Source organism: Puma concolor, chromosome D1 (genome assembly GCF_028749965.1).
Source record: "Puma concolor isolate L17-30 chromosome D1, mPumCon1.1.hap2, whole genome shotgun sequence".
NCBI classification, from domain to species: domain Eukaryota; kingdom Metazoa; phylum Chordata; class Mammalia; order Carnivora; family Felidae; genus Puma; species Puma concolor.
In genome coordinates this window covers 4,959,285-5,087,627 of record NC_141676.1, presented here as the reverse complement: position 1 = coordinate 5,087,627, position 128,343 = coordinate 4,959,285, and the positions used below count along the sequence as shown (strand labels likewise).

General features: G+C 58.4%; 13 protein-coding genes and 5 long non-coding RNA genes across 41 annotated transcripts in view; 8 read left to right on the top strand and 10 right to left on the bottom strand.

Annotated features, from left to right (window-relative positions):
* Positions 1-6,822, top strand: part of SSH3 (slingshot protein phosphatase 3) — an 8,518-nt gene extending 1,696 nt beyond the window's left edge. For both annotated transcript variants that reach the window (XM_086676780.1, XM_086676781.1), the window contains exons 4-14: positions 1,329-1,447; positions 1,528-1,599; positions 1,952-2,017; positions 2,133-2,321; positions 2,405-2,498; positions 2,887-3,015; positions 3,093-3,139; positions 3,861-4,007; positions 4,211-4,411; positions 4,502-4,778; positions 5,844-6,822. In XM_086676780.1, the coding sequence (XP_086532906.1) occupies positions 1,329-1,447; positions 1,528-1,599; positions 1,952-2,017; positions 2,133-2,321; positions 2,405-2,498; positions 2,887-3,015; positions 3,093-3,139; positions 3,861-4,007; positions 4,211-4,411; positions 4,502-4,778; positions 5,844-6,116 (1,614 nt within the window). In that variant the 3' untranslated portion in view covers positions 6,117-6,822. The remainder of the gene's footprint in view (positions 1-1,328; positions 1,448-1,527; positions 1,600-1,951; positions 2,018-2,132; positions 2,322-2,404; positions 2,499-2,886; positions 3,016-3,092; positions 3,140-3,860; positions 4,008-4,210; positions 4,412-4,501; positions 4,779-5,843) is intronic.
* LOC147576349 (uncharacterized) lies at positions 977-2,344 on the bottom strand. The gene is made up of 4 exons (XR_015240692.1): positions 2,211-2,344; positions 1,938-2,079; positions 1,371-1,585; positions 977-1,181 (listed from the first exon to the last, which is right to left on the bottom strand). It is a non-coding gene; the product is annotated as an uncharacterized LOC147576349 (long non-coding RNA).
* Positions 4,776-10,243, bottom strand: LOC147576348 (uncharacterized). Of its 2 annotated transcripts, none has more exons than XR_015240697.1 (3): positions 10,068-10,243; positions 8,729-8,896; positions 4,776-5,386 (listed from the first exon to the last, which is right to left on the bottom strand). It is a non-coding gene; the product is annotated as an uncharacterized LOC147576348 (long non-coding RNA). The 2 variants fall into 2 exon arrangements; XR_015240696.1 differs by lacking the exon at positions 4,776-5,386 and adding an exon at positions 7,760-8,232 and having other exon boundaries at positions 10,068-10,240.
* LOC147576347 (uncharacterized) lies at positions 10,186-27,748 on the top strand. 3 transcript variants are annotated; one of them, XR_015240693.1, is made up of 5 exons: positions 10,186-10,619; positions 10,976-11,199; positions 13,578-13,700; positions 16,757-18,671; positions 18,726-20,069. It is a non-coding gene; the product is annotated as an uncharacterized LOC147576347 (long non-coding RNA). The 3 variants fall into 3 exon arrangements; XR_015240694.1 differs by having other exon boundaries at positions 13,578-15,208; positions 17,035-18,671; XR_015240695.1 differs by lacking the exons at positions 16,757-18,671; positions 18,726-20,069 and adding an exon at positions 26,985-27,748.
* A 1,346-nt stretch (positions 27,749-29,094) lies between these two features.
* On the bottom strand, positions 29,095-30,906 carry POLD4 (DNA polymerase delta 4, accessory subunit). Its single transcript, XM_025915485.2, has 4 exons — positions 30,595-30,906; positions 30,254-30,343; positions 29,963-30,074; positions 29,095-29,595 (listed from the first exon to the last, which is right to left on the bottom strand). Exons 1-4 carry the CDS (start codon positions 30,689-30,691, stop codon positions 29,571-29,573), a joined length of 324 nt encoding a protein of 107 aa, XP_025771270.2. The 5' UTR covers positions 30,692-30,906; the 3' UTR covers positions 29,095-29,570.
* Positions 30,907-38,232: 7,326 nt separating this feature from the next.
* CLCF1 (cardiotrophin like cytokine factor 1) lies at positions 38,233-47,622 on the bottom strand. 3 transcript variants are annotated; one of them, XM_086676787.1, is made up of 3 exons: positions 47,464-47,622; positions 41,485-41,651; positions 38,233-39,653 (listed from the first exon to the last, which is right to left on the bottom strand). In XM_086676787.1, the coding sequence occupies exons 1-3, from the start codon at positions 47,477-47,479 to the stop codon at positions 39,159-39,161; spliced, it is 678 nt and encodes a 225-aa protein (XP_086532913.1). In that variant the 5' UTR covers positions 47,480-47,622; the 3' UTR covers positions 38,233-39,158. The 3 variants fall into 3 exon arrangements, with proteins under 3 accessions (XP_086532913.1, XP_086532912.1, XP_086532914.1); XM_086676786.1 differs by lacking the exon at positions 47,464-47,622 and adding an exon at positions 46,768-46,813; XM_086676788.1 differs by lacking the exon at positions 47,464-47,622 and adding an exon at positions 44,670-44,808.
* An 11,647-nt stretch (positions 47,623-59,269) lies between these two features.
* Positions 59,270-65,160, top strand: RAD9A (RAD9 checkpoint clamp component A). 2 transcript variants are annotated; one of them, XM_025915686.2, is made up of 11 exons: positions 59,270-59,466; positions 59,553-59,623; positions 60,029-60,157; positions 60,581-60,695; positions 60,776-60,875; positions 62,465-62,574; positions 62,685-62,794; positions 62,874-62,938; positions 63,012-63,152; positions 63,917-64,121; positions 64,207-65,160. In XM_025915686.2, exons 1-11 carry the CDS (start codon positions 59,433-59,435, stop codon positions 64,300-64,302), a joined length of 1,176 nt encoding a protein of 391 aa, XP_025771471.1. In that variant the 5' UTR covers positions 59,270-59,432; the 3' UTR covers positions 64,303-65,160. The 2 variants fall into 2 exon arrangements, with proteins under 2 accessions (XP_025771471.1, XP_025771472.1); XM_025915687.2 differs by having other exon boundaries at positions 59,272-59,466; positions 63,030-63,152.
* PPP1CA (protein phosphatase 1 catalytic subunit alpha) lies at positions 64,934-68,216 on the bottom strand. Its single transcript, XM_086676777.1, has 7 exons — positions 68,057-68,216; positions 67,381-67,512; positions 66,998-67,228; positions 66,302-66,406; positions 65,685-65,908; positions 65,467-65,601; positions 64,934-65,392 (listed from the first exon to the last, which is right to left on the bottom strand). The coding sequence occupies exons 1-7, from the start codon at positions 68,109-68,111 to the stop codon at positions 65,282-65,284; spliced, it is 993 nt and encodes a 330-aa protein (XP_086532903.1). The 5' UTR covers positions 68,112-68,216; the 3' UTR covers positions 64,934-65,281.
* A 172-nt stretch (positions 68,217-68,388) lies between these two features.
* On the top strand, positions 68,389-75,205 carry TBC1D10C (TBC1 domain family member 10C). Of its 4 annotated transcripts, none has more exons than XM_025915472.2 (10): positions 68,389-69,181; positions 69,472-69,650; positions 70,400-70,499; positions 70,699-70,806; positions 70,895-71,001; positions 71,202-71,316; positions 71,937-72,002; positions 72,125-72,314; positions 74,069-74,223; positions 74,525-75,205. In XM_025915472.2, the coding sequence occupies exons 2-10, from the start codon at positions 69,499-69,501 to the stop codon at positions 74,870-74,872; spliced, it is 1,341 nt and encodes a 446-aa protein (XP_025771257.1). In that variant the 5' UTR covers positions 68,389-69,181; positions 69,472-69,498; the 3' UTR covers positions 74,873-75,205. The 4 variants fall into 4 exon arrangements, with proteins under 4 accessions (XP_025771257.1, XP_025771256.1, XP_086532901.1 ...); XM_025915471.2 differs by having other exon boundaries at positions 68,389-69,199; XM_086676775.1 differs by lacking the exon at positions 68,389-69,181 and having other exon boundaries at positions 69,249-69,650; positions 74,491-74,705.
* Positions 74,378-76,548, bottom strand: LOC147576346 (uncharacterized). The gene is made up of 2 exons (XR_015240691.1): positions 75,948-76,548; positions 74,378-75,437 (listed from the first exon to the last, which is right to left on the bottom strand). It is a non-coding gene; the product is annotated as an uncharacterized LOC147576346 (long non-coding RNA).
* On the top strand, positions 75,244-89,247 carry CARNS1 (carnosine synthase 1). 4 transcript variants are annotated; one of them, XM_086676768.1, is made up of 13 exons: positions 75,244-75,382; positions 79,242-79,329; positions 79,950-80,241; positions 80,291-80,339; positions 80,690-80,716; positions 82,002-82,275; positions 83,031-83,120; positions 83,371-83,858; positions 84,091-84,265; positions 84,355-84,440; positions 85,121-85,352; positions 85,448-85,728; positions 87,059-89,247. In XM_086676768.1, the coding sequence occupies exons 5-13, from the start codon at positions 80,714-80,716 to the stop codon at positions 88,283-88,285; spliced, it is 2,856 nt and encodes a 951-aa protein (XP_086532894.1). In that variant the 5' UTR covers positions 75,244-75,382; positions 79,242-79,329; positions 79,950-80,241; positions 80,291-80,339; positions 80,690-80,713; the 3' UTR covers positions 88,286-89,247. The 4 variants fall into 4 exon arrangements, with proteins under 4 accessions (XP_086532894.1, XP_086532893.1, XP_086532892.1 ...); XM_086676767.1 differs by lacking the exons at positions 75,244-75,382; positions 79,242-79,329; positions 80,291-80,339 and having other exon boundaries at positions 80,087-80,241; XM_086676766.1 differs by lacking the exons at positions 75,244-75,382; positions 79,242-79,329; positions 80,291-80,339 and having other exon boundaries at positions 80,087-80,290.
* A 1,143-nt stretch (positions 89,248-90,390) lies between these two features.
* RPS6KB2 (ribosomal protein S6 kinase B2) lies at positions 90,391-96,200 on the top strand. Of its 3 annotated transcripts, none has more exons than XM_086676772.1 (15): positions 90,391-90,545; positions 90,872-90,912; positions 91,018-91,138; positions 91,421-91,489; positions 92,009-92,156; positions 93,223-93,280; positions 93,383-93,483; positions 93,609-93,699; positions 93,785-93,875; positions 93,999-94,106; positions 94,819-94,881; positions 95,019-95,096; positions 95,189-95,293; positions 95,400-95,512; positions 95,773-96,200. In XM_086676772.1, exons 1-15 carry the CDS (start codon positions 90,474-90,476, stop codon positions 95,954-95,956), a joined length of 1,443 nt encoding a protein of 480 aa, XP_086532898.1. In that variant the 5' UTR covers positions 90,391-90,473; the 3' UTR covers positions 95,957-96,200. The 3 variants fall into 3 exon arrangements, with proteins under 3 accessions (XP_086532898.1, XP_086532897.1, XP_086532899.1); XM_086676771.1 differs by having other exon boundaries at positions 95,186-95,293; XM_086676773.1 differs by lacking the exons at positions 90,872-90,912; positions 91,018-91,138 and having other exon boundaries at positions 90,405-90,545; positions 95,186-95,293.
* Positions 96,201-96,302: 102 nt separating this feature from the next.
* PTPRCAP (protein tyrosine phosphatase receptor type C associated protein) lies at positions 96,303-98,598 on the bottom strand. The gene is made up of 2 exons (XM_086676778.1): positions 98,457-98,598; positions 96,303-97,165 (listed from the first exon to the last, which is right to left on the bottom strand). Exons 1-2 carry the CDS (start codon positions 98,457-98,459, stop codon positions 96,542-96,544), a joined length of 627 nt encoding a protein of 208 aa, XP_086532904.1. The 5' UTR covers positions 98,460-98,598; the 3' UTR covers positions 96,303-96,541.
* A 341-nt stretch (positions 98,599-98,939) lies between these two features.
* CORO1B (coronin 1B) lies at positions 98,940-105,650 on the bottom strand. Its single transcript, XM_086676770.1, has 12 exons — positions 105,567-105,650; positions 104,118-104,170; positions 103,113-103,315; positions 102,733-102,855; positions 102,498-102,627; positions 102,140-102,321; positions 101,932-102,051; positions 101,161-101,262; positions 100,932-101,077; positions 100,630-100,687; positions 99,604-99,882; positions 98,940-99,422 (listed from the first exon to the last, which is right to left on the bottom strand). Exons 1-12 carry the CDS (start codon positions 105,587-105,589, stop codon positions 99,297-99,299), a joined length of 1,545 nt encoding a protein of 514 aa, XP_086532896.1. The 5' UTR covers positions 105,590-105,650; the 3' UTR covers positions 98,940-99,296.
* A 378-nt stretch (positions 105,651-106,028) lies between these two features.
* GPR152 (G protein-coupled receptor 152) lies at positions 106,029-110,090 on the bottom strand. The gene has a single exon (XM_086676779.1). It carries the CDS (start codon positions 110,049-110,051, stop codon positions 108,570-108,572), a length of 1,482 nt encoding a protein of 493 aa, XP_086532905.1. The 5' UTR covers positions 110,052-110,090; the 3' UTR covers positions 106,029-108,569.
* A 2,814-nt stretch (positions 110,091-112,904) lies between these two features.
* On the top strand, positions 112,905-117,142 carry CABP4 (calcium binding protein 4). Its single transcript, XM_025915619.2, has 6 exons — positions 112,905-113,370; positions 113,742-113,772; positions 113,856-113,999; positions 114,824-114,933; positions 115,288-115,435; positions 115,547-117,142. The coding sequence occupies exons 1-6, from the start codon at positions 113,008-113,010 to the stop codon at positions 115,573-115,575; spliced, it is 825 nt and encodes a 274-aa protein (XP_025771404.1). The 5' UTR covers positions 112,905-113,007; the 3' UTR covers positions 115,576-117,142.
* A 1,040-nt stretch (positions 117,143-118,182) lies between these two features.
* LOC147576344 (uncharacterized) lies at positions 118,183-119,513 on the top strand. Its single transcript, XR_015241408.1, has 2 exons — positions 118,183-118,330; positions 118,895-119,513. It is a non-coding gene; the product is annotated as an uncharacterized LOC147576344 (long non-coding RNA).
* Positions 119,514-121,240: 1,727 nt separating this feature from the next.
* TMEM134 (transmembrane protein 134) lies at positions 121,241-126,376 on the bottom strand. 9 transcript variants are annotated; one of them, XM_086676760.1, is made up of 8 exons: positions 126,111-126,376; positions 125,150-125,214; positions 124,577-124,639; positions 124,348-124,424; positions 122,313-122,396; positions 122,103-122,147; positions 121,824-121,877; positions 121,502-121,726 (listed from the first exon to the last, which is right to left on the bottom strand). In XM_086676760.1, the coding sequence occupies exons 1-8, from the start codon at positions 126,282-126,284 to the stop codon at positions 121,644-121,646; spliced, it is 645 nt and encodes a 214-aa protein (XP_086532886.1). In that variant the 5' UTR covers positions 126,285-126,376; the 3' UTR covers positions 121,502-121,643. The 9 variants fall into 9 exon arrangements, with proteins under 9 accessions (XP_086532884.1, XP_086532883.1, XP_086532886.1 ...); XM_086676759.1 differs by having other exon boundaries at positions 124,577-124,666; positions 126,111-126,372; XM_086676758.1 differs by lacking the exon at positions 122,313-122,396 and having other exon boundaries at positions 121,241-121,726; positions 125,139-125,214; positions 126,111-126,374.
* Between the last annotated feature and the right edge of the window lie 1,967 nt (positions 126,377-128,343).

The following is a 128,343-nucleotide window of genomic DNA, read 5'->3' as shown; positions in this document are numbered from 1 at the left end:
GGGGGGGGAGGCGAGGGTAGAAGGGAGCCAGTGTGTGTGTCTGCTGGGGAGCAGTGGTATGAGGGCAAGTAATACGGATCCCCCAAACCCTGATGAGCCTCCCGGTTCAGCTAGTTGCTTAAACAGGGCACGATCACATCTTCAGGTCTCTGGAGGAGCGGGAAATGATGGGGGTCTGCCCTGCATGAGCCTGTAAGGCCCGATCGGGTCCAAGAGCTGGGAATTACACGGAGGTGGGGTTCTGTGCAACCAGCACAGGACCTTCCTGACCCCATGAGTTGTGCGCACACCTCAGGCCTGGCCGGCCGCTCCGGAGGGCCTGCTGAGCTGGAGGGGCGCCAGGCGGGGTGGGGCACTGGTGGGAGCCGGTGGACCAGTTCCCAGATGCCTGTGGGGCATCTCACTGTCTGCAGCAAGATGGGAAAAACAAAATGGAGGCAGTCTTTCCGAAAGCTGAATTTATTCCACGGAAGCACTGTCCTTTGTTATGAGATTGTGTCTTTAGTATTTCTTTGATGAGAAACCTTTCTTGAATCAAATGATGGTAATGGCAAGTAGAAAAGGTTTTTGGGTTTTTTTTTAAACCTCTTTCCTGGGCAGAAATTGAAAATGGGCAATGGGTGCTAGGCCCATTCTCCCCTTTTTTCCATACATACCCCCTTTGCGAAAAAAATTTTTTTTTTATTAAAAAAAATTTTTTTTAATGTTTTATTTATTTTTGAGACAGAGAGAGACAGAGCATGAACGGGGGAGGGGCAGAGAGAGAGGGAGACACAGAATCTGAAACAGGCTCCAGGCTCGGAGCTGTCAGCCCAGAGCCCGACGCGGGGCTTGAACTCACGGACCGCGAGATCGTGACCTGGCTGAAGTCGGAGGCTCAACCGACTGCGCCACCCAGGCGCCCCTTTTTTTTTTTTGAGAGAGAGACAGAGCATGAACGGGGGAGGGGCAGAGAGAGAGGGAGACACAGAATCTGAAACAGGCTCCAGGCTCGGAGCTGTCAGCCCAGAGCCCAACGCGGGGCTCGAACTCACGGACCGTGAGATCGTGACCTGAGCCGAAGTCGGACGCTTAACCGACTGCGCCACCCAGGCGCCCCACGAAAAGTCTTCTTAAACATTCTGTTGGACCATGGAATCCCAAAGTTGGCAGCCACTGGGTTATAACTACCAATCTGGAACCTGGGAAGAGGAGGATGGGCACAGAGCAGGCAGGCAGCAGGTCTCTTCTAGGCCCACGTGTATGTCAGGTGGGGGGCAGGGGGCGGGGGATGCAGAGTCTTCTTGGGCCGCTGTGACCCTGGGCTTCCCCCTCCCCATCTTCTCCAGGCAGCCCAGCTGGAGGCGGCACGGCCCCCTCGGCTCCGCTACCTGCTGGTAGTTTCCACAAGAGAACATCAGAGCCAGGATGAGACAGTCCTCTTGGGAGTGGATTTCCCCGACAGCAGGTGCGAGCAGGGAGAGGAAGGGAGGGGGGCAAGGAAGTGAGATGCTGGGGAACAATGGCTTTTCTTCTGTCCCCTGCCAGCTCCCCGAGCTGCACCCTGGGCCTGGTCTTGCCTCTCTGGAGTGACACCCAGGTGTACCTAGATGGAGACGGGTAAGAGATGGCGACTGGAGGGAGGAGAGAGGGGAGAGGGTGGTCGGCAGGGTGATGGACCGGATAGGGTGACTGGGCAGTGGGGAGCAGTGGAAGAAATGCAGGCTGGGTATCTGGGGCCCGGGCCGACTCAGCTCCATCTCGGATTTGCTGTGTGACTCTAGGCAAGTCACCTAACTTCTCTGGGCCTCGGCCACCCCAGGTGTGGCAAATGGGGCTCATTTTGAAGCCCAAATGCTGTGTATGTACGTATTCTGAGGGCCAGCCTCACGAGGTGGCAAGTGGGTTGGCCTCTCAGGAGCTCTGTCCCAGAGCCTGGAGTTGGATTCTACCCGCACCTGGTCTCCCTCAGGGGCTTCAGTGTGACGTCCGGTGGGCAGAGCCGAATCTTCAAGCCCATCTCCATCCAGACCATGTGGTAAGGGTTAGGGCGGCCCCGGTCTCCGGCCGGCCTCCTCTTCTCAGAGCTGGTTGGAGGGTCTGGGGAGGGGCGGCAGGGAGGAGAGTGTGACCCAGCCCGTCCTCTGTCCTAGGGCCACACTCCAGGTGTTGCACCAGGCATGTGAGGCGGCTCTTGGCAGCGGTCTTGTGCCAGGGGGTAGTGCCCTTACCTGGGCTGGATACTACCAGGACAGACTGAGCTCTGACCAGAGCTGCCTCAACGAGTGGATGGCCATGGCCGACCTGGAATCCCTGCGGCCTCCCAGCGCCGAGCCTGGCCGGTCAGTGCGGGCAGGGGAGGAGAGGGGAGGGTGCCATGGGGGAGCCGGGAAGGGGTTCTTGGACTGACGGGCTCGGCTCCCAGGCCCTCAGAGCAGGAGCGGATGGAGCAGGCGATCCGGGCTGAGCTGTGGGAGGTGCTGGACACCAGCGACCTGGAGAGCGTCACTTCCAAAGAGGTGGGCCGGGGGGGTTCCGTGTCTGGCTCAGTCGGTGCTGCATGCGACTCTTGACATCGGGGTCATGAGTTCAAGCCCCCAGGTCGTGTGTAGAGCTTACTCAAAAAAAATAATAAAAGCTGGGCTGGTGCTGGGGAGGAGCAGGGGCCAGGAGAGAGCTGGGCCCCGGGCCGGGGGTGGGGGTGGGGGTGGGGGTGGGGGTGGGGAATCCTCCCACGGGGGCAGAGCTTTCCCCCAGTCCTGAGCCAGTCCCCCACGCCTGGCTTCAGCTCGTCTGTCTAGATGGACAGGTGCTGTCCTCTGAGGCCCCGGAGGGAAGGGCGGGGCATCAGGACGCTTGCAAGGCACACCCCCCACAGCCTCTCCTCCCCTTTGGCTCCGCCTGCAGATCCGCCAGGCCCTGGAGTTGCGCCTGGGCCGTCCTCTCCAACAGTACCGCGACTTCATTGATAACCAGATGCTGCTGCTCATGGCCCAGCAAGACCGCGCCTCCCGCATCTTCCCCCACCTCTACCTGGTGAGCAGCAGGGTGAGGGCGGCGTGAGGGCGCCGCAGGTGGGGGAGACGGAGGGTGAAGCTTCTGTCCCTCCGCAGGGCTCAGAGTGGAATGCGGCAAACCTGGAGGAGCTCCAGAGGAACAGGTAGGGCTCTGGGCCCTCAGGACCACCTACCCTGTGTCTTCCCCTTCCCCTGGCCTCACCCCAAGGGGCAACCTGGCCAGAAACCCCCAGATCCCCCCCGAGCAGCTGCTAGCTCTGCCTCCGACCCCCTCCCCCCCGGCAAGGTCTTGGGGGCCTGCTGGCAGCTCCCCTGGCCCGCTTCCTCCCCACTCTGTAAAGCAAGCCCCATATGGAAGGCCGCAGTGACACAGAGAAGAGGGGCGGCAGTGGGGTGGGCGCCCCGAGGGCCTTTCCCAAGCGGAAAAGCCCCTCTCCACCTGACCACGTCTCACAGAGACAGGCAGGGGGGCTGGCTGCCTGCCCTCCTTGGTTCCTGCCATTTGTCCCCCACGGGCTCCCGGGAAACCTACTGTGGTCCCAGTCACCGTCACCCAGCTGCTGCAGATCCACCCGGTCTCAGCTTAGATCAAAGCTGTCCTCCCACTGGCTTCTGAGACTAGTAGGCTTAGTGCTTCAGTCAGCCCAGCAGCTACCTGGACCAGAGGGGGAAACTCAAACCCCGGTGGGGCGGCACGATTCGCTCAGGGTCACGGCCATCTTCTCCTCCCCTCACGACTGCACCGTCCCCACCCGACTCTCAGAACCAAGGACTAAACAGAACCAGCAGGGTCGGCCGGGTCTGCTGGCCAATGGGCCTGGTGCCCCTGGCAGCGTCAGCCGGGCCGCATACCCTCTGCTACAGGGTCAGCCACATCTTGAACGTGGCCCGCGAGATTGACAACTTCTACCCCGATCGCTTCATCTACCACAACGTGCGCCTCTGGGATGAGGAGTCAGCCCAGCTGCTACCCCACTGGAAGGAGACACACGGCTTCGTGGAGGCCGCGAGGTGGGGCTCCGCCTGCCCCAGCTTCAAGCGGTCCCCTTACCTCTTCCCTCCAGCTCAGGACCTCTCCCGGCCCTCAGGGTCTCGACTCCCTCCTCTGCTCTGGGCTCTGGGCGGAGCACTCCCTGTCCTTCTCCCACACCGCAGGGCCCCTCACAGCGATGGGGCAGGGAAGGGGGGAGGCTGACCGTGTTCTGCCTCCACAGAGCACAGGGCACTCGGGTGCTAGTCCACTGCAAGATGGGCGTCAGCCGCTCAGCTGCCACGGTGATAGCTTATGCCATGAAGCAGTATGGCTGGAGTCTGGAGCAGGCTCTGCGCCACGTGCAGGAGCTCCGGCCCATCGCCCGCCCCAACCCCGGCTTTCTGCGCCAGCTGCAGACCTACCAGGGCATCTTGACCGCCAGGTACGAGCCGGGGCCGGGGAGCAGGTGGGTGTGGGCGCTGGGCGTGGCTGCTGGGTCACTGAAGGCTGACTGAGGCCCACCTCTTTCCAGCCGGCAGAGCCACATCTGGGAACAGAAAGTGGGTGGGGCTTCCCCAGAGGAGCCCCTCGCCCCCGAGATGTCTACACCATTCCCGCCTCTTCCGCCGGAACCAGGGGGCAGTGGGGAGGCGAAGGCTATGGGTTTGGAGGAGAGCCGGTCGTCAGCCCTGAAAGAGGAGCCTGGGCCACGGCCCCGTATCAACCTCCGAGGGGTCATGAGGTCCATCAGCCTCCTGGAGCCTTCCTCGGAGCTGGAAAGCATTTCAGGGGCCAGTGATCTGCCAGAGGTGAGGCTGGAGCTAGGGAAGGAGCCCAGACTGAGGCACATCAGGGGACAGAAGTAGGAGGGGCAGATGGCAGGAGGAAGGAGAGAGACCAGGACCGGGGCCCAACTTCCCATGGGGACCATTCCCTGGGCAGCTCACTTCTGTCCCCTCAAAGCAGCCAAGGAGACCTCGCGGGCGGTCGGTGAGCACTGCCCTCCGTGGGAGCTGCAGAGCAGCCATGGGGCCGGAGGCACCTGCGTGGGCTTCTCAGCCGAGCCAGCCCCGGGGTGAAGGCTGCAGACAACTCTCAGCCCGATGAAAGGACTTGCTTCCTGAGGGGCAGGGCTGCCCAGCCATGGCACGAGCATCCTCCCCAGGCCAAGAGCTGGACACCCAACCGCCAACCCCAGACGAGGTGGAGAAGATGCTCTGCGGCCCCTCCCAAATCTGAGGGGGACCCACCAGAGGATGGGGTACAGAGGGGTCATGGCACTCACGTGACCAAATACGGGCTGGGCAGTTGAGCATCCTCTGTGCTAAGTGCTGCAGGGCACAAGCAGAAGACCAGAGACTAGCCTTTGCCTTAGGAAGCCAGACCCACCACGGGACTGGAGGCCAAGATGGCCGACCTGAGGAGAGAGAGCTCCTTACAGAGGGCGGGAACATTTGGGAGAGGCTTCCTGGAGGAGGTGGCACTGGGTATGGATGGTTGATGGGTGAGCGAGCGTGGGTGTTCCTAAAGGTAGTGTCTTCACTCGGTACCCGGAAGGTGTTTCACCTGCAGCTCTCAGGACTGACTGCACAAAGGCAGGGGGGCAAGAGGAGGAGGAGGGGGCCTCAAGGATATGGCAGGTGCAGGGGAGCTCAGGAGGGCTTCTGGGGCCAGAAGGAAGACCGGTGGGGGCCAAGGAGCAGGGCAGTGGGGCGGGGCTGCTATCTTCCCTCCTATGGAAATACGACCATGAGTAGCTCAGATTTTCTACATTCACTTAACGTTCCACACCTACCCCTTCCCAGGCTTTGTGCTCAATAACTCTGCCCTGGAAAGACTTCTCAGTGATTCTTCTTGCACTCTGACCCTTCTAGGTGTTTTCTTCAAACGAGTCTTCAGAAGAAGACCCTCCGGTGCCCTTCCCTCAGCTCTCAAAGGCCAAGGGAGGCGAGCCGGGTTCCAAGGGGCCTTGGCCTGCCCTGAAGTCCCACCAGTCTGTGGTTGCCCTCAACAGCGCCGCCCTGGTGGCCAGCCGGACCCGGGCCCTGCAGGAGCAGGCAGAGGCCGGCCGTTCCTCCACACCCAGGCTCCGGAAGGTGGTGAGGCAGGCCAGTGTGGATGGCAGTGGGGAGGAGGGCGAGGCTTGAGCCCTCACACATGCTCATGGCCCCCTAGACACAAATAGAGGCGCCTGAACACAGCTCCTGGGACGAGCGCCCTTCATTCCTGTCAGCTTGTCCACGTTCCTTTTAGCTCCTCCCCAGTGGCCCCGAGATTCCATCACTACAGCCTCAGCTCCTATGGCCTTAAGTCTCAGACATGTCCACCTTTCCAAGGGCTCAAGATCTTCTCTATAACGGGGATGTGACAGAGACTGAAAGTGCCTTTGGGGGCCAGAGCACCTTGCTTCATTCCCAGCTGCTGCCTGAAACACTCACTTGCAGCCAGGGAACAAACCCAGTGAAGAAAGGCTCATGCTTCCTCCCTCACCCACTCCCATGTGCCTCACCCCTGCCCCTCTTCATTCCTGGGGCCCGCTAGGCCAGAGAACCAGTGGCCCTTAGAGGCCAAGAGTAACCTCAGTTCCCAGTTCTGGAGGCTCTGAGGAGCAGAGAGCGGTCCCGCCGATGGGGCCTTCCTCCCGCACTCCACAACCAGCCCGTCTTCTGCTGTTGTCCCCCGCCCCATGCCACTCCCAGACAGCAGTGCGCTGGGTCACAGGGCACCAGGCCAAAGAAAGTCTTCTTCTTGTCCTTCACGGCCTCTGGCCAGTTTTTCACAGTCTTAATAGTATCTGGCTTTGTACTTAGAAAAAAAAAAAAAATTTCATATTATTTTCACTTTTATGATAAAGCTGTGTGCCTGTAAGTCTGATTCTTCTCTGGTTACACACGGAGTTTGGCCTCTCTTAGCCCTTCCGGCCTCCTCATAGCAACCACCAGGTGTCTTTAGGCAGGCCCCGTTTTGAGGACTGGCGGGGTGGGAGGGTAGTGGTGGGGTGGGGCCGGAAGAGGAATGGGGAAGAGAAGAGGGGAGACCAGTGTTATCTCCCTCACTTCCTAGGGCAGGGCCTGGGTAAATGTTAGCTGCCCCTGCGCCCGTCAGGCAGGTTGGGGTGGGGGACAAGTCTATGCCGCGCAGCAGGCGCTTGGCTCTGTTGGGACAGCTGAAGCGAGTTACCCATGAGGAAGTGGGCGCTGCCGACGCCTATCTGGACAGGACCAAGCCTGTTCCGGAAGCTAAGGCTCTGTTTGGACACTTGATGATTGTTCTCGAGCACACTGTGGGCCCCAAGAATCTTCCTCTTGCTACAGTGCAAGACAGCCTGATCTTCCAAGCCAGTCCCTCCCTGTCAAGGAAGAAGGACCCTCGATGGGCCCTCCCCTTCTGCATCCAGGTTCCTTTTGCTCTTTACTGTTCAAACAGAGTAAGTTATTCCATCTTTGTCACTTCTGTCTTCTCTTCCCAAGATCATATCCTCTGCCCCATAAACACACTACTTCGGCTGGGGGCGGGGGGTGGATATGCAACTCCTTCCTTTAAAGCAGACTCAGAGGGGGCGCCTGGGTGGCGCAGTCGCTTAAGCGTCCGACTTCAACCAGGTCACGATCTCGCGGTGCGTGAGTTCGAGCCCCGCGTCGGGCTCTGGGCTGATGGCTCAGAGCCTGGAGCCTGTTTCCGATTCTGTGTCTCCCTCTCTCTCTGCCCCTCCCCCGTTCATGCTCTGTCTCTCTCTGTCCCAAAAATAAATAAACGTTGAAAAAAAATATTTAATAAAAAAAAAAAAGCAGACTCAGAGGTAGGAGCTGGCACCGCTTGAGAACTCATGCCCCATTTTAAGGGCATTTCTCACCTAGACCCCAGTGGGACCCTAGCACTACTCTACTCCTAGAGTACCAAGGGACAAGAAACTTGGGATCTAGCCCTGGCTTTGCCACTTATAACTCACCTCACTTCAAGTCTCTGTTTCTTTCTGTAAAACAAAGGGATTAGACTAGGAAATCCCTAAGTGCCCCCTTCCCACTTTGATATGTTAATGATACATGTCACCTACACATTGACAGAATTCACCCCCAACATGCTCTCTAGAAGAACCATGTGTGCCTGTGTGTAGGTGACATGCCTAGGGTCCCAGGTGGGGTCCAGAGAGGCTCGCCTGATTCTTGATCCACCTCGCTGGTCCACCCTTCTGAGCAAACAGTGGGGCTGCCTGTCATCCTCCAGCCAACCATGCGTCTCACCCAGGCTGCCCTTTCAGCAGTCCTAAGCCAGAGTTAGGGGCAGGTAGGGTGACAATGTCAGGAAGGAAGCCAAGGCCAGGCCCTGCCTTCCTACAGCCTCTGCAGCTGGGAATGGAGAGTCCTATCACGAACTCAGAGCTAGGGGCTGACCAGAATCTATGGACAGGAACAACTGGCTGGCTCTCAGTTGGTAGAGCAACTGATAATCTTGATCTCAGGGTCGTGAGTTCGAGCCCCACATTGGGTGTAGAGATTACTTTAAAAGAATGCACATGATTTAACACACACACACACACACACACACACACACACACACACCTCACACAAATTGCTAAAGGGGCAAAAAAAGTTAAAAAAAAAAGATATACAATGAAAAGTATGTGTCCTTTAGATCTTATTTTCCAATCCTTCACAGGCAGCATTGTTTCAGCTTCTTCTGAGTCCCTCCAAAGACGTTCCATGCTTATGTCATCAAATATATTTATGTATTGTTTTAAAAACATAAATTATAGGGGCACCTGGGTGGCTCAGTTGGTTAAGCGTGACTGGTGGTTTCCGCTCAGGTCTCCGGGTTTCGTGAGTTTGAGCCCCGCATCGGGTTCTGCACTGGAAGTGGTGCGGAGTCTGCTTGGGATTCTCTCTGTCTCCCTCTCTGTCTCTGCTCCTCCCCCACTTGTGCTCTGTCTCTTCCAAAATAAACAAATAAACGTAAAAAAAAAACACATAAATTACAGCATATTAACATTGACACTTTGACATTTTTTTCATAGCACAAAGAGTGGCACATCAGTTCAGAAAGCTCTGCCTAATTCCTAAAACAATCATACACATTCTATTCTATGGACTCCATTTATTTAAGTGCTCATCTACTAAAGAACATTCAGGTTGCTTATGGATATATATTTTTTTCATTCCACGTAATGCTTAAGTACTCTTGCATATACTTTCTGGTGCACACAGGGCCACTAAACCTGTAGGACATATTTCTTTTTTTTTTTTTTTAATGTTTTTATTTATTTTTGAGACACAGAGAGACAGAGCATGAGCGGGGGAGGGGCGGAGAGAGGGAGACACAGAATCTGAAGCAGGCTCCAGACTCTGAGCTGTCAGTACAGAGCCCCACGCGGGGCTTGAACTCTAGGACTGTGGGGATGCTTAACCGACTGAGCCACCCAGGCGCCTACTGTAGGACATATTTCTAGAATTGCTGAAGCAAAGGGTATATGCATTTAATCTGGAAGGCATTGCCTAATTTCCCTCCACGAAGTTGCACCAATGTACAGCAAACAGGAATGTCTGTGCGTGTCCTTAAAGGACTGTCCAGCCTACACCACAACAACGTCATCTCCAGCGAATCTTAACAACACTCCCAGAGGAGAAAAAGCACGCATTATAATTACCACGTTTTGGAAACAGGAAACTGAGGCCCAGAGAAGTAACTGAATGATAGGGCCTGAAATCGATCCTAAGTTTCTAGATCTCAGCCCGGAGGCCGAACTCGGAGGGACAGGGCGTCCAACTCGCACTGCTTTTTCACCAGTTCTGCTCAAGGCCGTCTCTCGCAAATCCCACGTCGACTCCCACCCGCATCGGGAGCCTCTCGGGAGCCGGGCCGGTCGCCCAGCCCAGACGCGAACCCTTGCCCGAAGCTCGCCTCCGGACAAGCAGCAGGTGCCTCCCAGCAACCCTCTTCCCAGAGTTCTCCCTCCACCCGGCCCCGGTCGGCCGGGGCCAGGGAGGCCCCTCGTCAGGACTACATTTCAAAAGGCACAACTGAACGCGGCGAAGAGAGCGCGTCCCGGCCTCTTCCCCCTACACCCTAGACACCTCAGAGCCGCGGCTGCCAGGAGTAACTACATTTCAGGCCTCCGCGGCCTCTGCTACGCCGGCAGCGCTCGGCCTGGGGGTAGTGGGGGAAACGACCCCGGCGGCGCGGGACCCACCGCGATGCTCGGGCGCCATCTCGCGTCCGTGCCTTTGGCCGCCGGGTGGCAGCCCGGAAACTACGATTCCCACCGTGCCTAGCGCGTCCGCGCAGGCGCGAAGAGCCTCTCTCGTTTCCATGGGAACCTCGCCCTCTAGGGTCCCAGGTGCTTGACTTCTGCGGGGCGCGTGGCTGTTGTTCCCGCTCAGGTCCCCTCGCGCTAGGCTGGGTCTGCGGACAGCCGAGGGGGCCGAATAGGGGGCTCGAGGGGAGGAGGCCAGGCGGTTCTGCCTCCCGGGACCAGCGCTGCCAAATTCTCGGCGTCCGGCGGTCCGCGCGCTTCCTGGGCCTCGGAGTTTGAGGCGGAGGGGCCCGGGGAGGCCCGGGTTGGCGAGGCCAGCGTCCGTCCGGCTCTGACCCGCGCAGCCCGCCTCGCTCCGCGCCAGCGCCCTGTCCCCGGCCGAAAGCCTGCGCGCCGCAGACAGGTACTGCCGGGGCGCGGGTCGGGCGCGGCCGCCCGCGGGATGGGTGGCGCCGCAGGTGAGCGTGGAGGGGCGCCGGCCGGGCAAGGCAGGGAGCGCCCCCGGGGTTGAGTCCGGCTCTGCCTCTCATGGGTCCGGGACCCGGGGCTCACCAAACGTGGCTTCAGTTCCTCCTCCGTCAAGTGGGGCTTGGGCTGGAATTCTAGGGCACCTGGCGATCCCGTTGCAGAGCAGCCTCTGGCTCCGTGCCACGGGGGCGGGGGGGGGGGGGGGGACAAGTCCCTTTATCTCTCTGAGCCCGTTTTCCTCTATTGCAAAGTGACGAGGTTGAAGCAGATGATCTTTATGGTCTCTTCTAGAGAATATGGGATCATTACCCCCACAGTGCGCCCCGCGTGCCAGACACGGGGAGCTGGATGGTTTTGAGCGACAATCTCAGCTCAGGATCTGGAGTCAGAGAAACTCGGGTGTGTGGGTTTGGACAAAGTTTTCACATCTCTTGAGCCTCGGTTTCATCAGTTGCAAAACCAGGGGTAATCATACTGTCACCTCAAGTGTTTGAAGGTTAAATGAGATAATGCACGTAAGTTTTTAGCCCTAGGCCTGCACCTAGTAAGCGTTGTCCCAAGTCCCAGCCATCATTTCCGATACTTTAAAGAACATTCCGGGGCGCCTGGGTGGCTCAGTCGGTTGAGCGCCCGACTTCGGCTCAGGTCATGACCTCTCGGTCTGTGAGTTTGAGCCCCCCTCCCCCCGTCGGGCTCTGTGCTGACAGCTCAGAGCCTGGAGCCCGCTTCAGATTCTGCGTCTCCCTCTCTCTCTGCCCATCCCCCGCTCATGCTCTGTCTCTCTCTCTCTCTCTCTCTCTGTCAAGAATAAATAAACATTAAAAAAAAAAGAAGAAGAAGAAGAAGAAGATTCCTTAGCTACCGTGAGACCTTTACCTAATTTTTGGAGTCATTTTTCTTGATGGGTAAATCCATTCTCCTAGGCAGGATGGTTTCATAGGCTGATTCCAATGGGGAAGCCTGAGTCTTCTTACCCAAGGCTGGATGCTCTCAACCTGTGTATCTCCTTCCTTCAGGAATAGTCTGAGTTCTATCATTACCACTTGGTAGGGAGGGAGCGTGCAAAGCCCAACACCACGCAGTGTTGAAAATACTTTTTCTTCCTTATAATTCATAGAAGATGTGAGCACCAGGGTGCCTGGGTGGCTCAGTCAGCTAAGCATCTGACTTCGGCTCAGATCATGAGCTGGCAGTGGTTCATGGGTTCGAGCCCCACGAAGGGCTCTGTGCTGACACCTCGGAGCCTGGAGCCTGCTTCGGATTCTGGGTCTGCTTCTCTCTCTGCCTCTACCCCGCTCATGCTCTGTCTCTCTCAAAAATAAATAAACATTACCAAAAAAAGCAAGATGTGAGCACTTACATGCTATGATGCAGAAACCGCAGAATATTGAATTATAATATTTATATAACATTTACCTAAGACCAGATGGATACACACACAATTGCAAGGAATACGTAAGAATCGTATGCTACTTGCATTGAGTTCTAACTTTGTATTCATTGGGAAAATCCCAACAAGGAATTTTAAGCTAGTGATAAAATGTATTATTTATTAAATCTGGGATCCCAGTGGCTTCACAAACAAGTTTCCATTCATCCAAAGAGCATCTGTATGAGGAAGCCACATTGTACGAATAGTTTTTGACCACGTATTATGTACCTGGCATTGTGTGGCGTGGTCTGAAGGATCCAGAGATGTGTGAGATGATCTTTGCCCTCAAGAAAACAGAGTCTGTAGAGAAGATCGACTATGCATACCAAACACGTAATACAAGAGCAACGTGACACATCATGAGAGAGATACAGGTGTCTACTGTGAACATTCAGAGGCCGGAGACACCACTGCTAAGTGGCTGTGTCATGAGAGCAGCAAGGAGCAGACAGCACTTCAGCGGGGCCTTGAGGGATGTAGACAATGTGGATGTGCCAAGGAGTGGGGAAAAGATACTGTGGGCACTCCCCACCCCCAGTAGCCCCGAGAATGGGGGAGAAATGTCTGGAGCCCCATCTAGATGTGAACTCTTAGAGAGCAGGGACTGGATTTTGATCAGGGTTTTGCTCCCAGCACAGCACACACGTGTAGGAAATATTAGTGGAGGAACAGGGGCTCTGAGTCTTGGCGAGACAAGCTATTATCCTGAGACCCTTGTGTTAAGCTTACAAACGCTGTCTTACAGACACCCCGGGAAGGGAAGAATGTGATCGGCAGGCGTTTGGGGGGCCATATCATTGGCATGTCTAGTACAGTGACTAGGAGTCAAGTGAATGGGGTCTGGTGGACGGGTAGGAGGGTTCGTGAGCCTCCTTCCCCGGAAGTGAGCTGAACTACCACAAGGGGAGGAAACTACAGCGCAGGATTATGAAGCAGTCTTGAGGGCCAGTGATGGATACTTTGGTCTCGTGGCGTTTGTGGCTGTTCTTGGCTCTCCTCTGTCTGCGGCCCACTCCTCCCCAGAGAATGTCTCTCCCGTCTGTGACCCACCTGGGAGCGGAAACTGTGTCCCCCATGCCAACAGATTGCCAAGGCCTGTAGCCCCCGCAGAGGAAGGAAGTTGGCCTCGGTGGCGCCATCATCAGGCTGACTTCAGGGTCGTGCCCTTCTAGCCCTGAAGGGGACCACCTAGAACAGCTGTCCAAAGACCCGGGAAAGGGAGAACCGCCTCAGCACTTGGGACAGAGGTGTCGCCTGAGGAGGGCAAAGCAGAGAATATTGAGAGGAGAGTGGCTTGAGGACAGGGCAGACCCTCCCAGGTCCTGTTTAGGCTCCCCTCTGGGGTCCTTTTGTTGCTCACAAAGGGTGAAATCATCCTCGGATTGAAGAAACTGGAGGAGGGTTAAGTGGGTTCAACCAAAGAAGGGATGGGGCACGACTGATTGACTGTTTTGTCCCTAGATGGGGGATGGCGCCGGACTTCTGGAGGGACCCAGAACCGGCTGTTCTTTCATCTTCCCGGCAGCCTGCACGTCCACTCTGGAGTCCTGCTCTTCCAGTTTGCTCTCACTCCACTGGCTGCGGGTAAGTGCCCACTGGGCATCGGGATTCCCGAGTAGCCAAGCGCCACGCGGAGCTTTGGCAACTCCAGGCCTGGCGTTTGAGAGGAGGTCACCACAGCCGAGTGCCTGCCCCGGAGGCCCCCGTCAACCTGCTTCAGGGGCGTGCCGGTCCTTTACAATTCACAACGGCCAGAAAGTCTTACATCGTGACCTTGACTTTTGCACCTGAGAGATCTGAGTTCTGGGGTTATAGACCAAAGAGCCAGACGGTGGCACGGAGACCGGCGATCTTTCCGCTCCCTCGGCTGTCACCGAAGGGGCGCCATCTGCCTACCGGCAGGGCCGTAGTCGTAGGCTGACCTGAAAGCAGAGCCGTACGCCCCCTTCCTTCTCATTTCAGTCAGAATTTCCCACCCCTTTGCCTCAGTTTTCCAGCCTGGCCCAGCTGTTCTCAGACACATCTGGCCAGAGTCTCACTCCCGTACCCGCGCTAGACTCTGACCCGTTCCCGCGGCGGCGTGTCGCATCGGGGAGCCGGTGCCCCTTCTACTCTGCAGCTGCCTGGACCGCTGGCACACCAGAGGGGATTCTGGGTCCGGGTTGGAGAACTGAGAATACAAAGCTGTCCTCCCGCCGGGTGGGGAGGCGAGTTGGCGAAGTTTGCCCGGTGAGCTTCCCCGGCCTGGGTACAGGTGCCACACTCCACCCCACTGGCGCGACCCGCAGAAGCTCGGCGAGCCTCGGGGGCGAAGATGGAGAGGGAGGGGTGGCAGAAAGGGGCGGGTGGAAGAAGACCCGGATAAAAGCAAAGGCCACATGCTGGCCTCGCTCAAGTCAGACGTAATCGTGGGGGAGAGCGACAGATTGGGCGAAGGAAGGTGCCCCTAAAGGCCGGGGAGACAGAGCTCATTATAGGTACCCCGCCCCCCATAAGTTATGTGGCCCGGGAAGGCTTGGAACTTAGCAGGAGTGTCCAGAACAGCAGCTGCCTGTCTATCCCCGCAGTACACACGGCTGTGCAGCTCGTTTCTTCACTCGGTGGGCCTCCTCCACGGCCTGTGGCATTAACTACATTCATCATGTCGTGCAACCCTCCTCACTAGCCGTTTCCAGAACTTTCTCGTTAAACATCCCATCCACCCTGGCAATCTCTATTCTACTTTCTGTCTCCATACCTTTGCTCATCCACCTCTTGCAAGTGGAATCATTCGATAGTCATTTTATGTGTGGCTTATGTCCCTTAGCCTAATATCTTCAAGATTCATCTATTTTTCTAGCATGGGTCAGAATGTCATTCCTTTTTAAGGCCGAATAACATCCTGGTGCATGGATAGACGACATTTTGCTTAGGCTTTCACCTGTTAAGATGGGGTTATCCCCATCTTCTGGCCACTCTGGACGATGCCGTGAACACGGCTGTACAAACATCTGTTTGAGTCCCTGCTTTGATTCTTTAGCGCGTACCTAGAAGTAGGGTTGCTGGATCATATGGTAAAGTCTGTGTTCGACTTCCTGAGGAGTCGCCAAACTGTTTTCACAGCGGCCAAGAAATTTCACGATGATGCAGTATGATTATCTAGATTGCCTACCATAATTATATTTCCCCAAATAGCCCTAAATTTTCCATTACAGCTTTAAAAAAAAAAAAAAGTTTCAAGATCCAATCAGGGATCACAGACTGCGTTCAGTTGTCATGTCTCTTGATTCTTCTTTGATCTAGAATAGTGTTCCTTCCTATTTGTTTTTCATGACACTGCCATTTTTGCAGAACCCAGCCCAGTTGTCTTATACAATATCCTCCAATTTGAATTTGCTTGAATGTTTCCTTGCAGTTAGATTCAGATTAAACCTTTCTGCAAGAATACTGTATGAGCAGTAAGTTCTCTCTGTTTCATTACTTCAACCATTTAATGTTGCCCGATCTCATTATTGCTGATGTTGAATTTGGTCGCTGGTTAAGATGTCATCTGCTAGATCTTTCCATTGTCCAGGAACCCTTTCCCTTTGTAGTCATGAGCTGTGTGGTAAGTTGAAGTTGTGTGAATATCCTGTCCCCAACAATCTGTCAATCATTGGTTTTAGTATCAAGGAATGATCTCGGCCTACATTATTATTTCATTGTGTTTTTTTTAATTCTATCATTCCTTCTACATTTATTATATGTTTTGTATAATCTATTATTCTGAGGCACCTGGGCGGCTCAGTCAGTTAAGCATCCAGCTCTTGATTTCAGCTCTGGTCATGATCTAATGATTCATGAGATCAAGCCACACGTTGAGATCTGCACTGACCGTGTGGAATTTGCTTGGGATTCTCTCTCTCTTCCATTCTCTCTCTCTCTCTCTCTCTCTTTCTCTCTGCACTGTCCTTCTCAAAATGAATAAACTTAAAGAAAAAAAAAGAAAAAAGTCAGCGGAAACATAATCATGAGATGATACCAATGTTGAAATTAGCGTACAAGGACTGCAAAGTAGTTCCTATGAATATGACTAAGGACTTGAAGGAAAATATAGTGGTCTTAATTGGGAGTCTTAACAGAGTAATTAAAACTGTAAAGAATTGGGGCACCTGCATGGCTCAGTGGGTTAAGCGTCCAAGTTTGGCTCAGGTCATGATCTCGCAGTCCTTGAGTTCAAGCCCCGCATCAGGCTCTGTGCTGACATGACAGCTCAGAGCCTGCTTCTTCAGAGATGTCTCCTTCTCTCTCTGATTCTCTCTCTCTCTCTCTCTCTCAAAATAAATAAACATTTAAAAAATACAACTGTAAAGAACCAAATAGATTGAAAAATCCATTGGAGTGGCTTACCAAAAGATTGAAGAAGGCTTGGAAGAAGAATAGGCTGTGAGTTTAAGGACAAGTCTGGAGAAATGATCTCATCTGAAAATCAGAAACAAAAGGACTGAATAGAAATTAACAATGCCCAAGCGATCTATAGGACCATCTCAAGCAGCCTAACGTATGTGTCTGGAGTTCCAGAAAGAGAGGAGAGAGAGGATGGGACAGAAAAATATATGTATTTGAAGACATAATGGTAAGAAAAAAAAATGTGAAATTTGATGAGAAACATTCACTTACAGATTCAAGAAGCTTGGCAAGCCACAAACAGGATGAGCAAAGGAAAATCACACCTGGAGTAAGCATGTCATAGTCCAAGTGCTGAAAACCAGAGGTAAAGAAAACATTTTGAAAGCAGGTAGGTTCCATATCGGGGAACAGTGATGTGGAAGAGTGGAGGACAGAGACAGTGAGCTCACACTCTGAAGTGCTGACAAAGAAGACAATCTAGAATTCTGTAGCCAATGAAAATATCTTGCAGTAGGAGAGACAGGTAAAGACATTTTATGAGAAATGATAGAGGATGGGGCTCCTGGGTGGCTCAGTCAGTTAAGCAGCCGACTCCTGATTTGGGCTCAGGTCGTGATCTCGTGGTTTGTGAGTTCAAAACCTGCACTGGGCTCTGTGCTGGCGGCGTGGAGCCTGCTTGGGATTCTCTCTCCCTCTCTTTCTGCCCCTTCCCCACTCTCTCCCTCTCTCAAAATAAGTAAATAAATAAACATGTACATACATACACACATACATAAAACTTAAAAAGAAAAAGAGCGACAGAGAAGAGACTTTGCTGCCGGCGGGCCTGCGCTCCGAGAAATGCTAAAGGGCGTTCTTCAGTCTGAAAGGAAATTTGGGAACTTGGATCCATAGGAAGGAATGAAGCACCACAGAAATGGTAAAAGTTGGGTAAATTTAAAAGCGTTACTTTTTTGTTTTCTCAGTTTCCACAAAAGACAAGTATCTATTTACAGCAAAAGTAATATTATCATAAGATACAGTTTATGACATATGGAGGAATAAAATATAATAGTAGAAATAATGGGAGAGCAAATAAACTTATATTGTTGTAAGGCTCTAATATCTGTGAAATGTGAAGTTCAATTAGATTGTGATCAACTGGTGATGTGTACTATAATTTCTTTTTTTTTTTAATGTTTATGTTTGAGAGAGAGAGCGAGCGAGCACAAGCTGGGGAGGGACAGAGAGAGAAGGAGACACAGAATCCAAAGCAGGCTCCAGGCTCTGAGCTGTCAGCACAGAGCCCGACGCAGGGCTCAAACTCACGAACTGTGAGATCGTGACCTGAGCCGTAGTTGGATGCTCAACCTATTGAGCCACCCAGGCGCCCCTACATACTATAATTTCTAAGGCAACCATTAAAAAATCATAAAAAGAGATCTAGCTAAAAAGCAAAGAAAGGAAGTAAAATATAATATTAATGATATTTAAATCCTGACTATTGAATTATAATATGTAAATGTGGTATTAATTATATTCAGTTCCTCAGAAGAAGGCAGGAAAAGATGAACTGAGGGATTAAAGGACACATAGAAAAAAAGTAGTAAGGTGACAGACCTTGCTCTGTTTCTCCAAATTCATATGATGAAATCCTCACTTCCAGCACCTCAGAATGCGACTGTATTTGGAGTTAGAGCCCCTGCAGAGATACTAAGTTAAAATGAGGTCATTCGGCTGGACCCTAATCCGATATGACTGGTGTCCTTACAAGAAGAGATTTGGATACAGACACATACAGAAGGAAAAGAACGTGAAGACGCAGGGAGAAGTCAGCCGTCGACAAGACAAGGAGAGAGGCCTGGAATAGATCCTTCTCTCACAGCCCTCAGAAGGAACCAGTTCTGTCAACACCTTGATCTCAGACTTCTAGCTTCCAAAACTGTGAGAAAAGAAATCTCTGTTTTTGAAGCCACCCAATCTGGGGTACTTTGTTATGGTGGCCCCAGCAGACTAAACCCAGACTAACACAGACTAAACATAGACCTAAAGCCAACTGTATGAATAATTCCAGTAAATGTAAATATTCCAGTTACAACACAGAGCTTGTCAAGTCCCCACTATATAATATGTAAAAGAGAGAGAATTTTTCTACAGACAAAAGGATGAAAACAGATATGCTAGGCACTTAGAAAGCACAAGAAGCTGGTACAGCTACATTCGTATCAGGCCAGGTTAACGTCCAGACAAGGAGAATTAGAGATAAAGAGAGGCATTTCGTAATCCGAAAAGGACCCACTGAACAGGAAGCTATAACCCTAAATGTATATGCACCTAATAGCAGAGCTACAAAAAAACTGAAGTAAAAACTGACAGAACTAAGGGGAAAAAAAGGCAAATGCGTAATCACAGAGATTGGAAAACTCTTCGTTGGTAATTGATAAGTGACTAACTGGACAAAAAAAGCAATAGGATGTAGAAAGTCTGAGCAGGACGACGAGCTTGACAGAGCCGACATTGTATGTATCTGCGGGAACTCTATCCCGTAATATTGCAGAACCGCAGTGTTTGGAAGCACACATAGAGCGCTCCCTGAAATAGATCGTATCCTCGGCACGAGACAAACTGCGAAAGATTAAAATCTCACAGAATATGCTCTCTTAAATCAGAAAGAAATAATAATATATCTGGAAAACCCCAAATGTTTAAAAACTAAAGAATATATTTCTAGGGGTGCCTGGTTGGCTCAGTTGGTGGGACCTGCAACTCTTGTTCTCTGGGTCATGAGTTCAGGCCCCACCGTGTGTAGAGATTACTTAAAAATAAAATCTTAAAACAAAACAAAATATATATATACATATATATATGACTAATGAGTCAAGGAAGAAAACACAATGAAGGCAAAATATCTCAAACTGAACAAAACAAAAGCACAGCGTATCAGAATTTGTGTAGTGCAGCTGAGAGAAGTGCTTTAGAGGGAAATTGAGAACTTTAAATCGGAAAAAAAGAAAGCTTTAAAATCAGTATTCTATGGTTCTACCCTAAGAAGCTGGAAGAAGTTTGGCAGGTTTTCCAAAAAGTTAAATATTTTTACCATATGACCCAGCAATTCTACTCCTAAATATATACCCAAGAGAACTGAAAACATATATTTACACAAAAACCAGTACACAAATGTTTATAGATGCATCAGTCCTATAGTCAAAAAGTCGAAACAAAGAGCAAAATAAAAAAGCCAAAAAAAAAAAAAAAAAAACAAGTTAAATCCCAAAAAATGAGTAATGAGAGCAGGAATTAGTGAAATAGAAATACATAAAGAACAGAGAAAGTTAGCAGAACCAAAAGTTGGTTCTTTGAAAAAAATCAGTGAAATTGATAAACCGCTAGCAAGATGGATTAAGAAAAAAAAGAGGGAAAATGCAAATTACCAATTATCAAGAACAAAAGGGTGAAAGAGAGCAAAGGAGAGTAAGGAAACTTTCAGGCTGATCGAATATTCTAGATCTCAATTGGGTTGATGGTTACCCCAGTGTATACATTTACCAAAACTATATGCTTAAAATCTGTAGATAAATTATATTTCAATAAAGTGAAAAAAATTTATGAATTCTAGGGGCGCCTGGCTGGCTCAGGAGGTAGAGGTCACAATTCTTGATCTCGGAGTCATGATTTTAAGCCCCACATTGGGTGTAGAGCTTACTTAACAGCAACAACAACAACAAAATTCTGCATACTGTTATCTGCAATTCAGATCTGACATTTCTGGATTTTTCCTCACCTTCCTTCATTCCATATTTATCTCCCTTTTTTCACAGTGTAATCTCTGATTTCCAACATCTATATATTTATTCATTTTTTTGTATCTTTCATACAAAAACAACAACAGTTTTAGAATTCCTACGCTGATATTATCAACAACAAACCAATTAAGTAAAGCTCAAGTGTTTTGTTTTGTTTTGTTTTGTTTTTTGTAGTCCTTAGGAAGTCCATGAACTGTATTGAACATTTATTTGAATTCTTGTGTTATTTTTTCTGTACAATTATGTTACCATTCATTTCTGGTTTACTCCTCCTGTGTTTCTTTTTTCAGATATATATCTTATTTTCTTATTTTCCCTTCTTTCTTACACAAAGGTAGCATACTACATATTTGGCAATCTATCATGGAAATCACTCTGTATCAGCTAGTGAAAACCTTTTTTTTTAATTTAATAGCTACACAGTATTGCACTGATGGGTTTATTTAATCAGCTTCCATGGAACTTAGGTGCTTTCCAACATTCTGCCATTACAAATAATGCCACAGTGAATAAGCTTGTGCATACGTTGCTATAGGTCTGTGGAAGTGAATCTTCGGGAGAAATTCCTAGAAATAGCATTTCTGGGTCAGAGGGTAAATGCCATTCTGTCTTATTAGCACTACCAAATTCCTCTCTCTGGGAGGCTGGGCCAATTTTATGCTCTTACAAGTTTCCCCTCAGCTTGCCAACTGAGATATACTGTCCAAGTTTTTTAGTTTTTGCCAATCTTATTTAAAGGTGGGAATCTTGGGATGCTTGGGTGGCTCAGTAGTAGATTAAGTGTCTGACTTTGGCTCAGGTCATGATTTCGCAGTTCGTGGGTTCGAGCCCCACATCTGGCTCTGCGCTTACAGTGTGGAGCCTGCTTGGGATTCTCTGTCTCCCTCTTTATCTGCCTCTCCCCTGCTAGCTTTTTTTCACTCTCTCTCTCTCTCAAAAAAAAAAAAAAAAAAAGTGGGCATCTCTTTAAGGCTCAGAACCCAAGGTGCGGACTTCACATACTGCTCACACTAACAGGTGCCCCTGCCCTGTACTTGTTAAATGAGTAAAGGAAAAAACTGGTCGGACCTCTACCGGACTCATCATGTTGGGACTGTTGTGAAACCGGTCACCATGACAGTTGACTCATGTCCCAGTGTGGGCAGTGCCAGACGCCTGGCTGGGAGCTAGTGAAAAAGAAGAGGAGATGGGTCTCCCCCCCCCCCCCGCCAACACTCCCCCTCCCCCCCAGAACAGGTAGAAGACCCTTCTCTCCCCGTGGAACGTAGTAAGAGTACACCTTTACGAGTCCAGAGAATATCCACAGAGCCATTGCAATGCATGACACAGTGCCCCCCTTTACCCTAGTAGAATTGTCTCTAGTATTTTTTTTAATGTTTGTTTATCATTGAGGAGGGGGAGGGGGAGAGAGGGAGGGAAACAGAGAATCCAAATCAGGCTCCAGGCTCTGAGCCGTCAGCACAGAGCCCGATGCGTGGCTCAAATCCACGATTGGAACCGTGAGATCATGACCTGAGCTGAAGTTGGATGCTTAACTCATTGAGCCACCCAGGCGCCCCTTTAGTATTTATACTATTTGTTAAATACGTCGGCATGAACGTGGTAAGACTTTTTTTTCCTTCTTTTTTTTTTTTTAAGTGTATTTATTTGAGAGAAAGAGTGCAAGTGGGAAAGGGGCAGAGAGAGGGAGAGACAGAATCCCAAGCAGTCTCCGCACTATCAGTGCAGAGCCCAATGCAGGGCTTGAACTCACAAACTATCAGATCTGAGCCAAGATCAAGAATTGGGTGCTCAACCAACTGAGCCACCCAGGCGCCCCGAGATTTTTTTCTTATTGATTGATTAAATAGGTAATACAGCCGCATAGTTCAAAATTCAAAAGTACTGTCAATGAAGATTTCCCTTCATTCCCTATTTCCAACCCACCAAATTACCTTCCTCTCAAAGGTAACTAATGGCATCAATTTCCTAGGTGTCCTTTCAGAGATATTTATACACAATACAAGTGAATACACACATCTTTACCCAAATAGTAGCCTGTTCTATAAACCCTTTTTTTCCCCCCTTCACTGTCTTCACATATATTTTATTTTTTTTTAATTGATTTGAATCCTCAGCAGCTTTTTTTTTTAAGTTTACTTATTTTTGAGACAGAGAGAGACAGAGCATGAGTGGGGGAGGGGCAGAGAGAGAGGGAGACACAGAATCGGAAGCAGGCTCCAGGCTCTGAGCCGTCAGCCCAGAGCCCGACGCGGGGCTCGAACTCATGGACCGCGAGATCGTGGCCTGAGCTGAAGTCAGACGCTTAACCGACTGAGCCACCCAGGCGCCCCTCTTCACATATATTTTAGATTTCATTCTATTCTACACCAAAACATGCAGAGCTTGCTTGAACTTTTTCACAGTACAGTGTCCTTCGTATACTGTAACTTACTTTACCGGTACCTTAGTGATAGACATTTAGGCTGTTTATAGTCTTTGCTATTACAAATGGTAAGATAAGAAATAACCTTATGTATGTTCTTTTAGACATACAAGTGTGTCGGTAGGATAAATTTCTAGATGTGGACCAAAAGGGATATGTGCATTTGTAATTTTGACAAATAGTGCCCATGTGGCGTCCTTGGAGCTGTACCAGTTTACATCCCAGCAGGGTGGGACTGTGGGGGAGGATCCTGGGCTGCCATCCCCCTGAGAGCATGTGGGTGGTGGGGGGGGGTGGGTAGCCAGATGGCCCTTTGCACTCTGTATGGGATGATCCTCTCTGCCCTGCACCTAAGCGGACCTCGGATGAGCGCTCTGTGGGCAGGCCCAGTGGAGGCACAGGCTTCGAAACGGGAAGTGAAACAGAGCCCACTTTGACAGCTTCTGAAGTTTGACAGCTTTGACGCCCTCCGTGCTGAGCAGGCTCTAGAAAAAGACGGCTCCTGCCATCAAGGCCACACAACCCCCAGGAGAAGCGACTTAGACAGGGACCAGACTTCATTCGTCCGGCACATACACAATCCCCACAGGCTGGACGGGACCAATAGCCCAAACAGGAGGCATGAGTGCCTACTACGTAGCCAACCCTGGGCTAGACACACAGCACCAGGATGAGGCAGTCTCTAGCGGAGGCAGTGAGATGTATTGTAGCAATGAGACGTGCCCTCATAAAATATAAACACAGAAATCCTTAACTCTTCTTGGGGAAGGCTGCCCCGAGAAACGGCATGTGGCCAAGGGCGGGACTTGCAGGTCTGGAAGCCAGCAGAACCTCTCCGCGAGGTGGAGGCATCTGCCCCGAAGGAGGTTTCTGGGAAATGCCTTTTCCTTCAAGAGACTAAGGACCACAGCAGAGCTCAGGAAGGGCCCGGGACCCTGTCCACCTTCCGTCCTTCCTGCTCGTTCTGAAATACTTAGCTACGGAGCCGTCTTCGGGAAGTCCGCGTGCACTCCTGTCCTGTGGCCCTATTCGCATTAGCTCCAGGCCCCCCTCTCCCACCAGGAAGCCCTCGGAGCTGAGGCACCGGAGCTCCAACCGTCCGCATCTGCCATGACCGGCACGAAGCTGTTTTCTAGTGTAGCACTCGGCTGAACGAACTATGGAGAACACAAGCCGTCATGTTGAGGATCCCGTAAGTCCTGGAGGTGGAGCTGACCCCAAACCACGTCAAGCTGCCACTGCTGTGGCCTCATTCCACCTCTAGACCCTTTCGGAGACATGTTCCTTTCCCTGATTTACTTGAGTTTCTTGGCAAATTAGCTCCTTAAGCCTGACGTTACCGGTGCGTTTGTCTGAGTCTGAGGGTGGAAATATGCCGCCACACCTGAGTCACTAGAGAATGAATCAGTGTGGCCTTCGTCGGTGGGTGTGGCACTGGTAGTCACTGTGGCAGCTGGGGACGGCAGAATGGGGACAGAGGGACATAGGAAATGTGAGGGCAGAGGGTGGGCCGTCCTCCTCTTTCCGTCTCCTCATGATCTCTCCCTTGACGTCTGGCAGCATGACACCAGCCGTTTGCGAAGTTCTCGGGAACCTCCCGGACACTGCTCTGCCTTGGCTCTCCTGCCACTCGGCCACTCTCCCTTCTCCTTTGCTGGTCTTCCACCTTCTAGAGAGGATTTCCCGAGCGCCATCTTTGGTCTTGTCGTCGCGCCACCTCCCTGTCTCTCTTCACCCCCTGAGAACCCCTCCACGCGCATGGGCTCAACTGTCGCTTCTGTGCAGGCGGTCCCCCCTGCCCTGGATGCCACCTCTCCCTGACCTCGCCACTGGACTTGACCTCTAAGTTGCCGCTGCCTACTGGATGTTTCCTTTTGGGAGTCCTGTCATCGTCTTAAACTGAACAGGCATGAAATCGAGCTTGCTCCTCCTCCCAGATTCCAGTCTCCTGCCCATGGCATCAGCCTTCTCTCACGCACCCGTGCTCAAATCCTGAGTCATCTTCGACGCCTCCTCCCCACTCCTCCCTTCCCAAACGCAGGCCTTGCCACCTGCCTTTGCAACATCTCTCGTTGCTCTCTGTCCTTTGCATTCTGACTGCTAACCCAGCATCTCAGCACCCATGTCCTGAATATTTAATAGCTTCTCCTGTGGTCTCCCTGCCTGCACTTTCTTCCCTGCAAGTCTTTCTTCCTACCTGGCCAGACAGATTCTCCGGAATGATTATTTTTATCCTATGTCTCTCTTGCTCAACAACTTTCAGGCGCTGTCTTCACTGTGGATAAGTGCAGATTCCTTTCACTTCAGGCTCCAGGCCCTATGTTTGGCCGCAGCCCTCCTTGCTGGCTTTATCCCACATGACGTGAGTGCAGGCATCAGATTCCGTTCCCGACACTTACGTGCTGTGTGACCCTTGGGCAAGTACTTAACCTCACTGTGCCTGAATCTCTTCCTCAAAGTCTCTTTATAAAGATTTTAGCATCTGAGAGGATAAACAGCACTTAGAACCGTCTGGATATGGAGTAGGCACTGAAATGCTAGCTGTTTAGTGCACCGATTCTCATTAAGCAAGTGCTGCAATCTGCATGCCCTCCCCTGGGCGCACACGTCCGCCTCTCCTTGTTACCTTTGCTCTCAGCCCAGTCCCTCAATCTAGAATGCTCTTCTCTGCCCATCTCCTCTTACTCACCCTTCATGGGCCCCTGACCTCCCATTTTGCTTCCGATAAACGTTTCTTTGCCACTTCCTGCAGGGCTGCTCCGCCTGGTTGGGTGGTGCTGGGCGTGTCGAGCCAGCCGCAGGCCACTCTCGGCACATCTTCCTGGAGGGGTCGTTTACTTGACAAGTGAGTTCACCCATTTTTAATGCTACAGCAGCCACCTCAGTAATATCATGGAGTAGGATGCAAGACTGGCAGAAGATTTTGAAGAAAAAAGATGCAACTAGTAAGGATATTCAGGGGCGCCTGGGTGACTCAGTCAGTTAAGCGTCCGATTTTGGCTCGGGTCATGATCTCACAGCTCGTGAGTTCCAGCCCCGCGTCGGGCTGTGCGCTGACAGCTCAGAGCCTGGAGCCTGCTTTGGATTCTGTCTCTCTCTCTGTCTCTCTCAAAAATAAATAAACAAACATTTTTTAAAAACAATATTCACGGGGCGCCTGGGTGGCGCAGTCGGTTAAGCGTCCGACTTCAGCCAGGTCACGATCTCGCGGTCTGTGAGTTCGAGCCCCACGTCAGGCTCTGGGCTGATGGCTCAGAGCCTGGAGACTGTTTCCGATTCTGTGTCTCCCTCTCTCTCTGCCCCTCCCCCGTTCATGCTCTGTCTCTCTCTGTCCCAAAAATAAATAAACGTTGAAAAAAAAATTAAAAAAAAAAACAAAAACAACAATATTCAGAGTGGAGGTGTCTCAGGCCACCCCCCAGCTGTGGTAGGGGGTCTTCATTCATTCTGCAGCGGAAGGGGTGAGGTGCTAAAGTAAGGCAGGGATAGCCAACGTAGCGGGAGGTGGCTGTCTCTGTGCTCAGGGTCCCCACAATGAGGGTCCTTTTAAGTGCGGGGCTCTCTCCTTCCTGAAGACTCAGTATCTATACCACTCCCGATTGCCCCAAAGTAGCCTGTATATTGTTTTCTTAACTTTCCACATGGGTAGGTCTCATCTCTCCAACAGCGCCCTCAGCACCCAGGGCGCAGGCCCAGCAGGGTGCAGGTGTTGGGTAACGCACTGCGGAAGGCAGCCCCAGGTGTGAGTCCGGCCCCGGGGTTTACTGATGGAGAAAGTCGCTTTTCTTTCCGGCCTCCTTATCTGTCAACTGTGGCTAATACTTACCTAATGAGAGTGTTTTGAGTCACTCCAGTCAACTAGATAAGGAATGTGCAGCTTTCAGCTCAGGAGATGGCACGCAGGGCACTTAGTAAACATCAGACCCCTCCGAGCTACGTGAGGCTCTCAGCAAACACTGGATTCTCGAATGTTCCCACTGATAACTATACCTTCCCACCTGCATCTACACCCACATCCTTGGCCTCCCTTCCTGTCACGCTGGATGCTCCTACCTGAGGCCAGCCTCTCCCTGGGTACTAGTCCTGGCCCTTGTCACTTTCACAAAGGCCTCATATGCCTGCTGTCTCTGTCTCCTGCGGCATCAGTACCCTCCCTGTTTGCTCACTGTCTTCACTGGGTGATCATGCTGTGGGGTCACTCTGTCTAAAGCAAAAGACAAAACGACACACCAAACCCCTCCTTTGATCCCATGTCCCTCTGGTCACCGCTGTATTCCTCTGCTCCCTTTCCAGTAAAACTCCCTGAAAGAGTTGGCACGCTCCCCTTTCCACCTCTGCCACTCACTCTGGGCCCACTGCAGCACACTCTTACCTGGCAGTCACGGAAACTTCTTGTCTCTGGTGACCTCTGCGTGGCCAAGTCCAGCATGCGGCCCTCAGGCTTCATTGTACCAGCCTCTCCAAAGCACCTGAGACCCTGAAATGCCTTCTGTCCAGGCCCCCCGGGCCCACAACTCCTGATTTTCCTCCGGCCCTGCCGCCCACAGTCTCCTTCTTCGCCTCTAAGCATAGAAGTCCCAGGCCTGTCCTTGGACCACTTCTTGTCTCTTTCTGCAGTCACCGAGGTAACTTTATCCACGCTCAGGGCTTTAAATGCCACCTAAGAAACGTCCTCATTTACGTCTCCGATCCAGAGCTCCCCAGAATTCCAGGCTGGCGTATCCACCGCCTACTCCCCAGCTCCGCTGGGGTGTCACCCACTTCAGGCGCGGACTCTTGGTTCCCCAGCACCCCCCACCCCCACCCCTCACACAGCCTTCCCCATCTCGGTCATGGGAACTCTGGCTTCCCAGACTCTCAGGCCGAGGCCTTTGGAGTTCTCCTTCGCTCCTCCCTCTCCCAAGCCCACAACCGACTGATCTCCCCACCCTGGTCCAAATCACCGTCACCTCTCTCGAGGCCGACCCCCAAAGCCTGAGCGGGTTTGCTGCCTCTTTTTCCCCCACCTCCACAATCTGTTCTCCACCAACCGCCAGAGTAATGTTTTCAACACATAAGCTTGATTGTGTCATTTATTGGCTCAGAACCCACCACTGTCTTCCTATCTCACTCAGAATAAAATCCAGATTCCTTATCTAGGCCTGAGAGGCCCTGTGGGACCGGCCTGCCACCTCTCTGGCCTCATTTCCCCTTACACTCCCCTGCCACTGCCCTCGCTCCCTCTGCCCTGGCTGCGCCGGCCTCCACGCTGTTCCAGGACCAGGCTGCGAACTCTCCTGCCTTGGGGACTGTGTTTGCTGCTCCTTCGGTCCCAAGTACCACAGAGGTGCAAGGCTCGTTCCTGTACTTCGCTCAGGTCTGCTCAAATGCCGCCCTGTCGGGGAACTTCCCTGATCAACCTCTCTAAGCACCCCTGGCATTCTTTGACCTCTAACCCTGATGTGACCTGCCACCGACCACCACGTGACATAATATTTGCCTGTGGGCCTTCCTTCATCTCTCACCACCGGCAACACCCAAGAGGACCTCTAGAGCCCGGCGTGCGGAGGATGCTCAGCAAATGGGCAGGGGCACGGGTATGGATGGGAAGAGCCCGATGCACGTGGCCTCTCATCTCTGTGCCACAACGGACCTGCTGGCACCGCTGAGCAACTCCGCAGAGCCCTTCTGGGCTTCGGGCTCCTTCTCCGTAAAACGTACCCTGATGGCCCTTTAGGAACTCTAGAGATTGTTCATTTAAAGAGCTTGAGGCATGGGCAGCGCCCAGTACAGTGGGGGCTGAGGGGGCCACTTGGCTGCTCTGTAGGCCTGTCCCCAAGGAGTTATAGTCGTGCGGTCTCTGTCCGCTCAGGATGGAGTGAAGGTAAACAAGTGTGAGGAGTACTGACTCCATGCCATCCCAAGGTCCCCTAAGCGTTGTTTCTGCTCCACCCAGTTCCCCATCAAAGCCCATCAGATGATGCCCATTTCCAAGCAGGACCTGCAGGCTGGACTTCCCCAAATATACTTCGGATCCAGGTGGCCCCAGTGTGGGGAAGCAGAGGTGCTTGCTAAGAATGCGTAGGTCTGGGCTTTATGATGTGTGGGCCTATGGAGTCCCCTCTGACAAAGGACCCATTTTTGTGAGGTGGGCTACACTGGACAGGCTGGATGGCAGGTCAGGTAGAAAGAGTCAGGCGACTCTTTGAAGGCGACTAAGGAGTAGTTTCCCTGTACGCCACCAGGGGGCGCCAGAGGTTACTCAGCTCTAATGAGGACTTGTCCCACCATCTATTAAGGCGTCTCTCTTCCATCTCAGATCTAGGATGGGACAACAGAGGGAAAGCATGGTGCCGGCTCTTTCCCACCTATCAACTTGCTGATTGCTGCCAGCCCAAACAGGGCCACATGGAGGCACTGGAGGTCAAGCTTCCAGATTCTGTTCTTTATTGATAAGCATTAATGAACCCCTTGCCAGTTCTGCCCTCGGATTCCCAGCCTCAAGTGGGGAGTGTGTCATTGCCTCTTAGACACCTGCCTGAGTCTGGCTTTGTCCAAGGCTGTGCCCCTTTGCCACGCTATTCCCCAGAGCACAGCATTTAGGTCAGGGAGGTGTGTAGCAGGCATCTGAAGGGTCATGGTCAGGTCCTGGTCCTCAGAGACCACTCTCCATGTAGGAAGTGCAAACTTCAGCTGTGTTGGCTCCCAGAGGGGGCTCCAGGAGCCTGCTGGTTAGATGAAAGGCTGAGCCTCAGAGACCTCCAGATTCAGCCTCTTTCCTCTTCACACTCTTCACAGCCAAACACTCTCATGGCAGAACTGAGCCAAGGGGGCAGCAAACTGGCTCCCGCTTGTGTCCTGAGGTCCTGGGATCGCAGGCAGGAGGCCTTGGGTGGTGCCTCAAAGGGGATAGACATGCCAGAGGCTGTGCAAGGGGAGGGGGAGGGAAAAATCAGAGCGAGTCAGTTAAGTCCTTGATCTGATTTCACCAGCCCCAATTCTTGGCCATGGCCTACAGTCCTTGGCCAACCCCTCTGTACTAAATAGAGAGTCCCTTGGGCCCTGGGTGCACTCTTCCCCCACCATTAGCTCAGAGCTAAGAAGTGTTAAAGCCATCTTCTGCCTTCCTGAGCCAGGCACCCTGTAGAGCCTTCTCGCCCGTTCAGCAAAGCCCAAGAGCCTTCACCCATTTCTTCCTCAGGTCAGGGCAGCCCCCACCTGGGGCCAGCAGGCTGCTGGTGCCTGACGAAAACCCTGGCCCCCCTGAAAGCCCTCCCTGGCCTGTCTCTGACCTGTACTGGAAGCGGGGATCTCCAGGGTGGGTCTGCAGCACCTGGCGCACTTCGGCGGGGGGCTCCAAGCCCATCTGCTCGGCCCGATGCCAGCGCTGCAGCCGTGTGATCCCTGCCAGGGTGGGAAGAAGACACTGAGTCCAGGCTAGAGAATGTGTGTGGAGGGGTGTGTTGGGACCTCCACGCCCCCCAGTCTCAGTAGACCCAGGCAGGGGCTTGGCTTGCTTCAGGGACGTGTGGATGACAGGACTGTCTCCAGGATGTGCTCCTGGGGCCTGAGGGGGTTCTCACCTGTGCAGGGCCCGTATTGCCAGGCCAGATCAAACTGCCTCAGCAGCTCCATCTCTGCTTCATCCACGCTCAGAGGCTGGGGCTCTTCCCCTGCAATGACATGCTGCTTCTCAGGCCTGCCCGGGGCCTATGCCCTGCAAGGCCAGCCCCCTGCTGCTCACTTCACAGCTGTCCCACTGCTCCCCGGCCCTCGCCACCCCTTGGCCTCTGCCGGCCGTTGCCAGGCCTGGACTAGGAAGTAGAGGACATACTTCACTTCCCGTGCCATTGCCCGCGTCCACCCACGTCCTCTCATGCCCCTCGGTGGTGTCCACTGCTCCCGTCCCCCAATCTTTAGAGACCTAGCTCTGGTGCCAGCTCCCCCTTGCTGTGCCCAGCGGGGCCCTCCCTCCTCTTCACTACAGGGTAGGAGTCAGTGATGAGCCGCTTCCGGCCCATGGCGGCCACCCAGGCAGGCAAAGAAGGAGGCGACTGCGAGGAAGGAGACAGGCCAGCGGGCACGAGAGAGACAGCTGCTGAGAGAGAGAGAGTGAGAGAGGGCTGAGGCCAGAGAGCGAGCCTGGGGCCAGCGACAGGCAGACACGGTGACCCAGACTAGCCGAGAGGAAGTCCGCTGGTTCCAGGGAATGACGCCTGTCCCCCACCCCCACAAGCACGCAAACATTAAAGACCTAAGCCAATGGCTGGCCACCTCTGCGGGGCGGGGCCCGGCTTCAGCCAATGGCAGGCGGCGCAGGCAGAGGGGGCGGGGCCGCTGCTGCAGCTGTGTTCTGGGGGAGAAGGGGCGAGGCTGGGGTGGGAGACCTGTCAAGATGCCCCAGACGGCACCACCTCCTCCTGCCCCCCCTCCGCCCCATTGGTCTGCAGTGGGTCTCGGGGGACTTAATAGAGCGTTATCCTTAGCCTCTCACTTCCCGTTTGCCCTTCCTAGGCAAATGTTCTTTTCAGCCTCACTAATCCCCGTGGCCGGTTGGTAACTCCCCAGAGTCCAGCTGGAGCCTCCGCTCCCACCCCTTGTCCCGCAGAGCTCAGTGGGGGCAGGTCTGGAGGTCCGATGAGAGTTTGGGCTAATCCAGCCCCCTCCCTGCTCCCATCCCACCCCCACTGGCCCCAGGAGACCTGGCCGGAAAAGCCCATGGGTTCCAAAGCTCCTTTCTCACAGTCTGTGCCCAAAGACCCTGCCCACTCTTAGTCCAGGCAAGCGTTGGCCTTGTCAACTCTCCCGGAGTCCTGCAGCCTGCCCCATGCCCACCCTACCAGTCAGGAAGATTCCACACTGAGCAGGAGGCCAGAGTGTATTGGTATCCCTAGTTTTTCACCAGTAAAACCTGCCATCTCACTAATATGACAGTATGAGCAGAAAATACCCACACTAAACCAAACACTTATATGGCGCTTACAGTATGCCAAGTACTGCTCTCAGCATTTCCCCACATATTCGCTCAACTAAAATAGATGTAAAATGATTCTTTTTTTTTTTTAAGATTTTATTTTTTTAAGTAATATCTACCCCCAGCATGGGGCTTGAACTCATGACTCTGCGATCGAGTCACATGCCCCACTGACTGAGCCAGCCAGGCGCCCCATAAAATGGTTCTTGAAAGTAGGAAGTGCTGATAGTCACAGCATTGTGGGGCCCCAGTTAAACCACAGGTCGTGCCCTCCCCCACCCCTCCCCTCCCAGGAGCTCAGAGGCTAATAGCGGAGGCAAACAGGACGCACAAGTTGTCATCAGTGCGGGGATAAAGTTCCTAACAAGGATAGGGGAGAGGGTGGGTCAGAGATGAGTTGGACCGCAGGGCTGGCTTAGCACTGGAAGACCTCCTGGAGGAGGCAGGCTGCTGTAAACAGTGTCTCTCAATTCTCCGCCCATGACCTTTGTCCCTTGGGCTCCTGTCATCGCTGAGTCACCCCTACACCCTCCTCCCCCTCACCAACTTCCTGGCAGCAGGCAACGGCGCTGGTCAGCGAGAGTCTGGGAATCGGCACAGGGACCAGCCCAGCTCTAACTGCCCTCTAGAGATCCATCTAGTTCCTCCTTCCAGGAGAGCCGGGCCTGCTCAGAGGCTTCTGCCTGCCCCCTCTTCCACTGCTCTGGGGTGCGGGTGCGCTGCGTTAGGAGTGAGGTGGGCACAAGAGAGGAAAATGGTCTGCAGAGTGGACCGCCAAAGGGGAGGAGCAGGGACAGGACATGTCTTCAGGGGCCTCCTCCTGCCTGGCTCTCCCCATCCACTTCCTTGAGGAGGGCCGAGTGGGAGTCAGAGCTCGCGAATGCACTGCACAGAGCTGGAGGGCCCTTCCCTGCTTTATTTTCTGGGCTGGGCCTGGCCTAATCCCCCATCTGCCTCGTGGACTAAGTGGGGCCCACACTGAGGGAGACAGGGGCCCTGCTGCACTGGGGAGGGGAGCAGGGAGGCCCTCTCCACCAGGCCCGGGAAGGGCTGAGGTGCGGAGTCCAGTCAGGCACTGAGCACGCCACGGAGGGATCGTGCCCGGGCTCGGTGGGACTGACCACTCTCTCCCCAGGGGGCGTCCCAGAGGTGTGTGGCACCTCACTCCTGAGTCCACAGAGCCCCGAGGGAGTAGGAAGCCATGGGCGGGGCAGACCCCTCCTCATTCCTAGTCCTTCCCACCCCTGAAAGCTGATAGCCGTGGGGCCCTGCCACCGCCCAGGGAGCGTGAAATGAGGTGTGCCGCTGGGAGGCCACAGTGGCTCCTACTGCCGCCCGAGCCCATTTCCCTCTCTCCTCTGGCACCCTGGCCTGCTCTGTGGGCACTGTCTGGGCCGTCCCCGCCAGCCGCCCCCGGCTCTGCCTGGCCCAGGCCCTGCTAGCCTCTCTCACCCAGCCTGGCCTGTAGCTTTCCCCCTTCAAGGCAATCGGCTCAAGTGCAGGCACCCTAGGACTGTTTTTCTGGCCTGGAGTCAAGGGAACTCTCCGCAGACAGCATCGCCCTCCTGTGCTAGTCATGCAGTAGTGGGACCAAGCTCCAAGGCTCAAAGGAGCTGCCACCCAGGAGCTTTGGAGCCATCCCTGTCCAACTGGCATCCTTCTGTAACTCGGCCTACCCACCCAACAGGTCTTGTCCTTCTTCCTTCCCTTCCTGTCTGCCCCCATCTCCTTTCTTCCTGGAACCCCTGTCCCTACTCAAGCAGCCTCCCAGCCTATCCCCCAAACTGCTGTCGTGGGGCCTATCACAATTTGGGCTTCAGGCTGGAGGGCCAGGCCAGAGGTCTGAGTTAGGAGCTGAGTTCTCCCTCCTTCAGGGAGTTTCCTGAGACCCAGGAGCCTGTTTCCGGGTCAGCTCTGACCCCCAGAGGATGGTTATGGGACTGGCAGGAGTGGCCGATGCATCTCAGCCTGGGAACACTCAAGGGCCTTGCTTGAGGCCAAGACCGAAGTCTTGGGGGAACCCAAGGGAAAAGGAGAGCGAAGACCGGAACAGGAGCCCAGCACCTTCCTGAAGGCTGAGGCCCACTGTCTACTGCTCCGAGGGGAAGGGGATTAGGCCTGGCTTAGCTCAGACAATGTGGCGGGGGGGGGGGGGGGGGCCTCAGCACTGCACAGGTGCCCTAGGAGCCCCTTCTCCCTCCCCTAGCTCACAGTGGGGCTCGTCGTGGAGAGAGTCAGCTAGAGCCAGGAAGGTTGGGGCAGGTATAGAGAAGCAGCTGCCTGGGGCCCAGCAGACTGTGGGTGTAGCCTGCTCTCCTTCCCTCTCCCCAGCATCCCCTTCCTCAGGCCCTCAGGCCCTGCCACCCACTGGAGCTAGAGATTCTGGGCAGCCAGACTCGTATCCCTGGCCCCCCCACCCACATGCCCACACACCATGGGCTCCATTCCCCACCCTGTGGACCAGAATTCTTTCAGGCAACTCCTCCTAGTCCATCCCAGACACCCCACCTCTCCCGGCTCCGGGTTCTCTGGCCTTGTGGGCTTTGAGGGGCAGGAGCCTGATGGAAGGCAAAGGTCCCCCTCCATCTGGGTTTTTCTGCCACTGGCTGGCTTTTCTGCCGTGTCCCAACCATCCCCTCGGAGCCTTCTCCCATTACTGCCCCTGTCACCTTGGCCAGCTGGCCCTGGAGAAATTCTGGGAACAGTTGAAAAGGGATCCTTCTGGCCATTTCTCACCTTGGCCACCAGGTGTCAGACTTTGTCTAGCTGGGAGGAAGGTCCTAGTTCGTTTCCACCCGGTTGGCCAGGCCTTAGAGGTCAGGGCAAGTTGGGGAGGGGCCTAGGGGTGACCTCTGCACTAGGGAGGCTGGAAGACCCTGAAGGTTGAGAGGAAGGGCTGGAACTCTGGTTCTAAAGCTCACAGCTACTTCCTCATTGTCCCCACCCCCACCCCACTGACAAGGGCTTTGTCTACTGCTGGGAACTGGGGAACCAGGCTGAGTCAGGGAGCTCAAGAACTGAAGGGACAAAGGCAGGGACAGTTGTGGCTCCAGAGAAGAAGGGGGAGCTGAGAGGGAACCACCCATCAGAGCACTCAGTCAGGGGCCCGGATCACTGGCCCTTACCCTCTAGGTTAAGGGGAACAAGGGCCTCCCTTGGCCCTTCCCCATTCGGGGTGGCTGTGGCGAGTGGGCGAATGTGTGCGCGTGTCTGTAAGACGAGCACTTGAATGAGTCTCTTCACATACTGCGAGGGCCCTGAGTCCTGGATGTTGGGTCAGTCTTTGCAAAGGCAGGAAGCTGGCAAGGCGTCACCGGCCTTTGGCCACCCTCCACCTCTTCCACACCCACTCCCACCCCTGCCCCCGAAGTTGCCTCTCCCGAGGGACCGTTCGCCAACTCGTGCCCATCCTCGCACATACGGATGCGTTTCCAGATACCCAAGAGGATGCCGAGCTTCCTAATCCGCTCTGTGCTGTCTGGATGGAGAGGATGGGGAGGAGAGCTTCTCTCCTTCCCTCCTACTCTCCCTAGCCTTCCTGGGACAGAAAGACTTCCAGAGATAATGTCCTCCTTCCCATGGCACCGCAGGCCCCAGGCATTCCAGGTTTTTAAGCTGACCTCTGCGTACCTGGGCCCCTGACGCTAAGGCCACACTTAAGAGGTGGAACCTGAGTAACCGACACAGACTCACCACCGGTCCCGGAGCAGTGGTGGGTGGAGAACCAACAACGGACTCATAGAAGAGCCTGATGACTTGTCATTTACCCAGAGCCACCTGCTCACAGTCCGAAGCTCCAAAACCCAAAGGACGGGCTCCTACCCCGACACCATCAGTCACCATCAGTAGGGGGCTATCTGGGGGAGAGTTCAAGAATTCAGACTCTGAGATGCCCTTTCCGGCTCAGCTGTCCCCTGTGTCCGCCTCCCCCACCTTACTCTTTATGACGCCCCCTCTGTGTCCTCAGCCGGGCGAACTTGTGTGCTTGCCCGCCCTTCCCCGGTTGCTCTCCTCCTCTGTTTCCATCTGCTGCAGGCCCGGCTCTGAGACCCCGCGTGTGCTGCAGCTCCCGGCCACTCAGAAGCACCATTTCGAGCCCTCTGGAGTCTCTCGACCCTCGAGTCTCTGCCATTCCTGCCCTGTCAGTCCTCGGCCTTGGGAAGTGCCCTCTTTTCACCCTGTCCTCTCCTCCTGCCATCCCTGGCTTGCTAGGGGGTGTCACAATCCACGACAGAGATGTGTGTGCTGGTGTCACCTGGCTCCATGTGGCTGGCCAGCAGCCCTTTTGATTCCCTTCCTCTGCTTGTCCCTCTCCATTCTTCTCCAGCTCCCACCCCTCCCGCAGCCATTTCACGTTTACATCTCTTCTGTTTAAAAACAACAGCAGACCAACCAACCACACAAAAAGCCTTCCTTGATCCTGCCACCAAATGCCTGGAGAGAATACATTCACCCCTTTTCCTTCTTTCTCACCCCCTCCTTTAATCTCACAGTTGGAGTCTACCTCCCAAATGCTCCCGCAAAGGTCACCTGTGACCTCCCAATTTCCCAGTGGGTTTCCCCCAAATTCTTCTCTTAGCGCTTCTGGGGCATCTGACACTGTTGATCAGCTGCCTCCCTAAAACTCTCTTCTCTTGGCTTCTCATACACTATTGTCTTGACACTCTTTAAATCGGCTTATATTAAATTATCAAGTACTTTAGTTCGGTGCAGGGCATTGTGCTAAAATGCTAGAGGGATGCAAAGATGAATAAATTGTGGAACGTGCCCTCGAGATGCTATCTGCTTACAAGGGAGACAGACACACTGAACTGACCCTTGCCCTGCCCTTGTCCATGCCCGACCCTGAGAGTCTGTGCAGAAGCACCTACTGTGTGTTGGGCACTGGAAGGACAGTGGTGGCTGCAGACACCCCTGCCTCCCTGAGAGGACTTACAGACCAGCACCCTCGCTGAAGGGACGCGATCGCTCCTTCCCTGACTTCCAAGTATTTTGCCTGTGTCTTTCCACAGTTGATCCAATTCTGCCTTGGATTCTAGCATTTGGAGCAAGGGAGGGCGGGGGGAGTCCCAGTCCCTTCTCTCGAGTGTTTTGTTCGACACACTAACTGAACACCTTCCGTGGGCTTGAGCCTGAACTGGGATAGAGAGGTGGGGAAAACTCAGAGTCTGCCCCTAAGAAACACGCAGTACAGTGGTACGGGATATATCTTCCTTCTCCTGTATTCTGCATAGCCCCCTTGTTTGCTGCCTTGCACATTACAGGCTGCTAGGTTTTGCTGCGATGTGGAGACAGCCCGGATGCCCTCTCCTCCCTCTCGTTAGGCAGAAAGCAGGCCCGCAGGATATCTAGACAGGGTTTGGGCAGATATGTCCGCCTGAAGGGCCCGGACCCCTTGGCGGGGCATGTTCCCTCCAACTTGGGCCAGGTGACTCTGGGACATTCAGCAGGCTTGTGGCTCGCCCACAAGCAAGTCCAATAGCTCATGCACCTACGCTCACGCACCTGTCAGTAGTTTCAGGTCAGCTGGTCTTCTCTTCCCAGAGAGATCGCAGGCTCCATAAGGGCAGGAGCCAAGTCAGGTCTCAGACTTCTGCTGGGTTTCCTACTCCAGTCGGCGCAGTGATGGGCAGACCTTTGCAAGATTCGTCAACTGATTGACGTCACCATCATTTGTTACTCTCTGTGCTTAGGGCACTGTCTCGCGGAGGCCCTGGTGAAATACCTCTGTGTTACCTGGGAGCAGTTAGCCCCCTAGCTGACCCAGTGGCTCTTCACGAGAGTGTCAGTGCAGGCCAGTCTGTCACAAATAACTGGAGATCAGATCACTATTCGCTGCGGCTGCGGCCGCGGCCAGGCACCTTACCTTTATTGTCTCTCTCATCCTTCAAACAGTCTTAGAAGGGTATTTAATTATCCCCATTTCACAGATGGGGAAATCAGAGAATAGAGAGCTTTAAGTAATTTGTCCAAGGTCACTCAGCTAGGAGGCCGTGAGGCTGGGCTTGGAGCTGAGGTCATCCCTGAGTCACATCTATCCCATTCGCTTTGCAGACCAGTATGAGTTTTTCTCTTACCCACCCGCCCCCCCAACCTGCTGTCTTACACTGAAAAGAGTCTACAAGAAGGGAGTAGAGTCACGCCTGAGACTTGTGACATGGCCACAGTCAGTCACACTCCCTAGGAGATGAAGGGTATTGAGAAGGGAAGGGTCACTGCCTGGGGCCACCACAGGTGGGGGTCCCGGTGAAGCTGAGGGCTGACCGCGCGTGGCTTACCAGAGGCGCAGGTGGACAGCTTCGCAGGGAGAGAGACCTATGAGACCTTTAAAGTAATCCAGAGAGGGGAGGCGGGCTGAGCAAAGGCCGGGAGGGGGAAGACACGCGGCCAGACAAGAAGATGTTGGAAGGACTAAAGGGACGCACCGTGGGTGGAGGAACAGTGTGCTGTGGGCACCGCGCTCTGTGGACAGGGCAGAGCCTCTTCCCCAAGCTCTTTGCCTCTCCGAGCTCTGCCCTGGACTGCCAGGCTCCAAGCCACCAGGCACGCGGGGGCCCAGGAGGGGAAGCACCAGGCCAAGCAAAGAGATGAAGTCCTGGGGCAAGCATTTTATTCGTTAATACAAGAATAGAAATTCTGCAATAAATATCATCTAATAAATAACATCTCCAAATAAATAAATATTAATACAACAAACTTAGAGTCATGAGTGGGTGAGGCTGGGGGGCAGGGCCTGGGGGAGCTGCCCCCCGCACCCCGAAATGCTACTGCAATGTAAACTTTCAGGAAACCCTGTGGCTGTGGCTATGGTTGCCCTCCCCAGCCTGGGCAACCCACAGATACCCTGGAAAGGGGGTGGAGAGGAGGCACCATGATGCCGGCAAGAAGATGCAAGGCAAGGTCCTTTTGGCTGCCGTCCTGTGCCACCGACTGCCTTGGTGAGCCGTGGGTCCGCTCTGTCCCTGCCCCTATGCTTTTAGTATGACCTCCAATGCAGATCCCACCTCTTCCGCTTTTAAATCCCGTTTCTTCCCGTTTGGACTTGCCACCGTGTGTGTTTCCTGAATTGGATGTACTGAGCTATTTGGGGACAGGGGAACAACGCCCATCCAAGGAGAGTGGGGCAGCCAAAGGGCTCCCCCCGCCCCAGAAAGGCACATGCTGCGGTGGCCCCCCTCCCTGCCTACGGGCATGCTTCCTGGAAGTGCCGCGTGAGGGGCCGTGTGGGCGCCGGCAAGTGCCGGGCAGGAAGCAGGAAGCTGTGAGAGCCTTCGCACCAACTTGAACCACTGCCCCCGGGAGCGCTCCTCCCTGTGGACGAGACCTGCAGGGCTTTGGAAAGCGGGGAGGGGACAGGCCCTGTCGATCATGCCCTCTTCCAAGTCCGGAGAGGGCCAGAGGCCCATGGCTTCTGTCTCCTGGCTCAACAGATGTTGGCATATGGGTTTCTCCCTCCCAGAGTGGGAGCAGGATTTGAGGGAGGAGAGGAGAGAGGAGGCGGTAAAGGTCAGAGATCAGAAGCCATGGGCTTCCAGGTGCAGGGTGACCGCCGCTGGCGGGGGCTGCGTCTTCTTCTTGAGCCGGTTGAAATCCTTGGCCGAGCGCCACAGCCAGGTCTGCAGCTCCTTCAGCAGCCAGAAGTCGTCCATCTTCTGGAGGAAGTCGCTGTGGGCAGGGCCGGGGGCCCGGGTGGGCTCGGTTCCGGGCAGAGGCTGGGGCAGCGGGTAGCCCAGAGCTGCCATGACGCCCGCGATGCTGCCCAGCAGGCCCTGAAGGCTGGTGCAGAAGTGGGCCAGGCTGCGGCGCAGCTCGGCCGTGGCAGCCTGGCGGTCGAGGCCACGCAAGTAGCAGAGAAGGTGGCTATAGGCCTCATAGTTCTGGGTCAGCCGCAGTTTGTCATTGAGGCTCCGCCACACATCCAAGTTGACAGTGGCCCTGGGCAGAGTCTCTGCCCCCAGCCGAGGTGGGTTGAAGTCAGGCTCGTTGAAAGGGGGGCCCAGGTAGTTCAGCTGTGAAAAGGAGAGGGCGATGGAGGAGGAGGAGGAGGAGGAGGGCCACCGGGAGATAACCTGCTCCCAAAGCTCCTATTTCCTGTGTCCCCTGACACTGGCCCCATCTCCTCGCTAGGCCTCTCTGTGCGAGGGCCTCCCCTAAGTTTCTCCAGGGATGTCATCTGCATGGAGGTGGCGGTTGAGGCAGTGGGGGTTGATGAGAGGTGTAGGAAGAGAAAAACACGCAGGAGATACTCGGGGAGGACGTGCTGATTGGCCGTGTGTGCAACCCTTGGGAGCGTGCCCACCACGGGGCAGAGCAGAGAGGAAGAGGAGCCGGAAGGACCCAGGTGGCCAGGCCGCAGAGGTGGAAGGTGGACCAGAAGAGTGCAGAGCCAAGAAGAGGAGTTCGAGAAGGCAGGAGTACTCGACAGTGTGGCTGCAAAACAGAGAGCAAGGGGAATGGGCCTTAGAAAATTCTGTTGGGTTTGGCGAAAAGGAGGTGCCTGCCGACCTTGGAGAGAGCCGTTTCAGTGGCCTGGAGGCCAGATTGCAGGGGGTTAAGGAGTGAGTGGGTGGAGAGGAAGCGGAGGCAGAGGGTGTAGACCACTCCTTCGAGAAATTTGGCAGGGAAGGCCAGGAGAGAAAAAGGGTCGGGAGCTAGAGGGGGTAGCAGAGTCAGGCAAAGGTTTTTGGCCAGGGAAGGGAAAAGCGGGTGGGAAGGCAGAGGGGCCCGTGGGAATCAGAGCTCCATTTGCCTCCCAACACGCTTGGTCCCACCAGCAGAAGGCCAGGGGGCAGATGGTACTCACTAAGCAGCAAGTCCCCCCAAGGAAGAGCTCCTAGGAGCAGGGCTGCAGAAGGAAGAAACTGAGGCAGTCTCAAGAGTTGGGCAGGAGGAAGGGTATAGGAGGCAGTCTAGGGAAGAGGACAGAGCTTTGCCAACCCTCAAGGGAGAGGCCTGGGGCCCAGGGAAAGGGCTGAGGGGGACGTTTCAGCTGGAGAGAAAGGGAGAAGAGAGGGGCGAGGCCTGGGATAGGCAAGGGCCCAGGGGGAGGTTCACACGCTGACAAGCACAGAGACAAACTAATTTCCTCGGTGTATCCTGGGGCTGGAGCCAGCTCCCCCGCCACCCTCCTCCCCTTTCTTTCCCTGGCTCCAGAGTAGGGTCTGGGATGTGGAAGAGGAACACGGGAAGAGGGGGCCGGTTCCCCATGGTCCTCGGCAACTCTGACCCTCTTTCCTTCTCTCCTGGGCTCTCTGAACACCTCTGGACTGCCCCCAAATCCTTATGGCACAACTTCCATCCACACCCTGAACCTCCTGCCACTACTGGCCTATCTTCCCCGCAGCCCCCTTCCCCCAAGTCCCCCCTAGGAGGCCCAGCTAGGATGGGAGAGGCAGACAGAAGGGAGGCCCATGGGTCCAGAGCAGCAGGGCCCCAGGTCTGGGGCAGAGGCGAGCTGGAACACAGGCATGGGAGGTGGGGCCCCTCCATCCCCACCCAGCCCCGCCCGTGCAAGAGACACCACAACACGGTGTAAACAGAAGAGACTTCCCCGGCCCCCAGGGGGAGGCGGGCGGCTGGGCCGGCAGCCAGTGGGGCAGTGGGCCAAGGCGGGTGCGAGGCCTGCCCACATGCCTAGTCCTGGGGCCAGGGATGGGAAGGAGGGGCGCACCTCAGAGGGAAGGGTAGGAGATAGGCCAGACATGGGGACCGTTTGGAACCAAAGGGCCCCCTGGTGACCACTGCTCACCGGGACCCCTCCACCATTCTGTCTCTCTTCCACCATCTTCTCTCCTCGTTCTTTGCCAATTCCCAGACCTTTCAGCTGCCCTGGATACTCACGTAGGTCCCAGCCAAGCTGCGGAGTTGGTGTTCCAGGTAGCGGGTGAGGTCGTAGGTTTTCTGGATGGAGGGGCCAGGCCCTGGGTCCCCCGTGCGGTTGAGGGCTGGCACTGCAGGGAGGTGCCAGAGCACAGCACACAGGCAAGCTAGCATCCCCCACGAGTCCCCTGCGGGCAGGAGGGGCGAGAAACATGAGGGCGGGCCCAGGCCCAGTGGAGGATGCCCAGCTGGCAGCCCCTCAGGTGTCTGTCCCCACCTTGGGCCGGGCGCAGGGTTGGTGAGGGTGGGCCGCCAGATGGGAGGCAGGGGGGATGGAGGAGGGGAGCGTTCCTGGCCTGGGTGTGTGTGTGTGTATGGAGGCATGTATGTGTTTGAGGACGAGAACTTGGCCTCTGTGTGTGTATCTACCAGTATATATCGGAAAGCATATTTGTGTGTCAGCTAAGAAAGAGCCAGTATACGTATGCCAATGCGTATGTGTGTGTACGTGGAGGGACGGGGCCAGGCCTAGGGACTCTGAATCCAGACCCTCTGCAGTTTAGGGAGCCAAGGGGGGGGAAACAGCACATGTCTCTCTGCCAGCTGCCAGCTGCCAGCAGTCAGCCCCGGGAAGGGCACAAGAGAGGCCGCCCTGAGATGAGTCCACACAGAGAGCCACAGGAGGCAAGGGGTAGGCTTGAAGGGGGTCAGGCTGAAGGACAGAGGGCTGGCTCATGCAGTCAGTGGTGGGTACATTCTTGAACAGGATTCCTGGGTGTGGAGCTGTGGGGTGGAGGTTTGCCCCATTCTTATCTAGGAGGTTGGATGGGGAAAAGTTTGACCTGAGTGAGGTCTTCTGATGAACCTACAGTAAAGAGGGTCGGGGTGGGGGATGTGAAAGAGAGAAAGAGGGGGAATATGATGTATCTGATGGGTTTGGCTTGTCAGCTGATGGTGCTGGAGAGTTTGGACATCCTGGGATACCAGAGGCCAGGGGTTGATAATGTGAAGATACCCATAGGCAGTTGGGAAACATGATTTTCCCAGCTTTTAGGTGTGGGCCAAGGTAAAGAGCACTAGGCCAGGAGTCAGTGGGCACCGGGACTGGGTAAAGGCAATTAGGGTTAGGATAGGGCAAGGCTATAATTGGTATGGGGCTAGGTTAGGTTTAAGGACTGGGTTACTTTTAAAGTTTCAGGTTAGTTTATTGGGATTTGGCTGACTGAGTGTGGTTGAGGTTTGAGTCTAGCTGGGGGATGTGGTGAGGTTTGGACAGGCACAGGGTTGGCTGGGGCTAAGGTTTATTAATGTGTTGATTTAGATGTCAGATGGGGTAATGCATGGCATGTCACTAAGAGTAGGGCTGGTCTGGGTTTTAAGCTTGGGTAGGTGTTGAGCTCATGAGTCGTTTCTTCTACTTTCTATTTTCGACTTTCAAATTTTTATCATGACATATGTTGCTGTGATAGTTAGAAATGAGTTGGATACGGGTTTGACAGTTTGACTGTACTGAGTTAGGGGGAGTTTGGAGTTAGTCATAATGCTGGGTCAAGGTTTTGGAGAGGGCTTAAGACTCAAACTGTACAGAATGCCTCTCACAGAGTGTAGGGGTCAGGTGGGGACTTCCGCAGCGGCCCAGGCCATCAGTCTAGACTCACTAAGATGCGTGGTGGCTGGCAACTTTACTGATAGAGCAGGGGAGTGGGTCGGGTGGGGGGAACACCAGTCTCAGAGACCCTGCTCTTAGGGACGAGGGACTTGGTCTGAGTGCATGGGTGCGTGCGTGCGTTAGGACAGAGCGCGGTGTCAGGCACATGCTGCTCCCCTGTCCTTGTCCGCATCTGCAGCCCGCGGCTTCCCTCCTGGTGCTTCTTTCCTCGTTCGGCCTTTTCCTGCTGACTCTGTGTTCCTTTCTATTTACTCTTCCTCATATTCCAAGACAACTCCAGGCCCTTCTCTGCACGAAGCCTGGGGCTACCCTCAGCCTGGATATCTGGCAGAGTCACCTCCAAGATCCTAAGGGTACAATATGGGGTGTTTTGGAGGTGGAGACCTGCTGAGGAGAGCGGCAGCCCTTCCAGGCTTGAGGTAGCTTTCGGGACTGAGTCTGGCCCCACTCACAGTTAGCAGCATGCTGAGGGTCCCAGCTGAAGCCCACATTGGGAGCTGGGCTCACCTCTTTCCCCGACCTTGCTTTGGTCAGCCTTTCGGTCCATAGTTCTGGGACTGAGTTTTGCCTCTGCTGTGGTGGTGGGGCGGGGGGGGGGGGGCAGGGGGGGGGGGGGGGGCACCAGGTCAGGAACCCAGCTCTGGGCCTTGTTTTCCCCTCCTCTTCTGGGCCCTGTGGCACATCCCTGGGGAGAACTGGCTCCCTACACAGGGACAGCAGGGGGAGAAGCCTTTGGATAAACAAGAACTAAGTCATCTGGGCAGAAAAACGGCTCATGAAATTAACCAGACGAGGCCGGTGTTTCCAGGAATATTTCAGTTCTGAGGTAACTGTGTCACTGCAGGCGGGGAGGGCGGGGGGCAGGGGAAGTTGCAGAAAGATCGGACTGACCGGCCCATGGAGAGAACCAGTAAGAAGGAAGGGGTCTCAGGTATCTAGAGGGAGAAGAGGCTAGGAAGGAGAAAGGAGACAGGGCTCTAGGCTCTGGCTTCCACTCTGGGCAAGGTGTCCCCATATCTCAGGCGGCAAACTGACGGCCATCTGGGGCAGAGAACACCTGTGGCTTAGTTGTGAGCCCCGGAACTCAGTGAGGCTTGGGCTCACCTGCGTCCCTAGGAGGGAGCATTAGGTGGGCATCGTGGAGCCCTCTCCCATCCTTCTCTCCAGGCTCCTGGTGTGCAGGTGGACCGGGCCCCCTCCCCCAGTCCTGGCCCCTAGCCCAGCCCCCCGCCCCAGCTCTGCCTCTGGCTGCTGCCCACTGTTGTTTACATCCCGGCTTCCCTTGTGTTTATAAATCCGGCTGAGCACGTGAGGAGCTAATGAGTGCAGCTCACAGCTCACGTTTCCTGCTGGAGCCCCCCGCCCCCCCCCCATCTTGGCCCCCCGCCCCAGCGGCCCCTAATTCCATCCAGATCCCTGGGCCCTGGGAACCTAGGCCCCCCTCATGAACACACACACACACACACACACACACACACACACACACAGCCCACGCAAGCGCACGGCCACCCTGACACGGCTGCACGGGCAGGCATACCAGGGTCCACGTGTCCTTAGCCAGCTGCCCCTCGATCCCTGGACTGTGTCCTCCAGGCTGAACTCCTCCGGCAAGGGTCGGGGGGCTCGGCAGGGCACACGTGCAGGGTGGCCAGGGTGAGTCAGACAATTGTCCAGGAGACTCTGCACCTGGGATGCCCTCAGGCCAGACCAGGGCCAGCTTCCTGGTGACCTTGGAGGGACGTGTTGAGGGGAATTGGGGGAAGGAAGTGGTTTAGGGGGTGGTGTGTCCGCCGTAGTGTGAGCTCCAGGCACTGAGACTGTAGGCAATGACCCTCAGGGGCTCCTCCTGACCTGCCTCCTCAGGGAAAGGCCCACGGAAATAGCCCATCTTTCCTTGTCCTCTGGCTGGCTGCCCTTCCCTCCGTCCTCTCTCCCCTTCGTCCTCTCTTTGGTTCCCTGTGCCCCAGGCCACTGAGAAGTGGCTTAGTGAGCGAGTCCACATAGGCCCAGAAGTCCGGAGACCTAGCTTTGCCGCAACCCATGACTGGGCTCGCCGGAGAGGGCTGTGCTGTGCCCGCTAAGGTCCCTCTCAGCCCAAGCGCGTGGGGTTCCACCTCTGCTGCTATCTTCAGCAGCCCCCTCCCTGCCCTTCTCTTCTAGCCCAAATGACAGAAGAAGAAACTGAGGCCCAGGGAAAGAAGCAGGCCAATGGGCCAGCTGCCCTGCCTTGTGAAGTCAGTACCGACAGAGGAGCTGGGCTGTCGCCGAGTGAGGGGGTTCTGGACTGGGCTCCAAGAGGACCCCAGTTGTTCCCAAGGGGCGCAGGATGAAGCCAGGGGAGCTAGGCGAGGCAGCCGGCGGAGAGCCAGGCAGGGGGACCCAGTGAAGGAAACGTCCCGGCCAGCGTGTGGGTTGAAAGGGTGTTGTTATTCAGAGGCGTGGGAGGGGCTGGGAGGGAGCGGGCAGGAGCCAGGGTGTGAATAGGCAGGTGGGATTGTGGGGAGGAATGTGAAGTGTCACCAATAAAGTAGCTGGTGTGGCTGGGTGGTGTGCACAAGTGTGAACGGGGCAGGAGTGCAGGGCTCCGTGGAGGGGAGAGGGAGCCATTAGACCAGTCTGGAAGAGAGAGAGAGACGGGGGGGGGGGGGGTGGGGGGGCTGCTAGGTGACAGTTGCTGCCATCTGCCTGTTTCCTCCTCCGGTTGAGTGCGGGGCTCAGGGCAGTGAGGGTGCCAGAGCCAAACTGCGGGGTTGGGGGGGTGGGGTGTCCGGTCTGTCAGAGGAATGTATCCCTGTGTCCCCAGGGAAGGGCAGTGTGTGCTCCAAGCCGGAAAGGGGGTCTGTGGGGGTTGTGAAAGCCGGGAGATGTCAGCTGGTCAAGGTCAGGATCAGAGAGTGCCTGACAGAGGTGTGGGGTCCGGCGTCCTCACCCACAACCTTTCTCCAAGGCTGGGGACTTCCAGCTTCCCCTCCCGTCCCGGCAGCTCCCTCCTACCCCAGCGGGGAGGGCCGGGCCGGGCACCGGACGAAACTGGGACGGGGTCCTCTGGGACTGGGGGTCTGTGGGGAGGGCTTCTGGAGCGCAGTGTGGAGTAACTGGGAAGGAAGGTGGAAAGAGATGGGGCTCTGGCGAGGCGGGGGGAACCCGGGGTTCCCCTCGAGGGGCTCGGCCCGAGAACTCGGCGGCGGCGGCCGCTCGCTGGCCCTCCCCCTCGGCGGTGACCTCTCGCTCCCGGCCCCCTCCCCGCGGCGGCGGCGGCGGCGCCTTCCCCCTGTGTGGCCTCGGCGCCCCCGGCCCCGCCCCCGGCCCGCTCCCGCCCGGTCGCTCCCTTCCCGGCGGCGGGGGCGGGGGCGGGGTCCGGGGCGCCGGGCTCCGGGCTCGGCCGGGCCGCTGCCCTTTCCCGCGCGTCAACTCCCCGCCCTGCCCGTCCGCCCTCCCGCGGGCCGCCGGGGCCGAGCGGCCGCCGCCGCCGCTCCCCGGCCGGTGACGGGCTTTCTCCTGCCCGGTCCGGCCGGGCTGCGCCCGTCCCCCCGCACTAATCACTCCCAGGCCACGGCGGGCCGGGCCGGGGTGGGGGGGGCGGTGGGGGGGGGGGCTCGCTGCCGCCGCCGCCCGCCCCGCCGCCCGGGCCCTACCTGCCGCCGGCTCCCCGGCCGCGGGCAGCATGGTGGGCTCCGGCCGCGCAGCGCGCAGCGAGGAAGCCGCCAGTCCCGCAGCCCGGCCCGGCCCAACCAGGCTCGGCTCTGCCCTCCGCCCTCCTCTCTCCTCTCGCCCGCCCTCCTTCCCGCCCTCCCCTCCCCGGCGGGCCGGGGAGGGAGCGCGGCGGGCCCGAGGTGTCGGCCTCCCCTCGCCTCCCGCCGGCCCGGGCTCGGGCTCCCCGCCCTTCTCCCCTCTTCCTCCCCGGCCCCCTCCTCCCCGCGCGCCGCGTCTCCCTCCCGCAGCCCCGCTCCCCGCCTGGGACTCGCTCTCCCCGACTTTCGCGCGGGGCTCTTTCCGCCGGGATTCCCGGCACCCCGCCTCGCTGGGGCTCCAGGTTGCCGGCTCCCGGGGTCAGCGGGTCGCGCGGGCTCCCGCCGCGCTCCCGGCCACCTCCTGGCCCCGGCGAGCGGACTTCAGGAATGCCGCGTCCCCGCCCGGCCCCTCTCGAGGGCGCCCGGCCGTGCCTCCCCCCACCCCCCCCCCCCACCCCCGGCCCGAGCCCTGCTGGCGGGGGTAGCTGCCGGCTCCCCCGCCCGGCCCCGGCTCGGGGCTCCCGGGGGGAAGCACGGGAACCGGATCTCGCGGCTCCCGGGCGGGGGCGGGGGCCGGGGCCTCGGACGCCAGGCTCCTACCTGCTCGGAGGTCCATGGGGCTGGGGGCCGGGCCGGCCGGGCGCGGCTCCTCTCCCGGAGGCTGGCGGAGTGGGAGGGCGAGCCGCGGCTCCGGCGAAGCTTTAATAATCCCATCCGCCAGGCCCACTCGCAGGTTTTTTTCGCTCGGTTTCGGATTTTTTTTTTTTTTCGGTGTGGGACATTCTGCAAACTTTTTTTTTTTTTTTCTGACGTGTAAAGCTGTAACCACAAATTGTAGCGGCCCTCCCCGGGGTGGGGGGAGGAGGGGGGAGGAGGGAAGGGAGGGCTTCTGGGGCTCCTCTCCCTCCCACAACACCGAGGGGGGGTGAGGTGAGGCGAGGCTGCGGCGGTACCACCCTGGGCCTCCTGGGGGAGGGGGCGGGGAGGGCATCAGTCCGCCGGCAGACTCCCCGAGCTGGGGGGAGCGGGCCGCCCTCTCCTTTTCTTCTCCTACGGCGTCGACCCGGGGTGCGGGGTCCCTGCTCTCACCCTACCTCGGACTCCTCATCTCTAACCTTCCCTCTCCTCCCCCTCCCCCTGAGTAAATGCAATGACACATTCTCCCAAATGCCAGCGAGCTGGCCTCGTAGCAAGTGATGGTGTTTTTCCTGCTGCCCTTTGTCTGGGCTGACCGCCCCCCTGGCCTATTGTCCCGCCGCCAGTCCCATTTCCAAAAGCTGGGGCTGAGTGAGGCGCTGGGGTTGGGGCAGGTGACTAACGGCCTCACAATGCCCCCTGGGGCGGGGGAGGGAGAGGGCACCCCAGGCCCACTGCCCAGCTCGGAGGAGAGTAGAGGGCCCTTGGCCGAGGGTTTTTCTCTCAGGTTCACTAGGTTCTTCGTTCTTCCCAGCGGCCGGGAGAGCGCACAGGGGTGGGGGAATTGTAGTTCATTAATCAGCACGAGGCACCGGACCAGTTTCAACACCAGAGGCTGCATGGGTGACTCAGCGGGAATGCTCCCATTCAAGGCGATGGACAGACCCAGAGTCCCCATTTGTGAAACGCTTCCCCATAAAGACTTTTGGCTTTCTCTCGCCTTCGGGGTTTGGGGTTGTTGGTGTTGTGGAGTGCTCTCCCTCCTTCCTTCCCCAGGCCTGGGTTGGGACTTGCTTTGTGGGATACCTGGGGGACCCTTAAGCCTAGACCCTCTCAGGAGGGTCTCCTTCCTGCCCCCTTCCTCCCCCCCCCCCGCCCCCCTCCCCCCGACGGAGAGCTGCCAGGGAGAGTGCAGAGGAAACAGCTCTCCCCGTCTGGGGCTTCCAGACATCTCCTTTTGTGACTTCTTGGGGGACAGTCATTTGGTCCCCAAGGCTTGAGTACTCTAGATCCAGACCACCAATTAAACCATTTGGTAATAAGTTGCTTCTGTCCTTTATTTGTTTTTTCAAAGTGGGAGAGGTGGTGGTGGGCCAACCCTGGAAGGTGATTCCTCCCCGCGGCCCCCCAACAGCATCAGATTCTTCAGTCCACGACTCCTGCCCCGTGTCCATGTCCCTGAAGAAAGGAGGGTGCCCCGCCAGCCCTGCCACAGCCCCTCCAGCCTGCGGGTCAGAGCAGGCGGCATGGTCAGGACCAGCGCTAGGTTCCCAGGGCAGCTCTTCCCTTTTCTGCACTGTGTGGACTGAGGTGGGGGGGTGGGGGGGTGGGGAAGAAGTTTGTTTTCAATTACCTCACTGGAGTGGGACAGACTTTGTTGTTGGGTTGTTTTTTTTTTTTTTTTTTTCCTCCTTTCTTTCTAAACAAGGAGAAAAAGAGCTGGGAGAGGGGAGCTGGCTGGGGGTTGGGGGCAGGGGGCTTTCCGTGGCATCAGTAGCAGCTTTAAGGAAACCTGTCTTGGGGGGGTGTCCTTCTGAAAAGTGCTCAGGGCCTCCCTCTTCCCCCCACCCTCCCCCCCACCTCAGCCAGAACTCTGCAGTTTCAATGACATTCTTGGCGGGTGAGCCCTGAGATCTTTTGATGCCCACGCCAAGGTCAAGAAGGCAGATGTCCAGTGGGTGACTGGCACTGAGGCCAGCCATGAGGTCCTCAAGCAGCCTCCCTTTCGGAAGGAGGGAGCCACGAACGGTGGGGAAGTGGGGCGTGCAATTCGTCCTCCCCTCGTTTGCAGCCTGCTCCTTGTGGAGAGTGTCTGCACAGACAATGTGGTTTGGATTTGGCTGAGCCCCCTCAGCACCTTATAAAGCACCTTGCTGAGTCAGGGAGAAAGCAGCCCCCACTCGGGAGAGGAGGAGGGGGCCGGGAGAGAAAGGGAAAAGAGGGAGAGGGGAGGAGGTGGGGGGCTGAGAGAAGGGACGGGCAGAAAAGTAACTGGGTGGGAGTAGGAAGGAGGGAGGAGGCAGGAGCCCAGGGAGGAAGAGGAACAGACTGCCGTGGAAGGGGAGCACCCCCCCATCCCACCGCGCGCGCCCAGCAAATACTCGCCTCGGGAGGCCAGAAAACATTGCTTTGCAGTAGCTGAGGGCCTGTGGCCCTGAAATGGGGACCCAGGCCAAGGGGGAGCAGGGACAACTGACTTTACACACAGCCACCCCCCACACCCACCCAGCTTGTTACGGTGACACTGCACGCTGGAGAAGTCGCCTTCTCCCTCTGCCTCTTGTCTAGACTTGCATCCCTGCCCTCTCCCCTCAACCAGGGGGTGGCCAAGCCCCCCCCCCCCACCATCTTCCCCACTGCCAAGGGGAAAATCAGCTCCATCTCCAAGCTGCCAGTGCCCCTCTGCCATGTCTGGGCAAAGGCAGGAGGCTAGGAGCTGCCAGGTGGGTTGGGGTGGGGGCTGGAATAAAGACCTTGCCTTTCTGCTGCCAAATGCTAAATAGGGTGGGCTGTGGGAATTGGGGGAGAGAAGGAAGAAAGGAGAGGCAGAGCGTGATAGCTCCCCCTCCAGGATTTCTGTGGCGTGGGGGCGCAGGGGGCTGCCCTCTGATTTCCAGTTGGGGATGTCAACTTCCCACTCCCCTGTGGCTCTCAGACTGGGATTCTTGTTCCGGGATTGCTGGTGAGGGCAGGGCAGAGGTTACAGGAGACTCCTGCCCCCTGAGCCCCAGAGCCATCTGTCTTGGTACATGGTGTGCAAGAAGTTTCCGAAACCCTGCTGGGTGCTAGGCGCTAGGAAGACAGAAGAGGGAAGGAAAACCCACCCCTGCCTTTGAGAATTTCATGGTCTGGTGACAAGGGGCACTCATTTAAACTGAGAGATCAGAGGATGGAAAGGGCAGGAGAGCTCTGGGAGGAGGTGGAGCTTCAGGGTGGGAAATATAGCTGGAGCCACAGGAAGATGCACCGAGGGAGCACTGGCCCTGGCCCACGGGGCTCCCTGTTCTGCGGAGAGTCAAGCTGGGAGTCAGGACGAGGGGCTTCCAATTGGCCAGCGGCATGGCCTTGGGAAAAGCCATCGCCTCTCGTGGAATGGGGTATGACCCCTTGTGCCCTCCTCCCCAACAGGATGGTGGGAGATCGGGGAGCTCATGAGGAGGACACTGCTTTGCTGCCTCTCCGGCCTTCCAGGCCTTATCCACAGGGAGTGGCAGGCCAGACCCCAAGGGATGTGGCCGGGAGGGGGGCAGGTCTGGCACCAGGCGATGCTTCAGTTGCCCTCCAAGGGGGTGGGGTGAGTCAGTTTGGGCTCAGGGACAGGCTAGACCTCTCCCACTCACCTTCCCTCCCTACTCCCATAGCTGGTACCCCCAGGAATGGCATTCCAGACACCCCCAAAATCCCATGTCCCACACAGCTGCAGAAAATTGGCACTGAAGGGGTCCTGGGCCCCAAGGATGTCGTGGATTCCTGAACTAGGGAAGCCTCTGATCCAGCCCCCTCCTGATGGGTCGGCAGGAATGAGAGTGTTGGCGAAGCCCACAGAGGTAAGTGAGGACACTCACTAATTCATTCACGTGTTGACCAAACATGTCCTGAGTACACAGACAGGAGCCCCACGGGGCCATGGGGATGAGGGGTGGAGGCTGGCAGGAGAGGCAGGGGCCTGCCAGTGCCTGCTGCAATGCCTGGCATTTCTTGGTGACACTTTTACTCCTTTTAGGACCCTAAGGCTTAACTGATGACAATAGTTTAAACATACTGAGCTCTCACCACGTGTTGGGTCCTGTGCTAAGGTTTTTCGTGGACGAGACCATTTGACTCTTGCTGTAACCCCAGAAAACAGGAGCTGTGATTTACCCATTTTGTATGTGAGGTCCCTGAGGCTTGGAAAGATGAAGTCACTTGTCTCAGGTCACACAAGTGGCGGAACCAGGACTGGAACCCAGCACCGTCTGCCCTTTGAATTACACCATTCAGATGCCAACATGGGGCACGCCGAGAGGGGAAGGGGCTGGGTGCCGAGAGCGGGCTCCAGAGGCACCAGGACTAGCCAGCGCCCCCTGGCTATGAGGTTATCTAAGCTGGGGCCAGCCTGCCGCTATGGGACACTAAGATGTCCCTTTGGACAGAAAGAGAATCCCCCTGTGCCTGGAGCGGGGGACCTGGGCCCTCCTGCTCTCTGCCCACTGCTGACATGGACTGTGTGGCACGTGGGGGCAGGCACCTGACCTGGACCCTCCTGGGCTGGCGAGAGTCAGCCCCCTGAAAAGCGCTCCAGTCCCCTCAGCTAGAACTGTAGATTCCAGGAGCAGGCGAGTGGGTTTGAATCACGGAATGAGGACCGAACTGCGTGTTAGGTCCCCACCCACCCACAGCCAGGGAGAGGGCTTCCCTGGGCTTCCGAGGGCCCTACTACTCCGCCTGCAAAGTGAGGGCCAGGTAGGCTCAGAGGCTCTGCCTGGGCTGCCGGGGGCTCCCCGGGATCCGCATCCCTGACGGGAGGCCTCCTCTCCATCACCTCGTGCACGCGCCACTGGCTGCAGGCCTGGGGGCCACCAGCAGGGCTGTGCACTTTCCCTTTCCCTCCAGTGGGCACGGGCCCAGAGGGCCCCGCCTCACCCTGAGCTGGCGGTGATGTCAGCGGAAACCCCAGGGTGCTGAGGACCTCCTCCTACCTCAGCCACGGCCCTACCCTGCCCTGCGTCCTGCACCCACACCTGGACGGGCTCAGCCTCCCAGAGGACAGCGCGCCCACCTGCCCCCTGCTTCCCCGTGAAGCTGAGGGGAACCGGGCCCTGCCGCCTGCCTCTCCCCTGCCCGACCGAGGCTTCGTCTCCCCATCTGCGAGGATGTCTGGGTGATGAGTGGGTACCGGAAGGCAGGGGCAAAAGGGGTAGCCCCAGATGCTCAACTCCTCCCTTGCCTGCCAGGAGCTTTCCCCGCCATCCTCCCAGGATGTTCCATTGCCCTGGCCAACCCATGCCTCGGGCTCCGTGACTCCGTCTCCCCTGGCAGAGGAGTGGGGTTACCTCTCCCTGGGCTGGAAGATCCTTATCCTGCCCTGCTGAGTCACTGCCGGCTCCTCCCGCTCTGTCCCCTCCCTCCCTACCGGCCTCCCTCCTTGAGACTTCCCCGGCTTTCTCCAGACTGTCTGGGTTCCTCAGGGGCCCCAGGGGTCAGAGGACAGACAGCATCTCCCTGAGATGACTTGGAGTCCCACCCCGAGTGACCGCCATCCCAGCACTGTTGGGACAGTGACAAGGAGTAAGGGCGTCGCTAGCTGTGTGACCTTGGGCAAGTCACTTGGCGCTTCTACACCTCACTTTTCTCCTGCACGGAACAGGAATGATGATAATGGTACCTTCCTCGGAGTAAGGACAATTGAGCTAATACAAGTCAAATTTCCGGCACTCAGCACTTGATAACGTTGTATATTATTGTTATCTGCCCCGTCGTGCCCTATCCTCCTGTCTCGGCTAATGACGCCACCTCCCCCTTTCCAGTCCCCGTGCCCACATGTCTGCACCTTTTCTGTTCTTCAGACCTGCTTTCCTCCTGCAGCCTGTCCCCACAACCCCCACGTGACCTGACCGTGTGACGCTGGGCGTAGACCACAGGACACAGATACGAGACTGGAGAGTTGCGCCGTCGTTCAACCCTCCTCCCACGACGACCAGTTCGGAGCATTTGACTTTGCAACCCCGGGGGGGCTGCGTGTATGGAGGGAGAGACAGAGGGGGAAGGGTGGACACTCAGGGCACAGGGGGCTCTGAGTGGAGTCAAGGGGTCCGGGCTGTACTGGGCGCAAGTCCGTCCGGGCTTCCAGGCCATCTGTCTGCAACACTCGAGTGGTGGTTGGGTCTGTGAGGAGTTCACCCCTCCCCGGCCCCCACAGGCACCTCTCAGAGGTCCCGTCCTTCCCACCAGAGCACCCTGAGCACTCGCCAGCCGCTGCGAAATGCGTGAAATGACAGAGGGCCCCAGGACTCAAGGCGCACAAAGGGCTGTGGTGCAGAGGAAGGAGAGGGCAGGCAGGGCTTGGAAAGGGGCCGAGGAGGGTCTGGGTGGCAAAGAGGGGAAGGCCACACCTGGCCTGGAAGCCGTGTCTGGGGCTGGGGAGGAGCTGGCACTCAGGCCGGTGGGGCGCAGCCCCCCAACAAACATTCGGGAAGCACCCCCTATATGTGCCCCGAGGAACAGCGTGGACATAGAGAGACCCACACCCTGCCCACCAGGGGCTCCGGGGCTGCTGGGACGGAGGGCCAGATGGCTCCAGAGTCGCCGGGGCCCTGCTCTCAGTTAGTGGCCTCCCCCCTGCCCGACCCCGGTTGCCTGAAGTCTCTCTGCGCTCCCCCTGCCCTCTGGTGACCCCATCTCGGCCAGGGAGGACGGCTTCTAGGCCCCCTTCTCCCTGGGTGCGTAGCACAGCGTTGGGCACCCAGCTGGCACCCACAGGCGCTCGCCCAGGGCAGAGCAGCCTGGTCTCTGCTCTGGAAGCCAGGGCTGTACGCGGTGTCTGTCTCCCTCTACTGGTCCCTTAAGGGACAGCCTGGCCAGGACGCTTGGCACAGAGCTGGTGGTGTCCAGGTCTCCCCAGGCAGTGGATGGGGAGCACGGGGAGGCGGCGAAGAGGGCCCGGGGACTCAGGCCCGGCTGCCGCCCTCAGGAGCACCGCCGCCTCCTGGGTCTCTGCGGCCCGAGGAAGCCGGTCTCCGACAGGGGCCCCCAGGGGTGGTCTGAGGGAGGCCAGGTGGCCTCCCCGATGCCTTCCCCGCAGGCCAGCAGGCCAACAGCCTCCTTCCCCTTCCAACCCACGAATGGAACTGTCATCCATGGATTTATCTAAACCTTTTGTGCAGCTATTTATATTTCCAGCCGAGACCACATTTTGGAGTAATGAGTTCCATCGGGGTCCTCCCCTGCTGGGTGAAGCACGCTGCCTTTGATTTGTCCTAAACTTACCTCACTCGCGCTCCGAGGGGGCCCTGTAACTCCAGCATGCCAGGTTCTGGTGAACAAGCCGGAGCTTCCCCTCCGCATCCCTGCTGCGGGTTTAAAGTTTCCATCCCATCTGCCTTCCACCTCTAGCCTGCAGCCTGAGGAGCCCGGGTCTCCGGCCTGCGCGCGGGGCGACCGGCAGAGCGAGGACAGCCAGCACCTCGTGCCGGCCTGTGGCAGCCTGCCAGGCCAGCGAGGACTCATTCTCCCCACGACGCCGAGGGCCCCGAGGGCCCAGGACTGCGGGGCGGCCCCGTGGTGGCAGCCACAGGCTCCCAGCACCGAGCCTCTTTGCGGGGCTGACCTCTGCCTCCTCCGCCGGAGCCCCCTGACCAGTCCCGGGCCTCCAGGCCTTTCTGTGTATTGTTTCTCCGGGGTGGGGGGGGCTCTCCTCCCAGGTTCCTAGTGGGATTCACCGGGACTCCGTCCACGCTGGTTTATTTTGTTTCTGGTCCTGACCCTACAAGAGGTTGAGGGGACACTCCAGAGACGGGGATGGTGAGCCACGACAGTAACAGCGGCAACGCCCACGGTGTGTACCGAGAGCTTTCACGGACGCGGACCGAGTGAACTCTCACACAGCCCTTTGAGGGAAGGACTGGTATTGCCCCTTCCCCCCGATTTCCAGGTGAGACAACTGAGGCTCAGAGAAAAGAAGCGATGTGTCCAGCCCGGGAGCGGTGGAGCCAGATCGGGGCAGACCAGGGCCTAGAATGCCATCAGTCCCCCGCGACAGACAGCCTGTCCTGCAACCTCTCCGAATGCTATACCCTTGTCGTTCAGTACATGCTTTTGTTTGTTTGTTTTGGTTTATTTATTTGGGGAGAGAGTGTGAACGGGGCAGGGGCAGAGAGAGAGGGAGGGAGAGAGAGAATCCCAAGCAGGCACCATACTCAGCGCAGAGCCCAATTCAGGGCTCAGTCTCACGACCCTGGGATCATGACCTGAGCCAAAATCAAGAGTCAGGAGCTCAACTGACTGAGCCACACAGGAACCCCATCAACAAATAATTATTTAAAAAAATTTTTTTAATGTTTATTTATTTTTGAGAGAGAGAGAGAGAGAGACAAAGTGCAAGCAGGGGAGGGACAGAGAGACAGGGAGACACAGAATCCGAAGCAGGCCCCAGGCTCCGAGCCGTCAGCACAGAGCCCGACGCGGCGCTCAAACCCACGAACCGTGAGATTATGACCTGAGCCGAAATTGGACGCTTAACCCACTGAGCCACTCAGACGCCCCGGCAGATAATTATTTTAAACGTTTGAAATGGTAACCACCTTCCTGCATCCATATCTTACATACTTTGGTACCTGTGGGGTGAAGATTAGGAATTTGGGGGTTGAAAGGATCCTGAGAGAGCATCTCGTGCAACCCTCTCATTTTATCAGGGAGGAAGCCGAGGGCCAAAAAAAGGCCTTGACTTGCTGGAGACTGTGAGCAGGGCTGGGGCTGTCCCGGGTCTTTTCCGGCACAGACCCCAAACTGCCTTTGGGTTCCTATTCCCCTCCCAACAGACGGTGCGCCTCATGGTTGCAAGGCCCTCCCCCCCCCCCCCCACACTGTGCCTCCTGCTCCATCCGGACCTGACAGGCATCGGTGCCTATGCCAACTGCAAGCCCAGAGAGGCTGCCTGGTTTCAGACAGGAGAACATCCTTCCAGTCCCGCAGCCTAGGGGGAGCAGGACAGCCAATTACAACTCCTCCCGGAACTGCGGCCAGATGACGGGCCCAGGAAAGCCGAGGGCCCCTTCAGGATCACAACACGTCAAGGTTGGAAGGAACCTCAGTGAGCATCTCACACCGCCAGCCACGTCATACAGATGAAGACACAGCCGCAGAGACAGAGAGGGGCCTTCAAGTCACACAGCGAGTCAGTGGTGAAGCACAGACTAGAGACCCAGGACCCCTGATTCCCAGCTCCAGGCTCCTTTCTGGCCTAAGCCCTTCAGAAGGGTCAGGTGATAACTGACCTCTGGCAGGGTGTGTGTGTGTGTGTGTGTGTGTGTGTGTGTGTGTGAGTGAAAAGACTCATTAAGAATCCTAAAGAGGGGTGCCTGACTGGCTCAGTCAGGAGAGCATGCAACACTTGATCTCGAGGTTGTGAGTTCAAGCCCCACGCTGGGCATAGAGATTACTTAAAAAAAATCCTAAAGGCTTTATGTGTGTGGGTGTATGTCTGAAGATTCATTAAACATCCTGAGAGTTTACGTCTCTCTCTCCCTCCCCCAGGCCTTGCACCAAAGACCTCAAGGCCACAGGGCCCTACAGCATCAGAGGTGTCGGGGCAGAGGCACAACTGTGTGATTATTGTGCCCCCTCCTCGCCTTCCAGGAGCTTTGACATCTGCTCCTGTCCCAGTTGGGCTGCCCAGGCGACAGGTGTGGGGCCACGGTGGAGAGTGTGTGAAGGCTAAGCTGAGTTACATTGGGGTAAAAAGAGAGTGAGGGATATGGAGAGAGGAGGAAAGGAAGAGAATAGCTAATGCTAGGTTCTTTTGTGGGTTTTATTTTTTGACAGAATGTGGGGGTGGGGTGGGGGGAAGGGCAGCTACTGTCCAGGGAAGGATGGGACTGTGGGAAGAAGCTGGAAGTTTCATCACAGCACCTTAAGTAGACGTATATGAAATAATGTTGCATTATTTCAAATTCAAGGCGGGGAGGGAGCGGCACAGAGAAGACCTATCTGAGGTCGAGCAAGTGCAGCTGAGCCCCAGGAACAGGAGCCAGTATGTGAGAAGGGGGACATTTTAGGAAGGTCACTTTGGTGCTGTATGGAGGGTAGACTGGAGAAGACAGGCTGGAGGCAGGGGAGCACTCAGAGAGCTCCCACAGGCATCCAGGTGAGAGAGAATGGTGGCTGAAGCCAGGATGATGGCCATGGCCATGGACGTGGGTGCCACCTGTTTGGAAGGTGGAACAGTCAGGGCTTGCTAAAGGACTGTAACGTGGGATGATGGAGACTGGATGACTCCCAGAGTACTGACTTAAATGCCTGGGTAAAGGTGGTGCCATTTGCACTGATCCCCTTGGAAGGCAAGACTAACCTCCCCCACGGGTGCCCGGGTGGCTCAGTCGGTTAAGCATCCAACTGGATCTAGGCTCAGCCCATGATCTCACATTTCTTGACCTCCAGCCTCACAAGCGGCTCTGCGCTGACAGAGCAGAGCTTGCTTGGGATTCCCTCTCTCCTTCTCTCACTCTGCCCCTCCTCTTGTCTCTCTCTCCCTCTCAAAATAAATAAATAAACTTAAAAAAAAAAAAAAAAAACCTCCACCAGTGCTCTAGGGAAGACTTGTGAGAAACTGCACCTAGGGCAGGAGAGGGAGAGAAAAAGGGGGATCCAGAACTGCAGGCCAGGAGCTGGAGGGCAAGGGGCAGGTAGACAAATAGATTCTTCACTGCAGACAATACCAGAGGGACAAGGCCAAGCCCCGACCCTAAGGAACTCAGCGATGCCCAAGTCCCTTCAGAGCACTAGGAACCTAGGAACCCTGGTGCTGTGCGGGCTAGAGCTCAGAAAGTCCCTCCAAGACTTTCCTTCCACTGTGCAGCCTTGCAACCTGGGGCCCAGGGCAAGGGGGAAACTTCCCTGGCTGCACGCTCTTGGGAGTCTTTTTTTTTTTTTTTTAGAGAGAAAAGGTGGGGGGGGGGGGGGAGAGAGAGAGAGAGAGATCAGAGAATCTCAAGCAGGCTCTGCCCTGTCAGCGCAGAGCCAGAGGAAAGGCTCAATCTCACAAACCGTGAGATCATGACCCTAGCCAAAATCAAGTCAGACGCTTAACCGACGGAGACACCCAAGCGCCCCTTTGGGGAGGTCTTTTAAAAAATGGTCACACAAATGTGACTCTACGCTCGGAAGATGTTTCCAGCGCTCCCCACTGGTGTCCCTCATCATTTGGCAGCCCCCACCCCTCTGCTAGGCTCACGGAGCATTTCCCCCCGCCCCCCGACCAGGGGCAAAGCCCACGCACCAATGACCTTTTACTCCCGCTTGCCCCTGCTAGGTACACCCTTCTACCCCTTTCAGCCCCGATAATCTGTTTTTCAAGATCAATGACGGATCCTCCAAGCCAGAATGCACAGCCACCTCCCAACCTCCCACCCTGAGATCCTGAAGCAAATTTAGTCTCTTTAGAACTGGTGGTTGCGGCTGTGTCCGTGCGGAAGGTCCAGCTTCGACCAGGTATCCAGACGACACCCAGGAAGATCTGTACTAAGCGAGCCAGGCGGGCGAGCCCGTACATCTCAGGGCTCCGAGCCCGGTGCTCGCTCCATGGCGGCCGCGGGTGCGCAGCCGCCGAGGCCCAGCCTAGCCGGCCGGCCCGCTGCCCAGGGGCGCGAAAACGCAGGGGCCGGCGCTCCCGGCTCCAGTCCCCGCGCGGCCCGCCTCCAGACCGAGGACTCCGTCACGTGACGGCGGAGCCTGCGTGCGTTTTTCTCACGTGACGGAGGCGCCGGCGTGTGGGCCAATGAGAATGCGGGGCGGGGCTTCCGGGGGGCGGTGCGCGGGAAGGGAACCCCCGGGGGCCCCGCGGCGGCGGGCGAGACCCGGGGACCAGCCGCCTCCCCGGGGTTGGGTAGGGATCCGTTGCGGGCCGGCCGCCAGTCTCAGCTCGGTCGCGGGCCAGGCCCGGCCCCGGTCCTGGGCGCAGCATGAAGTGTCTGGTCACGGGCGGCAACGTGAAGGGTGAGTTGGGGGCGACCGGTGGGCGGGGGCACGTGGAACCGCGGGAGATGCCAGCCTAACCCCCGTTTCTTTTCTCCTCCCCGCAGTGCTCGGCAAGGCCGTCCATTCCCTGTCCCGTATCGGGGATGAGCTCTACCTGGAGCCCCTGGAAGACGGGGTGAGGGGGTGGGTGGGATTACAGCAGGGAGCCGGTTTCGCCTCCCATCAGGCCAGATGCCCTTGGGCAGATTTGTCTGCAGAGTTTGTTCCCCCCTCCTCCCACCCCGTTGTTGTGGCGTCAGTTTGGGCCCTGTCATCTTCCCTGGTCCCTGAAGTGCCCGGTGGCGGGTGGGGGGTGACTAGGGGAAAAGGCAGAGTATGTAGACCCCTTGCTGTGGGAGCAGTGCCGCCAGGGACTCAGGGAAGGCTTCGGGGAGAAGGCATCCGCTGACGGGACCGAGAGGGAGGATTTCCACAGGTGCCGGCGGAGGACAGTAGGGCAAGTGTGCGACAAAAGCCAGCCAGAGGGCAGGGCCGTCTCTGCCCCCTGACCGCATCCCTTTCCCTGCTCTTCCTGGCCCAGCTCTCTCTCCGGACGGTGAACTCCTCTCGCTCTGCCTATGCCTGCTTCCTCTTTGCCCCACTCTTCTTCCAGCAGTACCAGGCAGCCACCCCTGGTCAGGAAGCCCTGCGCTGTAAGATCTTGATGAAGGTGAGGCCCTTCCCTCATCAGCGGCCCTGTGCCGCTGCCCTGGAATGTGTCTGCCCTGGGACATTCAGTAGATACTGACTGGGGAGAGGTACTGCAGGAGCGAGCCAGTGTCAAATGCAGTGAGGGGCACAGTAAAGACCACAGAGCATAACGGGAGATACAGAGAGGGTGGTTGATCCTGCCTGGGTTTGGAGAGAGTGGTGATATTCAAGTTGGGCCTTGAAAGGTAAGTAGGTCTTTCAAGGCATCCCAGACAGGTGTAACAGCATGAACAAAGGCCCAGAAAGGCGTAAACGTTCTGCACGTTGTGGAGGTCCTTTCCTGCTGTGACAGTGCTGAGCCTGGGATGGCTAGGTCCTCCCTGGGATGTGGAAGCTGGTCGGTGGAGGCACAGCACTGAGCCGATGGATTTGCCCCGCTCAGTCGTTCCTGGCCGTCTTCCGCTCGCTGGCGATGGTGGAGAAGACCGTGGAGAGATGCTGCATCTCGCTGAATGGCAGGAACAGCCGCCTGGTGGTCCAGCTGCACTGCAGATACGGTGAGTGGGCAGCCGGCTGGCCACGGGGTCCCTGGGGTGGAGGTTAGCAAGACCCACTGAGACCCTGTCTGCCCATCCAGGGGTGAGGAAGACTCACAACCTGTCCTTCCAGGAATGCGAGTCCCTGCAGGCCGTCTTCGACCCAGCCTTGTGCTCCCATGTGCTCCGTGCCCCCGCGCGGTGAGTCTGTCGGCTGGCTACAAGCTGAGCCGTGGGTCTTTTTTTCTTCTTTGGAGCTTCAAGAGTCAATTTAAGGAGATGCCTTCTTCGTTTTCTCTTCTACATTTGCTGTCGGGGTCTGGTCTGGCTCTTAGGCAGAGGCTGGAATGGAGGAGGGCGGTGCCCCAGGGTCCTCAGTATCTTCAGGAGCCTGTGTTCTCCACCCCAAAGGTCCAGCTTGGCTTTCTGGCCATTCAGACCCATTCTGACTCCTCTTTTAGAAGGCAGGTCTTTGAAGCACCTGGGTGGCTCAGAGTATCCGACTCTTGATGTTGGCTCAGGTCACGATCCCAGGGTCATGGGATCAAGCCTCGTGTTGGGCTCTGTGCTGGGTGTGGCGCCTGCTTGGGATTTTCTCCCTCTCTCTCTGTCCCTGCCTCACTTGCCCTCTCTCTCTCTCTCTCTCAAAATAAACTTTAAAAAATATTTAAAAAGAAAGAAAGAAAAAAAGCAAGTAGGCAACCAACCAAGCATGTCTTTGGTTTGCACGTAAATCCTCTCTCTGGCCTGAACAGCCTTGAACGTCCATCTTTAAGCTTTGTGGCTCAGGAGCTCAAAACCCTTCTCTGGTGGGGTCATCCTTCTGGGACTGTGTTCTTTCGAGAGCAGCCTCTTTTCCTATCCGCCTGGACTGTAGATTTGAGGAGTCCGCAGCCCAAGGAAGGAGGCTGGACCGGGAGGTCATGGTCCAGAACGGCTGCCTGAATACGCAGCCATGGGGGTGGGGCTCTGTTCTGGGAAAATCTGAACACCCAGGGGCAGTGCAGGACCTGGCAGATGGGGGCTCCAGTGGAGAACACTAGTGTGGAGAGGGGTAGCTCCCCTCCCACCCTCTGCTGGATGCTGCTTGTATTTGAGTAACCCAAGGTCATGTTCATTTTGGTAGCCATAAGGTGTGGTATCTGAAGTTCCCTTTGAGTCCCTACAGTCTATTTCTCTGAGTTCTGCTGGGATAGTGCGCTCAGGACTCCTTTGGGTAAAGGAAGAGGGAAGGGTGTCACCTCTAGTCTGGATTTGGGTGCTATTTTTTTCTTCTAATGAGCAATTGTTTTTCCTTTTTTCATGGACAATTTCAAATATATGTAGAAGCAGATGCCCACTCCTGTCTCAGTTGTCTTGAGGCCGATTCCAGACGTTGTCTCGTACGTGAATACTTGTTAACGTGTATTCTAAAAAGATGAAGATTTAAGGCCTTTTTCTGAAGGCCGAGTTTATAGATGGCGCCGCTGTGGTTTCCCACCCCTCGGTGGGCAGGTACTGCCTGCCTGGTTCGGCCCATGCAACAGCCCATCCTTTCTGTTACCTCCTCTGGATTCTGCTCTGGTCTGCCCCATCCCTTGCGGTGGACTTTTCTCCAACAGCCCGAGAGCTTTGGATGAGGTAGGAACCAGGTCCTCCTCACCCTGTCCTCCCTCCCAGGGCGTGCTAGGCCTGGCACATGGTAGGTGTCTGTGCGCTAATAACCCGCGCCGCAGCTCTGCCTCAGCTCACCAAGAGCGAAGGCCCTGGGCAGGGCTAAGCCTTGGTGTGATGCTGTGCCCTCCTCACAGGGTCCTGGGGGAGGCTGTTCAGCCCTTCCCCCCCACATTGGCAGAAGTGACGCTGGGCATCGGCTCTGGCCGCAGGGTCATCCTGCGCAGCTACCAGGAGGAGGAGGCAGGTGAGGGAGCCAGATGCGGCCTGGGATGACTCAGGGTGGGGGGGGGGGGGCAGCTGGGGTAAGAGGGGACAGGGCCCAGAGGCCTGCGTTCCTCCTGCTCCTGCCTCCAGACAGGACTGTCAAAGCCATGGTGACGGAGATGAGCATCGGGGAGGAGGACTTCCAGCAGCTGCAGGCCCAGGAAGGGGTGGCCATCACTTTCTGCCTCAAGGAATTCCGGGTGAGTTTCCCCCCAACACGCTCCCCACCCTGCCCTCCCGGCCCCGCCCAGGCTCACTGCTCTGCCTCTCCACTCCCAGGGACTCCTGACTTTCGCAGAGTCCGCAAACTTGTCTCTTAGCATTCACTTCGATGTGCCAGGCAGGTAATTCCCAGCCTCGGGTGTGGGAGGGGAGGCTCTGGGCTGCCGGGAGCTGAAAAGCCCTGACCTGGCCCAGGACCTGTCATCTGCCTAGGCCAGCCATCTTTGCCATCAAGGACTCCCTGCTGGACGGACACTTCGTCCTGGCCACGATGTCCGAGTCGGACCTGCGCTCCCCAGAGCTACACAGGCTGGCGCCTCCGCTCCAGGCTCACAGGTGAGGATGCCCACCCGCCTGCCCACGCCTCCCCACTGCCATCTCTGTACCCTGGCCTGAGCCTGCGGCCCGTGTGCCACCCCCAGCACACACACTTCCTGTCAGGCCCCAGCCCCTACAGTACTCACAGCCCCTTCCAGCCCCGCAGGCTCAGCCTTCCTGATCAGCTGTGCTCAGAGATCCCTCCCACCCAGGGAAGTGTCCCCAAGGTCGGGCTGGCTTCCTTCTCTGGCTGAGTCCTCCCCTCTGAGCCTCTTCCCAGGCCAGGGAGGGAACAGGCTGCTGGGAGGCAGGGAGCTGCCTGGGGCTGGGGAAAGCAGGTGGCTGGAAGGGCAGGTGGGATGGGGAGGATGGGCCCAGTGTAGCTGAAACAGAGGAAGTTTAGTCTGGCCCCCCGCCCAGCACGTCCCTGGGCCCCAGTGCTCTCCAGCTCTGTCTCCCGGGAAGGAGGAGGCTTTGGCCCCAGGTGGTCTAGCTCAGAGGATTTGATGCTCCCCTACCCAAACTGAGCTAAACTCGCTCCCAGGATGCCTCCCTCAGGCCCTGATCTGAACGCTGATCAAATGGATTCCAGGTCCACTCCCTGCAGGAAGCCTCCACTTAACCACTACGTCTTTTCCCCTCCAACTAAATGAGAAAGTAGTAAAGCCGAGGGATCATCACTGGTCACAAGGCGTTTACAGCCCCCTCTGAGTCCTCTAAGGAGGGGCCCTGCTCTGTACCCTCTTTTCTCCCTGTTCCTGACACCGTGTTCCTGCCTACAGCACACCCCACCTGGATGACTTTGCCAATGACGACATTGACTCTTACATGATCGCCATGGAAACTACTGCAGACATCGAGGGCTCCCGGGCAGTACCCTCTGTGTCCTTTTCACCTGGCCACCAGCCCCCTTCTAGCCCTGGCCCCTACTCAGAGGACAACGACACTGAGCCCAGTATAGAGCCTGGGACTCCCCCCCCCAAGAAGGTAGGAGCTGGAGATGGAGGCAGGGGTGGGAGGCAAGGAGGGAGCAGCCTCCAGAACTCACCCCGCTTCCTCTGCTCCCTTCCAGTTCCGCTCGCTGTTCTTTGGCTCCGTCCTCGCCCCTGCACACTCCCCTCCCGGCCCCAGCCCTGTGCTGGCTGAAGATAGTGAGGGTGAAGGCTGAACTGAGAACAAGCCCGTGTCCAGAGGCCCTGGACTAGACGAAGCCACGGCCTCCCCCTTCCCCCAGAGAGCTGATCTCTGCCCTGGTGGGTGGTGAAGGCAGGCTGTGCTGGAGTGGAGCTGGTTGGTCTTGTCCCCACCTCAGACCCCTCCCAGCTGTCTGTGACTAGCCTGGGTCCTGTCTTCCCTCACCAACTCCCAACCAATCATGTCTGTTCCCAGGCTTGGCACTGAGCTGCCACCTGATGGGAGGTCCCTCACCTGTTCCTCCCCGTAGGCCTTCAGGCCAGACTCCTAACTACGCAGCCAGGGTGGACACCTGCCTTCCCTAAGACAAAAGTCACAAAGGGGCTCTTGGCCCCTGCTGCTCTCCCGGCTTTGCCAACCATGACGTGTCCCTTCCTTAAACCCTGGGCACGCTCCTGGGATCCCTTTAGCCGGCAGACTATTTTTCTTGCTTTCTCTATGCTGTCTGGCCCTGGTTTGGAATTCTAAGCCCCCGTGGACCCGAGCCTGTGGCTGGGGTTGCCTTGGCTGGCGCCCCATGCCCGGCAAGCCTGTCCTCCCAAGCGGCTCTGGGCAGAAGGGCTGCCAGGCTCAGTATTTGGGACAAGGGAGACAGAGGCCGTGGCGAGAATCCAGCTTTGACCTTTATTCAAGAGACCAGATGGGTCGCCCCAGGATCTGTCTGCTGGCCCTGAGGCCAAGCGAGGCTGGAAACCCACATCTGGCCCTGCTTTGCCCTGAGCTGCAGCCTCAGCCCCAGGGTCCTGCTTGTCGCCACCGCCGGTGCAGGCGGAAGGAGCCCTGGGGGACTGGACGCTGCTATCGATTCATTAAAAAAAAAGAAAAAGAAAAATATACCAAGGCTCCGTGCTCCCCGTGACAGGTGGGCCTGGGGGGAGCCAGCACGAACCCCCCAACGGCCACATAATTTCTGTACAATCCACCATCTGGGGCAGAGTGCGGGCACGTGGAGGCTATTTCTTGGCTTTGGCGGAGTTGCGGGGTGGGGTGATGGGCCGGCCTCCAGGGTTCAGGCCGCTGAACTGCCCGTATTTCCCCTTGTTCTTGTCAGCGGGCTTGAGGATCTACAAGAGACAAAGCTGGTCAGGCTCACGGGCTAAGCCGTGGGGTCACGGGCCCCTTCCTTCCCCATCCCCACCTGGAAGGAGCACATGAGCGTCTCATCCACACTCATCATGGCGCCTGCGTTGTCAAACTCGCCACAGTAGTTGGGAGCTGAGAAGAGTGTCACCAGCTGCCGCTTGGCAAAGAACTCATAGCCGTCTTCCACCACCTGGAGGAGGATGGGGGCAGTTAGCTCAGTAGGTGCTAGCTACCAGGCCCCGGCTCCCCCCCAGCCCAGGGCGGCCAGCCCACCTGGTGTGCCCGGCAGATGAGGTCCAAGTCGTGTTTGTGTAGGAACTTGGCCACTACCTCAGCCCCAAAGGTAAAGGAGACACCACGGTCATTCTCGCCCCAGCCCTGCACGTCCTTGTCAGGGTCAGACCACAGCAGGTCACATAGCAAGCCCTGGTCAGGCACGTCTGTTGGCCGCATGATACGCCGAATCTGCTCCATGGACTGCAGGTCCGGGGACAGGCCTGGGGCGCGTGGGGGGAAGGGGGACACAGGTCACTTTTCTCAAACCAGCCTCGAAGCCCTCCTGCTCCAGAAAGCCTTTGCCGGTCAGTCTCCCCTCACCCACCACCACCTGGCTCTCTCCCAGAGTCCCAGGAGGCCAGGCGGGCAGAAGTCCTCGCCTTCTGCCTCTTCAGGTTCCTGCCCTCAAGGACCAAAGAGCTCTCTGAACAAAGGAGACAAAGTACATTCACGATGCCAAGGCCAAAATGGGGGTGAGTGCGACCTAACGCCGGGGCGGGGGGGGGGGGGGCTTTCTGGAAGATGTGACATGCAAACCAAGACCCCTGGGATGTGGCCTGGGGCTCTTCCTTCCCAGACATTCCTTCCACAACGTGCCTCAGAGACACCCTCACCTCCATGGCAGCAGAAGATTTTCTCGTCCACAATGGCAGCAATGGGCAGGCAGTTGAAGCAGTCGGTGAAGGTTTTCCACAGTTTAATGTTGTAGCGCCTCTTGCCTGCCAGGAGGGAGATGCCTCGTGAGGCCCAGCTGCCCCCCCCCCTGCCCTGGCACACTTGTGGGCCGCTCAGACACAGCTGGGGGAAGAATGGAAGGCAACAGAAGCCCCCTTCCCTGCCCCCCTTCCCCGACTCCACTGCCTACCAGCCGTCCTGGAAGAATTCTAAAGCAGCGGAGTCCACAGGAACCTGAGTTCCAATATGGAACAACCCACCCCCACCCGGTGAGCAGGGCCAGGCCAAGACTAGGTCTGGTTTATCTCCGCTTCTGGTAGACAGAACCCAGTCCAAATAGGCATCCTAAGTGCTTAATGGATGTACTGGAGGGGAGTGTCATCAGGCAGGGCCCCACATGAGAATATATATGGTCCTCAGTCAACAGCCATTCACCAGACCCCTCCTGAGTGCCAGGCCCCGTGCCAGGAGGGCAGGGTGGAGAGCCATGAACCGACGTGCACCCTTCATAGAGCTCATACTCTGCAGGTACCTGTCAGACACTAATACCTCTACTGCCAGGCCAATGTGAGGGTCCCACTGAGTAGCGGAGTCCCTCACGGACTTGGGCAACCCCAGATACTCTGCCTACTCACACTCATCATAGAAGCCATAGATGCGGTTGATGCTGGCACACTCGTGGTTCCCACGGAGCAGGAAGAAGTTCTCTGGGTACTTGATCTTATAGGCCAGCAGCAGGCAGATGGTCTCCAAAGACTGCTTGCCCCGGTCCACGTAGTCCCCCAGGAAGAGGTAGTTGCTCTCTGGAGGGAAGCCGCCGTACTCAAATAGCCGCAAAAGGTCGTAGTACTGGCCATGGATGTCACCTGTGACCCAGAGAACCTGTTCAGCACTAGGTGCAGGGGTTACACTTGAACCCAGGACCAAGTCTGGGCTCCAGGGAGGAGCAATCCAAGGACTTGGAGGGGAGGAAGATTCCACTTTCAGAAGGCAAAAGGGGCCTGGTCAGGGGGCTCACCGCAGATCTTGAGGGGTGCCTCCAGCTCCAGAAGAATGGGCTGGCTCAGGAAAATCTCCCGTGATTTGAGGCACAGACCACGGATCTCGTTTTCTGTTAGCTGTACATTCTTTCCAGGCCGCGAGCCCTGCACTGGGGACGGAATGGGGCATCAAGACTCTGGTCCCTCAGGCAGGAGGAAGGTGGACGACGCAAGGGGCCCTATGGGCACATCTGGGGGCTCAAGGGCCTTCTGGGCCCCTCCTTGCCCCAGGGGCAGCTGTCGCTGTTGAGCCTCCCAGGACCTCCGCCTCGGGCCTCCCAGGTCGGGACCCCTCCAGGAGGGGGGGTCTGCTGTGCCCAGGGGCCCGCCATCCAACACCCCACCCTACCCTACGGCGCAGGACCCCTGGGAGGGGTGGAGCTAGGTTTCTTAGGTTTCTCCCTCGCCCCGAGAGCGCAGGTCGACCCGTGCGCCCCGGGCCCAGGAGAGGGGGCTGTCCCCTCGAGCCAGGGAGTCCCTGGAGCCCCCCCAGGCGCGCTGCGACTGGGGGGCAGCCGCAGCGGCGGGACCTCGCGGCCCGTCCCCGCCCAGTCGAAGCTGGCCCTGGGAGGGGCAGGCCCGCCCGCGCACCACTTCCGGGCCAGGCAGGGGGCCCGGGCGCGGCGGGCGCCGACCTCCCCCGCCCCGGCCAACCTTCCAGCAGGCGCCCGATGATAGAGTCCAGGTTGAGCTTCTCGCTGTCGGACATGGCGGCGCCGCCGCTCCGGCCCAGCAGCTCCGGGCCCACTCCTGCCGCCCGCCCTCCCGCTGCCTCCTTCCGGCCTGGCGCTCCTTCCGCCCGCCCCAGCCCGCCCCGGCCTGCCGCCCCGCCTCCTCGGCCTGCCGCCCCGCCCCGCGCGCGCTGCCCCCGCGCTCTAGCGCCCCCGCCGGACGCCGGGAGCAGCGGCCGCGGCGGTCCGGAGGCGGGGCATAGGTGACGGGGCGGGGCGGGGCTTGCGCTGAGTTTGGGTGTGTGTGTCCAGGACGGAGCCCGGCCAGTGGGGTGGGGCTGGGTCGAGTCTGGTCCCTCCCCTGACGAATGACCGAGTCCAGTTCCGAGGGTATGGGACCGGAAATACTGTGGAAGTTGTTTTTCTCTATCAAAGACTGACCAGTCTTTCCCACCCACCCTGGGCGGGAGTGTGGTGTGAGTACGTTAATAACTGTCTCCCCATACACCACGGATTAAGTCCTCAAGGTGCAGAAAAAGAAACTGAGGCTCAGAGATAGCAAGGGGCTGGGCCAAAACCCCAGCTTCACATTCATGGAGGACCTTTACCTCCTGAGTCTTTGTGGCCCCCAGGCAGCTGGCCAGACTCAGACACCCACCGCGTTTTGGTCCACACTGTGGTGCGCGCTAAGTTAATATTTTTTTATATAAGTTCCGTCATTGCTTCTTGAGTGCATAATAACGCTGCATTATGTGCGTGTCCAAAGCATTACTTTGTAAAGAGCAAAACTATAATAAACCATAGTTCTCACTGGAATCCTGAACTGCTTTACGTGCCGGTAACCTCAAAACTGGAGGTGGCCTGGCCTCTGTACCTCTGCTGGGCCCTGACCCGTCACACCCATGGCGGAAACCTAAGCCTGCCGCCATCCAGCCCACGGGGGCCCACGGAGAGCCCACGGGAAGGGTGGGAGGAGCCCACAGCACTGGGGCAGACCGGAAGAGCCTCGGGGAGGAAGGGGTGACCCCCCCCACACTAGGGAGGGTAGTGTGGGAGGGGCCCCCCAGCGGGTTGCTGTCTGCTACTGAGGAGGAAGTGAGAGGAGGAGGTGAGGTGCAGCAGGGAGGTGAGCTGGGCTGGGGGGGGGCAGGGGCAGGGGCAGGGGCTGGGCCTGGGGCTGGGCCTCTATGCAGAGGTCTGGCTTTTCTGCCACTTCAGGGCCCACCCTCCCCTCCCCCAATAAAAGTGGGGACAGAAGGAGCTTGGTGAGATACCCCGAAGCCTCTTCCCTCTGAACCCCACAGTCAGGTCCTCAGGCTGGGGACCGGCTGGATGGGAGCCCAGGCCCCAGGCTGCTCAGGAGTTGCCTCTCACCCTGGCTCTCCCCACATCTTGCAGCCTGTTGTAGCAGGGGTCTGGGGCACCATGGCCCAGGCCCTAGGGGAGGACCTGGTGCAAACTTCAGAGCTACAGGATGACTCCAGCTCTTTGGGATCTGACTCCGAGCTGAGTGGGCCCGGCCCATATCGCCAGGCTGACCGCTATGGCTTCATTGGGGGCAGCTCAGCAGAGCCAGGGTAAGTGGGGGAGAGATGGGGGGCAGCGGGGTGCTGGGGCTGAGGATGGGGGCTGAGGGATGAATTTTAGAGTGAGGCTCAACCGCGAGGGTCCTGGAGGGTCTGGGGGCTCAGCCAGTGTCACCCCTTCTCACACTCCAGGTAGAATCCTAAAGCCAGCAGGGCTGAGACAAGAGTGTCTCTGATCTGTCTCTTTTACCCTGAACCTCCAATGCTTTGCACCTATCCTTAAGGCCAAACATCCTTCCCCTTTTAATCTCTGCCCCAATAATCCCAGAACCTAACCAAAGAACCCACACCTCTTCCCTCACCCTCTCCCTTTCCCAATACACAGACAGGAAAGCAAGTGCAGATAGGAACTTGCCCGAGGTCACCGCGGAGACCAAATAGAACTACATTCAAACTCAGGACTCCTGGCTTCTAGTCCGGGGCTCTGTCCACTTAGCTTCTCTTAGGAGTTGTCTGTGTTCCTACCCTGGGGGACGGCCAACCAACCCCTCCCCCAGCACACACCTACACACCCCCTTCAGCCTCTCCTGCTTCTGCCCACATCAGAGCCACATCCTTTCCTGTCCCCATGACAACGATTGGCAACTCCTGGGTGACAGGTCACCCCCCTCCCGCCCCAGGGCTCCCCAGAGATCTCCAGGGCCAGGAGCTGAGTTTACCTGGGTAGCATGAAGGGTGGCAGATGTGGGCTCTAGGTAACAGCTGGCCCACACCTCGACACCTGTGTCGTGTGCCCTCAGGCCCGGTCACCCTCCTGCAGACCTTATCCGCCAGCGAGAGATGAAGTGGGTAGAGATGACCTCACACTGGGAGAAAACCATGTCTCGGCGATACAAGAAGGTGAGGGGACGATGGTCCCATTGCCTCTGCCCGTGCCCTGGCAAAATTTACCCCTCCCGGATCCCGGGACCTCCTGCCTTTTTCCCCTACCGCCCAAGGTGACCCTTGCCCCACGACAGGCTGGGGCTTGGGACCTGCCAACAGAAGCAGGAGAGGCTGGCCTCGCTGTTCTAACGGGACTCCTTGGCCTCACCCACAGGTAAAGATGCAGTGCCGGAAAGGCATCCCCTCGGCTCTGCGGGCCCGGTGCTGGCCTCTGTTGTGCGGGGCCCACGTGTGTCAAAAGAACAGCCCCGACACCTATAAGGTAATAGAGTTGGCAGGGGTCCTGCCTGCCCTTCTCAGAGCCCCTCGCCACTCCGAGCCCTCACCCCCACCTTCCTGTCCACCCACAGGAACTGGCCAAGGCCCCTGGAGACCCACATTGGATGGAGACCATCAGCAGGGACCTGCACCGCCAGTTCCCTCTGCACGAGATGTTTGTGTCACCTCAGGGTCATGGGTAGGAGGCCAGGGACCCCCAGAGACCTCCGGCCCCACGATCCCCAGGGCACTTCGGCCCAGGCCCCCACCTCAGCTTTATATCCTTCCATCTCAGGGGACCCAGTGAGGCCCAGGGGGGCTGGGGCCTGGGAAGGGGCCGCCAGTGGGTGGGGAAGGGGTGCCTGGAGGACTGACCCCTAATGGGGTCTTCCGGTACAGGCAGCAGGGGCTCCTGCAGGTACTCAAGGCCTACACGCTGCATCGGCCCGAACAGGGCTACTGTCAGGCCCAGGGCCCTGTGGCTGCTGTGCTGCTCATGCACCTGCCCCCAGAGGTGAGTGCCCTAGACCCTACATCAGGGATTCGAGACCCTGACACCCCAACCCCAGTGATCCGTGACCCCCAACCCCAGGAACTCTGGACTCAGGGACGTGGGATCCTTGACTCCCAGATCCTGTCCTAGTGACCTGGGACCTCATGACCACCAACCTCCGTGACCTTCAAGGCCAACGATCTTGACTCCAGAAACCTGGGACCCTTGGTCCCTGACCCCTGTCCCGGTGATCTGAGAACCTGGATGTCATCACCTTGACTTCACAACTCCTGATTTTGAGCCCCGTGACCATGACTTCTGACCCTTATGACCCCCCAAGAACCCAGGACTTGAACTCTGGGACCCTCCCAACCCTTGACCAGCGAGCTCCAACTCTGTGACTCTGAAAATCAATACTGTGAGCCCTGTGACTTCCACCTTCCTAAACCCATCATCGGCCTCTACCTGGGCAGTGAGGAGTCTTTCGGTCAGAGCCTGAGTTTAGGCTGCGTTTAGGCTCCAGGCTCCAGAGCCACCCCCAGATGATGCCCAGGCCCTCCCCCGTGCTCTTTTCCCCTCCCCTGTGCTTCCCTCTGCGGTCCCCTCGGTGCGGGCATTCACGGCCTGTGCCCCTCCCGCAGGAGGCCTTCTGGTGCCTGGTGCAGATTTGTGAGGTCTACCTCCCTGGCTACTACGGGCCCCACATGGTGAGAGGCTGGAGGGGGTCGGAGGGCACAGGGGAGGGGCTGGGCAGGCACGGGCCTAGGGACTGAGAGGGGCAGCCCGGGGTTTGCGAGTCGTGCTGACGGACGGACGGACGTGGCTGCAGGAGGCTGTGCAGCTGGACGCTGAAGTGTTCGCGGCCCTGCTCCGGCGGCTGCTCCCGCGCGTGCACAAGCACCTGCAGCAGGTGGGCGTCGGGCCTCTGCTGTACCTGCCCGAGTGGTTCCTGTGCCTCTTCGCCCGCTCCCTGCCCTTCCCCACGGTGCTGCGCGTCTGGGATGCCTTCCTCAGCGAGGGTGAGTAGGCAGCTGGAGGCGGGGCGTGGCCAGGGCCGGGAGCCTGGGGTGCGCACGGGGACGGACGGACGAGCGCACCAGCCGTGCCTGGCCCCACCTGCCGCTGCCAATCCCGGCCTGGGTGGGGGTGCCAGAGTGTGTTCAGGGTGATGGCGTCGGGTTGGCGCTGGGGGAACAGCGCAGCCCCTGCCTGCACGTCACCAGTGTCATCCCCAGCTTTGCGCCTGTGGTGAGACCCCCTTAGGGAGGGCAGGCTCTGCCTGGAGGCGGGCTGGGGGCAGAGGTGGGGAGATCGATCGCAGCAGTGGAGCTGTTCAGGGACTGGGCTCGGTAGGCACGGCCAGCGGCAGGGACGCGGCCAGTAGGAGCGTAACAGCGCTCATCCCCGGAGCCCACAGGCACTGGGTGCCAGGCACTGCTGTAGACACTGGGATCACCAGCATGAAGGACACCTACATTCCGGTGGGGGGCGGGGGAGACAGCAGTAACCATATAACAAGATATTTATAGAGGTGCCTGGCTGGCTCCGTCGTAGAGCATGCGACTCTTGATCTTGGGGACGTGAGTTCAAGCCCCACGGTGAGCACAGAGCTTAAAAAAAAAGAGAGCAGGTATTTATAGATTGTCCTAAGTGCCACGAAGAAAATAAAATAAGGGATGTGACAGAGTGTTAGGGGCGCAGTGGGAGGAGAGTGCTGTTTTCAAGATGCTTTTGGCCTCTGCATGGGGGGAGGCATAAACTGGCAGGGCCCGTGTGGAGGCCGCGAGGCCAGGAGAGACACTGTCCACAGGGTCGCGGCTACAGATGACTTGGCGGGCACGGGCGCGGAGAAAGATGAAGCCAGAGAGGTCGGGCCGAGAGTGAGTGGAGTCGGGGCCCAGCTGAGCCGGACGTCTCAGGACGTGGGGGCTCTGCCTCGGGACCCCCATGGGCAACCCACCTGCGTCCTGTTCTGTGCGGGTTGTCTGGCAGTCGCAACTAAAAGCTGGTAGACGTCAATCGGTACATTTATTGAGCACCTGCTGTGTGCCCCATCGGCTCCAGGCCCCCTTGGAGTTCTGGCCGCAGGTGTTCAAGTTGTCATGTACGCATCACCGCCTCTCCAGCCTCGGACCTCCGAGGCCCGGCAGGGCAGGGCTGGATCGGTTGGCTGAGCCCTCTTCCGCCCTCTCCGCTAAGGACAGGACGGGCACTGTGAGGGGCTCCTTTCATCGTGATGGTGACATGACTGGTGGCTCTCATCTCTTTATGAGTCAGAGCTGTCACCGGGCCTCATTGGTCCCCGAGGCTGCCCGGAAGGGATTCTGAGGCCCCGGGAACAGCCCGAGGTCACACCGGAGTGTGCCTGAGAGCGTGCAGGCATGTGCGTGTGCCCGTGTGCACTGTGCTCTTGGCTCAGGGGTGAAGAGCTCTGGCTGGAATCTCTCCAGAGCAAGAAGGTCACTGGTCTTAACTGGCACCCACTTGGCCCTTCCTTGTAAGGACGAGTTGCTGAGGCCCAGAGAACAGGCTTGGGTGAAGCGGGGGCAGCCCCCGGCTCCTGGCGGGCTGCTTTGCTCCCACGTGTCTGCGGCTGCAGAGACTTACTCATCAGTGCCCCCAGTTGCAGCCCCACCGTCGTTCATTGCTCCTGGTCTGAGTCAAGGCCGCAGAGCTGCAGGAGAGTGGAAGGAGTGTGGCCAAGAGCAGGTTCAGGTGCAGGACTGAGGAGGGGCAGGGCTGGCCCTGCATTGAGTGAGCCCCTGGCCTGCAGGTGTGAAGGTACTGTTCCGTGTGGGGCTGACGCTGGTGCGCCTGGCCTTGGGCACCACAGAACAGCGCCTGGCCTGCCCAGGCCTCCTGGAGACGCTCGGTGCCCTACGAGCCATCCCCCCCACCCAGCTGCAGGAGGAGGTCTTCATGTCTCAGGTGGGTGCCCCCTGCCTGCCTTCCACAATGGCCCAGCTCCTGCTGCTCAACTGGGGAAACTGAGTCTCACGGCAGGAAGTCAGAGTGAGACCCCGGAGCTCAGTTCCTGTCCTCTGAGCAGCAGAGAATGTGAAAACCCCAGGCTTCAAGCGGCTTTCTATGGTTCCCTTAGCGAGTCTGGCTGTCAGTCCCTCAGCCCTCAGCCGCTTCCTGGGGCTGGGTCCTGCCCGCCCTGTGGGGACCTGACGGTTTCCTGCCCTCCCCCAGTCCGGGCACACTCAGCGCCAACCGCCCCTCACAGGTGCACAGCGTGGCCCTGTCTGAGCGTGACCTTCAGCGGGAGATCAGGGCCCAGCTGGCCCAGCTGCCTCAGTCAACGTCCGGGCCACCCCCAAGGCCGCAGGCCCGCCTGCCTGGGGCCCAGGCCATCTTCGAGGCCCAGCAGCTGGCAGGAGCGCGGGGAGGCGCCAGACCCGAGGTGCCCCGAATAGTGGTGCAGCCCCCGGAGGAGCCCAGGCCACCACGGCGCAAGCCCCAGACCCGAGGCAAGACTTTCCACGGGCTTCTGACTCGGTCCCGGGGCCCTCCGGTTGAGGGCCCCTCCAGGTCTCATCGAAGCTCCACCTCCTTCCTGGATACCCGATTCTGAAGGTCTCACTTCTGAGGTACCATGGACTCGGCGTCCCCTAACCCCAAGTGCCCGGTTGCCTGATGCCTGCCCCACAAATGGCACCGCACTTTACCGCCGGGATTTGGCAAATCAGCTCCCTTCCCGCAGACCGTGTCGGACACAAGGGTGAAGGAAGGTCACACGGTGTGGTTTCAGGGGCCCAGACCTGCCATTCTCCCGCGGAGCTGTCCCGGTGCTGGGCCCTTGCAAGAATGGAAGCTGAAGGACTGTGGGGTTAAGGGCAGCTGGCTGGGCGAGGGGCCCCCGCGGGGCTCCTGGGGAGGCCTAGAATAAAGTCTGGGCAGAAACCTGGCTGGAGTTGGACTGAGTGCTCTCCACCCCCAATTGGAGACCGGCTGCCCCTCCACTCCCACCCTCACTCCCTCACAGCCCGGCCTCTCCTAGTCCAGCCCCGGTTTGGTTGGAACAGGATACACTGCGGCTGCCCATTGGCTGATGAAAGGTGGTTGCCAGCAACAGGAGCCAATGGTAAGCCGCCTTGCCGGGCCTCTGGTGGGGGGCGGGGCAGGTAAGGCTCTGGCACCTGTGGAAGGAGGGTTCCCCCAGTGGATGCTGGGCCCAGGAGGGGGCTCTGTCCCCTATTCCTCCCCTCCCCCCCACCAGGCTGGTTCAGGACCCCCAAGGATGGGGGTACTCTAACCCAAGCCCGCCCCCCACCCATGGTCCTGGTCTGGTCCTCGGAGACAGCTGCGCAAGAACAAAAGCCTACTGTGCCAGGACAAAGGCCCCTTGCCCCCTTCCAAAGCCTTGACTGCACCCCCTTGGGACTGCTGCCATGGAAACTCCCTCCCACATTCGATAATTGCCCCTGTGGGTGCCTGGGGTGCCTGGGACACGAGCCATCGCCAGGACAACAGGGCCGGTTCCGATGCAGGCTGTGTCCCTACAGTGCCCATTCCCGGGTGCCCTGCCTCCCTGGAGGCCCGCCCCTGCAGGGTGGAGGGTGGAGGGTGGAGGGTGGAGGGTGGAGGGTGGAGGGTGGCAGGGCATGGTGGGACTCTGGAGTACTGGGACAAAGCATCTGGACTCTTACTTAGATGGTGGAGTATTCAATCTGTTCCTCCCAATGGCTGTGCTGGAACACCAGCCTGGCCACTGGTCAGACCCCTGATTTGGAATGTTCTGGTGACAGGGCCACCGGCTGTAGGCACGCACCTGCTCTTACATATGTTCATATAGCGCTTCTTATGTGCCTGGCCAGGCCCTGGCTCTGGGGCCAACCATCCTGCACCCAAGGAGCCTATGGCCCGGAAGAGAGAACACAGAGGTCCGGATCCAGATCTGCGGAGTTTCCTGGGGGAAACCGAGGCTCAGAAAGGGAGGGAACTTGGCCAAGACCTCGCTGCCCATGGCAGACCCAAGGTTTATCCCTGCCTCCGTACCGGCAGCCATGAACCTGTCCCCCCTATAGCTGGGCACCCACCCAGCTCTGTCCTCCTGGGGATGTTTTCTCTCCTGCTCCCACCCACTCCCTAGCCCTGCCCCAGCCCCTTGGAATGTGGGGCAGCGGCTGGGCCCCTGTGAGTTAAAGAGAGCTTCCAGGGGCTTCCCTTCCTCCTCCCCACCCCACTAAAGTACCTGTCTGTAGCTTAACAATAACCTAGTCATCTGCAGTTCCCAGAATACTTCTCAGAGCCCCCCCCCCCCCCCGCCACAGGTAGCACTGATAGCCTCATTACAAAAGGGGGGAAGTGGAGGCTGGCGAAGCTGAGTGCCCAGCCTGAGATCACAGTGAGGGGCAGAGCCACTAGGGTACAGGGCTCAGTGAGTTCTAGGCACCTGAGGCTTAAGGCATAGAATGCAGTCTTTGTAGCAGATAGAGTGGGGGGATCTGCTCCTAGAGTCTGCTCATAAACTCCCTACCCTCCATGGGCTCAGCTCCTCTGCTGGGAGAGTGGGGAAGCAGGAAAGCAGCAATCTCGGCCCTGGGCCCGGGGAATCTGTCGTGAGTCTGGGAGGGAGGCCATGGTGACAGTGGGTCCCACTGGCTAGAGACCCTAGGGGCAAATGGTCTCCGGCAGGACTCCTCCAGCTAGGGCTGAGTCACTGCGTTTTCTACTCGGGGAAGCATGGCAGGTGCCATTATCAACCATCTACGTGGGGAGCCTGAGCCAGGCGGGGTGTGGGGGGCGTCCAACCAGAAGAGAACTAGCTCCCTCCTCATGTAAACCCTTACCTGCGCACGACATCCTCACAAGACTATGCTAGCCGCTAGGACACCTGCACGCTACTTGGGAAAAGATCTGTCTCCTCCAGGCACATGCAGCTCCACGTGGCAGAGGGAAGGTCACCACTGAGCTGGGTACCTTTGTGCAGTGAGCAACCTGCACAACCACACTCAGTAAACCTGGCAGGCCCGGCTCCCGACAAACCTGCTCGGAAGGGGGCTCAGGGAAGGCAAGCCATACTTCTGACAGCACTCAGCCCGCAGGGACTGAAGCTGGGATGGCACCCGGTGATGTCCATTGGCCTGGGACGGCCCAAGGGACAGGAGTAGGGGCCAAGCAAAAAAGTGGAAGGGCAGGGGCACCTGGCTGGCTCAGTCGGAAGAGCATGTGACTCTTGACCTCGGGGTCATGAGTTTGAGTTCCACATTGGGCGGAGAGATTACTTAAAAATAAACAAATAAACGGGGGCGCCTGGGTGGCTCAGTCTGTTGAGCGGCCGACTTCAGCTCGGGTCCCGATCTCATGATTTGTGAGTTCGAGCCCCCACGTCGGGCTCGCTGCTGTCAGAGAGGAGCCTGCTTCAGAGCTTCTGTCCCCCCACCCCCACTCCTCCCCCACTTACGTGCCGTCTCTCAAAATAACCGAATATTTGAAATAAACAAACTTACTAGTGGAAGGCAGTTGGATCCCTGCCATGGCCCCCATCTTGGGCCGCCACCCACCCAGGGGTCCCCCCATCCCCACACTGTCCGGAAGCCAAACTTGGGCTCCCCGCAGTCCCCACACAGGAAATGCCCTCTTACCCTCCGAGCCTCGCTTGCCTCATCTGTAAGTGGCAGAGACTCTCGTAACTGCCCCCTCACAGGGTGAAGGGAGATACAGCACGCAAAGCCCTCCGCACAGCACAAAGTCAAGACACGCTACAGGGGAGCGCTTACCTTCTGCTAGGTGCCCCCTGCCCTGCCAAGCCCGGGCTAACATTTGCACCATAATCCCCACTCGAGGATGAAAAACCTGAGTCTGCAGAGGCTGCATGGCTTGTGTTAAAAACAGGAGGCTCGGGGCGCCTGGGTGGCTCAGTCGACTTCAGTTCAGGTTGTGATCTCGCGGTCTGTGAGTTCGAGCCCCGCGTGGGGCCCTGTGCTGACAGCTCAGAGCCCGGAGCCTGCTTCAGGTTCTGTGTCTCCCTCTGTCTCTGCCCCTCCCCTGCTCACACTCTGTCTCTCTCTAAAAAATAAATAAATAAATAAACATTAAAAATTAGGGGCGCCTGGGTGGCGCAGTCGGTTAAGCGTCCGACTTCAGCCAGGTCACGATCTCGCGGTCCGTGAGTTCGAGCCCCGCGTCGGGCTCTGGGCTGACGGCTCAGAGCCTGGAGCCTGTTTCCGATTCTGTGTCTCCCTCTCTCTCTGCCCCTCCCCCGTTCATGCTCTGTCTCTCTCTGTCCCAAAAATAAATAAACGTTGAAAAAAAAAATTAAAAAAAAAAAATTAAAGACAAAAACAAAACAAAAAACCCCCAGAGGCTCAAAATGGAGATGCTTATGCTTAGTCCCACTTTGCCAAACCCAGTCTCAGCTCTCCCAGAAATGAATTTTTTTTTAATGTGTATTTATTTTTGAGAGAGACAACATGTGCACAAGCAGGGGAGAGGTGGAGGGGGGCGGCACAGAGGATCCGAAAGCAGGCTCCACGCTGACAACCGAAAGCCGAGAGCCTGATGCGGGGCTCCACCTCGAGGACTGCGAGATCATAATCTGAGCCCAAGTCGGACACTTAACCGACTGAGCCCCCCCGGACGCCCCTCAGAAATGGATTCTTAAACCAGGATCGGGAATCACCTGTCAGCACTAGTTGGGCAATGTGCTTGATAGACTTCTGCCGTTCCCTAAAGGAAAGTGATCTTACAAGAACCCACTTTTTTTTGCCCAGTGCAACTTCTTTGCCCTTGCTCCCCTCTGCCCATAAGTCTTCCACTCTGCACAGCCTCTCAGAGCTCCTTTCTATCTGCTAGATGGGATGTTGCCAATTTATGCATCGTTGGATAAAGCCAATAGAATATTTAAAATTTCCTCGGTTGAGTTTCAGTTTTTAACTCTTGTTAACTGCCAAGGCTCGTGCTCCTTGGTGACATCCGTGCCCCACCCCTGCACCCACCAGTGGGATCACAGTGGAGCTCGGGCTACCCGCACAGCAAGAGAACGGACTTCTCGAGATGTTCTTGAGGTGTTCTTCTGTGGGTGCTTGGGTGAGTGCAGCCGGGCGTCATGTTGTTTGTCTTGGGGAGACCGGGTGTGACCGCTGGCGTCCAGCAGACTTGGGCGAAGCAGATCCTATACACCCCCCCCTTCCCGTGCTCAGATCCACTGGGAACCCCACAGCTTGGGCACCCCCTTCCCTCTTGGCCCCCTGCAGGGCAGAGGGTACCCCAGGAAACTGGGACCGCCCCACTCGTGGGGTCTTCTTACTGATTGGTGCCTACTCTGGCGGGGACCAGGAGAGGTGAGGCAGGAACCCCACAGATGTACGGGGACCCCTGCCTAACAGGGGCTTCTGAGACAGTCTGCCCTAGGCCAGAGTGCTCTGGCTAAGACACATTGCTGTGGGCTGGATGCGCTAGGGAGCCCAGGACTCTATCCAAGGGCAGGACTCCAGACTGTGTGCCCCGACTGCTCTCCTGGCCACCCCACCCCCAAAGGCCAAGGGCAGCCCGGCCACCGGTCTCTGCCCTCTCCAGCTTCTCCCTCTCCCTCCGCGCCTCCCTCCCCCTTTCTTCCATCCCTCCTTCATTCCCGGACTTTCTCTCCCTCTGTCCCTCTCTCGGGCTCTCTCTGCCCCTGTCCCGGTTGTGCCTTCTCTTCCCCACAGCCTCGTGTCTGTGACCCTCTCTTCTGACCATCCCCGTCCGTTGGCACCTGGCCGGCTGTTCCACTTTGTCCGTCTCTCCCCGGCTCCACCCTGGAGCCCAGGTCTCGGGCTGGGTGGCGGGGCGGTGGGGGGTGGGGTGCTGGCTGGGGCCCCGCGCCGCCCCCGCCCCGCACTGGGCACTCCCTCCCGGGGACTGCTATATAAAGCGGCGCCGCCCGCTCCCGCTGTGCTGCCACCGCCGCCGCGCCGCCCGCCAAGCCCCGCCGCCGCCGCCGCCGCCGCCGCCCTCCAGGTACCCCGGCTCCTGCCCGCGCCCCGGGAAGAGTCAGGGAGCCCTCGAGGTACCCCGGCTCCTGCCCACGCCCCGGGGAGAGCCAGGGAGCCCTCCAGGTACCCCGGCTCCTGCCCGCGCCCCCGGGGAGAGCCAGGGAGCGGGGCTGCGGGGGCAGGGGCCTCGGGGACCCAGCGCGCCGCCCGCTGGAAGGGCTCAGCGCCCCCTGGCTCAGCCCGCGATGTGTGAGCTCAGGGGTGCAGGATCCGTGGGGTCCCGGAGGCCGAAATCTCACCGCCTCCTTGGGGTGGAGGTGGGGCAGCCTTGGACACCTGTTGTCAGGGACGGGAGTGAGGGGGAGGCACCGTGGCGGCCACCTCTCTTCCCGTCTTAGGGGTTGGGCAGTGGGGTACAGACCCCGCTGCCCTGACTCCCGCCTTGGTCTCTCTCCCCTTGTCTCTGCCATTAGTCTGCCAGCCACCCCACCTGTAAGATGGTGAGTATCCTCCGGTCGTTCCCCCCAAAGGCCCAAGCCCCTGGCCAGAGGGAGGGCTCAGAGGGCAGAGTTTGGCATCCAACAGCCTAACCCTGGGGGCACCCCCGTGCAGACGACTGGGGCCTGCGACCAGCTGCACACACCCCTGCTGCCTCCCAGCTCTGTGTGCCAGGCGCTCCCCCATCAGCCCCGGGGATGGGCACTGTTGGTCCCCTTTGGCACGCACCCATTCGTCCTGCAACATTTATTGTGCACGTACATCTGTGCACACCATTCTGGGGGTGGGGATGTATCAGTGAACACACAGTCTGGGCTCTCAGGGAGCACACCTTCCAAGAGAAGGCACGAGCCTCCGAATTTGGCACTGGTTAGCTCTGATTCAAGCCCAGGTCTCGGGCCCAGACCTGCCCTCCGGGGCCACAGCATGCTGTCTCCCCATGACTGTAGTCCAAGCCTCACTGGCATCCTGGGGTGGGACAGGGCAGATGCCAGGCCCCCACAGAGCCCAAAGGAACCTCACAAGGTAGCCCAGCCTGTCCCCCGGAGGACAGGCCCACCTGTGTCCCCCACTGTGTTCACACTGAGCCTCTGAGCAGCCTCCTGTGGGAGTCAGCCAGACTCAGAGAGGGGCAGGGGTGTAAAATTTCACCCAAAGAAAGCACTTCCATGACTCAGAACATCTGTAAGAAGGGCACCGGCTTTTTCCCCTGCCAATGCCTAGCACAGGGTTGGGCACACAGTAGGTCCTCAAGACCTACTTTGATGGCAGTGGACCAGATCTATCTACGTATTTAGGCCTCAGCAGAACTCTGTGATGGCAGGTTACGGACAAGCAGAGAGAAATGACCAGCTCGAGAGTGATCGCTCGGCTCGTTTGTTCATTTCTTCTTCAGTCAACATTTGTTGAGGAGCTATGGCGTGCCACTGTTTTATGCACCAGGACTGCCTTGATGAACAAACAAACCAAAACCTCTGGTCCTGTGAACCAAGCTAGGGCAGACCTTGGCGTGGGATGGGGGGCAGTGGTCCAGCCAGCAGCACGTTGCTTTCTACCCACCCCTCCCTCCCCGGGGCACTGCACCTACGGTTTACAAAGCGCTCCCACCTGCCTGCTCCTGGGCACAGGCCTCCATCCCCTAATCCGACTCCATCCTCTCCTGGTTCCTAGGACAGTGTCTGCCCCAAACATCACCCACGGTCAGGAGCGTGGCGGGCTTGTACCCTTGGGTGACTTAATGTGTCCTTTGCCCACTCTGCCCAAGACCCACCACTTCTGCCCCCTCAGCTCTCTCTGGATCCACTGGGTCCCGCGTGGGACTGCCCGCTGGCCTCCAAGGACCTGGAGGAAGAGGAGGGCCCATGGGGAGGAGGCGCTGGCCTGCCACCCCCAGGCTGCTTCTCTGGCTCCTGGCGCCATGACGTGGGCCTGGACTGCAAGGGCTCCCTCGAGGGAGCGGAGGCCCGGGCGTGGACCGTCTACCACTATAGCCTCCTCCAGAGCTGTCTTCAGCAAGCTGGCCTGCCGGAGACCCAGGACCGCAGCCAGGTGCCCCGCACAGGTATCCGAGGGCTCCGTGGAGGGGTGTATCCCTGGGAGGGGGAGGGAGGCACCCTCAGCCCGGCCTGCTTCCCATCCCTGTCAAGGTCAGCCCCTTCCCCCAGGCTCTGTCTGGATCTGAAGCCAGGGAAGCCAGGCCAGTAAACTTTGGGCAGGCAAGTATTGTTTCAAAGGGCATCTGGCACCAGTAAAGCAGAGATCCAGACTTCCCTCGTATCCCAGAAGACCCAGCCATGGGATTTGTAATCCATGTTCTGTGGAGCGAAACCTTCTATAGAAGTGCCTTGGGAGCTGCTAACAGTTGGGACTCGAGACCCCTCCCCTGCTTTATCTGTTTAATATACTAGATGGCCACAAAGGTTTTGTGGACAGAGGGGTTCGCAGGTAGAAGACATGAAAATCACAGACTGGGCTCTCCTGGGGATCACACACTGGGAAACTGAGACATGGGGGCCCTGGGTCACAGAGAAAGTCAGTGTCAGAGCTCAGGCTAGAACCCAGGTCTCCGGTCGCCCAGCCTCCAGTATCTTCCAGGCCAGCTGCAGAGAGAAGGGAGCCACCCTCATGGGGTGGGATGGGCAGGCAGCGCCCCTTCTCTCTCCAGTCTCTTCTCCGTCCTCTCTACTCTTCTCATCCCACTCTGGGAAGGACTTGGGGGCCTAAGAAGAGGGCAGGGCTATGGAACAGGGGAGGGTAGGCAGAAAGATATCGGGGGGAGCCCCTGTTGAGCTTGGCCACATTCTTTCCCCTCCCGAGGCTGCCCTGGTGCGGAGGTGACCTTATGCATTCTGGGATCCCCCAGCACCTTTCTGTCCGTGCTGCTGGAAGGAGGGGTCCAGAGCCCGGGTGAGTGTGTGCCCAAGTTCCCCCACCCCCTCCCGTAGAAAGGGCAGCCCTGCCCTGGCCCGGCCACATCCCAAAATACCCACTGACCCTGGCAACTGCCTGCATTCCACTGGGCCAGCTGCCATGCTCTGAGCGGGGGTGGGTTCTGGGAGCAGCTGCCCCCTACGACCCGGGGTCCCTGGGCTGGAGGTGGAGGGCTTGGGGGCATTAAGCCTTCCCTGGCCAGCAGCCGTCCTCCTTCTGCCCGCAGGAAATATGCTCCTTTGCCTGTCCCCTGCTTGGCTGATGAAGGTGCCAGCACCTGGGCAGCCGGGCGAGTCGGCCCTGCTGGTCTCCAAGGCCGTGAGCTTCTACCCGGGGGGCTTGACATTCCTGGATGACTTTGTCCCCCCACGCCGGGCCACCTACTTCCTGGCGGGCCTGGGGCTGGGACCTGGCCGGGGTCGAGAGGCAGCTGAACTTGCCCGTGACCTGACCTGCCCCACAGGAGCCTCGGCTGAGCTGGCCCGGCTGCTGGAAGACAGGCTGCTGACCAGGAGATTGCTGGCTCAGCAGGGTGGCGTGGCTGTGCCAGCTACCCTGGCTTTCACCTACAAGCCACCAGCACTGCTGCGGGTAGGGGATGCCAGCCCAGGACTACGGCTGGTGGAGCTGAGTGGCAAAGAGGGCCAGGAGACACTGGTGAAGGAGGAAGTAGAGGCCTTTCTGCACTCCGAGGCCTTGGGTGATGCCCTGCAGGTAACAGGTTCCTGCCTCCGAGGTCTGTGCAGATGCCAGCAGGATGGGACCCACGGATGGTTACCAAGTCCTGCTGGGAAGTTGTCCCCAACTTGGGGTCCTGCTGCTGGCCTATCTCTGTGGCGACCCCTTGCCTTCTTACTTCAGTTTACACATTGGATCCTACGTGTGAGCATCCCACCCCATACGTACGTGGGGTGGTAAGGAGGCCCCCCTCCCCTCCCTGTTGCAGGTGGCCGTGAAGCTCAGTGGCTGGCGCTGGCGGGGGCGGCAGGCACTGCGTCTGTACTCGCAAAAGGAGCTGGGCACAGTGGTCGACATGGTGCTGGCATTGCTGGAGAAACTGGAGGAGGAGGAGAGTGTCCTGGTGGAGGCTGTGTGCCCACCTGCCCGGCTGCCCTTCCCAGGTGAGAGCCACCTGGGCCAGCCAGGAGTGGGTGCCGGCTCAGCCTCCTGGCTGCTCTGTGCTGGGCTCAGGCTTCATGTCTTTCCCCAGGCAGCCCCCCACCTGGCCCTGAGCTGGCTGTGCGGATCTGTGCTGTGGTATGTCGGACACAGGGTGACAGGCCCTTGCTGAGCAAGGTGAGTGTGGCCCAGGTTCAGGTCCTGACCCTGCTGCCACAGCCCAGGCCAGCCCAACCCGGCCCAGCTCCAATGAGCTGCTGAGGGCCCCTGGGTAGAGAGAGGACAAAATCTTTGGGGGGAACCTTGATGGTGTCCTGGAGGACTCCTGGGTCTGAAGCTTTTTCCCTCCCCTTCCTGCACCCTTCCTCCATCAGGAGCTCGGATACTCCATACTAGGCACCAGGGCCCAGGACTGAATCCTATTCCCAAGGAGCTCTTGCCCACAGAAGGGGCTGACGGAGGGTCCCTGAACCTCCAGTGTCCAGGGCCCTTTAGGAGGGGGCCTCCAAGCTGGGGAACTTAGGGCAGCTTGAGGACCCTCCGGGGAGCATAGCTCTGAGCCAAGCGGGGTGGCACGGGCCCCCGGGGATCGCAGCAGCAAGTAGGCTTGGAGCCTTCAGGGAACAGAGACCCTAGCTGGGCCCGGAAGCCTGGGTAGACGCCCCTCAGGGTGTAAAGGACCAGATGGGCAGTGGCAGGGGAAAGTGGCTTGTGCGGGGTAAGTCACAAAGGAGGACTGGGCTACTTGAATGCGCAGTGAGAGGTCTGGCCTGGATCTCCGGGCACCGGGGTAGGAGTGCAGGGGCGGGGGTGGGGGGGCTGCTCTCGGACGACACCCTCAGCCACACCCTGCCCAGGTGGTGTGCAGTGTGGGCCGTGAGGACCGGCCTCTGCGGCACCGGAGCTCCTTGCCACAGACGCTGGAGGTGGCACTGGCCCGGTGCGGCCTGGGTGAAGCGACGCAGGTGGCGGTCGTGCGGCGGCGCGTCAAGGCAGCGGCCGAGGCCGCGCTGGCCGCCGTGCTGGCCCTGGAGGCCGGCCTGAGCGCTGAGCAGCGCGGCGGGCGCCGGGCCCGCACTGACTTCCTCGGTGAGCGCGGGCGGCCCGGGCCGGGGGCGGGGGTCGAGGGTCGAGGCCGGAGGGCAGGCGGCGCTGAGCCCGCGCGTCCTCCCGCCCCGGCCCAGGCGTAGACTTCGCGCTGACTGTGGCAGACCGCGCGCTGACCCCCGTAGCCCTGGAGCTGAACTGCGGCCTGTGTCTGGAGGCGTGCGGTGCGCTCGAGGGGCTGTGGGCCGCGCAGCGCTCGCAGCCGGCGGCCCGGGAGGCCGCGGCCGCGCCGCTCGTGGAGACCATGCTGCGACGCTCGGCGCACTGCCTCATGGAGGGCAAGCAGCTGCTGCTGATCGGCGCGGGCGGCGTCAGCAAGAAGTTCGTGTGGGAGGCGGCGCGCGACTACGGGCTCAAGGTGGGCGGGGCCGGGCCTGACCCCCGGGCCTCCGTGGAGGTGGAGGCGGTGCCCTGGGCGCGGGGGCGGTGTGAGCTCTGGGGGCGGGGCCAGCACCGCTAGGGGAGGAGCCTGAGCCGGGCGTGTCCGCTGGGGGCTTTAGAGCCCAGGAGTAGGGGTGGGGCCCACCGCCCCGCCCAAGATTAGAAGTCTAAACTTTTTGGCCTCTGGTCACGTTCTGCTCCAGCCGGGTGTGAGAGGTCCCCCGGGAGGGCATAGAGCCCTTCGGGGCAAAAAGAAACCAGCGTTGAAGGGCTGGAGGGGGTGGGGGGAGGGGGGTCATTCAGTGTTAGTATCACAACCGGGACCCCGAATGCCAGGCTGAGGAGCCCGGCCCTATGCTGCAGGAAGGGCAGACCCTTCGAGGTTGGATTCCCGAGGGCGTGAGGAGAGTGCTGGGGAGCAGCTTACACATCGCGAATCAGATTCAGAGCAGTGGCCTCACATCACAGAATCCGGGGCCATGCAGGCGGCGCAGACATTCTTATCTGCACTGAACAGATAAAACAGAGGCCAAATGTCTAGGTTCTTTGTGGCCCTAATCTACCACAGTGGCCTCCTCTTCCCTCTTCCGCAGTACAACGCGCCCTAGGAAATTCTCCCCCCAGCCATTGCCACGTCTTTTCACTCCCTGCCTTGCACACGGTGTTCTCCACTTGGAATGTCCACTCCTCCCGCCGCCTAGTGTTACTGTGCAGACAGCCACCCTCCCCTCTCTTCCAGGAGCTCTCTCTGCCCTGGTTACCCGCTGCTTTGTGTCTGTGTTCCCCCAGCGGGCAGTGAGATTTGGGGCACAGGGCCCCACTGGATTCCTTTGTGGGCACCCCCTGAAGGTCAGAACTCTTTGGGTGAATAATGGCCAAGAACATGATGCCCAAAGCCACCAGACCACCTGTCCCAAACCCTAACCCTGGTGGTTCCCCTACAAGCTCTGGTCAGAGTGAGAATGAGCCCAGCAGCCCTCTCTCTCTCTCTCTCTCTCTTTGCTCCAGCCCCTGCCCACTCAGATCATACCCTTTCCCTCTGCCATCTTTCCTCTGGCTGATTCTTACTCAGCTCCCGACCGAAGTATTGCCTCCTTTGAGATGCCTTCCTTCCCCTTCAGGCTGGGTTAAGTGTGTTATCTCTGCACCTTCCGTTTAGTCAGTCATCAACAGATGGTTTTTTGAGCACTTAGAACCGGTGATTCCGTGGCCTCTGAGGGCCAGAACCACGTTCGTGGCCCCATCCTATCTCCCCAGCGTCCGGCAGAGGCTGACCTGGGTGTGTTGCCCTCTGGTGGTTTCTGCAGCTGCACCTAGTGGAGTCGGATCCCAACCACTTTGCATCCCAACTGGTGCAGACTTTCATCCACTTTGATGTGACAGAGCACCGGAGGGACGAAGAGAATGCGCGGCTGCTGGCGGAACTGGTGCGGGCACGTGGCCTGCAGCTCGATGGCTGCTTCTCCTACTGGGACGACTGCCTAGTACTCACGGCCTTGCTCTGCCAGGAGCTGGGTCTGCCCTGCAGCCCCCCGGCTGCCATGCGCCTGGCCAAGCAGAAGAGCTGCACCCAGCTGCACCTGTTGCGCTGCCATGGCCCACCCTGGCCCGCGCCCTCCCTCCACGCCGTGCCCTGCTGCCCGCTGGAGAGTGAGGCCGATGTGGAGAGGGCCGTCCACCAGGTGCCCCTGCCGGGTGTCATGAAGCTGGAGTTTGGGGCAGGCGCAGTGGGTGTGCGGCTGGTGGAGGACGCACCGCAGTGCCACGAACACTTTTCCCGGATCACCCGCGACCTGCAGGGTGAGGCCGACCACCCCGGCATCGGGCTGGGCTGGGGGAATGCCATGCTGCTGATGGAGTTCATTGAGGGCACCGAGCACGATGTGGATCTGGTGGTCTATGGTGGGCGACTGTTGGCCGCCTTCGTCTCCGACAATGGCCCCACGAGGCTGCCTGGCTTCACTGAGACGGCGGCCTGCATGCCCACTGGGCTGGCACCGGAGCAGGAGGCACAGCTGGTGCAGGCAGCCTTCCGCTGTTGCCTGGGCTGCGGGCTGCTGGATGGGGTCTTCAACGTGGAGCTCAAGCTCACCAGGGCCGGGCCGAAACTCATCGAGATCAACCCTCGGATGGGTGGCTTCTACCTGAGAGACTGGATCCTGGAGCTCTATGGTGTGGACCTGCTGCTGGCTGCAGCTATGGTGGCCTGTGGCCTGCGGCCTGCCTTGCCCAGCCACCCACGCGCCCGTGGCCACCTGGTGGGCGTCATGTGCCTGGCTTCCCAGCACCTTCAGACTCTGAGTTCCACCGCCAGCCGTGAGACCCTGCAGGCTCTTCATGACCAAGGCCTGCTGCGCTTCAATTTGCTGGAGGAGGTCCTGGTGCCTGGTGAATACGAGGAGCCCTACTGCAGTGTGGCTTGTGCTGGGCCCAGCCTGGCTGAGGCTCGTCTCCGCCTGCTGGGCCTCTGCCAGGGTCTGGGCATCGATGGGCCCCACTACCCTGTTGCCCACTTCCTGTCCCACTTCAAATAGTGCCTCTCTTCCTATAGCCCTGCCCCAATTCTGGCCTGGCTCACTCGGAGGCCTCAGGTCTGTTCCAGAGTGGCAGGGCCATTTGACATTAAGGCATCCTGGCTTGAGGGCCACAAAAGAAAGTATCTTGGGGGGGCCGCTGGCCCCTTTTGCTGTTAGTTCAGCCCAAAGGCCCCAATCCTGTCCCAAGACTCTAGCCGTGGAGAAGCAACAGCAGCTGCACACACACACACACACACACACACACACACGCACACCTGCCCCAGGGAGGTGAGAGACGCCCAGACTTAGCCCATCCTTGTCATCCCTCCAGGTCTGCCTCTCTTCCTGCAGCCTACAGGAAGACAGACGCTGGCTGGCCCCTGGCCTTGGACAAATCCTATGAAAACCTGAGACTAAACCCTGTCCTCTTCCTCTCACCCCTCACTTAGCAAATTCCAGGATCTCTCTAGAGCCTGCTGACAACTTTCGGCAGTGCCCGGCCTGCCTCATTTGGCCTGAGCGGTAGAAGCAGGTGGCCTGGGGTCAGCAGTAACCGTCTCCTCTCCAGGCAGACACTACTGCCCCATTCTACAGATGAGGAAACAGGCCCAGGGAGGAGCAACCATTGCCTCAAGGTCATACCACAGTAGACAGAGGATCAAGGGACGAGATACAAGATTCAGGTTTCCACTTCTACTAAGCCTCATGTGCCCACTCAGCTTCTAAACCCCACTCACCTCCCCGCCCTCACTCGTATGTGGCCTTAAGACGAGCGAACGCCTTCTCCCATGCAGCATGCACCTTCTCCACCAAGCTTTGGTGCTTTGGCCTCTGGCATAACTAGCATTGGCAGAGGAGAGTCTACACTCCCTTCCTAATTCAGGGGAGGCTGTTTTAATAACTCTGCCTCTGTACAGCACAGGAGCTGTGGCCAGCTCCACAAGCATCCCTCTCCAAATAAAGGCTTCTAGACTAATGAAGTATGTGGTATCTGGTTCTTGTGACTTGGACAACACCTCTCAGGTTCAGCTAGATGGGAGGTGGGGAAGGGAGGAGGGAGAGGTGGCTACGGGATACCTATAGCATCTGGAGCGAAGGATAAAACACCACACCGGCCGGGCCTCTGGGTTGACCATGAGCGGGGGCCTGCCGTGGTCACCCACAACGGGACCCAAACCTGAGAGTCTGTGGAGGGTGGGATTTCAACAGAGGGCCACATCCAACCAAATAAAACCTCCTCCAGCCTGGAGACTCCTGAGTTCTGTCCATCTGAGTTCACATTTCACCTCCCCATCCACCTGGAATGCACATCCGGACAGCCTCCAGCAATCAGACCTCCAGCAATCCAGGACCTGGTGTGGCCCAGATTCACGTCCCACCCCCCCATCCCCCTGCCCAGAACCCCAACAAGAATCCATGCCCAAATCTAAAGTCACAGACCCGGTTTGGTGTATTCATTCATTCATTCATTCTTTTAACCAAGTTTTATTAAGCATCTATTCTGTACCAGTAGCAAAATTAAGAAATGTACTTAAATTGGCATGGGAGCAAACTTCAACACAAGCCCGTATTTACGGGTGGATCAATGAGACCCAAATCCTTTCTGGCAAGAAGCTGGCAAAAAAGCCCAGCCTGACCTGGGCGTGGAGCCGTCGTCACCCAGTATATGCTTTGACTTGCAGGGTCCTCGAGTCAGGTGGCACGTTAAGGGGACTGAGATGCAGCTACCTCTCTTTCAGGACCGAACAGAGAGACGCGACCTGCCTTTCGCCACCCAGCCAGCACCCAGCCACCCAGCCACGCAGCCAGCGCACGGCTTGAACGGGGCTGGGAGTTAAGTTTACAGCCATACCTGCCTGTGCCTCTGTCCCAGGCACACTCAAACTCTCCCCAGAACCAAGATGAGCGCCTTCCAGGTAGCCCTTGTCCGGTGCCGCCCCGGGAGAACAGTGCTGGCAAGACTGAGAAGGTCCCGCCCAAGAGAGTTAAGCCGGTTCCCGAGAGGCCTTGCGCTGGGCGCCATCTTTTCTCCCTTCCTTGACTAAGCGGTCCTGGGGGAGGGCGGGGGAAGCTCCCTACGTCATCGGCGCGCGCCGCCGCGGCCTCGGTCGCGGAGTGATGATGTACAGACTACCCTCCGCCCCCCGGACTGTCAGTCCGAGCGCGGCCGAGCAAGGGCCGAGGGGCCCGCCGGGCCGGCGCCGCTATGGCGGCCGTGTTTGACCTGGACCTGGAGACGGAGGAAGGCAGCGAGGGCGAGCCAGAGTTCAGCCCCTCGGTGAGTGGTCCTCCTGGGCGCGGCTCGATCCCGGAGCCGATCCCATCCCCTAAACGGTGGAATGGCGCTGGCTTCCCCCCAGCCGGTGTCTCAGATCCCGGTCCCCATTAAGTTCTGACCCATCCTCACCCACCCCGACCTGTCTTCCAGGTCCCCAGCCCTTCCCCTGGTTCTCCCTTTTCTGCCCTCGGCCTCTCCTCCCCAGTGCTGGCCCATCGCCCCCTAGCTCCCATTCCTGACCCCCTCCTCTCCCGGGCCAAGTAGTCCAGCTTGAGGGGGAGGGCTCCTGGTACCTTCCTTGGCTCTTACCCCTCGGTTTCTCACAGGACGTGTGGCCCCATGGCGAGTTGAGGGCGGCTGGCCTGGAGTGAGTGTGGGTTGTGTGTGTGTGGGGGGGGGGGTGCGGTGTGCAGGGAGGGAATGGGCTGGGGCGAACTGGAGCCTTGCCCCCATTAACCTCTTGCGTCAATAGGCCTGTGGGACACTGCGAGGAGGTGGAGTTAACGGAGACCAGTGTGAACTTGGGCCCCGAGCGCATCGGGCCCCACTGCTTTGAGCTGCTGCGTGTGCTGGGCAAGGGGGGCTATGGCAAGGTACTGGTCCTTCTCCCCTGCTGGTCTCCCTGCCTCAGTCTTGCAGCAGCAGAGGGTCTCAAAACAAATTAGACTTGTAGATCACTAGAGCCTTTGTAGATCTCTGGGGTAAAAACATAAAGGAGGGAAAGGCAAATCCTCTCAGAGTCTCCCCTGACCTCTTTCCTGCCCCACCCTTGGGTGGGCCTAGGCCTCTCGCTCTCAAGGCCGGAGCTTTAGGGTGGAGCTTTGTGAAGGTAGGCTATGGAGAGGGAGGTTAATCCTGTCTCCCCTGCCCTACAGGTGTTCCAAGTGCGAAAGGTGCAGGGCACCAATTTGGGAAAAATATATGCCATGAAAGTCCTGAGGAAGGTGAGTCATTTGTTCAGCCAGCAAATCCTTACTCGGTGGCTGCCATCCCCCATGCACTCTTCCAGGCTTTGGAAAGACACTAGTGAACGTGATGGTGGAAACGGTGCCAGTCTTGGGCATTTGCTGGTTTATTGTCCATTGCGGTTATATTATTGTATAGTAGTTCTCGCCTATGGGCTGTTTTGCCTCCCAGGGGACATGTGGCAATTTCCACATTTTTGAGTCACAGCTGGAGAGGGTGCTCCTGGCATCCAGTAGGTAGAGGCCCGGGACGCTGTTAAACATCCTCCGATGTACGAGATGGCGCCCACAACAAAGAATTACCTGCCCCAAATGCCATCCGTGCCAAAGTGGAGATACACCTCTAGAGGATAAATCAGTCCTTGAGAAGGATGACCGTCGTTAGCGGGATTGTGAAAAAATACAATGGAGTGAGACAGGGTGGCGGAAGGATAATGGCTGGAGGGACTAAAGGAGCCCGAGGCACCTACCTTCTGACTGTGATCCCCGCCTCTTCAGGCCAAAATTGTGCGCAACGCCAAGGACACAGCACACACGCGGGCTGAACGGAACATTCTAGAGTCAGTGAAGCACCCCTTCATTGTGGAACTGGCCTATGCCTTCCAGACTGGTGGCAAACTCTACCTCATCCTCGAGTGCCTCAGTGGTATGAGCGCGGGCCCAGCGGGGGAACCAGGGCCAGGGAACCAGCCAGGAAGCACTGGGAACTCTGGGGAAGCCCGGAGAGATGTGGTGTGTAGAATGGCTAGGGGGCCCCCACACTCATCCATCCGTCTGTCCATCCATCCGTCCATCCATCCATCCATCCATTCATTCATTCAGCAAACGTCTGTCCAGCACCTCTTGTGTCCCTCACCTGTATTGGGGGTGGACGGGAACAGTGGGAGTTCGTACAGAAACCCAGGGGCTTGTTTTGTCCACATCCACCACCCCTTCATGTCCTGCTCCTCTCTCCTGGGTGCCCTGTGTCCCATCAGGTCCCAGATCCAGCTGGTTCATTCTTGGCAGTGTCCTCCATCATCTCCACTCTCTTGAGGGGAGGGCACGAGTCACAGTTGTTTCCAAACCGGGCCTGAGGCCTTCAGCTCACCCTCTTCCTACTGTCTCCTCCACGAACTCCCAGGGTGCTCGTCGTGTCGGCATGGAATTGTCCCCAACACTCACAGTCATGGCTCCTTGTAACTGCTCAGATAAGCCTGGCCTCCTTGGCCTGGTGCCCCCTGCTGGCCACGAAGCAGTGGGGCCTGACCCCTCCCCCTGTCCCATCTGCACCAGATGGGCCCTGTGAGCTCCAGCATCTGTGTCTGTCTCAGCGCCCCCTTAATTCTCATTGCTACCGTGGGCTGTGTCCCCTCACATTGGGAGTAATTTTGCCGCCTCTGTGAGATTTTTTGGGTTAAGCTCTTGGAGCTGTTGCCTCAGTCTGGCATGTTAGAGCACCTGTGTGCATGTCTGTCTCCCCATTAGACTGAGCGTCCTGAGGGCAATGGCTGGGTCTCTTCATCTCTGTGTCCCCAGCTTCACCCAGCACAGGGCCAGACACCGAGTAGGCGTCGGTAGATGTTTGCTGAATTGAATTGAATCCCCACGGCAGCTCTGTGAGGCAGGTAGGGCCGGAATTATGAGTCCCACTCTCCCCAAGAAGAAACCAAGATTCAGAGCGCGAAGGCACTTGCTCCCAGCACACAGCTGCTGACGTGTTTGTGTCGCAGGCGGTGAGCTCTTCACGCATCTGGAGCGAGAGGGCATCTTCCTGGAAGACACGGCCTGGTAGGTATTACTTCTTGCCCCTCCTGAGGGGCTCCAGGGATCCCTTCTCCCCAGAGCAAGCCCCACCCCTACCCTTGCCTTCACCCTGTCCTGTCTCTGCAGTTTCTACCTGGCAGAGATCACGCTGGCCCTGGGCCATCTGCACTCCCAAGGCATCATCTACCGGGACCTCAAACCTGAGAACATCATGCTCAGCAGCCAGGGTGCGCATGCGCGTGTGCACCCTGCCCCCCCGCAGCTGCGAGGCGGGTCAGAATCTGCCGGGAGGGCCGAGGAGCACCGTGCAGTGAGCCAGGGCCCTGACTACCCTCTCCAACATCTTCCCCAGGCCACATCAAACTGACAGACTTTGGACTCTGCAAGGAGTCGATCCATGAGGGCGCCGTCACCCACACCTTCTGTGGCACCATTGAGTACATGTAGGTGGTAGCTGGCTGGGACCAGGGGTGGGGAGAACTGCCAGGAAAGGCCTGGCCGGGCTGATGGTTTCACCCGTCCCCTCAGGGCCCCTGAGATTCTGGTGCGCAGTGGCCACAACCGGGCGGTGGACTGGTGGAGCCTGGGGGCCCTGATGTATGACATGCTCACTGGATCGGCAAGTCCAGCCTCCTTGGGAGGAGGGGAGGGGGGAGAGGGGTGGGAGGGGGTCCCCGTCCCGGCCAGGGGCAGGGCCTGGGGTGAAGCCCGCAAGTCTCCTCTCACCGTCTGCTTTCTCCAGCCACCCTTTACTGCGGAGAACCGGAAGAAAACCATGGACAAGATCATCAAAGGGAAGCTGACACTGCCCCCCTACCTCACCCCGGATGCCCGGGACCTCGTCAAAAAGGTGGGCTCCGGGGACGCCTGGGGGCGCTCAGTCAGTTAAGCGTCCAGACTCTTGATTTCAGCTCAGGTCATGATCTTACGGTTCATGAGTTCGAGCCCCAGTGCAGAGCCTGCTTGGGATTCTCTTTCTCTCTCTCAGAATAAATGAATAAACTTTAAAAAAAGGGGGGGGGGGTTGGGCTCCCTCCTGCCCCTGGTCCAGCCCCCATGTCTTCTAGGCCCCGTACGGGGTCCTCTGGGCTGTGCGACATCCCCACTTGTGCAGTATGCCTTTGGGATGAAGCGGCACCTGCTTTGGGTTCCAAGACACCGAGCTTGTGCCTTAGCTCTGTTGTAGACCAGCTGCTGACCCTGTACACATTTGTAGTCCAAGTTCTCATCAGCCAAAGAAAACGTTCATGATGAGCTAGCTGCTCTCCCATCACGAAGGCAATCATTAGGGATAAAAGTGGGAAGGGTGGGTTTGGAGACTGGATCCCTGCTGGAGTGCCCTGGAGTGATCCCGGTGACCAGGTGCCTTTACGAAGGCTTCATGGCAGAGGGCCCATTGGACCAAGTTTGGAAGTCCTAGGGTGGCCCGTAGGTGGAGACCCAACTCCAGAGGCCTTCTCCCTCCTCCACCCTTCCCCGCCCCAGCCAGCCCCCAGGAACACAGGGGAACACACAGTCAGTGTCTATCCCCCAGACCCTCACCCTCTGCCCTCGCCCCGCAGTTTCTGAAGCGGAATCCCAGCCAACGGATGGGTGGCGGCCCAGGAGACGCTGCTGATGTGCAGGTGGGTCTGGGACCATCAGGAGAGGGCGGGGCCGAGCCCCCAAAGGACAGGGGGCAGGCAGGGCCTTAGGGCAGAGGGAGTTACTGAGGGAGCCGAAGAGGGTGAAATGGTGGTGTTTGGGGGCACTCTACCCACAGAGACACCCCTTCTTCCGACACATTAATTGGGATGACCTCCTGGCTCGCCGCATAGACCCCCCTTTCAGGCCCTGTCTGGTGAGTGGAGGTCCCACCGGACTGGGGGCAGGTGGAGGGCCCATCTTGGACGCTCCCTGACCCCCTCTCCCCATTCGGGTCGCTCACAGCAGTCAGAGGAGGACGTGAGCCAGTTTGACATCCACTTCACACGGCAGACGCCAGTGGACAGTCCAGATGATACGGCCCTCAGTGAGAGCGCCAACCAGGCCTTCCTGGTGAGGTCCTTTGTGGCCCGAGGGTTATGGGGACACGGGAAGGATTGTGGCTCAGGAGTGGGGGATGCCGAGCGTTGCCCAGCCCTGCCTTGCACCTCCTTCCCAGGGCTTCACGTACGTGGCACCCTCCGTCCTGGACAGCAGCAAGGAGGGCTTCTCCTTCCAGCCCAAGCTACGCTCCCCCAGGCGCCTGAACAGCAGCCCCCGGACCCCGGTCAGGTACCACAGGGCAGAAGGGAGTGTGTAGCTGGAGCAGGAGGCCGGTTCTAGCTTTGGCTCTGCCCCGCCCACCCCGGGGCTGCCTTGGCTGAATCTCAGTGCTAGCCTCTGCTTTGTCATCTACCACTGGGGACCCCTCGTGGCACAGGCTGCCTGGCTGGGCACCTGACCTCATAGTCTGTGTGCCCAGGCAGGCGGGGAAGTTGGCCCTCTGACCCCAGTGCCAGTAGGTGCTGACTCAGCCTTGGTTTTCCCTGCAGCCCCCTGAAATTCTCACCCTTTGAGGGATTCCGGCCCAGCCCTGGCCCATTGGAGCCCACGGAGTCCCCTCTACCTCCTCTCCTGCCACCACCACCGCCACCCTCGAGCTCTGCCCCCCTCCCCATCCGACCCCCCTCAGGGACCAAGAAGTCTAAGAGGGGCCGTGGGCGCCCTGGGCGCTAGGAGGACGGATGGCTGTGAGGGCAAGCGGGACCCTGGGCCAGTTCCAGAGGCCTGGAGGTGTGTCCAAGAGTACAGGAGTGAGTGTGTGTGAGAGTGTGTCTCTGTTGGGGGTGGCTGTGCCCCTGGACCGTGCCCACAGAGGGCCACAGGCTGTGGCTGTCAGTGGAGTGGCCTTGCCGCCCAGCTGGCCTCCTGCAGTTGAGCTGTGCCCTTAGCGAATTAAAATATTGAATCATGGCACTGACCTGGCTCTTGAACTTGGATTTCTGGGGGCAGGAGTGGGTGGGGTGGCGCCGGGAGGAGCCCCTGCTAAGAGATGGAAAGGGTCGCTATAGGACCACAGAGCCACAGGGCTGGAGGGCTTTTATTTAACGTGGCTGCCCAGTGCCCATAGGGATGGGTGGCCTTCCCGATGGGGACAGGGATGCACGGCTCTGGGGACCGAATGGGTGGGGGAGTGATAGTCTGAGACTCTCCATCTGGGGATGTGGGCGACAGTGGGTCCAGGGCAGGCTGTGTCCAAGCGGCCGTGGCGGCTTTGGGAAGCAGAGGCACGGCGACGGGGATGTGACACCACGCGGGCTCCTACAGTGCGGTGACGTGGAGGCCCTGGCCCTCGGGCGCTTCAGCGCTGTCATCCCAGGCCGCGCTGCCAGCAAAGGCGTGAAGGTCACTTAGCAGGGCCTCAGCGCTGCCCCCTGAGCCCGCCGGCCCCTGGGAGCTGAGGCCCAGGCCCCCGTCGGCGTTACTGTCACGTGCTTCCTCAGCGGGCTCTGCCGCCTGCCGTGGGCCGGGCCCCTCTCCGCATGGCTGGTCCTCGTCCCGGGACTGTGTCTCCCCCAGGCCTCCAACCAGGTGGTAGTCCTCTTCCTCGTCCTGCTCGTCCTGCTGCTGCTCTGGGTCCTCATCGGGTGACCCCAGCTCAACCCGGGCCCGGAGCCAGCGGCCTGGCGGGCTGGCCCAGAGCAGGCGGCGCGTGCGGCCCCACAGGGCGGCGCCCAGGCGGGCCGGGTGGTAGTAGCCCCCCGAGTCGCGGCTGAGGCGGCGCCAGGCCAGCGCCAGGCCGGTGGCCAGCAGGAGCAGCAGCAGGAGCAGCAGCAGCACGACCGTGCCAGAGCTGGGGCCCTCGCCGTCCGAGGTGCCGCTGCCCGAGCACAGGACCCCCGGCAGGGCCAGCAGTGTCCCAAGCCCTAGGGCACAGGGCAGGTCCTGCGGGGAGACAGGCGGGGGCTCGTCACCGGGGCTGGGCGGCGGGGGGGGGGGGGGGGGGAGTTGGTGCCTGGGTCCTCAATTGCCTCTTGGGCAAAATGGGGACAGTCAAGCAGAAAAACCCAAGTCCTTAGCAGGGCCCCGGTCCTTTGAGATCTGGCCACGGAGCCTCTGATGCCCTGCCCTCGCCACCCCACCTGCGCTGTACGAGCCTGCGCCTGCCAGGGGACCGTGTGCTGCCTGGCCGCTCCGCCCAGATGCCCCATCCCCGAGAGCCACACGGCTGCCGGCTCGCCTTGGCTCAGACCATCTCCGTGAGGCCCGATCTGACCCGGAGTACTGCCCTGCTGCTTCCCCCCGCGCCTGGCCGAGCCTGGCTCTGTTTTCCTCTCCCTTGTGCTCCTCACACAGCCGGCAGGTGCTTGCCGTTTACCCCGTCTCTGCCTCAGCGGCGTAAGCAGCAGGGAGACAGGGATCCTTATGGCTCCAGCACTGAATTCCCAGCACGCATAGCAGGTGCTCAGTTAATACTGGTTGAAAGTGTCCACATTGCCCGTGGGGTGGGGGTGGGGTGTTGGAGAGAGGTGGCCTGTGAGGCTGGTTGTCGGGGCTGGCTCTTCCTGAGGCCTGGGATGGAGGGACCACCTCCAGGACAACTGTTTAGCCTCCACCCGGCCAGGCCTCAGGATGGGGGCCCCTGAAGCCCCTCTTCCCTCCCACACGTGGGACTGCCCCAGCTGCACCACTTCCGCTCAACTCCCCGTCCCCTGGGGGCCTTAGGTTCGCAGGGCCAGGGGCTGGGGGAGGCTGGTGCTGCTAACAGAGGAAGCCTGCGGTTGGAAAAAGGCAGATGGGGGAGGTGGCAGAGGGGGGAGGGGTGTCGAGGTTTCAAGCAAGCCTCCTCTTCGCACGCCCCAGGCCCTCTCTCTGCCTGGGCTCCAGGGATGCAGGCAGGCTCTGCCCAGGTCCCAGGTCCCAGGTCCCAAGCAGAGCAGGTGAGAGAGAGAGAGGGTCTAGCAAAGGTTCTTGAAGGGGGTCTAGGCCCGGAGTGGGGTGCTAGGGGCACACTCTGAATCCCAGGGAGGCCCAGCTTGGCGGTAAGGGGAGAGGAAGGCCCAGCTTCTGCCCCACGCTCGCCCGGGGTCTCCCGCCTCTGCCCTTGACTGGCTGCTTCTGCCCGTGGGCCCCAATGGGGCGTGGGGGAGAAATCCTCCCTTAGCTCCCAGGGCCCAGACATTCCAGCCCCGACCTGTCGCCCCCACTGCAGGGCCCAGTGGGCTCCTGGGCTCACCATCAGTCCGCCGGCCTCAGTGCTCAGGCGCCCACCGCCAGCTCTGACTGTGCTGAGTGGAAGTGAGCTCTGGCGCGCTCAGCTGCAGCTGGGGGTTACTCGACGCTTCCGCTTCCTGCCCACAATACCCCACCCAACACTCCCTGCCATATCCCCTGGTGGGGGGCCTTGGGCCTCTCGGGACCACCCTGACCCACACCAGAGCCTCATAGGTCTCTCGCCGGGTAACGCTTGGGCTCTGGGGCCTATGACCAGGGCTCCAAAAGGAGGAATGGCACCAGCTCAAAGCAGGACGCCGTCCTGGGTGTCCACAGGTCTGCGACCTCAGTTTCTCTACTCGGCAGAATTCAGGGAAGCGCTGGCTGTGGGGGATGCTCATGGCCCCCAGACCTCCCTCAGATCTGGGATCCCCGTGGGCCTCATTTGTCCCCAGCCTTCCAGACTTCCTTTCCCAGCCCCACCCTTTGCAGAATGGCAAACCTGGCTTTTAGAAAGAGAATTTTATTTGGAATGAAAATATAGAGCCTGTGCCTCCCGCTTACTCTGCGGGAGGAGCAGGGAACTGGGGGGGGGGGGGGGGGGGAGGGGGAGATGGTCCCTCAGAGTATAAGCTTGCCTTGGTACAAAAACCCTCCACGGTAACAATGACAAGAGCCAGGTGGTGGCTCTAGCCTGGGCCCACAGGATGGGACAGGGTGTGGACTGCCCCCGAACCTGCCCGAGAGGCCCTGGGCAGGCGCAGGAGGCAGCCAGCTGGCGGTGGGACTTGCCAACAGAGGCTGGGTGAGAAAGAAGTGGAGGAGGAGGTGAGGGGGAGTGGCACCCCCTGGGCCTACGGTCCTAAGCGTCCCCATTCTCTACTCGGCCAAGCTGTTCTTCCAGGCGGCCAATGCGCTCCCCCTGCTCCTTGACCAGCGCCCTCAGTGCCCGGAGCTCCTGCATCACCTCCTCCAGCTTCCCAGCCTCCTGCAGGGACAGTGGGGGTGGGGGGGATAGGCGGTCAGGTGTTGTGGAGCTGCAGCCCTCCCCAGATCTACCAGGCAGGGGCCTGAGCCCGGCAGACAGGCGGCGAATGGCTCGGGTGCACACAGCAGACCAGGGTGACACCTGGGGCTTCCCAACACCGCCCCGACTGTGAGGCACGTACCCCGGCTCCGGCGAGGCCGCCGCTGGGGGCGGTAGTGTGAGTGGCGACAGCGGATGTGGAGGCTCCTAGGCGGGCCGAGCTGGGGGCCACGGCAGGCCGGCTATCGGATAACACGTTGCGCCGGCTGACCTTCAGGTCCCGCTGTTTGCTGGGCACGTAAGCCTCCCGCAGGGAGATGAGAATGGGGTTGGCATCCCGCCCGCTCACCCACTCCTCTGCCTCCAGGGCCGCCTCAGGCCCAGCCGTGTCAGGGTACAGATCGTCCTGGAAGAGGTCCGACTGGGCAGGGGGTGGGGGAGGTCGGAATCAGTCAGGGGCCCAGTGCCAGGGTCCTCTCATCGGGACCCTGGGCAGCCACCCTCTCATCGCTGCCTTGGCCTCCAGGCCTGTACCCTGCCAACCCATCCTCCGATGGCCTGGCCTCCAGCGGCCTCTCTCAAGCACAAACCTGTCATTTCACTTCCCTTCGGGACACGCCAACAACCCCCTCAGAAGCCTTCCCAACACTCCTAAGCAGGGGCCAGCTACGTGGTTTCACGGGATCCTGGGAGCCGTGTAAGTCAGCCTCCCTCACAGCTCTGCTCCCTGGGACGTGCCCGGCTTGCACAACGGCTCACTCAGTGGAGGACGAAGCTCATCCAAGGCTCTTGGCTGGACATCTGAGGCTAGGCCACACGGGACTGATGCCCTCCTCACGGGAGTCTCCCCTACAGCCAGACTCCCGTCCGCTCTCCATTCTCACCTCTGTTCCCCCTGCCTGGCTTATGCCCACCCTAGCCATGCTGTCGGCCCTGTGTCGCCTACTACAGGGAGCCCTCCATGGCTGCCCGGCTCCTGTCCATCTCCTGTGGCTCTTCCGGAGCAGGGCCTCAGCTCAACCTGTCCCAGCCCTGCCTGTCTTGTCTGGCAAAGCCCAACATCCGGCTGGGTATGACCAGCCCACTGACCACATCCATACTCAACCGTGTCCCATTCACAGACCTCACGCCTGCCCGAGTGGGTGGGCGGGGGACCGGGTGGCCTCACCTTTCTTGGCACGGTCATGACAATGGGCTCACACTTGCGTTCGTGCAGTTTGTAGAACCTGGGAAAGGCGGGGGAGGGAGGAGCCATGGGTGGAGCCTCCCCCTCACTGGCTCCCTTGGCTCCCTGCACTCTCCACTCCCAGGCCTCGCCCCAGCCCCTCCACACTCTGACCTCTGACCCTGGCCCTGCTGTGGGCGGGTTCCTGCTCTGAGCAGCCTCCGAAGATCTGACCTTTCACCCTGGACGGCCGCCATGGCCTGGCCTCTGCCGCTGGAGCCAGCCACCTGGGAGGCCCTTCTTACCGGGCGATCTCACACTTGCTGACCTCCAAGCCCCTCTTAGGCATGCTGCCCATGCCCCTCTGGGGCTCTTTGCTGGTAAACGTGTTCAGGAAGTGGATGTAGGGGGGCTCATCTGTGATCTCAAAGTACCGGATGCTGGAGTCACCCTGTGGCGGGGGAGGGGGCAGGGGTCAGCGCTCAGGCAGGCGGCCTTCTTCCCTGCCCCCCCGTCAGGCCTGCCCAGCCCCACCTTGCCGCACACGTAGACCACGCTGGTGTCCGGGTCGTAGAAGGGCAGCAGGGCCCCGTTGCTGGAGTCCAGCTCCTGCAGGGCCATGGGCTCCTCGAGGTTCTCCTGGCACATGGGGTGGGGGGCAGTCAGGCCAGAGTCTTTCCCCCGCCTCTCCTCACCATCCCAGCCCCCCATCAGGACTGGCCCCAAGCAGCCTCACGTGCCAGCTGGCACTGCCCCCACCACACCAGACGGGTTCTCTCCCACCCTCCTGGATCCCCTCCGCTCCCAGGATCTCACTTTCCTAGCCTACTGCGGGCCACTGAGCCAGTGCTGAGAAAGTCCCTACCACGTGGCAGCTGGGGGCACCAGGCAGCACCAGCTCTGTCTCAGAGGGACTTGTGGAGGTCACCATACAGAAGCACGGGGCTGTGGGACAGAGCACTTCAGGGGAAGGGCTGGGAGGCCTCCTGGAGGAGGGGGCCTCTGCACGGAGTCCTGAAGGGCAGCCAGATGGGAACGGGCAAGCAAAGGAGGGAATGGCCTTTCGGTTGGCAAGAATAATGTGGGCTGAGACTCGGAGGAAGCTGGAGGCAGTCGGGGAGGCTGGAGAGCAAGGGGCAAGGACAGAAGAGGTTGGCAGGGCTCCAGGTCCCGGGAGCCTCAGGTGCTAGGCTGAGAACCTGGGAACCACAGGCCTCTCTCCGAGGTGACTCCTGCCCTCCTTGCCCAGGGTGGGGCCCAAGTCTCGATCAAGCCTGTCCCCTCAGGCTGGCCACGGCCACTCACCGGGTCCCACAGTGCCAGCTGCCGCTCGCTCATGCGGCTGAAGCCCGTGGTGAACACCTTGCCATCCGCCAGGAAGATGGCCCGCATGGGACGGGCCCCCTCGTGAGCCCTCTCCCTCTCCTGTCCGGGGGACACAGTGGTCAGTACAGCACCCCGACAGAGCCCCTGGGCCTGTCCAGTACCATCCTAGCCCTCCAGGGCCACGTACCGCCACCAGGGTGCCCCGGCGGGGGTCGATGATGCGCACGCTCTTGTCCTTGCACGCAGAGCAGAAGAGGCTGCCGTTGCGGTTCCAGCTGACGTTGTAGATGAGGTCGGGGTGCAGGCCGTCCAGGTGGTACAGTTCCTCCGCTGTGCCCACGTTCCAGATGAGCACCACGTTGTCACAGCCTGCCGGGCAGGGGGCCATCAGCCCACCAGGCTGGCTTGGACCACCCTCCTGGGACCAGACCCGGCCTCTTGACCTCTGCGGTCAAGCTTTACCACCTGTCACATGGGCCCGGGCGAGGGTTTGGGGCTCCGGAACCGTGCGTAGAGAGGGGCGGGGGGGGGGGGGCGGCGCAGACCTGCACTGAGTAGCACGTTGCGGGCGGTCGGGTGCCAGGTGACAATGCCCACTCGCTTGGTGTGCCCCTCCAGCACCACGACCGGCTCCGTCAGCGGGGAGGCCAGCCCGTTCTCCGGGATCTGCCACACCTGTGGGAGGGGTGGGGATGCCAGTGGAGGCCTCTGCTCGGCCCCGCTGCCCGCAGCCTCGAGCCACACCTGTGACCCGGGCCCAACCACAGCCCCGTGCCTCACCATGACTGTACAGTCCTCTGAGCCGCTGGCGATGACTTCGTCATTGTGGGGACACCAGTCGATGTCCAGGACGGGTCCCGTGTGTCCACACACCGTAGGGTAGGCCTTGTCGATGCGGCCCGTCTGCGGGCATGAGAGGGGCAGTCAAGGGTGAGCAGGAAATGTTTGTTGCCTCTGCCTCTGCCTCTGGCCCTGACTCTGCCTCGGTGGCAATAAAAAACTTTCTCCATCTGTGCTAATACCACCTGGGCAATAAATGTAGATTATGACACCTGTCCAACAGTGTGGGGATGGGCGAGATACGGAATGTGAAGTGAGCAGATAGGCCTGGCAGGTGTGGCCGAGTCTCCAGTCCTTCCCCCAGCCCTGATGGGGCCCACCTTGCTTAGGGGAAGCACCAGGAAGGCACCCCCACCGCTGGCCTCCACGATCACCGCCAGGAACTTGGGGTTGACTGCGCAGAAGGTGCTGTCCCAGGTGACACGGGACACTCGAATATCTTCGTAGCACTGGTCATTCTTGACCGGCTGTCCGAACACATGCCGGAATTTGCTCTGCCGGACCACTTTGCGGAAGGACATGTCTGCAGGGCGGAGAGGCCTGGATCAGCCCTCACCCACCCCAACAACCCCCATCCCTCCCAGGGGCTGCATGAAGGGAGGTGGGGAGGATGCAACCAGGGTCCTGGTCATTGTAACCCTCTTGGCTTTCAGTTTCTCCAGTTACAGAATGGGGTCACAGGGACAGACCCTGGCTGCCACCCCTCTAAGGTGACATCTTGGGGGGGGGGCGGTAAATGCACTGACCCAAGGCCCACACTGCTGAGTGGGGAGGGGCTTTGCGGAGACCCTACCCAGGCCCCTCCCTGACTCTGGTATGTGTGGGGGAAGTGGAAGGTGCCAAAGCAGGGCAAGCTCCTCGGAGGGTCCTAGTCAGTTGCAAGCAGGCTCCTTCCTGCCCAGGATTTGGAAGTTGGCTGATGGGTTGGACAGCCACAAGAGGCAGGAAAGGACTCCTCTGTAGAGCCGCACTCGGCCCCAGTTCCGAGCCCCAGGGAATGTGCAGTGCCTGCAGGAATGTGCAGGGAGCTGCCGGGAGCCCCAGGCCGGCCCAGGGGGCCTGGCAGGACTGGGCGGGGGGGAGGGGGGTGGTCAGGACGCCTATCTCGGCCGCAGAGCATCCCAGGGCGCCTTCGGAGCGGGGTCCAAGGTGAACCAAGAGGGGACAGGCTGGGTGGCCACAGGGAGTGGGGACAGAGGGTGGGGCGCCGCGGAGGGGAAGGGTTCCTCGGACTCGCGACCCCCACCCCAGCCTCCTGCGGCCCCGCCCCCGCAGCCCAGCCGGGTCCCCCGCCCGCGACCCCAGTCCCGGCCCGCCGCGCTCACCGGGGACGCCGGGGACTGCGGCACCGGCCTCGGGCGGCTCCGGATCCCGGCCTCTGGGAAGCAGGAAGCGGGAATCAGGAAGTGACAGAGGAGCCGGGGGCAGGGGGCGGGGGGGCGGGGCGGGGGCTCGCGGGGGCGGGGCCGAGGTCACGCGCGGAGGGGCGGGGCGGAAGACTGCGAGCAGCCCCAGGAGGCCAGGAGCACGGGGGCCACGGGGGCGCAGGGGCGGGGCCTGGGCGAGCCCTGCCCCTCAGGCACCCGGGCCCCTCTAGGGCAAAGGAGCAGGGGTGGGGCCAGAGGGGCTGCAGGTGCGAGGCGCTTCCCGCCCGCAGACCGCTGCCCCTTCGCCATCCTCTCCTCTGGCGGAGCCCTCGGGAGTACGGGCAGTGGGTGCAGCCCGCCGTCCCAGTCCCCATCCCCATCCCGGTGCATTCTTCCGGGTCCCCCAGCCCACCACCCCCCACCCACTCCAAAAATACAGTATCTAGTCTGACAGCCCGTATGTTCACGTGCCTCTTTTTAAGGGTTACAAAAGTACACGCTCTTGATGAACAGTGTAAATGCACCAGCGGTGCGGTGTTTTAAGGGGTGAGCGGAAGGCCCCAGCCAACCCCTTCTTTCCCCTGAGCACCCCCGGGGTCTGCCGGGCCTCCTTATTAAAAATAGAAATGGGGACATGCCCTCTGCCAGATCGCTCACACCTTCCTTTCTCTTCCCGACCATCTCCCACGGAGGCCTAGTGGTCTGTCTGCAGATGTCTCCCTCCTAGCTAGCTCCTGTGACGGGGCCCAGACTGGCCTCCCTAGATCTACCCTATCTCTGTCCGTGTCCCACCCCGGGGGGACTTAGGTGTCTCTGTAGGTCGGACAGGCAGATCTGCCCCCTCTTCCCCGGGGCTGGTGTCCCCAGGGCACTGGCCGCCTCCCTCAGTCCTTCCTTGAGACCCTGATCGTCACCCCTTGGTCACCTTTTTCTTTTTTCCCAGAAAAAGGGGGGTAGGTGGGAAGAAGAGGGAAGAGCAAAGCTAGAAGGGGGCTTGTCTGGGGCTGCAGGAGGCCCCACTGTGTGTCTGACACGGGCTGGGGCTCGTACCCTACTCACTGCTTTCCTCCCCTGATGAGGAAACAACTCAGAGAGAGGGGTGCCTGCCCCAGGTCACCCCGCCGAGATTTAGTTCCCATCTGTTTGGCTCCAAAGTCCTTGCTTTTCCCTTTGTTCCATAAACCGTGGGGCAGGCAGACCCTTCCAAAAAAGGACAGGAATGAGGGTGCTTTGGAAGAGGGAGTGTCACATTAGCCTCTCTCTCCGTTGCGCCCTCCAGGCAACAGCCAGAGGTCTGTCTAAAGCCCAGATAAGACACCCCCTACCCTAAGCCCTCCCTTCCCTCCCCTTGTCACACTTGAAATAACATGTGCCGTCGTCATTGCATACCCCTTCCCCGTTTGTTACCTTCCTCTGCCCTGTCCCTGCATGTGGCCCAGTGACACTGATCCTCTTGTCCCCGAAACAAACCACCTTCCTTCCCACTGCGGGGCCTGGGTACATCCTGTTCACTCCATCTGGAAACGCTTCCCTCAGATTGTGAAAAGGCTCCAACCCTCACTTCCTCCAGGGCTCTGCCCAAATGTTGCCTTCTCAAAGGGCCCTCCCCAACCAACCCCTCACTGGTCACTCTCTGGCCCTGACTTGTTCCCCCCATATCCTTCTGAATCACGATCTGACGTCGTCTTGTGTAACCATTGTGTATTTGCTTTTTGTCTGCCTCGCCCCGCTAGAATGTCAGCAAGTGGAGGGTAGCACCCAGTCTTTGGTCTTGTTCCCCACTGTGTCGAAGCACCTAGAAGGAGACCTAGCGCTCAGCATGCATTCAATTCGTGTACGTTGAGTGAAAGAATGAACAGCAGTCCTGAATGTAGGATCGACGATGTTCGTATTCACAGCTCTCAGAATGAGTCTCTCCATGAGGGGTACCTCTCACCTGGAGAAGGCGTGAGTCTCCCAGAAGGCAACAGGAGTCCAGCCCCATGGGGTGTGTTAGGGGTGAGGTAGATGGACTGAAGGATGTCAAGGATGAGCCCTCCTTTCAACCTCTGTGGCCTCGGGTGTGCATGTTTCCTCCAAAACAAAACTCTGTGGGTCACCAGGAGAACTCCTCTTTATCCCACAAAGCCCTTCATGGCACTGCCCTCTCTCCTGGGTCGAGATTACCCATTATGGGTGAGATTCCCCCTCAGGGACCTTGGAGATGGGGCTGCCCCACTCTCCGAAATGCTGGGTTTGGAGTGGGGACCAGAGTTGATGGCAGGTGGCTGGCGCTGGGGTTTGAGTGCCTGATCTGCCCGCTATGTTGAAAAAGCTTTGGGACCGCTATCTGGGAGAAAGGGGAGGGACACTGCAAGACCAGTCCCTGCCTCCAGGGAGGGTGCACCCAATGGGGTGGGCCAGGGTGAAAGCATTTCTTGCAGAGGGGGAGGCAGTACGGTGGAGCAGACAAAGCCTAGCGGGCAGGATGCTCCCACGTGGGCTCTGGCCCGTGGGTCAGTCCTGCTCCCAGGCCTGGCCCGGGAACCATTGTTATCACCCCCATTTTACAGATGCGGAAACTGAGTCCCAAAGAAGCCAAGAGCCTTCCTGAAGATCACACAGCTGGTGAGCGGTGGAGCTGGGATTCAAAAGACCGCCGAGGGACACCAGCGGCCATGCCCCTAACCCCACCCATGTGTCTCCAGAATGGAAGGCTGGCTGGAGAGTCACCTAGCAAGTGCTCGATAAACATTTGCTGAAGGACCGAATTCAACAAATGTGTGCCTGTGCAGAAATCGCTGAACGGCGTCCGTAGTTCGGCCTCGGTGTCCACAGTTCCACCACCAGGACATGCCCTAATTGTGCCCTTGGCATTGCCCCCGCCACAAACACCGCCCCCGCCACCATTCGGCATCCCCGGGCTCAGTTCATGATAGCAGCAGCCCTTGCAAGGGGAACATGACCACCGCATTGTACAGAGGAGGAAATCGAGGCGAAACGGCAGCTGGCAGCCAGAACCCAGATCTGCCCGCACCTCTCCGGGCCGCCCGCACAGCCTGCTGCCTTTTTAAGATGGAAGCACCCTGGAAGCATAGCACTTAAGTGTCTGCCGTAGGGGCGGCTCTCAGCTGCTACAGGTCACAACGCTGAGCTACTGGGAAACGACTGGGGGAGGGGGGGTAAAGGGGAAGAGGCTCACGATTTTGGAACACAGGGCGGGTGGAGGGCGAGCGAGCAGGGGGTTGGTGTAGAAGAGTGAAAGGGAAGAAGGGAAGTAGGGTGGGGGGTTCAGAATTAGACCTTCGACACTTCCCCGTTTTTCTTGCCGTGTCTGCGCCTTGAGCGGGAAGAGGCTGGCTCGGCCCCAGAGATGCTGTGTGATGGGGGCCTGTACCCTTTTTGGAGCCACTGGTCCCCAGGGCTCTCTGTCTGGACGTCTTCCCATCTCTGCGCATGGGCTGAGTGCATAGGAGGGGTTCAGATGGAGGCAGGACTGAGCACTCTATACCTGCAGCCCCCCGTGGTGGGGGCGGGGGGGGGGCAGGTGGACACTAGTTGAACCCTTCAGTGGAGCAGACGCTCTCTCAGGCCCCCTGGGCGTCTGTGGCCCAGAACTGTCATGGGCACAGCCGATCTGCCCCAAAGCTCACAAGACCCCAGATGCCCAGGCCAAGGTGGCGCCTCCTCTCCTCCATCTCCAGCCCCTGCAGGGACTTCCCTGGATGCCGGCGAATGGAGAACATTCGTTCACTGAGCCCCTGCTGTGTGCCAGGCTCCTGCCGTCACCGGAGCCCGATTTGAATCCAGGCTCGGTGGCTCTCACCGCCTCCGCTCCCGCTGCCTTGCTGAGGGAGGTCCCGCGCCAGGCTCGCTGCCTGTGGGGGGCAGGGGGCTGGTGGACAGGGCTCGGCCAGCCTGCGTGGGCTCCCAGGACCCCAGGTTCCTTCTGGCTCTTAAATGCCTCCTTTTCTGCAGAGATTTCTTCCTTCATCCTCCTCACGCCCGAGTTAGAGGGTGAGACAGGGAGGAGAGGGTGGAGGAAGGATTCCGGGGAGATCGGCACAAGCTCAGGGAAGTCACCCCTGCTGTCTTTCTCCCGCAGGACTGAGGCTTGGGGGGGAGGTGGGCAGTGCGGTCCAGGGGTGCTGGAGGACAGAGCCCAGCAGCACCCTGTCGGCTGTGACTGTTGGGCTACTGTGGGGGGGGGGGGGAAGCATGGAGAAACTGAGGGGGACCTGGGTAGGGACGAGACGATCACCACAAACTGCCTGGGACTTTTGGTGCTTCATTTTCACTTCCCCCAAGTCCTCCTGCCAGCCCCAAGGGACTTGAGGGGGGTTTCTTTGATGACTTCCTCCATGGCTCCCCTCGTCTCTGACTGGCTCTGGCTCTTCCACTGCCTTGATGGGCCCGAGCTTTCCCAGACCCTCAGGTAGGGCCTGCTCCAGGGGCTTCCTCTGGGGGGACGCTGCTGGGACTTTCTCCCTCAGAGTCAGCAGGCACCGCTGGGTTCTCAGGGGCTTCCGGGGTGGGATCCGCGGATGGGGCCGAAGACGCTTCATCACAGGGGCTGAGAGCTGGGCCGGAGGCAGGTCCGGGGGTCTCGGGGCTCACTTGTGGCTGGGCCACAAAGTCCAAATGGGGCTGGGACTCAAGGTTCACCTGTGGCCGAACTGAGGCGTTCAGCTGAGGCTGCATCACAAAATCTGCCTGTGGCTGGGCCACTGAATCCGACCGTGGCTGTGCTGTGGGCTCTGCCTGTGGCTGGGCCACTGAATCCGACCGTGGCTGTGCCGCGGGGTTCCCCCGAGTCTGGGACACAGCGTCCGACCGTGGCTGTGCTACGGGGTTCACCTGGGGCTGGGCCCCAGCCACTGGCCCAGGAAGAGTCTGACTCCCAGAGTCCACTTGGGTCTGTGGCTCCGCTGGCGTGAAGCTTCCAGGCCGTTCTTCACAGAGAGCTGCCGCGAAGGAGGAGAGGACGGCGCGCAGCAGGGCCCGGAGGTCGGCGCTGGCCAGGAGGCAGAGGAAGGGACTGAGGCAGCTGTTGAGCAGGGTCAGGTAGTCGGAGTAGACCAGCGCTTCCCAGAGCAGGTAGCCGGGGTAGACGTCCCACAGGAAGGCCAGGTACAGCAGCTGCGCCAGGTGGTAGGGCAGCCGCAAGACCACGTAGGCTGACAGAATGGCCTTGGCCACACGGGCGAAGCCCCGGCAGGCCATGGGCCTTGGCCGGCGGCGGCAGCAGGTCCGGGAGGCAGCAGCCTGCGTGAGCACGTGGCAGACGAGAAGCAGGAGGAAAGGCAGGAACCCCCCCAGGATCTCGAGCATCCTCAGCGGCAGCTCCTCGCCGTCCCAGAAGTCCAGGCAGATGACCAGGTCGTACCACCAGACGGCGGCCTCGGGGAAGACCAGCCAGGGCACGCTGAAGAGCGTGGCCAGCACCCAGACCCCGGCGCAGACCCAGAGGGGCAGGCGGGCCGGGCGGCGCCCAGGGTACCAGTGCGGGCACAGGGCCAGCAGGCAGCGGTCCACGCTGAGGGCCGCCAGCAGGAAGAGGCCGGAGGAGTAGGACACACCCCACAGGAAGTAGTAGAAGCGGCAGGCGGCCGTCCCCAGCGGCCAGTGGCCTCCGTGCTGGATCTCCAGGATCTGGAAGGCCGCTGCCGCCAGGAACAGAAAATCAGAGAGGGCCAGGCTGAGCAGCAGCAGGGCGAGCCGCGTGCCCGCTCCCTGCCGGGCCTGTGAGCCGGCCAGCCATGCCATGAGCCCATTGGCTGGCAGCCCCAGGAGCAGAAGAGCCACCAGGAAGACCGTGTCCCAGCCACCCTGGGGGTAGTCGTCTTCATCATCCGGCTCCGTGCGGGGCCCGTGGCCAGCGGCACCCAGGTTGGCTTCCATAGCAGTGTCCATCCGAGGTCCCCAGTGTGCTGTTGGCCACGGAGCGGGTGCCTGACGAACCAATGAAATCATGAGGGACTGAGTATGAGAGAGGGTGCTGTGTACCTCCAGGCAAGTCACTGTCCCTCTCTGAGCCATCGTCATCACCTTCGGGGCAGTTAGCCTCTGCCAGGGACTTTACACAGATTACCTCGCGTAGTCCTCAGACACTCCATTTTACAGGTGAGGAGAGGAAGGTTCGGAGGATAAGTGACTTGCCCAAGGTCAGAGACAGGACGAGAGGCGCCAGGACTGAGACTCAGACCTAAGCCTTCTGCCACGTGGAATCCCAGTGTGCCCAAGTAGACTGGACCGAGGCTTTTAAACAGATATATACATGTATATACATATATATTTTACATTTTTTCTTTTTTCCTTATTTAGTTTTAATTTTTTAAATGTTTTTCTATAAAGATGTCATATCCACATCCTTTAAAAACAATTTTTTTTTTTTTAATTTTTTTTTTCAACGTTTATTTATTTTGGGGACAGAGAGAGACAGAGCATGAACGGGGGAGGGGCAGAGAGAGAGGGAGACACAGCATCGGAAACAGGCTCCAGGCTCCGAGCCATCAGCCCAGAGCCCGACGCGGGGCTCGAACTCACGGCCCGCGAGATCGTGACCTGGGTGAAGTCGGACGCTTAACCGACTGCGCCACCCAGGCGCCCCTAAAAACAATTTTTTTAATGTTTATTTATTTTTGAGAGAGGGAGAGAGAGACAGAGCATGAGTGGGGGAGGGACAGAGAGAGAAGGAGACACAGAATCTAAAGCAGGCTCCAAGCTCTGAGCTGTCACGGGGCTAGAACTCATGAACCGCGAGATCATGACCTGAGCCGAAGTCGGTCACTTAACCAAGTGAACCACCCAGGTGCCCCTTAAATTTTTTTTTAACGTTCATTTATTTTTGAGAGACACACACACAGAGAGAAACAGAGTGCGAGTGGAAGAGGGGCAGGAAGAGAGAGGGAGACACAGAATCCGAAGCAGACTCCAGGCTCTGAGCTGTCCACACAGAGCCCGACGTGGGACTCGAACTCATAAGCTACGAGATCGTGACCTGAGCTGAAGTTGGACGCTTAACCGACTGAGCTACTCAGGTGCCCCAGTTTTTTCTCTTTAAAAAAAAAATGTTTATTTTTGAGAGAGAGAGAGGGAGAGAGAGAGAGAGAGAGAGCGAGCGAGCAGGGGAGGGGCAGAGGATCCAAAGCAGGCTTTCTGCTCATAGCAGACAGCCCGATGCGGGGCTCGAACTCACAAACCGCGAGATCATGACTTGAACTGAATTCAGGCACTTAACTGACTGAGCCACCCACGTGCCCCTCAAACATATTTTTAAAGCTGGTGAATCTTCAAATAAAATATTACAGTGGAGCCCCGGGGATGCTCTAGGGAAGACAATTTGAAAACCACTCGGTCGGATCATCGGATCATCGCGAGCCCCTTTCCTTCTGGTATCCTGGAGTTCAAGTGTTTAAGATTCCAAGAAGGGGAGGCTCAGAGTCCCGTGGGCCTGTAGGAGGCCAAGGGTGGGCAGGAGCCTGGGCCAGAGGAGGCCCTTCCCCACAGCAAGTGCAGCTCATGAACTCAGGGTGAGGTCTGCAACTCAGGGCCCGGCAGCCTGGGGCCAGAAGGGCCGTCCTGGAAGCAGCTGGAGCCCCTTCATCATCCTCGACCCCCACCTATGGCCCCGTCCTCATTCTCACAGCTCAGGCAGAAGGTGGCCCCTGAGGCCACCATCAGAAGGAGAAGGGGGCTCAGCAGTGTGATGATAGGGGCCTGCTACCCTTCCCCCCCCACTCCGCCCGCCTTCCCTCACTGGCCCAGGAGGTTTCCCTTGGAACACGGAGAAAGTCCTCATGGCAGTGCTGAGCCAGGGGAGGAAGTAGGTGCCCCAGAAAGGCTGGATCCTGCCCGTGGCCCATGGCTCCAGCCCCTTGGCCTTCAGCCCCGTGGCTTCCTCTCCCCTAGTGCTCAGGCAGACCCCACTCTGCAAGCTCCAGCCTCTACTGGATCAGAGCCCTGGGCTCCCCCGAGCCCCAGCAGGTGAGGCCTGGCTTACCTGTGAGGTGCAGGCCGCTGGCCGGAAGGAGCAGGGGCGTGCCTGCCTGCCCAGTGGTCCAGCCATCTGCCGGGCCCCACGCCGGGGCCTGGGACATGGCGCCTGGCGGCGCTAAGGCGGCCGACGTGAAACCCAAGCTGAGAAGACATCAAACATTCATGGGCATGGGGCTGCTCCCTGGGAAACCCTAACCCCGGCTCAGCAGGGCCGAGTGACCAGCCAGGCCACCCCGTCCCTGACAGAGCCACGTGGTTAAAACCTCCTCGCCCTGGGCCCCTCTGCCTCAGGGTAGGCTCTGGGTCCCCCCGGAGGCCACCTCCTCCGAAATCACCCCCATGTCCCTCAGTCTCTGTGATCTGGCCTCGCTTCCTCAATTTCACAGACCCTCTGCCCCAGCCACGATGTCCCCGTGAGGGGCAACTCTCCTATCCTTTCCCACGCTCTTTCTCCTGAGATGACTTCCCTCGTCCTTGCTTAGCTGAGTCCTGCTCGTGTCACACAACCCGGCTGAGTCCTTGACTCCAGCAATATTGCCCCCATTTTATAGATCGGGTGACTGAGGCTCAGGGAGGTGAAATGGTTTGGTGTCCCAGCTCCTGAGGCCACTTAGGAGCCGGAGTCCGAAGCTCACCGCATCCCGGCACCCTTGTCGCTGAGGGCAGTTCTCTTGACCCATCTGTCTCTGCCCTCAGGCAGAGGGCCGGGATTAGGGCCCGGAGCTGCCTGCCTCACTTACCCTAATCCCCCTCAAGGCTCGATCCCAGGCAATCAGCTCTCAGGGTAGGGGTGCGTAAGCAGCTTTATGGTCCCTGAGAACCAAGGGTGCTCCCTGGTGCTGCATCTCAGAGTTCTGTCGCCCCTCTCCACATGGCCACAGAACAGGCGAAGGGGCATCGTGGCCCAGACCCCCAGAAGCCTCCTGTGGAGGCTGTGGCTTCCGGGAGCGGTGCTGAGGGCCTGCCCTTGACCAGGAGGAGGAGCAAGAAGGACAGGGGACTCCGAGGGTCCCGGAAGGGTGCTGGTGGCTCCGAGGAGCAGACCCCCATCCCTGGCCCCGAGGCCCCAGGGAGCAGCAAGAGCCTCTCTGGGAATGGAGAAGGGCAGGAGGGGACAGGCCCTGCAGCCCCCAGGCCAGCCGGTCGTCGTCAGTCTCACCGACACCGCTCTGGCACCCAGCACGATGCTGCCCAGAAGACATACGGGCCCCTGCTCAACCGCATCTTCGGGAAGGTCAGGTGGGGCCCGGGCTGGGGAGGAGGGGGACACACTTGTGCCCTTGGACTCCGCCCACCCTGCCCCTAGTACTCAGGCCTCCTAGCGCCTCTGCTCCAGACCCGGGAGCCTGAGCTGTAGAGGCAGGATTTGGGGAAGAGTTGGTCTTGGGCCTGGCTGGTTTGGGCTAGTCTTCAAACCCAGGATTCTGGGAGAGCTCTGGGCCCCAGGAGCCGGAAGTGGGGGGGGGATCATCTTTTCTCTGGGGGTCGTGGGACTTCAGCTGCCTTCTCCTGCCCTTGTGAGACTGGCCCTACCCAGGCCATCGTGGGCTAGGGCTGGAGGAGGCAGGATGGCCCCCAGGGACATGCTGGACTGTGCCTCTGCAGGACCGCGAGCTGGGCCCCGAGGAGCTGGATGGTGAGTGGCCCTTGCTGGCGGCAGTGGTGGGTGGGAGGTGTCCCTGAGCCAGGCTGCCCGGGCCTGACCTCCCTCCCCTGCAGAGCTTCAGGCCGCCTTTGAAGAGTTTGACACTGACCGTGACGGCTACATCGGCTACCGGGAGCTGGGCACCTGCATGCGGACGCTGGGCTACATGCCCACTGAGATGGAACTCATCGAGGTCTCCCAGCACGTCAAGATGCGAAGTCAGTGGCTGACCCCCACCGGCCCGGGGCGGGGCGAGGCGAGGCGGCAGCCATCTGGCTCTCTGTCTCTCTGACCCTCCTGAGGCTCCTGAAAAGAGCCTCCTGAGGTTCAGTGAGACCGACTGTGACAGAACCCTGGCCGCTCCAGGCGATTAAATGTCGGATGGGCGTGCGCTTGTGTGATTATCATTAGCTAAATTGTCAAATATCAGATTCCCTTCATTCCAGGACACCTGCATGTGCTCTGTGGTTTGCAAAATGGGATGTGGCTTACACCTGATGTGAACATTTAGCGCAATGCTTTTCTTCTCCCCAAAGCTGTTATTTGACCACCGGTGCTTTTCGTAATCGATGGCGTCTTAGAACGGCGGGACTACGTGGGCATACTCCTTAAGAGGCATTTATGGCTGCCCACGGGGTCCCAGCATGTCAGAGCCACCAACTGCACACCCCCGGAAGCACCTAAGAGTGGGTTCTCTCACCCTTGCCCCGGGATGAGGAAGGAGGTTTAGTAAGTCGCCCAAGGCCGTCGGCACCCAAGGTCACCCACGCCCCATCGACAGCACAGCCAGGGTTTAACTTTAGGGCTGCCTGGTTCCAAACCTTGGCCTCTTTCCCCCTTGACACAGGTGCTTCACTGAGAGCACTCAGGCACCTGGCCCTGTCATCTCTGTGGAGAACGGGGCTCTGACCTCCTACCCCCGTCCCCGAGGGCATGGATGCTGGGTGCTCCTTCCTGGATGTAGAGCTGGGGAGAGGCGGGCACCTGTGAAGTTCTTTCTCGGGGCCCCAGCCTTCTCCATTGCGACACTCTGCCTCCGCAGTGGGTGGCCGTGTGGACTTCGAGGAGTTTGTGGAATTGATGGGCCCAAAGCTGAGGGAGGAGACAGCACACATGTTGGGGGTGCGGGAGCTGCGCATCGCCTTCCGAGAGGTGTGGAGCGTGGTCGAGTCGGGCGCTGGGTGGGCAGCTGGGCGGCAGACCTACTGGCCTCCCATCTGGGCCAGAGAGACGGGGGGGAGGGGGGCCCAGCCTCTGGAGGCCCAGAGCCCTGCAGATGGTGGGACTGGGCCAGGGAGGATTGGAGAGGGGCCATCTCACTCTCAGCTGGAGGATCCACCCAAGGAGACTTCCTGGAGGAGGGGCCTATTGTCTCAGCCTGGGAGGAGGAGGAGGGTTTCGGTGGGCGAAGGTGGGGACATCCAGGCACAGGATGTGGCAAGGAGGAAACGGGTCTGGGCAGAGCCAGCTTTGGGTGGGAGGGACTGAGCCCTGCTGGGATCCTAGTTTGACAGGGACAGAGATGGACGAATTACAGTGGCAGAGCTGCGGCAGGCAGCACCTGCTCTGCTGGGGGAGCCGCTGGCGGGTCCTGAGCTGGACGAGATGCTCCGAGAAGTGGACCTCAACGGGGATGGCACCGTAGACTTTGACGGTGAGTCTCCTTCCCAGACGACCCCCCACCCCTCCAGCTCCCAGGATGATCCCAGCATGTCCTGGGATCCCTGACCAGGACTGGCCCAAGCCCCGCCCTTCTCTCCCCCAGAGTTTGTGATGATGCTTTTCACCCACTGAAGTTCTAGAAGGGAGAATGCGTTACCCCGCTGGCCCCAGGCCAGCAGGGTTCATGCCGTACGCCCTCCCCCTGAGGCCTCAGAATGGAAGACCACCCAGCAGCCCTCAGGCTTCTTCGGTCCTTGACAACACCTGGCTGGAGAGCCTGCTCGATGTCACCCACCCCCCTTCATTCTCACCTTCCTCCCACCTGAGCTGCCCGGAGGGAACCTGCACTCCGCCGTCCATCATTCTCCAGGGTGAGCAAGAATTGGATCTCTCCACACCCTCGGTGGGTAGCAAGCTCCCCGGCACCGCAGTATCAAAGACAGGGGCGGGGCGTGGAGTTGGGGGGATTCTGGAAACATGGTGAATTGAGAGCGTGGCTGGATGCCTCCCACTACCCGTGTAAAAACGTTAAAAAGACAAAAACTGAACTTGAAAGAAAGCCAGGGATGACCCCAGTACTAAAGACAAAGCAAGAACTCAGAGCGGGGTGGCGGGAGAGAGGGGACAGCATGGGGGCTTCAGACGTGGAGAGAGGTTCGGAAGCCTGGGCTCTGACACCCATGGATGACAGAAGACCTGTAAGAGGCTGGGGAACAGGACAGGAGCCTGAGCACCTTCCCGGGTCTCAGAGGGCTACCCTGTTCTTGAAAAGGGGACCAAAAGATACCTCCACCTACCAGCGTGAGGAAGTAGCAAGGGTACGGACGTCTAGGGCCTTGAGTGGACAAAGCTACCCTAAGGAACCTGGGACTCAGGCTGGCACATTAGGCAGGAGTGTGGTCTATCTCCACGGTATGGGAAGCTGAAGGAATAGGGAGAAGCTACCGGAAGAGCACTCTTCAACCCAGAGCACATGGGACTTAACAAACAACAGCCCTGTCACTTCGGAAGATGAACTCATGACAAAGAATTACAGATCACATGGGAAAACAAGTCCCCGTGAGGGAGACGAGGCAGATGCAACAAACAGGAAAATCAGCACCCCCAAGTGTAAGTAACAGAAAAATCCGAAAGAGGCCACAAAGTCAATGCAAACAGAAATGATATAAAAGAAGGGAGAGAGGCCAACAGGTAGGAACAGAATGGTATGAAACAGAATAGGAAGATTAATAAGAATAAAAGAATTTCTGAAAATAAAGGAGATAGCCATTGGAATAAAAAAAACACAATGGGTTGGTTAAACAGCAGATTAGACACCATTTGAGAGAAGATTAGTGAACGGGAAGCTACATCTGAGGAATCACCTATAAGGTAGCCCTGAGGGATAAACAGGTGGCAAATATTAAAGGGTAGTTAAAAATCATCAGGAGTCTCAGGAGAAAATACAAAGAATGGACACGAGGCAACCCTCAAAGACGTGACGGCTGAAACCCTTCCATAAAGACTTCCACAAAGACAAATGCCCAGATGGAAGGAACACAGTGGAGCCTCAGAAGGATGAACAGAAACAAATATATATCTAGATGCATTCCAGCAGAACTCAGAACACAGAAGAAAACCTTATACACAATTCAACTGGAGACAAAAGTCCGATTACTTACCGAGGAGCAGAAATTAGGCCCTACGAAGGCTTCTTCTTCTTTTAAAAATGTTTTATTATTTATTTCTGAGAGAGAGAGAGAGAGAGAGAGAGAATGCGAATGAGGAAGAGGCAGAGAGAAAGAGGGAGACACAGAATCCGAAGCAGGCTCCAGGCTCCGAGCTGTGAGCACAGAGCCAGATGCGGGGTTTGAACTCATGAACGGTGAGGTCATGACCTGAGCCGAAGTCGGTAACCGACCGAGCCACCTAGGAGCCCCTCTACAAAGACTTTTCATTGGTTACAATAAATGCCAGGAGACAGTGGAATAAATTGTTCAGCATGCAGAGGAAAACGATTGCCAGCCAAGAAGACTTTACCTCACTCAATCGTTATTCAAGAAGGAAGGTGAAATATCAACTTTTTTCAGGAAACAGAGGCTGGTAAGAGTTTCCTACCCATGTGCTCTCATTGAAGGGAATTTCCTTCAGTAAGAAGGAAATTCAGACCAGAAGAAAGGCGAGTGTGCACTAAAGTATGGTCAGGAAAGAGATCAGTAAACATATTTGTGGAGCTAAAGAGGCAGTGACGATAAAAAAAGTTAAGTTGGGGGATTTTCAAAATAGGAGGGACTAAAATAATAGACAAAATAAAACAGAAGACGGGAGGGAATACTTTAGATATGCTAAAATCTTTTCCTCATCTTTCCTAGAGGAGAATAGATGCATTGGTCAGCTTCAGACTTTGTTAACCATTTAAGAATAGCCATTAATACGGGGCGCCTGGGTGGCTCAGTCGGTCAAGCGCCTGACTTTGGCTCAGGTCGTGATCTCACGGTTCCTGAGGTGGGGCCCCACATCGGGCTCTCCGCCGTCGGCGCGGAGCCTGCTTCGGACCCTCTGTCCCCCTCTTTCTGCCCCTCCCCCGCAATAAACTTCAAAACAGTGCAAATCTTCATCTTTTATTTTGAAGCCATTAATATAACAGAAATAGAGATAGAATGTTCCCTTCAATGGTCCAATCCGTAGAGGAAGAAAAGAGGGAAAGTGAATAATTCTTGATTAAACCAGAAGACTAGACAGCGGGCCGGGGCGGGGGGGGGGGGGGAGGAAGTAAAGAAAAACCTGATGAAAACATTAAAACAAAGTAAAACAGAAGATAGGAGTAATCCCTAAACGTATCAAAGTTACAACAATTCTAAGCAGATTAAGCTTTTTGGTTAAAAGAGAGTCTCAGTCCCAGAAGAAAGTTTCAATGTTCGATTGGGTTCCCTGTGACTGACGGAGACACCAAATAGCAACGCCTTAAAACTGGAGAGAAGTTTATTTCTTAGGTGAAATCCAGCCGTATGGTCTTCAGGAACCCAAGCTCCTTGCACCAGGTGCCGGGCTATGCCCAAGTTTCTATGTTTTCCAGGTGACACGATGGAGGCAGGAACAAGGAACAAAGAGGGACAAAGGGCGTGAACCACTTGTACTCTATTAGGGAGGGCTCCTCACCTGGTACAGGGGGCTGCAAAGAATGCTGGGAAATGCAGTCTTTATTTGGGGTGGCCACGTGCCCAGCTAAAAACCAAAGATTCTTCTACTGGGGGGCAGAGAGCAGCCTCTTCCCCACAGCGGAGTGTAGGATCTAAGGCACATTTGAGCAGCATCATGAGAATCAAAAGGCTGAAAGTGATGGCTTGCAACAGAGATTTACTAGGAGAAGATGAACCAAAGAAAACTCATAAAAGTACAGGCATAGCAGACAGAAATGGGCTAGGAGGCAAAAAGCATTAGGGATAAAATGAGTCACAATTCACTAAAGAAGTCCAACGTTCCTCGTCTGGACACAACGATCGATGTATTTTTCAACTGAAGAAGAAGTTGCATTTAGAGTTTAGCTATTCATGATCCCCTGAGGATAGTGTTACTGTCAACCCAGTTTGGATTTCAAAAATTAACCAGCAAAAATCAAGCACTTTAAATTCTTTTAAAAAAAATTTTAAGACAGAGAGAGACAGAGCATGAGTGGGGATGGGGCGGAGAGAGAGGGAGACACAGAATCTGAAGCAGGCTCCAGGCTCTGAGCCGCGAGCACAGAGCCCGACGCGGGGCTCGAACTCACGAGCTGTGAGATCATGACCTGAGCCAAAGCAGGAGGGTCAGCCAACTGAGCCACCCAGGCGCCCCTCGTGAAAACCTTAAATGTCGTGATTCAGTGTTCTGTCGACACGTTCATACGGACTAAGGGTTGGCAAACTTTTTCTGTAAAAAGCCAGATAGTGTAAAGATTTTAGGCTTTGAGGACCCTACGGTTTCTGTCACAACTGCTCAGCTCTGCGGTTGTAGTTAAAATTGCCAAGCAGCCCCAGGCCGCATACAAACAGGGATGGCTGGGGTGGAAATTTGGTAATTAACTGATTAAACTTGGTTTATTGACACTGCAATTTGAATTTTGTAAACTTCTTTGTCTCACGAAATCTTACTATTCTTTGACTTTTCCCCCCAACCGTTACTAAAATAGAAACGCCATTTTTATCTTGGGGACTGTATTGGGCCTGTGGGCTATGGCTTGCTTATACTTGCGATAGTCTTATATGGAGACTCACTACTTCTGGAATAACTTGGTGTTAAGATTGTGGAATGACAGAGGCACCTGGGTGGTTCAGTTGGTTGAGCATCCAACTTTGGCTTAGGCCATGATCTCATGGTTCATGAGTTTGAGCCACGCATCGGGCTCGCTGCTGTCAGCACAGAGCCCTCTTTGGATCCCCTGTCCCCCGCCGCCTTCTCTGCCCCTCCCCTGCTTGCACTCGTTCTCTCTCTCTCAAAAATAAAAAATAAACTTAAAAAAAGATTGTGAAATGATAAAAAGTTATGAGCACAGTAGCAACTCTGTATTAATCACCTATTTGCACACAATGAATAGTTTTCATAACTTTCCTTCTTTCCTGTTTGTTCTGATTATATTCACTGAAATGTAATTTTAGGTCTGGTTAATCTGGGAACACAAATTGTGGGCTTATGTTCTGAACGTCATTGTTCTCTCACTTTTCCAATTGTTATTTGATCCCACCACAGTATTGGTCCATGATGGATTAGAAAGGAACATTGATCCTTTCCTACAGCTACTTTGAGAGCCACTGATTTAGAAATTCCTGTATCCGGCCGGTGCCCCCAAAAGTGCCCAGATTGGGGGCTGAGGTTGGGAAGTCCGGGGGGTCAGGAGAACAAGAGTGGGAACAGGAGTCTGGGTGTTAACTCTTTCAGCAAAGTCACAGAAACCCAAAGACGTTCTCCTGGCTGCTGCGGCACAGCCCATGTCTCTTCTCATCGCCATTCGTGTTTCACTCGGAAGACAGAGTATAAACCTCTAAGTGTATGAACAGGATCTCCTCAGTCAGCCCTCCCTCCCCGGGGTGGTCGGCTGGGGACCACACAGGCTGGGTGCCCTCACCTCTCCCTCCCACCCCCAGGTGTCTTGAAAGCCTTGGGTTATGTTCCCAACCCTGCCCTTGGGCGAATCCGTCCCTCTGGATCTTGGTTTCCTCATCTGTAAAATGGGACCGAGGTGGTGATTATCAGAAAGAACCTGTGCGAAGTGCTCAACACAGGACCTGCTGCCTTCTAAGAGTTTGATAAATGGTAGCTATTATGATCTCAGATTTCAGGGTTCTCAAAGATTGTTTCCTGGCTCGTGAGATTCTGAGATGCCTTGGTTTCCCAAAATTCTGAGTTGGTTTGTTTCCACTGTTCTGTGGAGAGTCCTCGATCACGGAGGTTCTGTCACACGCGCCCTGCCTCTCATTGTCTTCACCCCTGCTTCTCCCAACCCTTGAGCCCGGAAGTAGGGCAATGGGCGGAGAGGGCTGGGCTGCTGCCTTGTCGTGGCCCACATTCAGAGCTGTGGCAGCCCAGGGCCCCAGAGCCACGTTGCAACCGGGATACCAGCCTCCAGGCCCCAGGCCTGCGTCATCCCAGTGCCCTCGGCCAGGGCCCCCTGGGCAGGCACCAAGGCTGCTGCGCCTCCAGGTGGAGAAATGGGCAGGGCCAGCTCTGCTAAGGGCTGGGTGGTGACGGGAGGCTGCTCCAGGCTTGCAGGATAGAGTCCCTGGCCCAGCTCCGCACCTAAAACGGAGGAGCAAGTCTTAGAGCATCAGGACCGTCGCGGGTACAACGGGGGGAGACGGGTGGTCCTGGAGCCTTCAGCTGCCTACAGCCAGCGCTTCCCTCAGGTTTTGCGGGAGGGGCTGTGGCCAGGCCGACGGGCTGGGCAGGGTTGGCGGGAAAGGGAGATCAAGGTCTCTCCTGGAGTGAAGTACATTCTTTTATTAGCACAAAACAACAACGCAGCAGCCCCAAGGCTCGAGAATAAGTTAAGGCACAGAACAGGCAAGGGACGAGTTTCCCGGGCCTGGGTAGTGGGCAAACTTCCTGAGCAAACTTCGAGGGGGCTGGGGGCTCGAGGGTCCTGCAGTCCTTCCCTTGAGATGAGGAAACCAGAGCGGGGCGGGGCCGAGGAGCGCCCCCTGGGGCCGCTCGCAGGCGAGGCTGGATCCCCTCGGTCCGCCCGCGGCTCACTTCTCGAAATAGGGCAAGTAGAAGAACTGGAAGCCCCGGTGGCCCTTGACGGCGCAGTAGATGAAGATCACGTGGTAGACTGCGGGGGCGGGGCCGGTCAGCGCCGAGACCCGCCCGAGACCCGCCCCCGGCCCGCCCCCAGCCCCGCCCCGCCCCTGCCCGGAGCCCTTCCGCACCTCCCGGGACCAACAGCAGGAAGCCGGGCACGAAGAAGATGGCGCTGGAGACACCTGCAGGAGGAGGGGCCGAGTCGAGGCTGGGAGGCACCGGGGCGGGACCGGGGGGGGGGGGGGGGCGGGTCACTGTCTGGTCAAGTCTCGCTGCGGTGAAAGGGGTCCTTTCCTGCTGTGAGGGTGGAAGCAAACTTCCGAGGGGGTTGGGGGCTCGCGGGTCCTGGAGGAGTTTTTCTCTTGTGGGGAACCCCGCTGCCTGCGGAGGTAGGAGGGGGCGCTCACCTGGCGAGGGGGCCACCTCCAGTCCCACGGCGATCAGGATCAGCACTGCGCACAGATGGATCCGCGAGGGTGAGGGGGGGAGGCGGGGGCAGGGGCTGGCGGCAGGGCGGGGAACTCCACCCACCACCCCCAGCAAGGCTTAGGCCCCAGGAGTGTCCCCAATCTGAACTGAGGGTTCCCTAGCCAGAGGACCCTTCCTGGGAAGCTCACCAAGCTCTGTGTTTTCAGAGCAGGGCACCTGGCAGGGCCTGGGAAATGTCTGAAGTGAGATTTTCCTCTGCTCCGTGGTGTGGCCTTTAGTCAATCGACAAACATTTATGGAACACCTGCTGTGTGCCTGGTACTGGGAATCCCACAGGGAAAAGCGAATGAGGTCCCTGCCCTCATGGCCCTTCCCTAGTGGTGCAACCAACAAGAAACTCCAAGCTACGATCCAGTGATAGGGGGTGTGGCAGGCCAGAGCAGGCGGCAGGGGGAGCCTGGGGGATCGGGAGGGGCTTCCTGGAGGCGGTAGCAATGACGCTGAGCAGGGGTGGTGACAGCTATAGCAGCTAACATTTAGTTGTTACTTACCAGGTGCTGCCAGGCACTGGGCTAAGCTTGTTACCTGCACTGCTTTATTGTCACCGTGACTGAATGAAACAGGTATTATCATCCCCATTTCACAGAAGATGAAACTGAGACGCAGAGAGGTGCATGTGGAAGGAGGAGGCGCTTGGACTCTGGAGGCTTTGCTATGGGCTTGGTGCAGGCAGAAAAGAACTGGAATGCTCCGGGCGGAGGGAGCAGCATGGCAAAGGCCTAGAGTCTGGAAGGAACTTGGGGCCTTCCAGGAGCTTCCAGAGTGGAAGACTGGAGAGGCAAGAGCCCGGGCTTGAGGAGTCTGGCAGGGCCTGTGGACCCCAACGAGGGATGTGAACTTTGGCTGAGAACAGTGCGTTTGGGGAAGTCATGGCTGGATCAACTTTTCAGACCTACAGAGTCCTGGGTCCCCGCTTAGAGGATGGGATTGGGGGCGGTGGGGGAGCTGGGCTTTCCAGCAAGGGAGCGATATGGCATGAAGGCTCGAGGGGCCACCATGGACTGTTAGGTGACTGGTGGCCCGTATAGAGCACTTGAAAAAAGGAATGGTGGGGGCTGAAACACTACCTGCCACCCTGGCTTAGGGCTGGGGGCCCTGCCCACTCAGAGGAGGTGTCTTCTAAGTCCTACAAAGGCCCTTTATAGGCCTGGTAATGTCACTGATGTGGGTTTAAATCCCAGCTCATCTACCTCACAGCTGAGGTCTGAGCAAGTCCCTTTACCTGGCTGAGCCTCTGTCCTTATTTCTGGACTGGGATGGTAATAATGCTTGCCCTTGTGGGTACTGGGAGAGAGAATGAAATGGGATAAGGCAGGTGGCCCGTATGACCAGTGCCCAGCTTGCAGTGGGGACTGGAGAAGTTGGTGGCTCCCTCCCCCCACACGTAGACACCCAGAGCCGAGGCGAGGACGCTGCTCAGCTTTCTGGCTAACGGACTCTGACCGTGCTGGAAGATGGAGAGCAGTTGCCACAGCTGGGCTGTCCTCACGAGCCCCTCTTGATCCCGACCCTAGGTCCCTGCTGGGGATCCTGATTCCTCAGCCCCATAGAATGAGTCAGAAAACATCTGGCTGGGAGATCTGTCTGCTCTGGTCTTCGCTTTCCCCATCTGGGCAATAGGTGTACCCGGTGAGGGCCAGGGAGGGGTCCTCCTCAGCTCTCAGACTCCAGGGATGGGGACGCAACAGGTGCTCCGTGGGTCGGGCTGGCAGGGTGCTCAGCATCCCTGTCGACGGGGATGGGCAGATCCCTGAGCACTTGTCTCCGTACTGGTTCTGGGTCACGGTCCCACCTCTCACTTTCTGTGTGACCTCCGTAAGGCCGGAAATAAGCCTACCCTGCGGCTGGCTTGAAGTAGCCACAGAATAAATGGTGGCTGTTGGCTCTTTTGCTCCATGAGGGATTAAATGGCTAAGTTAAAAAAAAGTTTGGAGCATGGGACCAGGTTCCCTTTTCCACTATGTGTGATTTCCTGGCTGTGTGTCCAGGAGACCGGGCCTGCTCCTCTTAAGGCCTCAGTTTCCTCACCTGTAAAATGGGGGTGGGGTGATGGCACTCAGCTGGATGTAGGGAGGCTCCGTGGGCCAAGGGGGACCCAGACCCTGCACGAAGGGAGGACGGCGCCCTCACGGGGGTAGGCAGGGGACCCACAGGGGCACTCACCCAGCCCCAGCAGCAGGAGTAGGAAGGAGGCCAGCACTACCCGGCGGTTCTTCTGGATCAAAGGGTGTTGCGTCCAGCTGGGGGGCAGGACAGCAGGATGAGTGCGAGAAGTGACAAGAGCCCCACCCTCTCCCATCACTCTTCCCCACCCAGAGGACCGAGGGGGAAAGCCAGGGCTGCCCGTTCTGGGTCACAGACTGCAGGTGGCTTAAGCAGGGCAGGCTCTCACCTGCAGCAGGCATGGTAGGATCGCTGGGTGCTGTTGCTGATGGTGCTGAAGGACCACTGGGAGCTGCGGATGGACGTTCGGCTGGAATCCCTGCTGGCCAGGTGGGCCCAGTGAGAGGCAGGGCAAGTGATGAAGGGGTCATAATGACGTGGTGGGGGTTGGTACAGGGATTAGGATGGGTGTCCCTGCGGGAGAGGGGGCACTGAGAGGGGACAAAGTGAGGAGGATTCAAGGGCTGGGGTCTCTGCAGGACCGAGGATGGAAAAAACCTGCAGATTCGAGCTAGGGATTCCTGCAGGACGGATGACCTGGGGGAAGGTAGGGGCTAGACCAGGCTAGGGGTTTTCTGCAGGAGAAAGAGCGTGGTGGGGGTGTGGGGGGGGGGTGAGGCTGGCACTGGGGTAGGGTGACCCTGCAGGACCCATGAGGGGCGTGGGGATCGGGCTAGGAATCCTTGTAGGACAGGATGTGACAGAGCTGAGTAGTGTGAGGTGGGAAACTGGCCAGGGACCTTGGGGAAAGGAGCCAGGAGCAGGGTTAGAGGCGTAGGCCGGGTCCCCACCTGGCCCTGACCTGATGCTGACTCCCCCATCCGGCTCCGGAGAGGCTTGGGCTGCATCGTCATCATTCTCCAGGTTCTATTCCAGAACACAGGGCTCAGAGGGGTTACTGGGCCCAGGCCCTTCCTCCTCCCTTCTCACGGAGAGGAGAGCAAGCCCACACAGCTGTTTGCCTGGCCGCTTGACAGCTGCTCACCTGGCCCTCCACCCTCCCCGCAAAACAGGTTTGATGATTCACAGAAACTGAAACCCAGGTAGGAGGTGGGGGGGGGGGGTGCTGGTTGAGGGCTCCCAACATGGTCCCAGGGCCAGGAGCGCCCCCAAGTTTGGGAGTCAGGGTGGAGCTTTCAGAATGGTATTTCAGGGGCCCAGTATGGAGGCTCCGGATTTGGAGTGCCACAGGGCAAAAGTCCTGGTTTTCAGGTTTGGGGCGCAGGAATCTGATACAGGGCTCGAATAAAAGGATCTTGGCGGAAGTCCCTCAGGGAGATTGGAGATTCCCAGTTTAGTGGGAGTCAAGGCATGGGTAAGGACCCATCAGGTGAGTGAGGGCCTCCAGCTCTGGGGTAGGGGAGTGGGGGCGGGGGCAGGATGGGGTGGGGACTTCCAGAACAGAAGCGGGAGAGTGGAAGGCTCGAGGGTCTGCTCCACCCTCCGGAGTTTGGGCAAGATCTGGTTCAGGGACAAGAAGAGCTCTCTAGCCCAGCGGGGAAAGAGGGCGTTGGGTCCCGACTCAGGATAAGTGGGGACACCGGGTGGGATTTCCAGCTGGGGCTAGGGGAAGAACTCCCGGGTTCGGTGGCTGGGGACCAAAATCAGAATTGGGAGGGTCTGGGCAGGGCCTTGAATCAGTGGCTACGTAGGCAGGGGCGTCTAGACAGATTTTCCCTTGAGTTGGGGTTCTCCAGGGTCCGGCCTCGGCCTGGGGTACCCCCCGGACCCGGGCTGGGGTTGAGGTGGGCCGGGCCGTTCACCTGGTAGCGCAGCCGGGACTGCTTGTCCTCGTCGGCCACCTCGAACCGGGCTCGGCGCTCGAAGTGCAGCGGCCCGAAGCGGGCGACCCCGCTGAATTCGGGCCCCGGGCCCGCGTCCTCCAGGGACAGCTCGAAGGCGTCATCGATGCTGAACTGGGGCCGGGCGGCGCTCATGGCCCCGGCCCGCTCAGGAGCCTTGCGCCGCCGCCATCCGAGCCCGCCAGCCCCGAGCGCCGCGGCCCCGCCCCCGCACGCAGGCCCCGCCCCGTGCTGTAGGCTTAAGACTGCGACTGTCCGGCGCCCCGGCCGAGGCCCCGCCCCCACGCAACGGCCCCGCCCCTGCTCGCCCTCGGCAGGCCGGAGCTGCCGAGCGCCGAGCGGGCCAGTGGGCGGGCCCTCCTTTGGGGACGGCGCAGAGTTTCCGGCGCCTCCCAGCGGCCGCCTACGCGAGCCACAGCGGGTGCAGCGCTCGCTGGCTTGCAATTCGTAGGTCTGTGTCTTGGGCTTGGAGGGGCACCCCAGGCCCGAGATGGAGCGTTGCGCGTCCCAGCCTGCGCCTCGAGTGCCAAGGAGACTCCTAGGACCAGACTGTGTTCCCACCTTGACTCACCGCGGCTCTGCACCGGTTGGGTATTCTCACCATAGCAGGTGTGGACTCTGAGGCTCAGAAAGCTTATGTGGCTTCCACTCCTCCGATCCAGTCTCCACTCAGCAGCCAAAGTGATCTTTTAAAATGTATCTCATCTTTTTCTCTGTGTATTACTCTTAAGGAAAAAAATGTTTTGTTTTGTTTTGTTTTTAAAGTATGCTGCTAAGTCACTCCTCTGTATGAAACTGTCTCTTGGTTTTCCATTGTGTTTAGAATAAGATCTGAGCTCTTTTTGACGAAGGCCTACAAAGCTGTGAATGATCTGTTCCCCGCCTACATCTTCAATCTCCTCAAGCCCCCTCTGCCCCTCTTTCACCTACCCAGCCACACAGGCCAAACTCATTGTCACCTCGGGGCCTTTGCACATGCTGTTCCCTGTGCCTGGAAAGCACTTAACCTTGCTCTTTCACAACTGGGTCCTTTCATCATCTGCATCCCTGCTGGAAAGTCAGGTGTCAGAGATGCCATCCGTGATGATGCAATCTAAAGTCAGTATCACATTACACGGCACTTATCCGAGGGTAACTTATGTTACACTGTTTTATTCACCAGCGTGTCCACGGTGCCCAGAACAGTGTTTGGCCCTGAGTAGATGCTCGTTAAATATTTGTGGATGAAATGAATGAATGCTTTGCCCAAATCCCCAGTGCTTACAGGTGGTAGAACTGGGGTTGGAACCCAAGCTCCCCTGGTTCCAGGGATGCTCGTCCCCCACCCACCACACCTCATTGCATGACCTCATAGGCAGAGTTGACTCTTTCCTCCTCGGTTTGTGACGCGTCACCACTGTAAACAAGGCCCCTCTCGGTGTGCTCAGGCAGCTTCCTTGAATCCTGTCTGGTTCTCTTCTATACACGGCTTGGCTCCTATATGGATGCTTTAAATTTACAAACATGCTGTCGCGTATAAGACTCATCCTGTTTACGGTTTTACACTCAACTCTAATGTTTTCCACATGCATCTCATTTGTTACTTCTGATAGTTGCATGTAATATGCCACGCTGAGCATCCAGTACTCTTAGTATCCCCCACACCCTTCAGTGATGCACCCCTTAGCTTGGCCTCAGTGCCCCTGCCACATACATCACTGCTACGAACACCTGTCTTCAACTGTCTCCTTATGGACTGTGGGAGAATTCTCCTCGAAGTAGGACTTCCAGGCCACAGGGTACACGCACCCTCGGCTTCCCAAAGCACCGACGGTGCTCTCCTGGGTGGCTGTTGGAACTTCCACACTTACCGCGAGGGTTCTGGTTTTCCGTTAGCACTTGGCTTTCCAGTTTTCTGATGCTTGCTAATCTGACGAATCTGAAGTGGTTCCTAACTTCCATCTGGGTTCTCTTGATGACTAGGGAATTTGAATAGCTCTTCATGCACTTGGCAGTCATGGTGGTTCCCTCTTCTGTGAATTGTCTCTTTGGGGAGCCTTTGTCTACCTTTTCTATTGGGTTTCTAGCCTTCTTTCTACTGATTTGCATGTCTACACACAGCTAAGTATCAGTGCTTTGGTGTTGCACATATCTCTTCTCTTTGTCTCCTTACTTTGTCCGAGTTTCCCTTCGTTAACAATGCTCGGAGTCCTGG

What these genes read in the sequence shown, in the direction of transcription:
- POLD4 (XM_025915485.2), bottom strand. Translation starts at nt 30,691, where the DNA reads ATGGGCCGGAAGCGGCTCATCACTGACTCCTACCCTGTAGTGAAGAGG. An exon ending in GCAATACGGGCCCTGCACAG is followed by an intron (nt 30,075 to 30,253) that starts GTGAGAACCCCC and finishes CCACCCTGGCAG; the next exon opens with GGATCACACGGCTGCAGCGC. An exon ending in GATCCCCGCTTCCAGTACAG is followed by an intron (nt 29,596 to 29,962) that starts GTCAGAGACAGG and finishes CCCCTTGCACAG; the next exon opens with CCTCTGGCATGTCTATCCCC.
- CLCF1 (XM_086676786.1), bottom strand. Translation starts at nt 46,798, where the DNA reads ATGCTGCCCGCGGCCGGGGAGCCGGCGGCAG. An exon ending in GGCCGGGGAGCCGGCGGCAG is followed by an intron (nt 41,652 to 46,767) that starts GTAGGGCCCGGG and finishes TCCTGCCCGCAG; the next exon opens with GGGACTCGTGGGGGATGCTA. An exon ending in GCAGCTTGGCTGGGACCTAC is followed by an intron (nt 39,654 to 41,484) that starts GTGAGTATCCAG and finishes TCCTTTTCACAG; the next exon opens with CTGAACTACCTGGGCCCCCC.
- RAD9A (XM_025915686.2), top strand. Translation starts at nt 59,433, where the DNA reads ATGAAGTGTCTGGTCACGGGCGGCAACGTGAAGG. An exon ending in CCAGCTGCACTGCAGATACG is followed by an intron (nt 60,696 to 60,775) that starts GTGAGTGGGCAG and finishes CTGCCCATCCAG; the next exon opens with GGGTGAGGAAGACTCACAAC. An exon ending in TCTGCCTCAAGGAATTCCGG is followed by an intron (nt 62,795 to 62,873) that starts GTGAGTTTCCCC and finishes CTCCACTCCCAG; the next exon opens with GGACTCCTGACTTTCGCAGA.
- PPP1CA (XM_086676777.1), bottom strand. Translation starts at nt 68,111, where the DNA reads ATGTCCGACAGCGAGAAGCTCAACCTGGACTCTATCATCGGGCGCCTG. An exon ending in AATCTTCTGCTGCCATGGAG is followed by an intron (nt 65,909 to 66,301) that starts GTGAGGGTGTCT and finishes CACGCGCCCCAG; the next exon opens with GCCTGTCCCCGGACCTGCAG. An exon ending in CGCTCATGTGCTCCTTCCAG is followed by an intron (nt 65,393 to 65,466) that starts GTGGGGATGGGG and finishes TGTCTCTTGTAG; the next exon opens with ATCCTCAAGCCCGCTGACAA.
- TBC1D10C (XM_086676774.1), top strand. Translation starts at nt 69,406, where the DNA reads ATGGGAGCCCAGGCCCCAGGCTGCTCAGGAGTTGCCTCTCACCCTGGC. An exon ending in TCATGCACCTGCCCCCAGAG is followed by an intron (nt 71,317 to 71,936) that starts GTGAGTGCCCTA and finishes CCCCTCCCGCAG; the next exon opens with GAGGCCTTCTGGTGCCTGGT. An exon ending in GGATGCCTTCCTCAGCGAGG is followed by an intron (nt 72,315 to 74,068) that starts GTGAGTAGGCAG and finishes CCTGGCCTGCAG; the next exon opens with GTGTGAAGGTACTGTTCCGT.
- CARNS1 (XM_086676768.1), top strand. An exon ending in CAGCCAGGTGCCCCGCACAG is followed by an intron (nt 82,276 to 83,030) that starts GTATCCGAGGGC and finishes TCCCCTCCCGAG; the next exon opens with GCTGCCCTGGTGCGGAGGTG. An exon ending in ACAGGCCCTTGCTGAGCAAG is followed by an intron (nt 84,441 to 85,120) that starts GTGAGTGTGGCC and finishes CACCCTGCCCAG; the next exon opens with GTGGTGTGCAGTGTGGGCCG.
- RPS6KB2 (XM_086676771.1), top strand. Translation starts at nt 90,474, where the DNA reads ATGGCGGCCGTGTTTGACCTGGACCTGGAGACGGAGGAAGGCAGCGAG. An exon ending in CATCATGCTCAGCAGCCAGG is followed by an intron (nt 93,484 to 93,608) that starts GTGCGCATGCGC and finishes CATCTTCCCCAG; the next exon opens with GCCACATCAAACTGACAGAC. An exon ending in AGCCCCCGGACCCCGGTCAG is followed by an intron (nt 95,513 to 95,772) that starts GTACCACAGGGC and finishes TTTTCCCTGCAG; the next exon opens with CCCCCTGAAATTCTCACCCT.
- CORO1B (XM_086676770.1), bottom strand. Translation starts at nt 105,589, where the DNA reads ATGCAGGGACAGGGCAGAGGAAG. An exon ending in CAACGTGCTACTCAGTGCAG is followed by an intron (nt 102,322 to 102,497) that starts GTCTGCGCCGCC and finishes CCTGCCCGGCAG; the next exon opens with GCTGTGACAACGTGGTGCTC. An exon ending in GCCGGGGCACCCTGGTGGCG is followed by an intron (nt 102,052 to 102,139) that starts GTACGTGGCCCT and finishes TCCCCCGGACAG; the next exon opens with GAGAGGGAGAGGGCTCACGA.
- GPR152 (XM_086676779.1), bottom strand. Translation starts at nt 110,051, where the DNA reads ATGGACACTGCTATGGAAGCCAACCTGGGTGCCGCTGGCCACGGGCCC.
- CABP4 (XM_025915619.2), top strand. Translation starts at nt 113,008, where the DNA reads ATGGCCACAGAACAGGCGAAGGGGCATCGTGGCCCAGACCCCCAGAAG. An exon ending in TCAACCGCATCTTCGGGAAG is followed by an intron (nt 113,371 to 113,741) that starts GTCAGGTGGGGC and finishes GTGCCTCTGCAG; the next exon opens with GACCGCGAGCTGGGCCCCGA. An exon ending in GGGCCCCGAGGAGCTGGATG is followed by an intron (nt 113,773 to 113,855) that starts GTGAGTGGCCCT and finishes CCTCCCCTGCAG; the next exon opens with AGCTTCAGGCCGCCTTTGAA.
- TMEM134 (XM_086676757.1), bottom strand. Translation starts at nt 126,253, where the DNA reads ATGACGCCTTCGAGCTGTCCCTGGAGGACGCGGGCCCGGGGCCCGAAT. An exon ending in CAGCATCAGGTCAGGGCCAG is followed by an intron (nt 124,667 to 125,138) that starts GTGGGGACCCGG and finishes CCTGGCCAGCAG; the next exon opens with GGATTCCAGCCGAACGTCCA. An exon ending in TCCTACCATGCCTGCTGCAG is followed by an intron (nt 124,425 to 124,576) that starts GTGAGAGCCTGC and finishes CCTGCCCCCCAG; the next exon opens with CTGGACGCAACACCCTTTGA.